Below are 144,179 nucleotides of genomic sequence, written 5' to 3' on the forward strand. Positions count from 1 at the left end.
GCACCAGCAGCAGAATAGTGAGTGCAGCTCTGGGGTATAATACAGGATGTAACTCAGGATCAGTACAGGATAAGTAATGTCATGTATGTACACAGTGACTGCACCAGCAGCAGAATAGTGAGTGCAGCTCTGGGGTATAATACAGGATGTAACTCAGGATCAGTACAGGATAAATAATGTCATGTATGTACAGTGACTGCACCAGCAGCAGAATAGTGAGTGCAGCTCTGGGGTATAATACAGGATGTAACTCAGGATCAGTACAGGATAAGTGATGTCATGTATGTACACAGTGACTGCACCAGCAGCAGAATAGTGAGTGCAGCTCTGGGGTATAATACAGGATGTAACTCAGGATCAGTACAGGATAAGTAATGTCATGTATGTACACAGTGACTGCACCAGCAGCAGAATAGTGAGTGCAGCTCTTGAGTATAATACAGGATGTAACTCAGGATCAGTACAGGATAAGTCATGTCATGTATGTACACAGTGACTGCACCAGCAGCAGAATAGTGAGTGCAGCTCTGGGGTATAATACAGGATGTAACTCAGGATCAGTACAGGATAAATAATGTCATGTATGTACAGTGACTGCACCAGCAGCAGAATAGTGAGTGCAGCTCTGGAGTATAATACAGGATGTAACTCAGGATCAGTACAGGATAAGTGATGTCATGTATGTACACAGTGACTGTACCAGCAGCAGAATAGTGAGTGCAGCTCTGGGGTATAATACAGGATGTAACTCAGGATCAGTACAGGATAAGTAATGTCATGTATGTACACAGTGACTGCACCAGCAGCAGAATAGTGAGTGCAGCTCTGTGGTATATAATACATGATGTAACTCAGGATCAGTACAGGATAAGTAATGTCATGTATGTACAGTGACTGCACCAGCAGCAGAATAGTGAGTGCAGCTCTGTGGTATATAATACATGATGTAACTCAGGATCAGTACAGGATAAGTAATGTCATGTATGTACACAGTGACTGCACCAGCAGCAGAATAGTGAGTGCAGCTCTGGAGTATAATACAGGATGTAACTCAGGATCAGTACAGGATAAGTAATGTCATGTATGTACACAGTGACTGCACCAGCAGCAGAATAGTGAGTGCAGCTCTGGAGTATAATACAGGATGTAACTCAGGATCAGTACAGGATAAGTAATGTCATGTATGTACACAGTGACTGCACCAGCAGCAGAATAGTGAGTGCAGCTCTGGGGTATAATACAGGATGTAACTCAGGATCAGTACAGGATAAGTAATGTCATGTATGTACACAGTGACTGCACCAGCAGCAGAATAGTGAGAGCAGCTCTGGGGTATAATACAGGATGTAACTCAGGATCAGTACAGGATAAGTAATGTCATGTATGTACACAGTGACTGCACCAGCAGCAGAATAGTGAGTGCAGCTCTGGGGTATAATACAGGATGTAACTCAGGATCAGTACAGGATAAGTAATGTCATGTATGTACACAGTGACTGCACCAGCAGCAGAATAGTGAGTGCAGCTCTTGAGTATAATACAGGATGTAACTCAGGATCAGTACAGGATAAGTCATGTCATGTATGTACACAGTGACTGCACCAGCAGCAGAATAGTGAGTGCAGCTCTGGGGTATAATACAGGATGTAACTCAGGATCAGTACAGGATAAATAATGTCATGTATGTACAGTGACTGCACCAGCAGCAGAATAGTGAGTGCAGCTCTGGAGTATAATACAGGATGTAACTCAGGATCAGTACAGGATAAGTGATGTCATGTATGTACACAGTGACTGTACCAGCAGCAGAATAGTGAGTGCAGCTCTGGGGTATAATACAGGATGTAACTCAGGATCAGTACAGGATAAGTAATGTCATGTATGTACACAGTGACTGCACCAGCAGCAGAATAGTGAGTGCAGCTCTGTGGTATATAATACATGATGTAACTCAGGATCAGTACAGGATAAGTAATGTCATGTATGTACAGTGACTGCACCAGCAGCAGAATAGTGAGTGCAGCTCTGTGGTATATAATACATGATGTAACTCAGGATCAGTACAGGATAAGTAATGTCATGTATGTACACAGTGACTGCACCAGCAGCAGAATAGTGAGTGCAGCTCTGGAGTATAATACAGGATGTAACTCAGGATCAGTACAGGATAAGTAATGTCATGTATGTACACAGTGACTGCACCAGCAGCAGAATAGTGAGTGCAGCTCTGGAGTATAATACAGGATGTAACTCAGGATCAGTACAGGATAAGTAATGTCATGTATGTACACAGTGACTGCACCAGCAGCAGAATAGTGAGTGCAGCTCTGGAGTATAATACAGGATGTAACTCAGGATCAGTACAGGATAAGTAATGTCATGTATGTACACAGTGACTGCACCAGCAGCAGAATAGTGAGTGCAGCTCTGGGGTATAATACAGGATGTAACTCAGGATCAGTACAGGATAAGTAATGTCATGTATGTACACAGTGACTGCACCAGCAGCAGAATAGTGAGAGCAGCTCTGGGGTATAATACAGGATGTAACTCAGGATCAGTACAGGATAAGTAATGTCATGTATGTACACAGTGACTGCACCAGCAGCAGAATAGTGAGTGCAGCTCTGGGGTATAATACAGGATGTAACTCAGGATCAGTACAGGATAAGGAATGTCATGTATGTACACAGTGACTGCACCAGCAGCAGAATAGTGAGTGCAGCTCTGGAGTATAATACCAGGTTTCTATAACATTTCTCATGTTTCTATTATTTCAGCTTTTCTCAGCCATGAAATTGTATCTTTATCATCTGAGGATTCTGCTGGAGCTCCTGGTTCTGACCCGGCTGCACACAGGTGGCAGTTGGCGTCCTGTGCTCGGGCTTTACCTTGTGTGGGTCCGGTGCTGGAGAGCGATGGATGTGGCGGTGCTGTGAGGGTGGAGGATGATATTGTAGCGCGGATGGCGGAGCTGACGTGTCAGAATAACGCACTGAAGGCGCAGCTGTCACAGCTCAGGACGGGCTCAGGGGGCGACATTACCGGAACGTCACAGGTGGCGACAAAAACTAAGGTACGAGAGAGAAGGATCCGGATATTTCATATAACATCAAGGGAAGGATTTCTTTGCTGTGCAGTGACCTCGCGCTGCTTCATGTTTCATACTCCAGTCACAACCAGAGCTGCAGTCATAATTGTTCTGGCAGCTAAATACAAGAAGCCAAAGAGGGTAAGACCCAGAGGGCAAAGCCGCAAAATGTACCGAATGGGGACACGTGGGTCCAACACAGGACCAGGACAACACCAGAAGCTGCAGGGATTTATATCTGGGATTATGTGGATTACATCCTGATGTCCTTCTCGTGTCTCTCCAGCAGGAGGCGATGTCTGCACCACCTCCGGCCTCTCTGGAGATGAGGATCGCGGAGCTGAACCGGCAGAGCGCGGAGGCGCGGGATAAACTCCTGAGACTTATCGAGCAGCAGAAGAACAGCCTGGTGGTGTCCCCCGCCATCTCCCCCATCACCCCCCAGCAGGGGGAGCCAGGTACTGCCCCGCCATCTCCCCCATCACCCCCCAGCAGGGGGAGCCAGGTACTGCCCCCGCCATCTCCCCCATCACCCCCCAGCAGGGGGAGCCAGGTACTGCCCCCGCCATCTCCCCCATCACCCCCCAGCAGGGGGAGCCAGGTACTGCCCCCGCCATCTCCCCCATCACCCCCCAGCAGGAGGAGCCAGGTACTGCCCCCGCCATCTCCCCCATCACCCCCCAGCAGGGGGAGCCAGGTACTGCCCCCGCCATCTCCCCCATCACCCCCCAGCAGGGGGAGCCAGGTACTGCCCCCACCATCTCCCCCATCACCCCCCAGCAGGAGGAGCCAGGTACTGCCCCCGCCATCTCCCCCATCACCCCCCAGCAGGGGGAGCCAGGTACTGCCCCCACCATCACCCCCATCACCCCCCAGCAGGGGGAGCCAGGTACTGCCCCCGCCATCACCCCCATCACCTCCCAGCAGGGGGAGCCAGGTACTGCCCCGCCATCTCCCCCATCACCCCCCAGCAGGGGGAGCCAGGTACTGCCCCCGCCATCTCCCCCATCACCCCCCAGCAGGGGGAGCCAGGTACTGCCCCCGCCATCTCCCCCATCACCCCCCAGCAGGAGGAGCCAGGTACTGCCCCCGCCATCTCCCCCATCACCCCCCAGCAGGGGGAGCCAGGTACTGCCCCCGCCATCTTCCCCATCACCCCCCAGCAGGGGGAGCCAGGTACTGCCCCCACCATCTCCCCCATCACCCCCCAGCAGGAGGAGCCAGGTACTGCCCCGCCATCTCCCCCATCACCCCCCAGCAGGGGGAGCCAGGTACTGCCCCCGCCATCTCCCCCATCACCCCCCAGCAGGGGGAGCCAGGTACTGCCCCCGCCATCTCCCCCATCACCCCCCAGCAGGGGGAGCCAGGTACTGCCCCCGCCATCACCCCCATCACCTCCCAGCAGGGGGAGCCAGGTACTGCCCCACCATCTCCCCCATCACCCCCCAGCAGGGGGAGCCAGGTACTGCCCCCGCCATCTCCCCCATCACCTCCCAGCAGGGGGAGCCAGGTACTGCCCCCGCCATCTCCCCCATCACCTCCCAGCAGGGGGAGCCAGGTACTGCCCCCGCCATCTCCCCCATCACCTCCCAGCAGGGGGAGCCAGGTACTGCCCCCGCCATCTCCCCTATCACCTCCCAGCAGGGGGAGCCAGGTACTGCCCCCGCCATCTCCCATATCACCCCCCAGCAGGAGGAGCCAGGTACTGCCCCCGCCATCTCCCCCATCACCCCCCAGCAGGGGGAGCCAGGTACTGCCCCCGCCATCTCCCCCATCACCCCCCAGCAGGAGGAGCCAGGTATTGCCCCCGCCATCTCCCCCATCACCCCCAGCAGGGGGAGCCAGGTACTGCCCCCGCCATCACCCCCATCACCCCCCAGCAGGAGGAGCCAGGTACTGCCCCCACCATGTCCCCCATCACCCCCCAGCAGGGGGAGCCAGGTACTGCCCCCGCCATCACCCCCATCACCTCCCAGCAGGGGGAGCCAGGTACTGCCCCACCATCTCCCCCATCACCCCCCAGCAGGGGGAGCCAGGTACTGCCCCCGCCATCTCCCCCATCACCCCCCAGCAGGGGGAGCCAGGTACTGCCCCCGCCATCACCTCCCAGCAGGGGGAGCCAGGTACTGCCCCCACCATCTCCCCCATCACCCCCCAGCAGGGGGAGCCAGGTACTGCCCCCGCCATCACCCCCATCACCTCCCAGCAGGGGGAGCCAGGTACTGCCCCACCATCTCCCCCATCACCCCCCAGCAGGGGGAGCCAGGTACTGCCCCCGCCATCTCCCCCATCACCTCCCAGCAGGAGGAGCCAGGTACTGCCCCCGCCATCTCCCATATCACCCCCCAGCAGGGGGAGCCAGGTACTGCCCCGCCATCTCCCCCATCACCCCCCAGCAGGAGGAGCCAGGTACTGCCCCCGCCATCTCCCCCATCACCCCCCAGCAGGGGGAGCCAGGTACTGCCCCCGCCATCTCCCCCATCACCCCCCAGCAGGGGGAGCCAGGTACTGCCCCCGCCATCTCCCCCATCACCCCCCAGCAGGGGGAGCCAGGTACTGCCCCGCCATCTCCCCCATCACCCCCCAGCAGGGGGAGCCAGGTACTGCCCCGCCATCTCCCCCATCACCCCCCAGCAGGGGGAGCCAGGTACTGCCCCGCCATCTCCCCCATCACCCCCCAGCAGGGGGAGCCAGGTACTGCCCCCGCCATCTCCCCCATCACCCCCCAGCAGGAGGAGCCAGGTACTGCCCCCGCCATCTCCCCCATCACCCCCCAGCAGGGGGAGCCAGGTACTGCCCCCGCCATCTCCCCCATCACCTCCCACCAGGGGGAGCCAGGTACTGCCCCCGCCATCTCCCCCATCACCCCCCAGCAGGAGGAGCCGGGTACTGCCCCGCCATCTCCCCCATCACCCCCCATCAGGGGGAGCCAGGTACTGCCCTCACCATCTCCCCCATCACCCCCCAGCAGGGGGAGCCAGGTACTGCCCCCGCCATCTCCCCCATCACCTCCCAGCAGGAGGAGCCAGGTACTGCCCCGCCATCTCCCCCATCACCCCCCAGCAGGAGGAGCCAGGTACTGCCCCCGCCATCTCCCATATCACCCCCCAGCAGGGGGAGCCAGGTACTGCCCCCGCCATCTCCCTCTTCACCCCCCAGCAGGGGGATCCCGGTACTGCCCCCGCCATCTCCCCCATCACCCCCCAGCAGGAGGAGCCAGGTACTGCCCCCGCCATCTCCCCCATCACCCCCCAGCAGGAGGAGCCAGGTACTGCCCCCGCCATCACCCCCCAGCAGGGGGAGCCAGGTACTGCCCCCGCCATCACCCCCCAGCAGGAGGAGCCAGGTACTGCCCCACCATCTCCCCCATCACCCCCCAGCACCCCATCACCCCCCAGCAGGGGGAGCCAGGTACTTCCCCCGCCACCCCTTCCCATTCCCATGTACTGTACACTATGGCTGTATGATGGGAGTTGTAGTCCCAGTTTCTGTCTCCCATGGTCGGTTTCTTGTATGTATTTCCAGGCAGGAGAGCGCGCTCCATGGATGCGGTGACACCTCTGCCGCAGCTCACAGATTCCTCTATGGAGGAGACCCCGTCCCCGGGCAGCAGGGGCAGCGGGCGCAGGTAAGGGCCACACAAGCTCCCCCCCTCCCGCCGCTGTCATGTGCTGGGACATTGCGCTCATCTTGTTGTTTCGTAGATCCAGCGCCTCTCAGAGATCCAACACATCGGTGACCGGCTCAACCAGGGGAGGGAGAGCGATGGCCGAGCCACAATGGGGGAAGGTGAGAGCGGACGGGGGGGATCATCACTGCTGCCCCCCAGGGTGCGGGAGGTGCTCAGCTCTGCCCCCCAGGGAGCGGGAGGTGCTCGGCTCTGCCCCCCAGGGTGCGGGAGGTGCTCGGCTCTGCCCCCCAGGGTGCGGGAGGTGCTCGGCTCTGCCCCCCAGGGTGCGGGAGGTGCTCGGCTCTGCCCCCCAGGGTGCGGGAGGTGCTCGGCTCTGCCCCCCAGGGTGCGGGAGGTGCTCAGCTCTGCCCCCCAGGGTGCGAGAGGTGCTCAGCTCTGCCCCCCGGGGTGCGGGAGGTGCTGAGCTCTGCCCCCCAGGGTGCGGGAGGTGCTCATCACTGCTGCCCCCCAGGGTGCGGGAGGTGCTCATCACTGCTGCCCCCCAGGGTGCGGGAGGTGCTCATCACTGCTGCCCCCCAGGGTGCGGGAGGTGCTCATCACTGCTGCCCCCCAGGGTGCGGGAGGTGCTCATCACTGCTGCCCCCCAGGGTGCGGGAGGTGCTCATCACTGCTGCCCCCCAGGGTGCGGGAGGTGCTCATCACTGCTGCCCCCCAGGGTGCGGGAGGTGCTCAGCTCTGCCCCCTGGGCTGCTGCTGTGTATAAGATGGTATAGATGATGGGTAATGGTCTCTAAGCCCCCCCCCTAGAGTATATGATCCTGATAGTTCGGAGTCATCCGTCCCCGGTATTCAGGAAGCGCTGACTCCTTGCTTCTCCATTGGCTACACTGCTGCGCGGTGCTAAGTGAGCGCCACCTGCTGGTAGGGGATGTGCTAGTCAGTAATAGGGGTCCATCTCTGTCCCTCCATGTTGCCTCTGACCTGTGTTCCTCTCCCTGCAGGGCTGTAAGGACTCGGAGGAGGGCTGGTTCGCGCTTTCCACCCACGTCTCGTAACGCCCCCCGGCGATTCTCCTCTTATATTTATATGTAATTTATTCTGTGGTTTCATAATAAAATCCGGTTTTATTTATTTCCCTTTGGTAATGTCTGACACCACTGATGGAGCAGGTTATATGCCGAGCTACAGCTGAGTGTCTGTTACAGTGTATCAGGCTAGAGGAGACTGGACTGAAGCAGAGACACCGGCAATCTGCACTTATTATTGATTTATGGCGCAGTCGGATGTATTACATGGCGCTGCTATGAGTGCGCATGCACGGAAGAGCCTGTAACTTGTGCGCCACTTTCTTTCTATACATAAATCCGGCGCAAACTCGGCCCCTTATGTGCACAGACTTCTAAACGCTGAATAAATCCAAGATCCCAAGAACGTTATTTGTGCAAAACTTAAAGGTGTTTTCCCAGGAAACAAGTTCTCACCCCCGGGTCCCCTCCTGCCGTGTGCTGGGGCTGGGTAAGTACTTGTTCTGTACTCACCTCTCCTGGGTCCCCTCCTGCCGTGTGCTGGGGCTGGGTAAGTACTTGTTCTGTACTCACCTCTCCTGGGTCCCCTCCTGCCGTGTGCTGGGGCCGGGTAAGTACTTGTTCTGTACTCGCCTCTCCTGGGTCCCCTCCTGCCGTGTGCTGGGGCCGGGTAAGTACTTGTTCTGTACTCACCTCTCCTGGGTCCCCTCCTGCCTTGTGCTGGTGCCGGGTAAGTACTTGTTCTGTACTCACCTCTCCAGGATCCCCTCCTGCCTTGTGCTGGGGCCGAGTAAGTACTTGTTCTGTACTCGCCTCTCCAGGGTCCCCTCCTGCCATGTGCTGGTGCCGGGTAAGTACTTGTTCTGTACTCGCCTCTCCTGGGTCCCCTCCTGCCTTGTGCTGGGGCCGAGTAAGTACTTGTTCTGTACTCGCCTCTCCTGGGTCCCCTCCTGCCTTGTGCTGGTGCCGGGTATGTACTTGTTCTGTACCACTCCTGGGTCCCCTCCTGCCGTGTGCTGGGGCCGGGTAAGTACTTGTTCTGTACTCACCTCTCCAGGATCCCCTCCTGCCATGTGCTGGGGCCGGGTAAGTACTTGTTCTGTACTCGCCTCTCCAGGGTCCCCTCCTGCCATGTGCTGGTGCCGGGTAAGTACTTGTCCTGTACTCGCCTCTCCTGGGTCCCCTCCTGCCATGTGCTGGTGCCGGGTAAGTACTTGTTCTGTACTCGCCTCTCCAGGGTCCCCTCCTGCCATGTGCTGGTGCCGGGTAAGTACTTGTTCTGTACTCGCCTCTCCAGGGTCCCCTCCTGCCATGTGCTGGTGCCGGGTAAGTACTTGTTCTGTACTCGCCTCTCCAGGGTCCCCTCCTGCCATGTGCTGGTGCCAGGTAAGTACTTGTCCTGTACTCACCTCTCCTGGGTCCCCTCCTGCCGTGTGCTGGGGCCGGGTAAGTACTTGTTCTGTACTCGCCTCTACCGGGTCCCCTCCTGCCTTGTGCTGGTGCCGGGTAAGTACTTGTTCTGTACTCGCCTCTCCTGGGTCCTCTCCTGCCGTGTGCTGGTGCCGGGTAAGTACTTGTTCTGTACTCGCCTCTCCAGGGTCCCCTCCTGCCATGTGCTGGGGCCGAGTAAGTACTTGTTCTGTACTCGCCTCTCCAGGGTCCCCTCCTGCCATGTGCTGGTGCCGGGTAAGTACTTGTTCTGTACTCGCCTCTCCTGGGTCCCCTCCTGCCTTGTGCTGGGGCCGAGTAAGTACTTGTTCTGTACTCGCCTCTCCTGGGTCCCCTCCTGCCTTGTGCTGGTGCCGGGTATGTACTTGTTCTGTACCACTCCTGGGTCCCCTCCTGCCGTGTGCTGGGGCCGGGTAAGTACTTGTTCTGTACTCACCTCTCCAGGATCCCCTCCTGCCATGTGCTGGGGCCGGGTAAGTACTTGTTCTGTACTCGCCTCTCCAGGGTCCCCTCCTGCCATGTGCTGGTGCCGGGTAAGTACTTGTCCTGTACTCGCCTCTCCTGGGTCCCCTCCTGCCATGTGCTGGTGCCGGGTAAGTACTTGTTCTGTACTCGCCTCTCCAGGGTCCCCTCCTGCCATGTGCTGGTGCCGGGTAAGTACTTGTTCTGTACTCGCCTCTCCAGGGTCCCCTCCTGCCATGTGCTGGTGCCGGGTAAGTACTTGTTCTGTACTCGCCTCTCCAGGGTCCCCTCCTGCCATGTGCTGGTGCCAGGTAAGTACTTGTCCTGTACTCACCTCTCCTGGGTCCCCTCCTGCCGTGTGCTGGGGCCGGGTAAGTACTTGTTCTGTACTCGCCTCTACCGGGTCCCCTCCTGCCTTGTGCTGGTGCCGGGTAAGTACTTGTTCTGTACTCGCCTCTCCTGGGTCCTCTCCTGCCGTGTGCTGGTGCCGGGTAAGTACTTGTTCTGTACTCGCCTCTCCAGGGTCCCCTCCTGCCATGTGCTGGGGCCGAGTAAGTACTTGTTCTGTACTCGCCTCTCCTGGGTCCCCTCCTGCCTTGTGCTGGTGCCGGGTATGTACTTGTTCTGTACCACTCCTGGGTCCCCTCCTGCCGTGTGCTGGGGCCGGGTAAGTACTTGTTCTGTACTCACCTCTCCAGGATCCCCTCCTGCCATGTGCTGGGGCCGGGTAAGTACTTGTTCTGTACTCGCCTCTCCAGGGTCCCCTCCTGCCATGTGCTGGTGCCGGGTAAGTACTTGTCCTGTACTCGCCTCTCCTGGGTCCCCTCCTGCCATGTGCTGGTGCCGGGTAAGTACTTGTTCTGTACTCGCCTCTCCAGGGTCCCCTCCTGCCATGTGCTGGTGCCGGGTAAGTACTTGTTCTGTACTCGCCTCTCCAGGGTCCCCTCCTGCCATGTGCTGGTGCCGGGTAAGTACTTGTTCTGTACTCGCCTCTCCAGGGTCCCCTCCTGCCATGTGCTGGTGCCAGGTAAGTACTTGTCCTGTACTCACCTCTCCTGGGTCCCCTCCTGCCGTGTGCTGGGGCCGGGTAAGTACTTGTTCTGTACTCGCCTCTACCGGGTCCCCTCCTGCCTTGTGCTGGTGCCGGGTAAGTACTTGTTCTGTACTCGCCTCTCCTGGGTCCCCTCCTGCCGTGTGCTGGTGCCGGGTAAGTACTTGTTCTGTACTCGCCTCTCCAGGGTCCCCTCCTGCCATGTGCTGGTGCCGGGTAAGTACTTGTTCTGTACTCGCCTCTCCCGGGTCCCCTCCTGCCTTGTGCTGGTGCCGGGTAAGTACTTGTTCTGTACTCTCCTCTCCCGGGTCCCCTCCTGCCTTGTGCTGGGGCCGAGTAAGTACTTGTTCTGTACTCGCCTCTCCTGGGTCCCCTCCTGCCTTGTGCTGGTGCCGGGTATGTACTTGTTCTGTACTCGCCTCTCCTGGGTCCCCTCCTGCCTTGTGCTGGTGCCGGGTAAGTACTTGTTCTGTACTCGCCTCTCCTGGGTCCCCTCCTGCCTTGTGCTGGTGCCGGGTAAGTACTTGTTCTGTACTCGCCTCTCCTGGGTCCCCTCCTGCCGTGTGCTGGGGCCGGGTAAGTACTTGTTCTGTACTCACCTCTCCTGGGTCCCCTCCTGCCATGTGCTGGTGCCGGGTAAGTACTTGTTCTGTACTCGCCTCTCCAGGGTCCCCTCCTGCCATGTGCTGGGGCCGGGTAAGTACTTGTTCTGTACTCGCCTCTCCCGGGTCCCCTCCTGATATGTGCTGGTGCCGGGTAAGTACTTGTTCTGTACTCGCCTCTCCTGGGTCCCCTCCTGCCTTGTGCTGGTGCCGGGTAAGTACTTGTTCTGTACTCGCCTCTCCTGGGTCCCCTCCTGCCTTGTGCTGGTGCCGGGTAAGTACTTGTTCTGTACTCACCTCTCCTGGGTCCCCTCCTGCCTTGTGCTGGTGCCGGGTAAGTACTTGTTCTGTACTCACCTCTCCTGGGTCCCCTCCTGCCTTGTGCTGGTGCCAGGTAAGTACTTGTCCTGTACTCACCTCTCCCAGGTCTGTCCCTGCTCTGGGTCCTGGGAGATTAGTCAGGAAAGTTGTGAATAATTTTATGTTTTGGGTCGGCTCTTGGGTTATTATTATTGTGTGTCTGCTCGGGGGTCTCCTTAATTTTCTGGTTTTGTGCTGTAATAATTGTCTAGGCTGCTTGGTTAGAGGTCTGTAGTGTTACATATGGCCCGGGCCGGCGGTCTGTAGTGTCACTTATGGCCCGGTCCGGGGGTCTGTAGTGTTACTTATGGCCCGGGCCGGGGGTCTGTAGTGTTACTTATGGCCCGGGCCGGGGGTCTGTAGTGTTACTTATGGCCCGGGCCGGGGGTCTGTAGTGTTACTTGTGGCCCGGGCCGGGGGTCTGTAGTGTTACTTATGGCCCGGGCCGGGGGTCTGTAGTGTTACTTGTGGCCCGGTCCGGGGGTCTGTAGTGTTACTTATGGCCCGGTCCGGGGGTCTGTAGTGTCACTTGTGGCCCGGTCCGGGGGTCTGTAGTGTTACTTGTGGCCCGGGCCGGGGGTCTGTAGTGTTACTTGTGGCCCGGGCCGGGGGTCTGTAGTGTTACTTGTGGCCCGGTCCGGGGGTCTGTAGTGTTACTTATGGCCCGGGCCGGGGGTCTGTAGTGTTACTTATGGCCCGGTCCGGGGGTCTGTAGTGTTACATATGGCCCGGTCCGGGGGTCTGTAGTGTTACTTATGGCCCGGTCCGGGGGTCTGTAGTGTTACTTATGGCCCGGTCCGGGGGTCTGTAGTGTTACTTATGGCCCGGTCCGGGGGTCTGTAGTGTTACTTATGGCCCGGTCCGGGGGTCTGTAGTGTTACTTGTGGCCCGGTCCGGGGGTCTGTAGTGTTACTTGTGGCCCGGTCCGGGGGTCTGTAGTGTTACTTGTGGCCCGGTCCGGGGGTCTGTAGTGTTACTTATGGCCCGGTCCGGGGGTCTGTAGTGTTACTTATGGCCCGGTCCGGGGGTCTGTAGTGTTACTTATGGCCCGGTCCGGGGGTCTGTAGTGTTACTTATGGCCCGGTCCGGGGGTCTGTAGTGTTACTTATGGCCCGGTCCGGGGGTCTGTAGTGTTACTTATGGCCCGGTCCGGGGGTCTGTAGTGTTACTTATGGCCCGGTCCGGGGGTCTGTAGTGTTACTTATGGCCCGGTCCGGGGGTCTGTAGTGTTACTTATGGCCCGGGCCGGGGGTTTGTAGTGTTACTTATGGCCCGGGCCGGGGGTCTGTAGTGTTACTTATGGCCCGGGCCGGGGGTCTGTAGTACAGTCCTGGCCATAAGTCCTGAGAATGACACAATCTCCTCTTGTCACATGATGTGTCCCTCTGGTCTGTCAGATGTTTATCACATACAGAGATACAAGTGCAATCATATTATGGGGAGCAGAAGCTTTTATTGTCAGGTAGGAGGAGTTACTGCAGCGAGTCAGTATCTGCAGGACCTCTCCTTCTTCTTCAGGACCTCTGCAATTCTCCCTGGCAGCTCTCACTCACCTCCTGCACCAGATCCTGACTGATCGCCGTCCATTCCTGCACAATCACTGCTGCATTCTGTCACAATGTGTCGGTTTTGTTTGTCCTCTGTCTCCTGATGATTGACCACAAGTTCTCAATGGGATAAGATCTGGGGAGTCTCCGGGCCATGGACCCAGAATCTCTGTGTTCTGTTCCCGGAGCCATGGACCCAGAATCTCTGTGTTCTGTTCCCGGGCCATGGACCCAGAATCTCTGTGTTCTGTTCCCGGAGCCATGGACCCAGAATCTCTGTGTTCTGTTCCCGGAGCCATGGACCCAGAATCTCTGTGTTCTGTTCCCGGGCCATGGACCCAGAATCTCTGTGTTCTGTTCCCGGAGCCATGGACCCAGAATCTCTGTGTTCTGTTCCCGGGCCATGGACCCAGAATCTCTGTGTTCTGTTCCCGGGCCATGGACCCAGAATCTCTGTGTTCTGTTCCCGGGCCATGGACCCAGAATCTCTGTGTTCTGTTCCCGGGCCATGGACCCAGAATCTCTGTGTTCTGTTCCCGGGCCATGGACCCAGAATCTCTGTGTTCTGTTCCCCGAGCCATGGACCCAGAATCTCTGTGTTCTGTTCCCGGAGCCATGGACCCAGAATCTCTGTGTTCTGTTCCCGGGCCATGGACCCAGAATCTCTGTGTTCTGTTCCCGGGCCATGGACCTAGAATCTCTGTGTTCTGTTCCCGGGCCATGGACCCAGAATCTCTGTGTTCTGTTCCCGGAGCCATGGACCCAGAATCTCTGTGTTCTGTTCCCGGGCCATGGACCCAGAATCTCTGTGTTCTGTTCCCGGAGCCATGGACCCAGAATCTCTGTGTTCTGTTCCTGGGCCATGGACCCAGAATCTCTGTGTTCTGTTCCCGGGCCATGGACCCAGAATCTCTGTGTTCTGTTCCTGGGCCATGGACCCAGAATCTCTGTGTTCTGTTCCCGGGCCATGGACCCAGAATCTCTGTGTTCTGTTCCCGGGCCATGGACCCAGAATCTCTGTGTTCTGTTCCCGGAGCCATGGACCCAGAATCTCTGTGTTCTGTTCCTGGAGCCATGGACCCAGAATCTCTGTGTTCTGTTCCCGGAGCCATTTAGTTCTCCCCTTTATGGCCGGTGCTCCATCATGCTGGAGGAGGCTCTGCTCATCACCATCTGCTCCTGGAGGGTTGGGAGAAGCGGCTCCTGGAGGACATTCTGCTCCATTCTTTATTCATGGAGGTGTTTTTAGGGCGATTCCCTTGGCTGAGAAGCCCCCCCCCCCCCCACACATGAATGGCTGCAGGAGGCTTTACAGGTGCAGGAGACAGGACTGGGGCATCGCTCACCTTGTCTTCTCCCAACAATCGGAAAGGGGATTCATCAGAGACAATGACCCCCCCCCCCAGTCCTCAGCGTCCACTCCCTGCACCTCCTGCAGAATATCCGTCTGTCCCCCAGTCCTCAGCGTCCACTCCCTGCACCTCCTGCAGAATATCCGTCTGTCCCCCAGTCCTCAGCGTCCACTCCCTGCACCTCCTGCAGAATATCCGTCTGTCCCCCAGTCCTCAGCGTCCACTCCCTGCACCTCCTGCAGAATATCCGTCTGTCCCCCAGTCCTCAGCGTCCACTCCCTGCACCTCCTGCAGAATATCCGTCTGTCCCCCAGTCCTCAGCGTCCACTCCCTGCACCTCCTGCAGAATATCCGTCTGTCCCCCAGTCCTCAGCCTCCACTCCCTGCACCTCCTGCAGAATATCCGTCTGTCCCCCAGTCCTCAGCCTCCACTCCCTGCACCTCCTGCAGAATATCCGTCTGTCCCCCAGTCCTCAGCGTCCACTCCCTGCACCTCCTGCAGAATATCCGTCTGTCCCCCAGTCCTCAGCGTCCACTCCCTGCACCTCCTGCAGAATATCCGTCTGTCCCCCAGTCCTCAGCGTCCACTCCCTGCACCTCCTGCAGAATATCCGTCTGTCCCCCAGTCCTCAGCGTCCACTCCCTGCACCTCCTGCAGAATATCCGTCTGTCCCCCAGTCCTCAGCGTCCACTCCCTGCACCTCCTGCAGAATATCCGTCTGTCCCCCAGTCCTCAGCGTCCACTCCCTGCACCTCCTGCAGAATATCCGTCTGTCCCCCAGTCCTCAGCGTCCACTCCCTGCACCTCCTGCAGAATATCCGTCTGTCCCCCAGTCCTCAGCGTCCACTCCCTGCACCTACTGCAGAATATCCGCAGTGTCACAGTGCGTGCAGATGCCTCACACCTGCTGCTGCCATTCCTGAGCTCTGCGATGCTGGGAGCCCCGTCCCCAAGCTGAGACACTTGTAAGAGATACTCCTGGCGCTTGCTGGTCCTTCTTGGGCTCCTGGAGCCTTTTTGGTAACAATGGAGCCTCTCTCCTTGGATTCCTTGATGATGCGATAGATCGGTGACTGAGGTGACATCTTTCTCGCTGCGATACTCTTCCCTGTGGACAGTTTTGTGCAGTGCAATGATGACTGCATGTGTTTCTTTAGAGATAACCATGGTTAACAGAAGAGAAACAATGATGCCAAGCACCAGCCTCCTTGTAAAGTGTACAGGGGTGGATTGTTACTTACACATGACACATTGTCCCCAGCCCTGTCCCCATCAGCCCCCGGACCTGTGTTACTGGAGACATCACTGACACCATGTTACCTGCTCCTATTATACTGCCCAGTGGTGATTGTTACTTACACATGACACATTGTCCCCCAGCCCTGTCCCCATCAGCCCCCGCACCTGTGTTACTGGAGACATCACTGACACCATGTTACCTGCTCCTATTATACTGCCCAGTGGTGATTGTTACTTACACATGACACATTGTCCCCAGCCCTGTCCTCATCAGCCCCCGCACCTGTGTTACTGGAGACATCACTGACACCATGTTACCTGCTCCTATTATACTGCCCGGTGGTGATTGTTACTTACACATGACACATTGTCCCCAGCCCTGTCCCCATCAGCCCCCGCACCTGTGTTACTGGAGACATCACTGACACCATGTTACCTGCTCCTATTATACTGCCCGGTGGTGATTGTTACTTACACATGACACATTGTCCCCAGTCCTGTCCCCATCAGCCCCCGCACCTGTGTTACTGGAGACATCACTGACACCATGTTACCTGCTCCTATTATACTGCCCAGTGGTGATTGTTACTTACACATGACACATTGTCCCCCAGCCCTGTCCCCATCAGCCCCCGCACCTGTGTTACTGGAGACATCACTGACACCATGTTACCTGCTCCTATTATACTGCCCAGTGGTGATTGTTACTTACACATGACACATTGTCCCCAGCCCTGTCCCCATCAGCCCCTGCACCTGTGTTACTGGAGACATCACTGACACCATGTTACCTGCTCCTATTATACTGCCCAGTGGTGATTGTTACTTACACATGACACATTGTCCCCAGCCCTGTCCCCATCAGCCCCCGCACCTGTGTTACTGGAGACATCACTGACACCATGTTACCTGCTCCTATTATACTGCCCAGTGGTGATTGTTACTTACACATGACACATTGTCCCCAGCCCTGTCCCCATCAGCCCCTGCACCTGTGTTACTGGAGACATCACTGACACCATGTTACCTGCTCCTATTATACTGCCCAGTGGTGATTGTTACTTACACATGACACATTGTCCCCCAGCCCTGTCCCCATCAGCCCCCGCACCTGTGTTACTGGAGATATCACTGACACCATGTTACCTGCTCCTATTATACTGCCCAGTGGTGATTGTTACTTACACATGACACATTGTCCCCAGCCCTGTCCCCATCAGCCCCCGCACCTGTGTTACTGGAGACATCACTGACACCATGTTACCTGCTCCTATTATACTGCCCAGTGGTGATTGTTACTTACACATGACACATTGTCCCCAGCCCTGTCCCCATCAGCCCCCGCACCTGTGTTACTGGAGACATCACTGACACCATGTTACCTGCTCCTATTATACTGCCCAGTGGTGATTGTTACTTACACATGACACATTGTCCCCAGCCCTGTCCTCATCAGCCCCCGCACCTGTGTTACTGGGGACATCACTGACACCATGGCAGCTGCTCCTATTATACTGCCCAGTGGTGATTGTTACTTACACATGACACATTGTCCCCAGCCCTGTCCCCATCAGCCCCCGCACCTGTGTTACTGGAGACATCACTGACACCATGTTACCTGCTCCTATTATACTGCCCAGTGGTGATTGTTACTTACACATGACACATTGTCCCCAGCCCTGTCCCCATCAGCCCCTGCACCTGTGTTACTGGGGACATCACTGACACCATGTTACCTGTTCCTATTATACTGCCCAGTGGTGATTGTTACTTACACATGACACATTGTCCCCAGCCCTGTCCCCATCAGCCCCCGCACCTGTGTTACTGGAGACATCACTGACACCATGTTACCTGCTCCTATTATACTGCCCAGTGGTGATTGTTACTTACACATGACACATTGTCCCCAGTCCTGTCCTCATCAGCCCCCGCACCTGTGTTACTGGAGACATCACTGACACCATGGCCGCTGCTCCTATTATACTGCCCAGTGGTGATTGTTACTTACACATGACACATTGTCCCCAGTCCTGTCCTCATCAGCCCCCGCACCTGTGTTACTGGAGACATCACTGACACCATGTTACCTGCTCCTATTATACTGCCCAGTGGTGATTGTTACTTACACATGGCACATTGTCCCCAGCCCTGTCCTCATCAGCCCCCGCACCTGTGTTACTGGGGACATCACTGACACCATGTTACCTGCTCCTATTATACTGCCCAGTGGTGATTGTTACTTACACATGACACATTGTCCCCAGCCCTGTCCCCATCAGCCCCCGCACCTGTGTTACTGGGGACATCACTGACACCATGTTACCTGCTCCTATTATACTGCCCAGTGGTGATTGTTACTTACACATGACACATTGTCCCCCAGCCCTGTCCCCATCAGCCCCCGCACCTGTGTTACTGGAGACATCACTGACACCATGTTACCTGCTCCTATTATACTGCCCAGTGGTGATTGTTACTTACACATGACACATTGTCCCCAGCCCTGTCCCCATCAGCCCCCGCACCTGTGTTACTGGAGACATCACTGACACCATGGCCGCTGCTCCGCCTAAGGCGCCTGCAATGAAGCGGAAATGTGTTTTGGGGGAAAAAGTTCATTTTCGAGGCAAATACTGACTTTGCAATGAATTGCTGATAAGCTGATCGCTCTCTATAACTTTCTGGAGAATATGCAAATTACCATTATAACACCTGATGCCGGAGACTTTGTAACAATTAACATTTGTATCATTCTCAAAACTTATCGCCATGACTGTAGTATTCCATATGGCCCGGTCCAGGGTCTGTAGTAGTATCACATAAATGCCGGTCCGGGGCTCTGTAGCAGTATCACATATAGGCCGGGGCTCTGTAGTAGTATCACATGTAGACCGGGCCGGGGCTCTGTAGTAGTATCACATGTAGACCGGGCCGGGGCTCTGTAGTAGTATCACATATAGGCCGGTCCGGGGCTCTGTAGTAGTATCACATGTAGACCGGGCCGGGGCTCTGTAGTAGTATCACATGTAGACCGGGCTCTGTGGTAGTATCACATATAGACCGGGGCTCTGTAGTAGTATCACATATAGGCCGGTCCGGGGCTCTGTAGTAGTATCACATATAGGCCGGGGCTCTGTAGCAGTATCACATATAGGCCGGGGCTCTGTAGTAGTATCACATATAGACCGGGCCGGGGCTCTGTAGCAGTATCGCATATAGGCCGGGGCTCTGTAGCAGTATCACATATAGGCCGGGCCGGGGCTCTGTAGTAGTATCACATATAGGCCGGGCCGGGGCTCTGTAGTAGTATCGCATATAGGCCGGGGCTCTGTAGCAGTATCACATATAGGCCGTGCCGGGGCTCTGTAGTAGTATCACATAAAGGCCCGTTCCAGGGTCTGTAGTAGTATCACATAAAGGCCGGTCCGGGGCTCTGTAGTAGTATCACATGTAGACCGGGGCTCTGTAGTAGTATCACATATAGGCCAGGCCGGGGCTCTGTAGTAGTATCACATATAGGCCGGGGCTCTGTAGTAGTATCACATATAGGCCAGGCCGGGGCTCTGTAGTAGTATCACATGTAGACCGGGGCTCTGTAGCAGTATCACATATAGGCCCGGTCCAGGGTCTGTAGTAGTATCACATAAAGGCCGGTCCGGGGCTCTGTATTGTATCACATGTAGACCGAGGCTCTGTAGCAGTATCACATATAGGCCGGGGCTCTGTAGCAGTATCACATGTAGACCGGGCCGGGGCTCTGTAGTAGTATCACATGTAGACCGGGCCGGGGCTCTGTAGTAGTATCACATGTAGACCGGGCCGGGGCTCTGTAGTAGTATCACATGTAGACCGGGCCGGGGCTCTGTAGTAGTATCACATGTAGACCGGGCTCTGTGGTAGTATCACATATAGCCCAGGGCTCTGTAGTAGTATCACATATAGGCCGGTCCGGGGCTCTGTAGTAGTATCACATATAGGCCGGGGCTCTGTGGTAGTATCACATATAGACCGGGCCGGGGCTCTGTAGTAGTATCACATATAGGCCGGGGCTCTGTGGTAGTATCACATACAGACCGGGCCGGGGCTCTGTAGCAGTATCGCATATAGGCTGCGCCAGGGCTCTGTAGTAGTATCGCATATAGGCCGGGGCTCTGTAGCAGTATCACATATAGGCTGCGCCAGGGCTCTGTAGTAGTATCACATATAGGCCGTGCCGGGGCTCTGTAGTAGTATCACATATAGACCGGGGCTCTGTAGTAGTATCACATATAGACCGGGGCTCTGTAGTAGTATCACATATAGACCGGGGCTCTGTAGTAGTATCACATATAGACCGGGGCTCTGTAGTAGTATCACATATAGACCGGGGCTCTGTAGTAGTATCACATATAGGCCGGGGCTCTGTAGTAGTATCACATATAGGCCGGGGCTCTGTAGTAGTATCACATATAGGCCAGGGCTCTGTAGCAGTATCGCATATAGGCCGCGCCGGGGCTCTGTAGTAGTATCACATATAGGCCGGGCCGGGGCTCTGTAGCAGTATCACATATAGGCCGGGGCTCTGTAGCAGTATCACATATAGGCCGGGGCTCTGTAGCAGTATCACATATAGGCCGGGGCTCTGTAGCAGTATCACATATAGGCCGGGGCTCTGTAGCAGTATCACATATAGGCCGGGGCTCTGTAGCAGTATCACATATAGGCCGGGGCTCTGTAGCAGTATCACATATAGACCGGGCCGGGGCTCTGTAGCAGTATCACATATAGGCCGGGGCTCTGTAGTAGTATCACATATAGACCGGGACGGGGCTCTGTAGCAGTATCACATATAGGCCGGGGCTCTGTAGCAGTATCACATATAGGCCGGGGCTCTGTAGCAGTATCACATATAGGCCGGGGCTCTGTAGCAGTATCACATATAGGCCGGGGCTCTGTAGCAGTATCACATATAGGCCGCGCCGGGGCTCTGTAGCAGTATCACATATAGGCCGGGGCTCTGTAGCAGTATCACATATAGGCCGGGGCTCTGTAGCAGTATCACATATAGGCCGGGGCTCTGTAGCAGTATCACATATAGGCCGGGGCTCTGTAGCAGTATCACATATAGGCCGGGGCTCTGTAGCAGTATCACATATAGGCCGGGGCTCTGTAGCAGTATCACATATAGACCGGGCCGGGGCTCTGTAGCAGTATCACATATAGGCCGGGGCTCTGTAGCAGTATCACATATAGACCGGGACGGGGCTCTGTAGCAGTATCACATATAGGCCGGGGCTCTGTAGCAGTATCACATATAGACCGGGCCGGGGCTCTGTAGTAGTATCACATATAGGCCGGGCCGGGGCTCTGTAGTAGTATCACATATAGGCCGGGGCTCTGTAGTAGTATCACATATAGGCCGGGGCTCTGTAGTAGTATCACATATAGGCCGGGGCTCTGTAGTAGTATCACATATAGGCCCGGGCCGGGGCTCTGTAGTAGTATCACATATAGGCCGGGCCGGGGCTCTGTAGTAGTATCACATATAGGCCCAGGCCAGGGCTCTATAGCAGTATCACATATAGGCCGGGCCGGGGCTCTGTAGTAGTATCACATATAGGCCGGGGCTCTGTAGCAGTATCACATATAGGCCGGGGCTCTGTAGCAGTATCACATATAGGCCGGGGCTCTGTAGTAGTATCACATATAGGCCGGGCCGGGGCTCTGTAGTAGTATCACATATAGGCCGGGGCTCTGTAGTAGTATCACATATAGCCCGGGCCGGGGCTCTGTAGTAGTATCACATATAGGCCGGGCCGGGGCTCTGTAGTAGTATCACATATAGGCCGGGCCGGGGCTCTGTAGTAGTATCACATATAGGCCGGGCCGGGGCTCTGTAGTAGTATCACATATAGGCCGGGCCGGGGCTCTGTAGTAGTATCACATATAGTCCGGGACGGGGCTCTGTAGTAGTATCACATATAGGCCGGGCCGGGGCTCTGTAGCAGTATCACATATAGGCCCAGGCCGGGGCTCTGTAGCAGTATCACATATAGGCCGGGGCTCTGTAGCAGTATCACATATAGGCCCGGGCCGGGGCTCTGTAGCAGTATCACATATAGGCCGGGCCGGGGCTCTGTAGTAGTATCACATATAGGCCGGGCCGGGGCTCTGTAGTAGTATCACATATAGACCGGGCCGGGGCTCTGTAGCAGTATCACATATAGGCCGGGGCTCTGTAGCAGTATCACATATAGACCGGGACGGGGCTCTGTAGCAGTATCACATATAGGCCGGGGCTCTGTAGCAGTATCACATATAGGCCGGGCCGGGGCTCTGTAGTAGTATCACATATAGGCCGGGGCTCTGTAGTAGTATCACATATAGGCCGGGGCTCTGTAGTAGTATCACATATAGGCCCGGGCCGGGGCTCTGTAGTAGTATCACATATAGGCCGGGCCGGGGCTCTGTAGTAGTATCACATATAGGCCCAGGCCAGGGCTCTATAGCAGTATCACATATAGGCCGGGCCGGGGCTCTGTAGTAGTATCACATATAGGCCGGGGCTCTGTAGCAGTATCACATATAGGCCGGGGCTCTGTAGCAGTATCACATATAGGCCGGGGCTCTGTAGTAGTATCACATATAGGCCGGGCCGGGGCTCTGTAGTAGTATCACATATAGGCCGGGGCTCTGTAGTAGTATCACATATAGCCCGGGCCGGGGCTCTGTAGTAGTATCACATATAGGCCGGGCCGGGGCTCTGTAGTAGTATCACATATAGGCCGGGCCGGGGCTCTGTAGTAGTATCACATATAGGCCGGGCCGGGGCTCTGTAGTAGTATCACATATAGGCCGGGCCGGGGCTCTGTAGTAGTATCACATATAGTCCGGGACGGGGCTCTGTAGTAGTATCACATATAGGCCGGGGCTCTGTAGTAGTATCACATATAGGCCCAGGCCGGGGCTCTGTAGCAGTATCACATATAGGCCGGGGCTCTGTAGCAGTATCACATATAGGCCCGGGCCGGGGCTCTGTAGCAGTATCACATATAGGCCGGGCCGGGGCTCTGTAGTAGTATCACATATAGGCCGGGCCGGGGCTCTGTAGTAGTATCACATATAGGCCGGGGCTCTGTAGTAGTATCACATATAGGCCGGGCCGGGGCTCTGTAGTAGTATCTCATATAGGCCCCTGGGGCTCTGTAGTAGTATCACATATAGGCCGGGGCTCTGTAGTAGTATCACATACAGGCCCGGGCCGGGGCTCTGTAGTAGTATCACATATAGGCCGGCCCGGGGCTCTGTAGTAGTATCACATATAGGCCGGGCCGGGGCTCTGTAGTAGTATCACATATAGGCCGGGGCTCTGTAGTAGTATCACATATAGGCCGGGCCGGGGCTCTGTAGTAGTATCACATATAGGCCGGGGCTCTGTAGTAGTATCACATATAGGCCGGGCCGGGGCTCTGTAGTAGTATCACATATAGGCCGGGCCGGGGCTCTGTAGTAGTATCACATATAGGCCGGGCCGGGGCTCTGTAGTAGTATCACATATAGGCCGGGGCTCTGTAGTAGTATCACATATAGACCGGGACGGGGCTCTGTAGCAGTATCACATATAGGCCGGGCCGGGGCTCTGTAGTAGTATCACATATAGGCCGGGGCTCTGTAGTAGTATCACATATAGGCCGGGGCTCTGTAGTAGTATCACATATAGGCCGGGGCTCTGTAGTAGTATCACATATAGGCCGGAGCTCTGTAGTAGTATCACATATAGGCCCGGGCCGGGGCTCTGTAGTAGTATCACATATAGGCCGGGCCGGGGCTCTGTAGTAGTATCACATATAGGCCCAGGCCAGGGCTCTGTAGCAGTATCACATATAGGCCGGGGCTCTGTAGTAGTATCACATATAGGCCGGGGCTCTGTAGCAGTATCACATATAGGCCGGGGCTCTGTAGTAGTATCACATATAGGCCGGGCCGGGGCTCTGTAGTAGTATCACATATAGGCCGGGCCGGGGCTCTGTAGTAGTATCACATATAGGCCGGGACGGGGCTCTGTAGCAGTATCACATATAGGCCGGGACGGGGCTCTGTAGCAGTATCACATATAGGCCGGGGCTCTGTAGCAGTATCACATATAAGCCGGGCCGGGGCTCTGTAGTAGTATCACATATAGGCCGGGCCGGGGCTCTGTAGTAGTATCACATATAGGCCGGGCCGGGGCTCTGTAGCAGTATCACATATAAGCAGGGCCGGGGCTCTGTAGTAGTATCACATATAGGCCGGGCCGGGGCTCTGTAGTAGTATCACATATAGGCCGGGCCGGGGCTCTGTAGTAGTATCACATATAGGCCGGGCCGGGGCTCTGTAGTAGTATCACATATAGGCCGGGCCGGGGCTCTGTAGTAGTATCATATATAGGCCCAGGCCGGGGCTCTGTAGCAGTATCACATATAGGCCGGTCCGGGGCTCTGTAGCAGTATCACATATAGGCCGGGCCGGGGCTCTGTAGTAGTATCACATATAGGCCGGGCCGGGGCTCTGTAGTAGTATCACATATAGGCCGGGGCTCTGTAGTAGTATCACATATAGGCCGGTCCGGGGCTCTGTAGTAGTATCACATATAGGCCGGGCCGGGGCTCTGTAGTAGTATCACATATAGGCCGGGCCGGGGCTCTGTAGTAGTATCACATATAGGCCGGGCCGGGGCTCTGTAGTAGTATCACATATAGGCCGGGCCGGGGCTCTGTAGTAGTATCACATATAGGCCGGGCCGGGGCTCTGTAGTAGTATCACATATAGGCCGGGCCGGGGCTCTGTAGTAGTATCACATATAGGCCGGGCCGGGGCTCTGTAGCAGTATCACATATAGGCCCAGGCCGGGGCTCTGTAGCAGTATCACATATAGGCCGGGCCGGGGCTCTGTAGTAGTATCACATATAGGCCGGGGCTCTGTAGTAGTATCACATATAGGCCGGGCCGGGGCTCTGTAGTAGTATCACATATAGGCCGGGCCGGGGCTCTGTAGTAGTATCACATATAGGCCGGGCCGGGGCTCTGTAGTAGTATCACATATAGGCCGGGGCTCTGTAGCAGTATCACATATAGGCCGGGCCGGGGCTCTGTAGTAGTATCACATATAGGCCGGGGCTCTGTAGCAGTATCACATATAGGCCGGGCCGGGGCTCTGTAGTAGTATCACATATAGGCCGGGGCTCTGTAGTAGTATCACATATAGGCCGGGCCGGGGCTCTGTAGTAGTATCACATATAGGCCGGGCCGGGGCTCTGTAGTAGTATCACATATAGGCCGGGCCGGGGCTCTGTAGTAGTATCACATATAGGCCGGGCCGGGGCTCTGTAGTAGTATCATATATAGGCCCAGGCCGGGGCTCTGTAGCAGTATCACATATAGGCCGGTCCGGGGCTCTGTAGCAGTATCACATATAGGCCGGGCCGGGGCTCTGTAGTAGTATCACATATAGGCCGGGGCTCTGTAGTAGTATCACATATAGGCCGGGCCGGGGCTCTGTAGTAGTATCACATATAGGCCGGGCCGGGGCTCTGTAGTAGTATCACATATAGGCCGGGGCTCTGTAGTAGTATCACATATAGGCCGGGCCGGGGCTCTGTAGTAGTATCACATATAGGCCGGGCCGGGGCTCTGTAGTAGTATCACATATAGGCCGGGCCGGGGCTCTGTAGTAGTATCACATATAGGCCGGGCCGGGGCTCTGTAGTAGTATCACATATAGGCCGGGCCGGGGCTCTGTAGTAGTATCATATATAGGCCCAGGCCGGGGCTCTGTAGCAGTATCACATATAGGCCGGTCCGGGGCTCTGTAGCAGTATCACATATAGGCCGGGCCGGGGCTCTGTAGTAGTATCACATATAGGCCGGGGCTCTGTAGTAGTATCACATATAGGCCGGGCCGGGGCTCTGTAGTAGTATCACATATAGGCCGGGCCGGGGCTCTGTAGTAGTATCACATATAGGCCGGGCCGGGGCTCTGTAGTAGTATCACATATAGGCCGGGCCGGGGCTCTGTAGTAGTATCACATATAGGCCGGGGCTCTGTAGCAGTATCACATATAGGCCGGGCCGGGGCTCTGTAGTAGTATCACATATAGGCCGGGGCTCTGTAGCAGTATCACATATAGGCCGGGCCGGGGCTCTGTAGTAGTATCACATATAGGCCGGGGCTCTGTAGTAGTATCACATATAGGCCGGGCCGGGGCTCTGTAGTAGTATCACATATAGGCTGGGCCGGGGCTCTGTAGTAGTATCACATATAGGCCGGGCCGGGGCTCTGTAGTAGTATCACATATAGTCCGGGACGGGGCTCTGTAGTAGTATCACATATAGGCCGGGCCGGGGCTCTGTAGCAGTATCACATATAGGCCCAGGCCGGGGCTCTGTAGCAGTATCACATATAGGCCGGGGCTCTGTAGCAGTATCACATATAGGCCCGGGCCGGGGCTCTGTAGCAGTATCACATATAGGCCGGGCCGGGGCTCTGTAGTAGTATCACATATAGGCCGGGCCGGGGCTCTGTAGTAGTATCACATATAGACCGGGCCGGGGCTCTGTAGCAGTATCACATATAGGCCGGGGCTCTGTAGCAGTATCACATATAGACCGGGACGGGGCTCTGTAGCAGTATCACATATAGGCCGGGGCTCTGTAGCAGTATCACATATAGGCCGGGCCGGGGCTCTGTAGTAGTATCACATATAGGCCGGGGCTCTGTAGTAGTATCACATATAGGCCGGGGCTCTGTAGTAGTATCACATATAGGCCCGGGCCGGGGCTCTGTAGTAGTATCACATATAGGCCGGGCCGGGGCTCTGTAGTAGTATCACATATAGGCCGGGGCTCTGTAGCAGTATCACATATAGGCCGGGGCTCTGTAGCAGTATCACATATAGGCCGGGGCTCTGTAGTAGTATCACATATAGGCCGGGCCGGGGCTCTGTAGTAGTATCACATATAGGCCGGGGCTCTGTAGTAGTATCACATATAGCCCGGGCCGGGGCTCTGTAGTAGTATCACATATAGGCCGGGCCGGGGCTCTGTAGTAGTATCACATATAGGCCGGGCCGGGGCTCTGTAGTAGTATCACATATAGGCTGGGCCGGGGCTCTGTAGTAGTATCACATATAGGCCGGGCCGGGGCTCTGTAGTAGTATCACATATAGTCCGGGACGGGGCTCTGTAGTAGTATCACATATAGGCCGGGCCGGGGCTCTGTAGTAGTATCACATATAGGCCCAGGCCGGGGCTCTGTAGCAGTATCACATATAGGCCGGGGCTCTGTAGCAGTATCACATATAGGCCCGGGCCGGGGCTCTGTAGCAGTATCACATATAGGCCGGGCCGGGGCTCTGTAGCAGTATCACATATAGGCCGGGCCGGGGCTCTGTAGTAGTATCACATATAGGCCGGGGCTCTGTAGTAGTATCACATATAGGCCGGGCCGGGGCTCTGTAGTAGTATCTCATATAGGCCCCTGGGGCTCTGTAGTAGTATCACATATAGGCCGGGGCTCTGTAGTAGTATCACATACAGGCCCGGGCCGGGGCTCTGTAGTAGTATCACATATAGGCCGGCCCGGGGCTCTGTAGTAGTATCACATATAGGCCGGGCCGGGGCTCTGTAGTAGTATCACATATAGGCCGGGGCTCTGTAGTAGTATCACATATAGGCCGGGCCGGGGCTCTGTAGTAGTATCACATATAGGCCGGGGCTCTGTAGTAGTATCACATATAGGCCGGGCCGGGGCTCTGTAGTAGTATCACATATAGGCCGGGCCGGGGCTCTGTAGTAGTATCACATATAGGCCGGGCCGGGGCTCTGTAGTAGTATCACATATAGGCCGGGGCTCTGTAGTAGTATCACATATAGACCGGGACGGGGCTCTGTAGCAGTATCACATATAGGCCGGGCCGGGGCTCTGTAGTAGTATCACATATAGGCCGGGGCTCTGTAGTAGTATCACATATAGGCCGGGCCGGGGCTCTGTAGTAGTATCACATATAGGCCGGGGCTCTGTAGTAGTATCACATATAGGCCGGAGCTCTGTAGTAGTATCACATATAGGCCCGGGCCGGGGCTCTGTAGTAGTATCACATATAGGCCGGGCCGGGGCTCTGTAGTAGTATCACATATAGGCCCAGGCCAGGGCTCTGTAGCAGTATCACATATAGGCCGGGGCTCTGTAGTAGTATCACATATAGGCCGGGGCTCTGTAGCAGTATCACATATAGGCCGGGGCTCTGTAGTAGTATCACATATAGGCCGGGCCGGGGCTCTGTAGTAGTATCACATATAGGCCGGGCCGGGGCTCTGTAGTAGTATCACATATAGGCCGGGACGGGGCTCTGTAGCAGTATCACATATAGGCCGGGACGGGGCTCTGTAGCAGTATCACATATAGGCCGGGGCTCTGTAGTAGTATCACATATAGGCCGGGCCGGTGCTCTGTAGTAGTATCACATATAGGCCGGGGCTCTGTAGTAGTATCACATATAGGCCGGGCCGGGGCTCTGTAGCAGTATCACATATAGGCCGTGCCGGGGCTCTGTAGTAGTATCACATATAGGCCCGGGCCGGGGCTCTGTAGCAGTATCACATATAAGCCGGGCCGGGGCTCTGTAGTAGTATCACATATAGGCCGGGCCGGGGCTCTGTAGTAGTATCACATATAGGCCGGGCCGGGGCTCTGTAGCAGTATCACATATAAGCCGGGCCGGGGCTCTGTAGTAGTATCACATATAGGCCGGGCCGGGGCTCTGTAGTAGTATCACATATAGGCCGGGCCGGGGCTCTGTAGTAGTATCACATATAGGCCGGGCCGGGGCTCTGTAGTAGTATCACATATAGGCCGGGCCGGGGCTCTGTAGTAGTATCACATATAGGCCGGGCCGGGGCTCTGTAGTAGTATCATATATAGGCCCAGGCCGGGGCTCTGTAGCAGTATCACATATAGGCCGGTCCGGGGCTCTGTAGTAGTATCACATATAGGCCGGGCCGGGGCTCTGTAGTAGTATCACATATAGGCCGGGCCGGGGCTCTGTAGTAGTATCACATATAGGCGGGGACGGGGCTCTGTAGTAGTATCACATATAGGCCGGTCCGGGGCTCTGTAGTAGTATCACATATAGGCCGGGCCGGGGCTCTGTAGTAGTATCACATATAGGCCGGGCCGGGGCTCTGTAGTAGTATCACATATAGGCCGGGCCGGGGCTCTGTAGTAGTATCACATATAGGCCGGGCCGGGGCTCTGTAGTAGTATCACATATAGGCCGGGCCGGGCCGGGGCTCTGTAGTAGTATCACATATAGGCCGGGCCGGGGCTCTGTAGTAGTATCATATATATAGGCCCAGGCCGGGGCTCTGTAGCAGTATCACATATAGGCCGGGCCGGGGCTCTGTAGTAGTATCACATATAGGCCGGGGCTCTGTAGTAGTATCACATATAGGCCGGGCCGGGGCTCTGTAGTAGTATCACATATAGGCCGGGCCGGGGCTCTGTAGTAGTATCACATATAGGCCGGGCCGGGGCTCTGTAGTAGTATCACATATAGGCCGGGGCTCTGTAGCAGTATCACATATAGGCCGGGCCGGGGCTCTGTAGTAGTATCACATATAGGCCGGGGCTCTGTAGCAGTATCACATATAGGCCGGGCCGGGGCTCTGTAGTAGTATCACATATAGGCCGGGGCTCTGTAGTAGTATCACATATAGGCCGGGCTGGGGCTCTGTAGTAGTATCACATATAGGCCGGGCCGGGGCTCTGTAGTAGTATCACATATAGGCCGGGCCGGGGCTCTGTAGTAGTATCACATATAGGCCGGGCCGGGGCTCTGTAGTAGTATCACATATAGGCCGGGCCGGGGCTCTGTAGTAGTATCATATATAGGCCCAGGCCGGGGCTCTGTAGCAGTATCACATATAGGCCGGTCCGGGGCTCTGTAGTAGTATCACATATAGGCCGGGCCGGGGCTCTGTAGTAGTATCACATATAGGCCGGGGCTCTGTAGTAGTATCACATATAGGCCGGGCCGGGGCTCTGTAGTAGTATCACATATAGGCCGGGCCGGGGCTCTGTAGTAGTATCACATATAGGCCGGGGCTCTGTAGTAGTATCACATATAGGCCGGGCCGGGGCTCTGTAGTAGTATCACATATAGGCCGGGCCGGGGCTCTGTAGTAGTATCACATATAGGCCGGGCCGGGGCTCTGTAGTAGTATCACATATAGGCCGGGCCGGGGCTCTGTAGTAGTATCACATATAGGCCGGGCCGGGGCTCTGTAGTAGTATCACATATAGGCCGGGCCGGGGCTCTGTAGTAGTATCACATATAGGCCGGGCCGGGGCTCTGTAGTAGTATCATATATAGGCCCAGGCCGGGGCTCTGTAGCAGTATCACATATAGGCCGGTCCGGGGCTCTGTAGTAGTATCACATATAGGCCGGGCCGGGGCTCTGTAGTAGTATCACATATAGGCCGGGGCTCTGTAGTAGTATCACATATAGGCCGGGCCGGGGCTCTGTAGTAGTATCACATATAGGCCGGGGCTCTGTAGTAGTATCACATATAGGCCGGGCCGGGGCTCTGTAGTAGTATCACATATAGGCCGGGGCTCTGTAGCAGTATCACATATAGGCCGGGCCGGGGCTCTGTAGTAGTATCACATATAGGCCGGGGCTCTGTAGCAGTATCACATATAGGCCGGGCCGGGGCTCTGTAGTAGTATCACATATAGGCCCCTGGGGCTCTGTAGTAGTCCGCCCTTAACCCCCTGATGATGCTAGTCGGGCACAACATATTGGGTGGGCTAAGCTGATCTGTTTGACAATTTTAAAGTGCAGTAGACTGAGCTCCACATTTGCCATTAAGTATTAGGGACTATGAGAAAGTAATTCTCTAGGGGCTCCTGGTGAGTGCTAAGCGTTCATGCATGGGCTTACACCACAGGGATGAACAGCGCTGCTGCTTTCCAATCTATGACTGGGGGAACCCTCCTTGTATGTATCACTACACAGTATCAAGGACAGAGGCCCTGTATCCCCGAGTTATAGTGTGGACACCGTTCTTACTAGCAGACTTATAAAGGTCACATTTTATATATTTACTCTCGCCCTGGTGGATTGATAAGGGCTTTGTGGTCACAAGCCGGGCGACTTTTGGGAAATGTAATTGTTGTGCCCCATCCACCCAGCGCATATATTAAAGGGCCAATGTTTTGCTCCCCTCCGGGGTTTGGTTATGTATGACGACTCTGCCGGCTCAGATATTACACAGAACTTATTTATAATTCAAAAATAAACTTTAATGATTGGATTTTCCGGTAGATCTGATTGACTCTTCGGTCTCCACATCTCGTCCTCCAGTCTCACACCATGAAATAAGTTACATCTTCACTCAGCACACGACACACCCTGGAAGAGGAGGAACATGTGAGCGCTGCCCCCGGTGGTCACTGTGTGTAACAGTCCTCCAGACTACTTACCGTCCACTCCAGACCCCCGGACGCACTCACACCTTGAAGCCCAGGGCCCTCATACACTCCTTGTGAGCCTCGATCAGGTCCTGGCACTTCTCCTCTCCCTTCTCGATGATACTGGGGGGAGCAAAGTCACTCATGAGTTATATGTCTGGGGAGTCTATAATGTGCCAATTGTTTACAGAGCAGGGACCCCCGACCCTTCACACATAGCAGTCCTAGTGATGCCAGAGCTCATAGGAGCGCCCCCTGCTGGCCCAGGCATGTATGGCTTGTTAGATGTGAATCTGACCTCTGGGGACACGTTCCTTTAAAGGGTCTGATGGTATTTGGGGGGGGAGGGGGGGGATGTCCAAACAATAGGACATCTGTTTTTTTAACAGGACAACAAGTCCCCTTTTACCCCCTGTGGTGCATTAGACTGAACATGACTTTGAGGATTGTCCATCAGAGAAATCCCTGTAGCAGAGGATGGTCTCGGACCCTCATTGCTCCTATGTGCAGGGGATCACGGAGCGGCTGATACCAGTGTATGATTATATCACAAACCTGCAGCAGAACCCTGTGGCTCAGTCCAGCCGGTGTCTAACACGTGCAACTGGTGGCACCAAGACCCCCTGACTCCTCAGGGATCATGTGTATTATTCCTTCGAGGTCTCTAGGGGGCGCTCCCCACACACTCACCAGGCATCCCGCACTTTCTTGGTCTCCGGACAGGCGCAGCACGGCTTCAAGGGCTTCTTCTCCTGTGTCTCTGGGATCCCAGAGGTCGACTCACAACTTGCAGCAGCAAACGAGGACATGATGGGATTCTACAGGACAGAATAACAGCCGGTCACCCCCTGCACACAGAGACCCTAGAGGTGAGGAGAGGTTACACACCCCAGGCACTACGCCCCCCCTCTCTCCTGCTACCTCTCCTCAAGTGTCACAGTATTTTGGGACCAGACTCGTGACCTTCCCCATAATTCCTGATCTGACGGCTCCAGCAACGTCTCTGCTCATGACTAAAGGCACATCAATGACAAACAGCTGCAAGAACGCCCCGAAAACTGACAAACGTGAGAAAAATGGACCAAAAAATGTGTTTTACAATTCTGGAGTCATATTCACCCCATTGTCCAAAAAATTGAGTCAAATGTTTTATAAATAACCCCCCCTTCAATATACGCAACTGCCCCGACCTCACTGCCCCTAAATCCCTTCCTCATCCAATCTCTTCCCTTCTTGGGTTGAACCTGAACGACTTTGTCTTTAAAGTATCTAACAAGAACCGCCCAGAGGCGGAGCTCAGCCCGATCCCCCGTGCGCTGCTATATAAAGAAGTGACCAGGACTCAGGGTTTGCTATGTGTGGCCTCGCCCCCAGATACAACTGTAACAAACCCTCAGAGGTGACAAGTGTTACACAAGGGCAAGTGCTCAGCCTCGGGAACATTGCTATTCACTGACAGCAAGCAGAGATCTTGAAAATAGTGGAGAATTGAATGGTGACAAGCTCTGTGCAGCGCTGCGTAATCTGTGTGCGCTATATAAATAAAGAATTAGTATTATTATGTGAGGTCTATGTGGTGGTCTCGATACATGATGAGGGGGGTGTATAATGTGGAGTCAGGGTCCGGCCTGAATCTATCACATATACCCACTGTCACCTCAGATACAGCGATCCTACATACAGGAGACAACCCTGATACTACACACACTGCACCTCTACTACTACTACTACCCCCATCATGTCTCTGCCCACACACTGCACCTCAACTACTACTAATCCCATCATGTCCCTGCCCACACACACTGCACCTCAACTACTACTAATCCCATCATGTCCCTGCCCACACACACTGCACCTCTACTACTACTACCCCCATCATGTCCCTGCCCACACACACTGCACCTCTACTACTACCCCCATCATGTCCCTGCCCACACACACTGCACCTCTACTACTACCCCCATCATGTCCCTGCCCACACACACTGCACCTCTACTACTACCCCCATCATGTCCCTGCCCACACACACTGCACCTCTACTACTACCCCCATCATACCCCACCCCACCCCACACACACTGCACCTCTACTACTACTACCCCCATCATGTCTCTGCCCACACACTGCACCTCAACTACTACTAATCCCATCATGTCCCTGCCCACACACACTGCACCTCTACTACTACTACCCCCATCATGTCCCTGCCCACACACACTGCACCTCTACTACTACTACCCCCATCATGTCCCTGCCCACACACACTGCACCTCTACTACTACTACCCCCATCATGTCCCTGCCCACACACACTGCACCTCTACTACTACCCCCATCATGTCCCTGCCCACACACACTGCACCTCTACTACTACCCCCATCATGTCCCTGCCCACACACACTGCACCTCTACTACTACCCCCATCATGTCCCTGCCCACACACACTGCACCTCTACTACTACCCCCATCATGTCCCTGCCCACACACACTGCACCTCTACTACTACCCCCATCATGTCCCTGCCCACACACACTGCACCTCTACTACTACCCCCATCATGTCCCTGCCCACACACACTGCACCTCTACTACTACCCCCATCATGTCCCTGCCCACACACACTGCACCTCTACTACTACCCCCATCATACCCCACCCCACCCCACACACACTGCACCTCTACTACTACTACTCCCATCATGTCCCTACCCACACACACTGCACCTCTACTACTACCCCCATCATATCCCTGCCCACACACACTGCACCTCTACTACTACTACTACCCCATCATGTCCCTGCCCACACACACTGCACCTCTACTACTACTACCCCCATCATGTCCCTGCCCCCTCCCCATACACACTGCACCTCTACTACTACTACCCCCATCATGTCACTGCCCCTTCCCCATACACACAAGCCCCCCGACCTCTACTACTCACGTGTTACACAAGACAATCCGGACACAGCTGTACTGCGCAGGCGCTCGCTGAGGACACTGGGAGCTGCAGTCCTCTCGCTAAGCATGCCCGGAAGTGTAGTTTATACCTAACCAACCTCGTAGCCACGCCGTTATCTCACAGCGGCATCTAGAGGCAGAGCTGTGTAAGTGCAATCCCAGCGCCATAGAAGCCCCACCCCCGTGACCGACAGCGCCGTCCAATAGTAGCAGGCAGGGGGCGTGGTGGGGTGGTCACGTGCCGGCTGCTGCCGAGGTGACCAGGAGACGCCGGGTATCTGATATCCTAGCAACCGTGGCAACAAAGATGGCGGCCATGGAGGAGGCAGAGGGGGCAGGTGGGTGGCGGGGGGGGGGGGACATTTCTGTCACTTTTACTTCATTTTTGTGTGGAGTAGTTTGTATTGATGGATTATTTGCGCCTTTGTGTGATTGGTCGCTGTAGTCGTAGTCAGACGTCACATGACTGGTCACTTTTTTTCAGTTACATTGGGGTCATTATATTGTCACAAAGTAACGAAACAAGTCCCTGGAGGTCATTAATTACCTTATTATTATTAATTATGTACATCGTTTTCCCGCCACATTGTCTCCGCCCGGGGTCTAATCCAAAGAGATTAGACCCCGACACGATGAGGAGGAGGAAAGTCCCTGAAACTAAAACCCTGAAACCGAATCTTTATTTACTGTATCACAGGAACCGACATCTCTGAGGAGAAGGAAGGACGAACAGAACCAGAGGACGGGACCAGCCGACCCGGAGATCAGGGTACAAAATCCCAGCGACCGGGGGTACAGGACAGGGACACTTGGGGGACAGGACAGGGACACTTGGGGGACAGGACAGGGACACGCTGACACTTGGGGGACAGGACAGGGACACGCTGACACTTGGGGGGACAGGACAGGGACACGCTGACACTTGGGGGGACAGGACAGGGACATGCTGACACTTGGGGGGGACAGGACAGGGACACGCTGACACTTGGGGGGACAGGACAGGGACACGCTGACACTTGGGGGGGACAGGACAAGGACACGCTGACACTTGGGGGACAGGGACACGCTGACACTTGGGGGGACAGGACAGGGACACGCTGACACTTGGGGGGACAGGACAGGGACACGCTGACACTTGGGAGGACAGGACAGGGACACGCTGACACTTGGGGGGACAGGACAGGGACACGCTGACACTTGGGAGGGACAGGACAGGGACACGCTGACACTTGGGGGGACAGGACAGGGACACGCTGACACTTGGGGGGGACAGGACAGGGACACGCTGACACTTGGGGGACAGGACAGGGACACGCTGACACTTGGGGGACAGGACAGGGACACGCTGACACTTGGGGGACAGGACAGGGACACGCTGACACTTGGGGTTCAGGACAGGGACACGCTGACACTTGGGGGGACAGGACAGGGACACGCTGACACTTGGGGGACAGGGACACGCTGACACTTGGGGGACAGGACAGGGACACGCTAACACTTGGGGGACAGGGACACGCTGACACTTGGGGGACAGGAGAGGGACACGCTGACACTTGTGGGACAGGACAGGGACACGCTGACACTTGGGGGGACAGGACACGCTGACACTTGGGGGGACAGGATAGGGACACGCTGACACTTGGGGGACAGGACAAGGACACGCTGACACTTGGGGGACAGGACAGGGACACGCTGACACTTGGGGGGACAGGACAGGGACACGCTGATACTTGGGGGGACAGGACAGGGACACGCTGACACTTGGGGGGACAGGACAGGGACACGCTGACACTTGGGGGACAGGACAGGGACACGCTGACACTTGGGGGGACAGGACAGGGACACGCTGACACGGGGTACAGGACAGGGACACGCTGACACTTGGGGGGACAGAACAGGGACACGCTAACACTTGGGGGCCGGGACAGGGACACGCTGACACCTGGGGGGGCAGGACAAGGACACGCTGACACTTGGGGGACAGGACAGGGACACGCTGACACTTGGGGGACAGGACAGGGACACGCTGAGACCTGGGGGGCAGGGACAGGGACACGCTGACACTTGGGGGACAGGACAGGGACACGCTGACACTTGGGGGACAGGACAGGGACACGCTGACACTTGGGGGACAGGACAGGGACACGCTGACACTTGGGGGACAGGACAGGGACACGCTGACACTTGGGGGACAGGACAGGGACACGCTGACACTTGGGGGACAGGACAGGGACACGCTGACACTTGTGGGGACAGGACAGGGACACGCTGACACTTGGGGGACAGGACAGGGACACGCTGACACTTGGGGGACAGGACAGGGACACACTGACCCTTGTCAATGATTCATTTTCTGTTTTCCTTATTTGTTCCAGGACATGATGACACAGTAGATCCTGAAGAACATGGAGCTATCAGTATGGTGCCCACACATTTACAAGATGGGGATACCCCAGGCACAGCCCCAGCAGACCCCGTCCTTGGTGACATCACAGCTAATCCCTCAGCCCTTGGTACTGACGAGCCCCCTGTATTATCTGGGCCCCCCAGTGATCATATCTCCAGTGATGAGCAGAAAAGTCCAGGAGCTGAGGACACAGTCCTGTCCACACCTGGAACTGCTGCTGATGATGAAGAAGAAGGTGAGGACCTTGGAGGTGGTTCAGAGGATCCTCCGGATCCTCCTGTGATCAGTGATGAACCTTCCTCAGTAGCCGGAGCGGAGGTTGTGATGGAAGCCCCAGCTGTGGGGGATGGAGCCGGTGCTGCAGTAGAGACCATAGAAGAAGATGTCCCCAGGACCCTGCACGCCGCAGAGGACCCTGATGATCCAGCTCCACCAGAAGGTCCTGAAGGTAGGTGTCTGTTATAGAAATCAGAATGTGCTTATCATAAGACATATACATTTACATTGAGATTGATTTGAGTTTCATAACCTTCAGGTGATGTAGAAGCAGAGGAAGGAGGTCCACAGCCTGGGGGCGATCCAGTATCTGACCATAACCCAGAGGATGGAGAAGGGAAAGAGGAAGCCGTGGACCAGCCGGGTATGTAATATCTATCCTCTCTGTGAATTTATCACAAACTTTTTCTGAAACAGAGCAGCAAATCTCCTGCAGAGACAAAGAACAGAAACCTCAAAGCTCTGCCTGTCTGCAGTCTCCACTAGGGGGAGCTCCCTGCATACTGCACTGATATTGAGTTAATGTGGTGTATATAGAAACCTCCAGAGCTTCCCTCTAGTTGGTGGACATTGTCCTATTATTATCTGCCGAACCTAGTGGACATTAGATATAGTAGAGGACGTTCAGATAATGCACCTGTCCTTAGCTTTTATTAATCTGCCTGTAGAAATCAGCGCAGTGGGGGGTCAGACTGAAGCTGAGGATGTGGGGGCTCCTTCAAGAGAGATCCCAGCACCTGAAGACAAGAGAGATGAGGCCAAAGAGACTGTGGCCCAAGAGACTGAGGCGCAAGAGACTGCGGCGCAAGAGACTGCGGCGCAAGAGACTGAGGCCCAAGAGACTGAGGCCCAAGAGACTGGGGCCCAAGAGACTGAGGCCCAAGAGACTGAGGCCCAAGAGACTGAGGCCCAAGAGACTGAGGCCCAAGAGACTGGGGCCCAAGAGACTGAGGCGCAAGAGACTGCGGCGCAAGAGACTGCGGCGCAAGAGACTGAGGCCCAAGAGACTGAGGCCCAAGAGACTGAGGCGCAAGAGACTGAGGCGCAAGAGACTGAGGCGCAAGAGACTGAGGCCCAAGAGACTGAGGCCCAAGAGACTGAGGCCCAAGAAACTGAGGCCCAAGAGACTGAGGCCCAAGAAACTGAGGCCCAAGAGACTGCGGCGCAAGAGACTGAGGCCCAAGAGACTGAGGCCCAAGAAACTGAGGCCCAAGAGACTGAGGCCCAAGAGACTGCGGCGCAAGAGACTGAGGCCCAAGAGACTGAGGCCCAAGAGACTGGGGCACAAGAGACTGAGGCCCAAGAGACTGAGGCCCAAGAGACTGAGGCCCAAGAGACTGAGGCCCAAGAGACTGAGGCCCAAGAGACTGAGGCCCAAGAGACTGAGGCCCAAGAGACTGAGGCCCAAGAGACTGAGGCCCAAGAGACTGAGGCCACAGAAGGTAAACTGCACATATATATTTTACAGTCTCGTACAACACTTTAGTATTGGCTACTGAGTGGTGGTCGTGTCTTCTTCTATAGCTGTGGTCACCCCTGCAGATGAAAGTAAGGAAGATGCTGCTGGAACCCAAAATCTGAACGTGGAGGAGAAGCAGGACACCCCCGCAGCAGAGTCCTCTACGAATGGTCAGTACAGACCCTGCATTTCCTATAAGTTGACCCTGAGTATATATTCGTCTTTGAATGTACCTTGAATTCTCCTATCTATACAGATATCAGTCATTATATACAATGTTTTCTCCCAAACCCAGAAGGTGATGAAGAAGAAGAAGAAGTGGAGGAGACTGAGAAGATCCCAGATGACTTTTTCTATGACTATGACAGTATCTGCTCCCAGCCATACATCTCCCCTGGCTCAGGGATCCCCAGCCGAGTCCTTCATCTGCTGTATCCTTCTGCCACTTCCTGAAACCTTCTAGACATAATCACAGGGGAGAAAAGGAATGATATAGAAACCGACAGTTTTAGGTACCACGATGGGCACCAACAGCGCCCCATACATGTAGCACATTGCTTTGAAGTACAATGAGGATACTACAGTATGAGGAAGTAACATATCCACTTCTGACCTAACATCCATAGAACCACAAGTGCTTAGGAGGACACTTTTTGATCAGCTCTAGGCTTAATTTTAAAAGAAATAAGTTTCTGGTTCCTTAATATGTCTCAGGCATTCCTTTGGTTATGACTGTACAAGACGGGCAAATCTCCACCTGCTAGATGACCAGACGTTGCTGTACATAGCTGGGACCGTGGCCATCATCCTAGGACTGAAGACTCAAGAGCAGCAGTATCTGAGGAGCAGCAGTGGTCAGGGCATCGGAGCTGTCGCTGTGAGTTTCTTTTGTCCATTTTTCTTTCTTGCCATGACCATAATTTTCCAAACAAGTTCTATAGGGATGGTCGAGAAGTAGGTGCTTTGTAGGGACCGCAATGGGCACCGAGTAAACCCCATCATTTGAAGGATGGCCGATACATATAAAGATACATCTCTAGACTGTACGATTCTGGTGTTATACAGATTCTCTCCAGAGATCAGGATGTATTTTATTCATGACCTTTTACCTCCAGGTCCATCCCAGCAGACACTACTTTGCAGTAGCAGAAAAAGGACACAAACCAAATATTCTCCTGTATGAATTCCCATCTCTGAAGCCGTATCGGATCCTCAGAGGTGAGACCACAAGCAGATATAAATCCCAAGACTCTACAGATCTGATCCGTCACAGTGAATCGCCTTTCTTTCAGGGGGCACAGAAGAAGCCTATGCCTTCGTAGACTTCAATATGTCGGGGTCACTTCTTGCCAGTGTGGGCAGCAGTCCTGATTATATGCTGACTATCTGGGACTGGAGGCAGGAGAAGATCATGCTGAGGTCCAAGGCCTTCTCGCAGGATGTGTTTCAGGTCACCTTCTCCCCGGAAAACGAGGAGCAGCTGACGACGTGTGGGACGGGGCACATCAGGTGACGTGCGGTGTCTGGGCGTCGCCTCCATTCATCATACAGAACATCTACAATACTAACCAGTATCCCCATCACTGTCCGTGTAGGTTCTGGAAGATGGCTCGCACCTTCACTGGCTTGAAACTTCAGGGAGAAATAGGAAGATTTGGGAAGACTTCGCTCACGGACATAGAAGGATACGTTGCGTTGCCAGATGGAAAGGTAGATTTCTAACCAACATATAGAAATGTAACCTATAGAGCAGTGGTTCTCAACATATGGGTCGAACGACCAAAACACAGGGGTCGCCTAAAGCCATCAGAGCCACAATTTTATAGCATTTTTTGGCACAAATACAATATTCTTGTACATGGTTTGGGGTCACTACATCATGAGGAACTGTATTGCGGGGTCACAGCATTAGAAAGGTTGAGAACCACTGCTATAGACAATACAAGTGAAGCCCCTTTCTCCATGATTTCTGCAGTCCTGTATGACTGTGCGGTATGAATCCGTACATACGTGACGTTTTACATCTGTATGTGCTCGTGTGTCGCTGTATCCATACCATATCCCTATAAAATACAGTGGGCTTGATGAATGGCTGAGTATTGGCTGACAGAATGCTCCTCCCACTGGTCTCCCTGGATACGGTGCAAAAACGTATGCAAAGCGTATCTTAAACATGTTCACAGACTTCTATGTATGTAAGTAAACAGTACTAGTAACATTTGTGTGAAAGAGGCCTTAATGTGATTATATAAAGGTACCGCTATGGGCACGGGTTAGAGGCCACCTTCATCCACTCTTCTGCTGCAGGTGATATCAGGGTCAGAATGGGGCGACCTGCTGCTCTGGGAAGGTGGTCTTATCAAGGTGGAGATCTGTCGCCGAGGCCGGAGACCCTGTCATCAAGGGCCTATTAACCAGTTTGTCTTGGATGAAGGAGAACTTATCACTATAGGCACTGACGGCTTTGTCAGGGTAAGTGTCTTTCCCGTTATGGATGTGGCTGAGCTAGAAATAGTCTGGATGTTTAGTTCCTGCTCTTTATCTCCCTCTCTGCTTCAGGTCTGGGACTTTGAGACGCTGGATACTGCGGATTCTGTGGACGACACCGGTCTCCTGGAGATGGAGCCTATGAACGAGCTTCAGGTCGGGAAGAATGTGAACCTCCGTTATATGGTGAAGACCCTGGAAGGAGACTCCCCTGTGTGGTTTGCTCAGGTAGGTCCGGCTCATGCTACTCACATCGCTTTGGGTCAGGATAGCTTTGTCATGTATAATGACACTGACCTAGAGAGGACAATACACAGGAACCAGGGAAGGGAACCGTCCTGTCTGCACCACGCCTGGCAGCACATCATATCCAACAATGCATAAACAATCTAAAAATGATAAAAAAAATAAAAAATATTTTTTTCCAATAATTGATATCCTTTAAATATGCTATAATAATAATATTTGTAAAATTAATATAAATTATTTAGAGTACTTTTTATTATTATTAATATTATTGCAAAAAAAAAAAAAGGATAAGGTAATAATATTTTCTTTTATATAGCGCCGTCATATTCCACAGAACTTCACATATCACATATATACGGTATACTGTATATTTAATACTTATATAAATGAGTACGGTAATAATATATGATCATTTCATGAGTGAAGGCCCAGGTCTCAAGAGCTTACAATCAGTGAGGAGGAAAGGCTGCTCCTTCTTTATAAGGTATCAGAACAATTCTGCACGATCAGTCACAATGTTCCCGCTGAGGAACTTCTATGAAGGCATCAGGGCACGAGGGATAATATAGAGGGAGGAGGATAGTGAATGGTGACTGCATTGATGCGAGAGGCTCGTCTGACGCCCAGAACGTTGGAAATTGTGCATTTCCCTGTTGTGTACAGTGTAGGGCAATCAAGAGAATTGGTGCAGCTCGGGAGACGTCCTGGAGAATGTGATAGGTGTCCCTGAAGGGATGGGTGTTTAGGGAACAGTTGCAGCTTTGGCAGATGTATATTAGTCTGATAGTCCAGGGTAGGGCATTCCAGAGAATTGGTGTAGCTCAGGAGAAGTCCTGGAGAATGTAATGGGTGTCCCTGAAGATATGGGTGTTTAGGGCACATTTGAAGCTTTGGCAGTTATAGCCTGATAGTCCAGGGTAGCAAATTCCAGAGAATTGGTGCAGCTCAGGAGAAGTCCTGGAGAGGTGAGATGACAGAGAATGTTAGTGAGGACGCTTTGTATCACAGGTCACTGCTGTTCTCTCATCCTCTGACTCTTTTCCTTGCAGGACGCCGGTGGAGGGATATGGAAGCTGGATCTATCCTTTTCCAATATAGTAAGTGCTTTATGGTATCATCTTCCGCAGACACGGACAATACGTCCCGCACAGTGATGGAGGGAGAGGACTATCCCCCCCCCCCCATGGAATTACAATGTCATTCTCCTTCCTGTAGACTCAAGATCCCGAATGTCTCTTCTCCTTTCACTCCGGCAAGATCCAGGCCTTGGACGCGTCGCCTTCAACATATCTCATGGCCACCACCTCCCTAGACCGTAAGCTCCTGGGGTCACACACAAACATAGAGGTCAGGACGGATGACCCCACAGGAGAGGGGCTCGTGTCTAGGCTGCAGGATCTGACTACACCCCTCCCCCAGTCCCCTGAAGGTTATGTGCGTCCTCCACAGCTCAGCTTCACCTCTGCTCTATGTGTTTCAGGATCTCTGAGGATCTATGACTTTGTTGGGAAGACGCCTCTTGTGGACATGAAGTTTAAGCAAGGCGGCACGGCCCTGACCTGGGCACCTCGGATGGTCAGGAACTTGTACATTGTTATGTTCTTGTTAAGCGGTTTTATTTTAGATCTTATATTTGTTATCCAAGGCCTCCCTCCTTCTAAAATCAACTTTAAAATTATGCTAATGACCCTGTAGGGCTCCTGTGGGTGTTACCAGAGCCCCTCTTTGTAATAGCTTCACAAACTGTCTCACCCCCCCCCACTCCCCCTGCACAGTGCTCATGCACAGTGTAAATTCCTGTGAAGCTACAGCATAGTGGGGCTCTGGTAACACCCACAGGAGCCCCTAAACTCAACATCATTTTGAAAGTCTATTTTTAGAAAGAAGATCCCACAGTCCCAGTGCCAGGATCTATAAGTCATGTCCCTGGTTTTCCATGATGGATTCTGAGGGGAGATTTCCTTTAAGCTCATTGATTTCTGTAGCCTCCTGCAGATGATGGGACAGACACAGGAATCTCTGCTGTGTGTGAACTTTGCCCTTTGACCCCGGGGTTTCCTCCCGCTCATGTGATCTTCTCTTCTGCAGGTGAACCCTAAAGGCGGCTTGTTTGCCGTGGGGTTTGAGGACGGGGTGGTCCGTATCCTGGAGGTTTATAACTCCACAGGCCTGAGGCTCCTGGTGGGGCGAGGCGGCACCCACGATGCTGCAGTAAACCTGAGACAAGCCTTTAAACCGCACAACGGCCCCGTCACGGCTTTAGCGTATGAGCGCAATGGAGAGATCCTCGCCACCGGGGTAAGAGCAGGACTCGTCCTGTCAGTCATCCTGCGTGGGCGGGGCTATCAGCACTCACCCTGTCAGTCATCCTGTGTGGGCGGGGCTATCAGCACTCGTCCTGTCAGTCATCCTGTGTGGGCGGGGCTATCAGCACTCGTCCTGTCAGTCATCCTGCGTGGGCGGGGCTATCAGCACTCGTCCTGTCAGTCATCCTGTGTGGGCGGGGCTAGCAGGACTCGGCTTCTCTTGCTCTATCATGTGCTGCAGTCAGATACATTGTATCACATATCATCAGGTTCTATGTAACTGGAAGAATAATAATAATGATTTTCTCTCCTCTCTCCTGATGACAGAGTACGGACAGAACCGTCTTCTTCTTTGCTGTTGGAGATTCCTATGAGCCCATTGGGTTTGTGCGTCTTCCAGGACCCGTCAGGGAGTTACACTGGTCTCCCCCCTCACATGTGAGTAGTAATATTGTCGCCTCTACACCCCTGGTAGGGTCAGACCTGATCCCCCAGTATCATAGCTGCGTGTGGCTCCCCCTGTGACTGGCTGCTGTCTCTGCGGCTACTTACTGTCTGTCATCTGGTTGCAGGAACAGAGCACGCTTCTGGTTCTCTGCGAGAACGGATTCGCCGTTCAGATCCCATCCCCCGCCGCAGAGAAAATGGATCCGGAATCCACCTACGAAATCTCCAATCTTCCTCTGAGTTACTTCAGATTCACAAGCATCAAGTCAAAGATTGAGGTAAGTACACGGCACAGACTCACGTGATCCATCATAAATCCGTCCCCCCAATACCCATCCTACATTCGTCCCCCCATACCCATCGTAGATCCGTCCCCCCCATACCCGTCGTACATCCGTCCCCCACATACCCATCGTACATCCGTCCCCCACATACCCATCGTACATCCGCCCCCCATACCCATCGTACATCCGTCCCCCCATACCCGTCGTACATCCGTCCCCCACATACCCATCGTACATCCGTCCCCCACATACCCGTCGTACATCCGTCCCCCACATACCCATCGTACATCCGTCCCCCACATACCCATCGTACATCCGTCCCCCACATACCCATCGTACATCCGCCCCCCATACCCGTCGTACATCCGTCCCCCACATACCCATCGTACATCCGTCCCCCACATACCCATCGTACATCCGCCCCCCATACCCATCGTACATCCGTCCCCCCCATACCCATCGTACATTCGTCCCCCCATACCCATCGTACATCCCTCCATACCCGTCGTACATCCGTCCCCCCCATACCCATCGTACATCCGTCCCCCACATACCCATCGTACATCCGCCCCCCATACCCATCGTACATCCGTCCCCCCCATACCCATCGTACATCCGTCCCCCATACCCATCCTACATCCGCCCCCCATACCCATCATACATCCGTCCCCCACATACCCATCCTACATCCGCCCCCCATACCCATCGTACATTCGTCCCCCCATACCCATCGTACATCCGTCCCCCACATACCCATCGTACATCCGCCCCCCATACCCATCGTACATCCGTCCCCCCCATACCCATCGTACATTCGTCCCCCCATACCCATCGTACATCCGTCCCCCCCATACCCATCGTACATCCGTCCGCCCATACCCATCGTACATCCGTCCCCCACATACCCATCATACATCCGTCCCCCCCATACCCATCATACATCCGTCCCCCACATACCCATCATACATCCGGCCCCCACATACCCATCCTACATCCGCCCCCCATATCCTTCGTACATCTGCCCCCCATACCCATCCTACATCCGTCCCCCCCATACCCATCATACATCCGTCCCCCACATACCCATCCTACATCCGCCCCCCATACCCATCGTACATCCGTCCCCCCCATACCCATCCTACAACCGTCCCCCACATACCCATCCTACAACCGTCCCCCACATACCCATCCTACATCCGCCCCCCATACCCATCGTACATCCGTCCCCCCCATACCCATCGTACATCCGTCCCCCACCTACCCATCCTACATCCGCCCCCCATACCCATCCTACATCCGCCCCCCATACCCATCGTACATCCGTCCCCCACATACCCATCGTACATCCGTCCCCCCATACCCATCGTACATCCGTCCCCCACATACCCATCGTACATCCGCCCCCCATACCCATCGTACATCCGCCCCCCATACCCATCGTACATCCGTCCCCCACATACCCATCGTACATCCGTCCCCCCATACCCATCGTACATCCGTCCCCCCCATACCCATCCTACATCCGTCCCCCACATACCCATCGTACATCCGTCCCACACATACCCATCCTACATCCGCCCCCCATACCCATCGTACATCCGTCCCCCCCATACCCATCCTACAACCGTCCCCCACATACCCATCCTACAACCGTCCCCCACATACCCATCCTACATCCGCCCCCCATACCCATCGTACATCCGTCCCCCCCATACCCATCGTACATCCGTCCCCCACCTACCCATCCTACATCCGCCCCCCATACCCATCCTACATCCGCCCCCCATACCCATCGTACATCCGTCCCCCACATACCCATCGTACATCCGTCCCCCCATACCCATCGTACATCCGTCCCCCCCATACCCATCCTACATCCGTCCCCCACCTACCCATCCTACATCCGCCCCCCATACCCATCCTACATCCGCCCCCCATACCCATCGTACATCCGTCCCCCACATACCCATCGTACATCCGTCCCCCCATACCCATCGTACATCCGTCCCCCCCATACCCATCGTACATCCGTCCCCCACCTACCCATCCTACATCCGCCCCCCATACCCATCCTACATCCGCCCCCCATACCCATCGTACATCCGTCCCCCACATACCCATCGTACATCCGTCCCCCCATACCCATCGTACATCCGTCCCCCACATACCCATCGTACATCCGCCCCCCATACCCATCGTACATCCGCCCCCCATACCCATCGTACATCCGTCCCCCACATACCCATCGTACATCCGTCCCCCCATACCCATCGTACATCCGTCCCCCCCATACCCATCCTACATCCGTCCCCCACATACCCATCGTACATCCGTCCCCCACATACCCATCCTACATCCGCCCCCCATACCCATCGTACATCCGTCCCCCCCATACCCATCCTACAACCGTCCCCCACATACCCATCCTACAACCGTCCCCCACATACCCATCCTACATCCGCCCCCCATACCCATCGTACATCCGTCCCCCCCATACCCATCGTACATCCGTCCCCCACCTACCCATCCTACATCCGCCCCCCATACCCATCCTACATCCGCCCCCCATACCCATCGTACATCCGTCCCCCACATACCCATCGTACATCCGTCCCCCCATACCCATCGTACATCCGTCCCCCACATACCCATCGTACATCCGCCCCCCATACCCATCGTACATCCGCCCCCCATACCCATCGTACATCCGTCCCCCACATACCCATCGTACATCCGTCCCCCCATACCCATCGTACATCCGTCCCCCCCATACCCATCCTACATCCGTCCCCCACATACCCATCGTACATCCGTCCCACACATACCCATCCTACATCCGCCCCCCATACCCATCGTACATCCGTCCCCCACATACCCATCCTACATCCGTCCCACACATACCCATCCTACATCCGCCCCCCATACCCATCGTACATCCGTCCCCCCCATACCCATCGTACATCCGTCCCCCACATACCCATCGTACATCCGTCCCCCACATACCCATCCTACATCTGCCCCCCCATACCCATCGTACATCCGTCCCCCACATACCCATCGTACATCCGTCCCCCCATAGCCATCGTACATCCGTCCCCCCCATACCCATCGTTCATCCGTCCGCCCACACCCATCCTACAACCGTCCCCCACATACCCATCCTACATCCGCCCCCCATACCCATCGTACATCCGTCCCCCCCATACCCATCGTACATCCGTCCCCCACCTACCCATCCTACATCCGCCCCCCATACCCATCCTACATCCGCCCCCCATACCCATCGTACATCCGTCCCCCAAATACCCATCCTACATCCGCCCCCCATACCCATCGTACATCCTCCCCCCATACCCATCGTACATCCGTCCCCCACATACCCATCCTACATCCGCCCCCCACATACCCATCCTACATCCGCCCCCCACATACCCATCGTACATCCGTCCCCCACATACCCATCCTACATCCGTCCCACACATACCCATCCTACAACCGTCCCCCACACACCCATCCTACAACCGTCCCCCACATACCCATCGTACATCCGCCCCCCATACCCATCGTACATCCGTCCCCCCCATACCCATCGTACATCCGTCCCCCACATACCCATCGTACATCCGTCCCCCACACACCCATCCTACAACCGTCCCCCACATACCCATCCTACATCCGCCCCCCATACCCATCGTACATCCGCCCCCCACATACCCATCGTACATCCGTCCCCCACATACCCATCCTACATCCGTCCCACACATACCCATCCTACAACCGTCCCCCACACACCCATCCTACAACCGTCCCCCACATACCCATCGTACATCCGCCCCCCATACCCATCGTACATCCGTCCCCCCCATACCCATCGTACATCCGTCCCCCACATACCCATCGTACAACCGTCCCCCACACACCCATCCTACAACCGTCCCCCACATACCCATCCTACATCCGCCCCCCATACCCATCGTACATCCGTCCCCCACATACCCATCCTACAACCGTCCCCCACATACCCATCCTACAACCGTCCCCCACATACCCATCGTACATCCGTCCCCCACATACCCATCGTACATCCGTCCCCCACATACCCATCCTACATCCGCCCCCCATACCCATCGTACATCCGCCCCCCATACCCATCGTACATCCGTCCCCCACATACCCATCGTACATCCGTCCCCCACATACCCATCCTACATCCGCCCCCCACATACCCATCCTACATCCGCCCCCCATACCCATCGTACATCCGTCCCCCACATACCCATCGTACATCCGTCCCCCCATACCCATCCTACATCCGCCCCCCACATACCCATCCTACAACCGTCCCCCACATACCCATCCTACAACCGTCCCCCACATACCCATCCTACAACCGTCCCCCACATACCCATCCTACATCCGCCCCCCATACCCATCGTACATCCGTCCCCCACATACCCATCGTACATCCGTCCCCCACATACCCATCCTACAACCGTCCCCCACATACCCATCGTACATCTGCCCCCCATATACCCATCCTACATCCGCCCCCCATACCCATCGTACATCCTCCCCACATACCCATCCTACATCCGTCCCCCCCATACCCATCCTACATCCGTCCCCCACACACCCATCCTACATCCGCCCCCCATACCCATCGTACATCCTCCCCACATACCCATCCTACATCCGTCCCCCCCATACCCATCCTACATCCGTCCCCCACATACCCATCCTACATCCGCCCCCCATACCCATCGTACATCCCCCCCCCATACCCATCGTACATCCGCCCCCCATACCCATCCTACAACCGTCCCCCACATACCCATCCTACATCCGCCCCCCATACCCATCGTACATCCCCCCCCCCATACCCATCGTACATCCGCCCCCCATACCCATCCTACAACCGTCCCCCACATACCCATCCTACATCCGTCCCCCCCATACCCATCGTACATCCTCCCCACATTCCCATCCTACATCCTCGCCCCCATACCCATCGTACATCCGTCCCCCACATACCCATCGTACATCAGTCCCCCCCATACCCATCGTACATCCGTCCCCCCCATACCCATCGTACATCCGCCCCCCATACCCATCGTACATCCGTCCCCCCCATACCCATCGTACATCCGCCCCCCATACCCATCGTACATCCGTCCCCCACATACCCATCCTACATCCGCCCCCCATATACCCATCGTACATCCGCCCCCCATACCCATCCTACATCCGTCCCCCACATACCCATCGTACATCCGTCCCCCACATACCCATCGTACATCCTCCCCCCATACCCATCGTACATCCGTCCCCCACATAACCATCCTACAACCGTCCCCCATATACCCATCCTACATCCATCCCCCACACCCATCGTACATCCGTCCCCCATACCCATGATGCATCTGTCCCTCGGTATGACACATCTCTGCGGAGAGCTCAGAGCACAGGCCTGTGCAGTGACTCTCTATATGAGGGGATTACATCTGTCCCTTATATCTCAGAGGGAGGAGCAGCTGGAGCGTATACAGAAGAAGCGGGAGCAGAAGCAGAAGGAGCGTGACGCCTGGATCCGAGAGCAGAAGGAACGCGGTGTGGAGGTGTTAGAGGAGGACCTGCCGCCCATCATAGATGATGAAGAGGACAAGCTGCCGGAGCTTTATGTACCCGAAGAACCCAGTCCCATCCTGTGCGGCTTCTACGCCGGTCCTGGAAAGTTCTGGTTATCTCTGGTAGGTGTCACATGACCATCATCATCATCCTCATGACCCCGCTATAATCCTGCCCTAACGTGTGAATCTCCGTCAGGATGGATACGACTCGGGGTTCCTCTACCTGTGTAAGTTTCCTGACACCACAGGACGCCCCGAGGATCCTGCGCTACAGAGGGATGAGCCGGACCGCGCTCTGCCCGTAGAGAACACCAGCAGCAACCCCATCCACACCATGCACTTCAGGTAGAGAGCCGGCTCCTGTTCCCACTGCTGTAGGCCCTGTTGTACCATTAGGGATCCCCTCTGGGTGCACTAGTCATATCTGCCACTTTCCTATTATTTCCTATGTGTTCTCCCTGTTCTGTTATCACTGGTCCCTGGACGCTGCTGCAGGTCCTCACCCCCGCAGACCTAACATATACAGGAAGAAATATACATACTACACCTACACACAGCACAGCCCAACCAGATCCCCTGTGACAACACATACAGGAAGAAATATACATACTACACCTAAACACAGCACAGCCCAACCAGATCCCCTGTGACAACATATACAGGAAGAAATATACATATTACACCTACACACAGCACAGCCCAACCAGATCCCCTGTGACAACATATACAGGAGGAAATATACATACTACACCTACACACAGCACAGCCCAACCAGATCCCCTGTGACAACATATACAGGAAGAAATATACATATTACACCTACACACAGCACAGCCCAACCAGATCCTCTGTGACAGCATATACAGGAAGAAATATACATACTACACCTACACACAGCACAGCCCAACCAGATCCTCTGTGACTACATATACAGGAAGAAATATACACATTACACCTACACACAGCACAGCCCAACCAGATCCCCTGTGACAACATATACAGGAAGAAATATACATACTACACCTACACACAGCACAGCCCAACCAGATCCCCTGTGACAACATATACAGGAAGAAATATACATACTACACCTACACACAGCACAGCCCAACCAGATCCCCTGTGACTACATATACAGGAAGAAATATACATACTACACCTACACACAGCACAGCCCAACCAGATCCCCTGTGACAACATATACAGGAAGAAATATACATATTACACCTACACACAGCACAGCCCAACCAGATCCCCTGTGACTACATATACAGGAAGAAATATACATACTACACCTACACACAGCACAGCCCAACCAGATCCCCTGTGACTACATATACAGGAAGAAATATACATACTACACCTACACACAGCACAGCCCAACCAGATCCCCTGTGACTACATATACAGGAGGAAATATACATACTACACCTACACACAGCACAGCCCAACCAGATCCTCTGTGACAACACATACAGGAGGAAATATACATATTACACCTACACACAGCACAGCCCAACCAGATCCCCTGTGACAACATATACAGGAAGAAATATACATACTACACCTACACACAGCACAGCCCAACCAGATCCTCTGTGACAACACATACAGGAGGAAATATACATACTACACCTACACACAGCACAGCCCAACCAGATCCTCTGTGACTACATATACAGGAAGAAATATACATATTACACCTACACACAGCACATCCCAACCAGATCCCCTGTGACAACATATACAGGAAGAAATATACATACTACACCTACACACAGCACAGCCCAACCAGATCCTCTGTGACTACATATACAGGAAGAAATATACATACTACACCTACACACAGCACAGCCCAACCAGATCCTCTGTGACAACATATACAGGAAGAAATATACATATTACACCTACACACAGCACAGCCCAACCAGATCCTCTGTGACAACACATACAGGAGGAAATATACATACTACACCTACACACAGCACAGCCCAACCAGATCCTCTGTGACATCATATACAGGAAGAAATATACATACTACACCTACACACAGCACAGCCCAACCAGATCCTCTGTGACATCATATACAGGAAGAAATATACATACTACACCTACACACAGCACAGCCCAACCAGATCCTCTGTGACACCATATACAGGAAGAAATATACATACTACACCTACACACAGCACAGCCCAACCAGATCCCCTGTGACAACATATACAGGAAGAAATATACATACTACACCTACACACAGCACAGCCCAACCAGATCCCCTGTGACTACATATACAGGAAGAAATATACATACTACACCTACACAGCACAGCCCAACCAGATCCTCTGTGACAACATATACAGGAAGAAATATACATACTACACCTACACACAGCACAGCCCAACCAGATCCTCTGTGACAACATATACAGGAAGAAATATACATATTACACCTACACACAGCACAGCCCAACCAGATCCCCTGTGACTACATATACAGGAAGAAATATACATACTACACCTACACACAGCACAGCCCAACCAGATCCCCTGTGACAACATATACAGGAAGAAATATACATACTACACCTACACACAGCACAGCCCAACCAGATCCTCTGTGACAACACATACAGGAAGAAATATACATACTACACCTACACACAGCACAGCCCAACCAGATCCCCTGTGACAACATATACAGGAGGAAATATACATACTACACCTACACACAGCACAGCCCAACCAGATCCTCTGTGACAACATATACAGGAAGAAATATACATATTACACCTACACACAGCACAGCCCAACCAGATCCTCTGTGACTACATATACAGGAAGAAATATACATATTACACCTACACACAGCACATCCCAACCAGATCCCCTGTGACAACATATACAGGAAGAAATATACATATTACACCTACACACAGCACAGCCCAACCAGATCCTCTGTGACAGCATATACAGGAAGAAATATACATACTACACCTACACACAGCACAGCCCAACCAGATCCTCTGTGACAACATATACAGGAAGAAATATACATATTACACCTACACACAGCACAGCCCAACCAGATCCCCTGTGACTACATATACAGGAAGAAATATACATACTACACCTACACACAGCACAGCCCAACCAGATCCCCTGTGACTACATATACAGGAAGAAATATACATATTACACCTACACACAGCACAGCCCAACCAGATCCCCTGTGACATCATATACAGGAAGAAATATACATACTACACCTACACACAGCACAGCCCAACCAGATCCTCTGTGACAACATATACAGGAAGAAATATACATACTACACCTACACACAGCACAGCCCAACCAGATCCCCTGTGACTACATATACAGGAAGAAATATACATACTACACCTACACACAGCACAGCCCAACCAGATCCTCTGTGACATCATATACAGGAAGAAATATACATACTACACCTACACACAGCACAGCCCAACCAGATCCTCTGTGACAACACATACAGGAAGAAATATACATACTACACCTACACACAGCACAGCCCAACCAGATCCTCTGTGACAACATATACAGGAAGAAATATACATACTACACCTACACACAGCACAGCCCAACCAGATCCCCTGTGACAACATATACAGGAAGAAATATACATATTACACCTACACACAGCACAGCCCAACCAGATCCTCTGTGACTACATATACAGGAGGAAATATACATATTACACCTACACACAGCACAGCCCAACCAGATCCTCTGTGACAACATATACAGGAAGAAATATACATACTACACCTACACACAGCACAGCCCAACCAGATCCTCTGTGACTACATATACAGGAGGAAATATACATATTACACCTACACACAGCACAGCCCAACCAGATCCTCTGTGACAACATATACAGGAAGAAATATACATACTACACCTACACACAGCACAGCCCAACCAGATCCCCTGTGACTACATATACAGGAAGAAATATACATACTACACCTACACACAGCACAGCCCAACCAGATCCCCTGTGACAACATATACAGGAAGAAATATACATACTACACCTACACACAGCACAGCCCAACCAGATCCCCTGTGACAACATATACAGGAAGAAATATACATATTACACCTACACACAGCACAGCCCAACCAGATCCCCTGTGACTACATATACAGGAAGAAATATACATACTACACCTACACACAGCACAGCCCAACCAGATCCCCTGTGACAACATATACAGGAAGAAATATACATATTACACCTACACACAGCACAGCCCAACCAGATCCTCTGTGACAACACATACAGGAAGAAATATACACATTACACCTACACACAGCACAGCCCAACCAGATCCCCTGTGACAACATATACAGGAAGAAATATACATATTACACCTACACACAGCACAGCCCAACTAGATCCTCTGTGACTACATATACAGGAAGAAATATACATACTACACCTACACACAGCACAGCCCAACCAGATCCCCTGTGACAACATATACAGGAGGAAATATACATACTACACCTACACACAGCACAGCCCAACCAGATCCCCTGTGACAACATATACAGGAAGAAATATACATATTACACCTACACACAGCACAGCCCAACCAGATCCCCTGTGACAACATATACAGGAAGAAATATACATACTACACCTACACACAGCACAGCCCAACCAGATCCCCTGTGACAACATATACAGGAAGAAATATACATACTACACCTACACACAGCACAGCCCAACCAGATCCCCTGTGACAACATATACAGGAAGAAATATACATACTACACCTACACACAGCACAGCCCAACCAGATCCCCTGTGACAACATATACAGGAAGAAATATACATACTACACCTACACACAGCACAGCCCAACCAGATCCTCTGTGACTACATATACAGGAAGAAATATACATACTACACCTACACACAGCTCAGCCCAACCAGATCCTCTGTGACTACATATACAGGAAGAAATATACATATTACACCTACACACAGCACAGCCCAACCAGATCCTCTGTGACAACATATACAGGAAGAAATATACATACTACACCTACACACAGCACAGCCCAACCAGATCCCCTGTGACAACACATACAGGAAGAAATATACATATTACACCTACACACAGCACAGCCCAACCAGATCCCCTGTGACTACATATACAGGAGGAAATATACATATTACACCTACACACAGCACAGCCCAACCAGATCCCCTGTGACAACATATACAGGAAGAAATGTACATACTACACCTACACACAGCACAGCCCAACCAGATCCTCTGTGACAACATATACAGGAAGAAATATACATACTACACCTACACACAGCACAGCCCAACCAGATCCTCTGTGACAACATATACAGGAAGAAATATACATACTACACCTACACACAGCACAGCCCAACCAGATCCCCTGTGACAACATATACAGGAAGAAATATACATATTACACCTACACACAGCACAGCCCAACCAGATCCCCTGTGACTACATATACAGGAAGAAATATACATATTACACCTACACACAGCACAGCCCAACCAGATCCCCTGTGACTACATATACAGGAAGAAATATACATATTACACCTACACACAGCACAGCCCAACCAGATCCTCTGTGACAACATATACAGGAAGAAATATACATACTACACCTACACACAGCACAGCCCAACCAGATCCCCTGTGACAACATATACAGGAAGAAATATACATACTACATCTACACACAGCACAGCCCAACCAGATCCTCTGTGACATCATATACAGGAAGAAATATACATACTACACCTACACACAGCACAGCCCAACCAGATCCCCTGTGACAACATATACAGGAAGAAATATACATACTACACCTACACACAGCACAGCCCAACCAGATCCCCTGTGACTACATATACAGGAAGAAATATACATACTACACCTACACACAGCACAGCCCAACCAGATCCTCTGTGACAACATATACAGGAAGAAATATACATACTACACCTACACACAGCACAGCCCAACCAGATCCCCTGTGACAACATATACAGGAGGAAATATACATATTACACCTACACACAGCACAGCCCAACCAGATCCCCTGTGACTACATATACAGGAAGAAATATACATATTACACCTACACACAGCACAGCCCAACCAGATCCTCTGTGACAACACATACAGGAGGAAATATACATACTACACCTACACACAGCACAGCCCAACCAGATCCCCTGTGACAACATATACAGGAAGAAATATACATATTACACCTACACACAGCACAGCCCAACCAGATCCTCTGTGACAACACATACAGGAGGAAATATACATACTACACCTACACACAGCACAGCCCAACCAGATCCCCTGTGACAACACATACAGGAAGAAATATACATATTACACCTACACACAGCACAGCCCAACCAGATCCCCTGTGACAACATATACAGGAAGAAATATACATATTACACCTACACACACAGCACAGCCCAACCAGATCCCCTGTGACAACATATACAGGAAGAAATATACATACTACACCTACACACAGCACAGCCCAACCAGATCCTCTGTGACAACATATACAGGAAGAAATATACATATTACACCTACACACACAGCACAGCCCAACCAGATCCCCTGTGACAACATATACAGGAAGAAATATACATACTACACCTACACACAGCACAGCCCAACCAGATCCCCTGTGACAACATATACAGGAAGAAATATACATATTACACCTACACACAGCACAGCCCAACCAGATCCTCTGTGACAGCATATACAGGAAGAAATATACATACTACACCTACACACAGCACAGCCCAACCAGATCCCCTGTGACAACATATACAGGAAGAAATATACATATTACACCTACACACAGCACAGCCCAACCAGATCCCCTGTGACAACATATACAGGAAGAAATATACATATTACACCTACACACAGCACAGCCCAACCAGATCCTCTGTGACAACATATACAGGAAGAAATATACATATTACACCTACACACAGCACAGCCCAACCAGATCCCCTGTGACAACATATACAGGAAGAAATATACATATTACACCTACACACAGCACAGCCCAACCAGATCCTCTGTGACAACATATACAGGAAGAAATATACATACTACACCTACACACAGCACAGCCCAACCAGATCCCCTGTGACTACATATACAGGAAGAAATATACATACTACACCTACACACAGCACAGCCCAACCAGATCCCCTGTGACTACATATACAGGAAGAAATATACATATTACACCTACACACAGCACAGCCCAACCAGATCCTCTGTGACTACATATACAGGAAGAAATATACATATTACACCTACACACAGCACAGCCCAACCAGATCCTCTGTGACAACATATACAGGAAGAAATATACATACTACACCTACACACAGCACAGCCCAACCAGATCCCCTGTGACTACATATACAGGAAGAAATATACATACTACACCTACACACAGCACAGCCCAACCAGATCCCCTGTGACTACATATACAGGAAGAAATATACATATTACACCTACACACAGCACAGCCCAACCAGATCCTCTGTGACTACATATACAGGAAGAAATATACATATTACACCTACACACAGCACAGCCCAACCAGATCCCCTGTGACAACATATACAGGAAGAAATATACATATTACACCTACACACAGCACAGCCCAACCAGATCCTCTGTGACAACACATACAGGAAGAAATATACATACTACACCTACACACAGCACAGCCCAACCAGATCCCCTGTGACAACATATACAGGAAGAAATATACATATTACACCTACACACAGCACAGCCCAACCAGATCCTCTGTGACAACACATACAGGAAGAAATATACATACTACACCTACACACAGCACAGCCCAACCAGATCCCCTGTGACTACATATACAGGAAGAAATATACATACTACACCTACACACAGCACAGCCCAACCAGATCCTCTGTGACAACATATACAGGAAGAAATATACATATTACACCTACACTCAGCACAGCCCAACCAGATCCTCTGTGACAACATATACAGGAAGAAATATACATACTACACCTACACACAGCACAGCCCAACCAGATCCCCTGTGACAACATATACAGGAAGAAATATACATACTACACCTACACACAGCACAGCCCAACCAGATCCCCTGTGACTACATATACAGGAAGAAATATACATACTACACCTACACACAGCACAGCCCAACCAGATCCTCTGTGACAACATATACAGGAGGAAATATACATACTACACCTACACACAGCACAGCCCAACCAGATCCCCTGTGACAACATATACAGGAGGAAATATACATATTATACCTACACACAGCACAGCCCAACCAGATCCCCTGTGACAACATATACAGGAAGAAATATACATACTACACCTACACACAGCACAGCCCAACCAGATCCCCTGTGACTACATATACAGGAAGAAATATACATATTACACCTACACACAGCACCGCCCAACCAGATCCCCTGTGACAACATATACAGGAAGAAATATACATATTACACCTACACACAGCACAGCCCAACCAGATCCCCTGTGACTACATATACAGGAAGAAATATACATATTATACCTACACACAGCACAGCCCAACCAGATCCTCTGTGACAACATATACAGGAAGAAATATACATATTACACCTACACACAGCACAGCCCAACCAGATCCTCTGTGACAACATATACAGGAAGAAATATACATATTACACCTACACACAGCACAGCCCAACCAGATCCCCTGTGACAACATATACAGGAGGAAATATACATACTACACCTACACACAGCACAGCCCAACCAGATCCTCTGTGACAACATATACAGGAAGAAATATACATACTACACCTACACACAGCACAGCCCAACCAGATCCTCTGTGACAACATATACAGGAAGAAATATACATACTACACCTACACACAGCACAGCCCAACCAGATCCCCTGTGACAACATATACAGGAAGAAATATACATATTACACCTACACACAGCACAGCCCAACCAGATCCTCTGTGACAACATATACAGGAGGAAATATACATACTACACCTACACACAGCACAGCCCAACCAGATCCCCTGTGACAGCATATACAGGAAGAAATATACATATTACACCTACACACAGCACAGCCCAACCAGATCCTCTGTGACTACATATACAGGAAGAAATATACATACTACACCTACACACAGCACAGCCCAACCAGATCCCCTGTGACAACATATACAGGAAGAAATATACATACTACACCTACACACAGCACAGCCCAACCAGATCCTCTGTGACAACATATACAGGAGGAAATATACATACTACACCTACACACAGCACAGCCCAACCAGATCCCCTGTGACAACACATACAGGAGGAAATATATATACTACACCTACACACAGCACAGCCCAACCAGATCCTCTGTGACTACATATACAGGAAGAAATATACATATTACACCTACACACAGCACAGCCCAACCAGATCCTCTGTGACTACATATACAGGAAGAAATATACATATTACACCTACACACAGCACAGCCCAACCAGATCCTCTGTGACAACATATACAGGAAGAAATATACATACTACACCAACACACAGCACAGCCCAACCAGATCCCCTGTGACTACATATACAGGAAGAAATATACATATTACACCTACACACAGCACAGCCCAACCAGATCCCCTGTGACAACATATACAGGAAGAAATATACATATTACACCTACACACAGCACAGCCCAACCAGATCCCCTGTGACTACATATACAGGAAGAAATATACATACTACACCTACACACAGCACAGCCCAACCAGATCCCCTGTGACAACATATACAGGAAGAAATATACATACTACACCTACACACAGCACAGCCCAACCAGATCCCCTGTGACTACATATACAGGAAGAAATATACATATTACACCTACACACAGCACAGCCCAACCAGATCCCCTGTGACAACATATACAGGAAGAAATATACATACTACACCTACACACAGCACAGCCCAACCAGATCCTCTGTGACAACATATACAGGAAGAAATATACATACTACACCTACACACAGCACAGCCCAACCAGATCCCCTGTGACTACATATACAGGAAGAAATATACATACTACACCTACACACAGCACAGCCCAACCAGATCCCCTGTGACTACATATACAGGAAGAAATATACATACTACACCTACACACAGCACAGCCCAACCAGATCCTCTGTGACTACATATACAGGAAGAAATATACATACTACACCTACACACAGCACAGCCCAACCAGATCCCCTGTGACAACACATACAGGAAGAAATATACATACTACACCTACACACAGCACAGCCCAACCAGATCCCCTGTGACTACATATACAGGAAGAAATATACATACTACACCTACACACAGCACAGCCCAACCAGATCCCCTGTGACAACATATACAGGAGGAAATATACATACTACACCTACACACACAGCACAGCCCAACCAGATCCCCTGTGACAACATATACAGGAAGAAATATACATACTACACCTACACACACAGCACAGCCCAACCAGATCCTCTGTGACTACATATACAGTAAGAAATATACATACTACACCTACACACAGCACAGCCCAACCAGATCCCCTGTGACAACATATACAGGAAGAAATATACATATTACACCTACACACAGCACAGCCCAACCAGATCCTCTGTGACAACATATACAGGAAGAAATATACATATTACACCTACACACAGCACAGCCCAACCAGATCCCCTGTGACAACATATACAGGAAGAAATATACATATTACACCTACACACAGCACAGCCCAACCAGATCCTCTGTGACAACATATACAGGAAGAAATATACATACTACACCTACACACAGCACAGCCCAACCAGATCCCCTGTGACATCATATACAGGAAGAAATATACATACTACACCTACACACAGCACAGCCCAACCAGATCCCCTGTGACATCATATACAGGAAGAAATATACATATTACACCTACACACAGCACAGCCCAACCAGATCCCCTGTGACATCATATACAGGAAGAAATATACATATTATACCTACACACAGCACAGCCCAACCAGATCCTCTGTGACAACATATACAGGAAGAAATATACATATTACACCTACACACAGCACAGCCCAACCAGATCCCCTGTGACATCATATACAGGAAGAAATATACATATTACACCTACACACAGCACAGCCCTACCAGATCCCCTGTGACAACACATACAGGAAGAAATATACATATTACACCTACACACAGCACAGCCCAACCAGATCCCCTGTGACAACATATACAGGAAGAAATATACATATTACACCTACACACAGCACAGCCCAACCAGATCCTCTGTGACAACATATACAGGAAGAAATATACATATTACACCTACACACAGCACAGCCCAACCAGATCCCCTGTGACAACATATACAGGAAGAAATATATATACTACACCTACACACAGCACAGCCCAACCAGATCCCCTGTGACAACATATACAGGAAGAAATATACATATTACACCTACACACAGCACAGCCCAACCAGATCCCCTGTGACAACATATACAGGAAGAAATATACATATTACACCTACACACAGCACAGCCCAACCAGATCCCCTGTGACAACATATACAGGAAGAAATATACATACTACACCTACACACAGCACAGCCCAACCAGATCCTCTGTGACAACATATACAGGAAGAAATATACATATTACACCTACACACAGCACAGCCCAACCAGATCCTCTGTGACAACATATACAGGAAGAAATATACATATTACACCTACACACAGCACAGCCCAACCAGATCCCCTGTGACTACATATACAGGAAGAAATATACATACTACACCTACACACAGCACAGCCCAACCAGATCCCTTGTGACAACATATACAGGAAGAAATATACATACTACACCTACACACAGCACAGCCCAACCAGATCCCCTGTGACAACATATACAGGAAGAAATATACATATTACACCTACACACAGCACAGCCCAACCAGATCCCCTGTGACAACATATACAGGAAGAAATATACATACTACACCTACACAGCACAGCCCAACCAGATCCTCTGTGACTACATATACAGGAAGAAATATACACATTACACCTACACACACAGCACAGCCCAACCAGATCCCCTGTGACAACATATACAGGAAGAAATATACATACTACACCTACACACAGCCCAACCAGATCCCCTGTGACAACATATACAGGAAGAATATACATACTACACCTACACACAGCACAACCCAACCAGATCCCCTGTGACAACATATACAGGAAGAAATATACATATTACACCTACACACAGCACAGCCCAACCAGATCCCCTGTGACTACATATACAGGAAGAAATATACATACTACACCTACACACAGCACAGCCCAACCAGATCCCCTGTGACAACATATACAGGAAGAAATATACATACTACACCTACACACAGCACAGCCCAACCAGATCCCCTGTGACAACATATACAGGAAGAAATATACATACTACACCTACACACAGCACAGCCCAACCAGATCCTCTGTGACTACATATACAGGAAGAAATATACATACTACACCTACACACAGCACAGCCCAACCAGATCCTCTGTGACAACATATACAGGAAGAAATATACATACTACACCTACACACAGCACAGCCCAACCAGATCCTCTGTGACAACATATACAGGAAGAAATATACATACTACACCTACACACAGCACAGCCCAACCAGATCCCCTGTGACAACACATACAGGAAGAAATATACATACTACACCTACACACAGCACAGCCCAACCAGATCCCCTGTGACTACATATACAGGAAGAAATATACATACTACACCTACACACAGCACAGCCCAACCAGATCCTCTGTGACAGCATATACAGGAAGAAATATACATACTACACCTACACACAGCACAGCCCAACCAGATCCTCTGTGACAACATATACAGGAAGAAATATACATATTACACCTACACACAGCACAACCCAACCAGATCCTCTGTGACTACATATACAGGAAGAAATATACATATTACACCTACACACAGCACAACCCAACCAGATCCCCTGTGACAACACATACAGGAAGAAATATACATACTACACCTACACACAGCACAGCCCAACCAGATCCTCTGTGACTACATATACAGGAAGAAATATACATATTACACCTACACACAGCACAACCCAACCAGATCCTCTGTGACTACATATACAGGAAGAAATATACATATTACACCTACACACAGCACAACCCAACCAGATCCTCTGTGACAACATATACAGGAAGAAATATACATACTACACCTACACACAGCACAGCCCAACCAGATCCCCTGTGACTACATATACAGGAAGAAATATACATACTACACCTACACACAGCACAGCCCAACCAGATCCTCTGTGACTACATATACAGGAAGAAATATACATATTACACCTACACACAGCACAACCCAACCAGATCCTCTGTGACAACATATACAGGAAGAAATATACATACTACACCTACACACAGCACAGCCCAACCAGATCCCCTGTGACAACATATACAGGAAGAAATATACATACTACACCTACACACAGCACAGCCCAACCAGATCCCCTGTGACTACATATACAGGAAGAATATACATATTACACCTACACACAGCACAGCCCAACCAGATCCCCTGTGACAACATATACAGGAGGAAATATACATACTACACCTACACACAGCACAGCCCAACCAGATCCTCTGTGACAACATATACAGGAAGAAATATACATACTACACCTACACACAGCACAGCCCAACCAGATCCCCTGTGACAACATATACAGGAGGAAATATACATACTACACCTACACACAGCACAGCCCAACCAGATCCCCTGTGACTACATATACAGGAAGAAATATACATACTACACCTACACACAGCACAGCCCAACCAGATCCCCTGTGACTACATATACAGGAAGAAATATACATACTACACCTACACACAGCACAGCCCAACCAGATCCTCTGTGACAACATATACAGGAGGAAATATACATATTACACCTACACACAGCACAGCCCAACCAGATCCCCTGTGACAACATATACAGGAAGAAATATACATACTACACCTACACACAGCACAGCCCAACCAGATCCTCTGTGACTACATATACAGGAAGAAATATACATACTACACCTACACACAGCACAGCCCAACCAGATCCCCTGTGACAAAATATACAGGAAGAAATATACATACTACACCTACACACAGCACAGCCCAACCAGATCCCCTGTGACAACATATACAGGAAGAATATACATATTACACCTACACACAGCACAGCCCAACCAGATCCTCTGTGACTACATATACAGGAAGAAATATACATATTACACCTACACACAGCACAGCCCAACCAGATCCTCTGTGACAACATATACAGGAAGAAATATACATATTACACCTACACACAGCACAGCCCAACCAGATCCCCTGTGACAACACATACAGGAAGAAATATACATATTACACCTACACACAGCACAGCCCAACCAGATCCTCTGTGACAACATATACAGGAGGAAATATACATACTACACCTACACACAGCACAGCCCAACCAGATCCTCTGTGACAACATATACAGGAAGAAATATACATACTACACCTACACACAGCACAGCCCAACCAGATCCCCTGTGACTACATATACAGGAAGAAATATACATACTACACCTACACACAGCACAGCCCATCCAGATCCCCTGTGACAACATATACAGGAAGAAATATACATACTACACCTACACACAGCACAACCCAACCAGATCCCCTGTGACAACACATACAGGAAGAAATATACACAGTACACCTACACACAGCACAGCCCAACCAGATCCCCTGTGACTACATATACAGGAAGAAATATATATACTACACCTACACACAGCACAGCCCAACCAGATCCTCTGTGACAACATATACAGGAAGAAATATACATACTACACCTACACACAGCACAGCCCAACCAGATCCCCTGTGACAACATATACAGGAAGAAATATACATACTACACCTACACACAGCACAGCCCAACCAGATCCTCTGTGACTACATATACAGGAAGAAATATACATATTACACCTACACACAGCACAACCCAACCAGATCCTCTGTGACTATATATACAGGAAGAAATATACATACTACACCTACACACAGCACAGCCCAACCAGATCCCCTGTGACTACATATACAGGAAGAAATATACATACTACACCTACACACAGCACAGCCCAACCAGATCCTCTGTGACTACATATACAGGAAGAAATATACATACTACACCTACACACAGCACAGCCCAACCAGATCCCCTGTGACTACATATACAGGAAGAAATATACATACTACACCTACACACAGCACAGCCCAACCAGATCCTCTGTGACAACATATACAGGAAGAAATATACATACTACACCTACACACAGCACAGCCCAACCAGATCCCCTGTGACAACATATACAGGAGGAAATATACATATTACACCTACACACAGCACAGCCCAACCAGATCCCCTGTGACAACATATACAGGAAGAAATATACATACTACACCTACACACAGCACAGCCCAACCAGATCCTCTGTGACAACATATACAGGAAGAAATATACATACTACACCTACACACAGCACAGCCCAACCAGATCCCCTGTGACAACATATACAGGAAGAAATATACATACTACACCTACACACAGCACAGCCCAACCAGATCCCCTGTGACAACATATACAGGAGGAAATATACATACTACACCTACACACAGCACAGCCCAACCAGATCCCCTGTGACAACATATACAGGAAGAAATATACATACTACACCTACACACAGCACAGCCCAACCAGATCCCCTGTGACAACATATACAGGAAGAAATATACATACTACACCTACACACAGCACAGCCCAACCAGATCCCCTGTGACTACATATACAGGAAGAAATATACATACTACACCTACACACAGCACAGCCCAACCAGATCCCCTGTGACTACATATACAGGAAGAAATATACATACTACACCTACACACAGCACAGCCCAACCAGATCCCCTGTGACAACATATACAGGAAGAAATATACATACTACACCTACACACAGCACAGCCCAACCAGATCCCCTGTGACAACACATACAGGAGGAATATACATACTACACCTACACACAGCACAGCCCAACCAGATCCTCTGTGACAACATATACAGGAAGAAATATACATACTACACGTACACACAGCACAGCCCAACCAGATCCTCTGTGACAACACATACAGGAAGAAATATACATATTACACCTACACACAGCACAGCCCAACCAGATCCCCTGTGACAACATATACAGGAGGAAATATACATACTACACCTACACACAGCACAGCCCAACCAGATCCCCTGTGACAACATATACAGGAAGAAATATACATACTACACCTACACACAGCACAGCCCAACCAGATCCCCTGTGACAACATATACAGGAAGAAATATACATACTACACCTACACACAGCACAGCCCAACCAGATCCCCTGTGACTACATATACAGGAAGAAATATACATACTACACCTACACACAGCACAGCCCAACCAGATCCCCTGTGACTACATATACAGGAAGAAATATACATACTACACCTACACACAGCACAGCCCAACCAGATCCCCTGTGACAACATATACAGGAAGAAATATACATACTACACCTACACACAGCACAGCCCAACCAGATCCCCTGTGACCACATATACAGGAAGAAATATACATACTACACCTACACACAGCACAGCCCAACCAGATCCTCTGTGACAACATATACAGGAAGAAATATACATACTACACCTACACACAGCACAGCCCAACCAGATCCTCTGTGACAACATATACAGGAAGAAATATACATACTACACCTACACACAGCACAGCCCAACCAGATCCTCTGTGACAACATATACAGGAAGAAATATACATACTACACCTACACACAGCACAGCCCAACCAGATCCCCTGTGACAACATATACAGGAAGAAATATACATACTACACCTACACACAGCACAGCCCAACCAGATCCCCTGTGACAACATATACAGGAAGAAATATACATATTACACCTACACACAGCACAGCCCAACCAGATCCTCTGTGACAACATATACAGGAAGAAATATACATACTACACCTACACACAGCACAGCCCAACCAGATCCTCTGTGACAACATATACAGGAAGAAATATACATATTACACCTACACACAGCACAGCCCAACCAGATCCCCTGTGACAACATATACAGGAAGAAATATACATACTACACCTACACACAGCACAGCCCAACCAGATCCCCTGCGACAACATATACAGGAAGAAATATACATATTACACCTACACACAGCACAGCCCAACCAGATCCCCTGTGACAACACATACAGGAGGAATATACATACTACACCTACACACAGCACAGCCCAACCAGATCCCCTGTGACAACGTACAATAATCATGGGTAATAATAACTATTTTATTGCGCTCTTCATAGCTCTAACCAGCAGCTGTTATTCTGCGGGATGCAGGACGGGGCGCTCAGGGTGTACCCGCTGCAGCCCAATGATCTGTCCCTGGACTCCATGAGTCATTATTGGTCCCTGGGCGTCCATGATAACCAGTACGGAGCCGTCCAGGCCATCAGCTGCAGCTTCGATAACCAGTATCTTGTCACCTGCGGAGGAGACGGCAACATCTTCACCTTCAGCCTCCTCTCCATGGAGGACATCGAGCGAGACATGAGGGAGCAGAGAGCCAAAGTGCCCTCTCCTAGGGTAAGGTCACCTGACGCCTCTCAGCCAATCACACTGTACCACTGACTTGTGAATCATGTCAGAACATAAGTGATCTTCTGCATTTTGCAGCCGAGTCTGGACACAGAGAGACCAGCGGAGGACATCGAGGATCCAGAAGCTTACAGGTTAATACCATACAATGTATTATCACATCAGCAAAGAATATCACACAACCCCCCTCCAAAAAGTACAGGTGATATGTTCTATTAAAGGGGCTTGTCAGCAGGTGTGACTGTACAGGCTGCAGCCAGGTTCTGTTCCTGGAAAGATGTGTAATCAGACCTCACACTGCTGTGCTCTGTGCTCTCTGCAGCCAGTGTTATATATTGTCCCTGGAGAGATGTATAATCAGACCTCACACTGCTGTGCTCTCTGCTCTCTGCAGCCAGTGTTATGTATTATCCCTGGAGAGATGTGTAATCAGACCTCACACTGCTGTGCTCTGTACTCTCTGCAGCCAGTGTTATGTATTGTCCCTGGAGAGATGTGTAATCAGACCTTACACTGCTGTGCTCTGTGCTCTCTGCAGCCAGTGTTATGTATTGTCCCTGGAGAGATGTGTAATCAGACCTCACACTGCTGTGCTCTGTGCTCTCTGCAGCCAGTGTTATGTATTGTCCCTGGAGAGATGTGTAATCAGACCTCACACTGCTGTGCTCTGTGCTCTTTGCAGCCAGTGTTATATATTGTCCCTGGAGAGATGTGTAATCAGACCTCACACTGCTGTGCTCTGTGCTTTCTGCAGCCAGTGTTATGTATTGTCCCTGGAGAGATGTGTAATCAGACCTCACACTGCTGTGCTCTGTGCTCTCTGCAGCCAGTGTTATGTATTGTCCCTGGAGAGATGTGTAATCATACCTCACACTGCTGTGCTCTGTGCTCTCTGCAGTCAGTGTTAGGTGTTATCCCTGGAGAGATGTGTAATCAGACCTCACACTGCTGTGCTCTGTGCTCTGTGCAGTCAGTGTTAGGTGTTATCCCTGGAGAGATGTGTAATCAGACCTCACACTGCTGTGCTCTGTGCTCTCTGCAGCCATTGTAATGCACTGTCCCTGGAGAGATGTGTAATCAGACCTCACACTGCTGTGCTCTGTGCTCTCTGCAGTCAGTGTTATGTATTGTCCCTGGAGAGATGTGTAATCAGACCTCACACTGCTGTGCTCTGTGCTCTCTGCAGCCAGTGTTATGTATTGTCCCTGGAGAGATGTGTAATCAGACCTCACACTGCTGTGCTCTGTGCTCTCTGCAGCCAGTGTTATGTATTGTCCCTGGAGAGATGTGTAATCAGACCTCACACTGCTGTGCTCTGTGCTCTCTGCAGCCAGTGTTATGTATTGTCCCTGGAGAGATGTGTAATCAGACCTCACACTGCTGTGCTCTGTGCTCTCTGCAGCCAGTGTTATGTATTGTCCCTGGAGAGATGTGTAATCAGACCTCACACTGCTGTGCTCTGTGCTCTCTGCAGCCAGTGTTATGTATTGGCCCTGGAGAGATGTGTAATCAGACCTCACACTGCTGTGCTCTGTGCTCTCTGCAGCCAGTGTTATGTATTGTCCCTGGAGAGATGTGTAATCAGACCTAACACTGCTGTTCTCTGTGCTCTCTGCAGCCAGTGTTATGTATTGTCCCTGGAGAGATGTGTAATCAGACCTCACACTGCTGTGCTCTGTGCTCTCTGCAGCCAGTGTTATGTATTGTCCCTGGGGAGATGTGTAATCAGACCTCACACTGCTGTGCTCTGTGCTCTCTGCAGCCAGTGTTATGTATTGTCCCTGGAGAGATGTGTAATCAGACCTCACACTGCTGTGCTCTGTGCTCTCTGCAGCCAGTGTTATGTATTGGCCCTGGAGAGATGTGTAATCAGACCTCACACTGCTGTGCTCTGTGCTCTCTGCAGCCAGTGTTATGTATTGTCCCTGGAGAGATGTGTAATCAGACCTCACACTGCTGTGCTCTGTGCTCTCTGCAGCCAGTGTTATGTATTGGCCCTGGAGAGATGTGTAATCAGACCTCACACTGCTGTGCTCTGTGCTCTCTGCAGCCAGTGTTATGTATTGTCCCTGGAGAGATGTGTAATCAGACCTCACACTGCTGTGCTCTGTGCTCTCTGCAGCCAGTGTTATGTATTGTCCCTGGAGAGATGTGTGATTATACCTCACACTGCTGTGCTCTGTGCTCTCTGCAGCCAGTGTTAGGTATTGTCTCTGGAGAGACTGGCTGCAGTCTGTATAGTCTCAGCTGCTGACAGGTTCCCTTGAATGATGAGCACCCCAGTAGTATTATGTGTATGCAGATACTGTAGAGGTCACATGACTGCAGCACATGATGTCACTATGGCCGCACGTTGTCTGTATGTATCGGAGTTGATGTTCCTGCGATTTCTTACAGCATAGAAAATGCCAAGCAGAAGCGGCAGCAGGACCTCCTGATGAGGCAAGCAGAGAGTAAGAAGGCCGCCCGCAGGAGAGAGCTGGAGGGGCTGAGGAAGGAGTTCCGGCAACTACTGACGGAGAACCTGGACCTGCCGCAGCACATGCAGATGGGTAGAGCGGTAAGTGCAGAGCATTGGGGAGGTGTCGTCACACTGCTGTGCTCTGTGCACTCTGCAGCTAGTGTTATGTATTGTCCCTGGAGAGATGTGTAATCAGACCTCACACTGCTGTGCTCTGTGCTCTCTGCAGCCAGTGTTATGTATTGTCCCTGGAGAGATGTGTAATCAGACCTCACACTGCTGTGCTCTGTGCTCTCTGCAGCCAGTGTTATGTACTGTCCCTGGAGAGATGTGTAATCAGACCTCACACTGCTGTGCTCTGTGCTCTCTGCAGCTAGTGTTATGTATTGTCCCTGGAGAGATGTGTAATCAGACCTCACACTGCTGTGCTCTGTGCTCTCTGCAGCCAGTGTTATGTATTGTCCCTGGAGAGATGTGTAATCAGACCTCACACTGCTGTGCTCTGTGCTCTCTGCAGCCAGTGTTATGTACTGTCCCTGGAGAGATGTGTAATTAGACCTCACACTGCTGTGCTCTGTGCTTTCTGCAGCCAGTGTTATGTATTGTCCCTGGAGAGATGTGTAATCAGACCTCACACTGCTGTGCTCTGTGCTCTCTGCAGCCAGTGTTATGTATTGTCCCTGGAGAGATGTGTAATCATACCTCACACTGCTGTGCTCTGTGCTCTCTGCAGTCAGTGTTAGGTGTTATCCCTGGAGAGATGTGTAATCAGACCTCACACTGCTGTGCTCTGTGCAGTCAGTGTTAGGTGTTATCCCTGGAGAGATGTGTAATCAGACCTCACACTGCTGTGCTCTGTGCTCTCTGCAGCCAGTGTTATGTATTGTCCCTGGAGAGATGTGTAATCAGACCTCACACTGCTGTGCTCTGTGCTCTCTGCAGCCAGTGTTATGTATTGTCCCTGGAGAGATGTGTACTCATACCTCACACTGCTGTGCTCTGTGCTCTCTGCAGCCATTGTTAGATAATGTCCCTGTAATCAGAGCTTTGTGTATGTTGTTAGTGGCAGCAGGACTGTGATATATGGATTTATACTCCAGGATTGTAGCTTCTCCGTCTACACGGTGACGTGTCCTCACACTGCTGTGCTCTGTGCTCTGTGGAGTGCATAGTGAGTGGTTTTTCCTCCTCTCTATCCTGGTTGAACAGTAAAGTCACTCTGAGCCCAGGGAAGATGCTGCAGTGTAGGGCAGTGCAGGGAGCACAGCAGTGTGAGGACACATCCTGCTGCTCCTTCTTCTAGGAGTTTGAGATGGATCCTAGGATCCGGGAAGAGATGGAGCGGCAGACGTCGGAGAGCATCCGCTCCGTGCTGAAGGAGCTTTCCTGGGAGCAGGAGAAGCACCGGATCGGACTGAAGAAGCTGCAGGCGCGGTGAGTGCACAGCCCCACCTACCTCATCTGGACCTACCTCATCACTGGTGAACGTGATAGGACCCCCTGCCCCTCATGTGCATGTAGTCAGGGGGCGGAGCCTCAGCAATCAGGACCCTCCATGTCTGGGATGAGATCCCCAGTGTGGGGGGCTGTGGATCCATCTCATTGGCTACTTACCTGCAGGTTCCGGGATCAGGTGGAATGTGACACGGTGATAGTCCGCGCCATCAGCACCGAGCACCAGGTGGCCACTTACCGGCTGCTCAGCCTCGCCGAGAAGTTCTACAAGGTGAAGGGGATGCTGGGAAAGAGACGGATGACCCGCTACGACCTGTACCAGAAGGAGGGCGACCTCACACGGGGGGGCCGAGAGCTAGGTAAGTGTTATCCATCCCGAGGAGGGGAGAAAGAGGGTTATTAAGGGCACAGGTAGGTTACCACAGAGGTAAGTCCGGGTAGGTGTGAGGTAGGTGACTGGGGATGCTGTGCTGCAGTGAGGTAAGTCGCTGTCTATTCCATCTTGCGCAGCCCCTACAGGAGGTCATGACCTCAGCGCTGCGTCGCAGGAGCAGAAGCCGCAGCAGTGGACGGGACGACGCTCCGAGGGGAGAATAGAAAGAATCCGGAAAATCATAGAAAAAGCGGAAAAAGCCAAATCCAAAATCTCCCAGAGAAAACAGGAATGGGAAGAGCTGTAAGTTATACACAGGGACCTGCACACACTGCTGAGTGCTACATATACAGGGACCTGCACACACTGCTGAGTGCTACATATACAGGAACCTGCACACACTGCTGAGTGCTACATACACAGGAACCTGCACACACTGCTGAGTGCTATATATACAGGAACCTGCACACACTGCTGAGTGCTACATATACAGGAACCTGCACACACTGCTGAGTGCTATATATACAGGAACCTGCACACACTGCTGAGTGCTACATATACAGGAGCCTGCACACACTGCTGAGTGCTACATATACAGGAACCTGCACACACTGCTGAGTGCTACATATACAGGAACCTGCACACACTGCTGAGTGCTACATATACAGGAACCTGCACACACTGCTGAGCGCTACATACACAGGAACCTGCACACACTGCTGAGTGCTACATATACAGGAACCTGCACACACTGCTGAGTGCTATATATACAGGAACCTGCACACACTGCTGAGCGCTACATACACAGGAACCTGCACACACTGCTGAGTGCTACATATACAGGAACCTGCACACTCTGCTGAGTGCTACATATACAGGAACCTGCACACACTGCTGAGTGCTACATATACAGGAACCTGCACACACTGCTGAGTGCTACATATACAGGAACCTGCACACACTGCTGAGTGCTACATACACAGGAACCTGCACACACTGCTGAGTGCTATATATATAGGAACCTGCACACACTGCTGAGTGCTACATATACAGGAACCTGCACACACTGCTGAGTGCTACATACACAGGAACCTGCACACACTGCTGAGTGCTATATATACAGGAACCTGCACACACTGCTGAGTGCTACATATACAGGAACCTGCACACACTGCTGAGTGCTACATATACAGGAACCTGCACACACTGCTGAGTGCTATATATACAGGAACCTGCACACACTGCTGAGTGCTACATATACAGGAACCTGCACACACTGCTGAGTGCTATATATACAGGGACCTGCATACACTGCTGAGTGCTACATATACAGGAACCTGCACACACTGCTGAGTGCTACATATACAGGAACCTGCACACACTGCTGAGTGCTACATACACAGGAACCTGCACACACTGCTGAGTGCTATATATACAGGAACCTGCACACACTGCTGAGTGCTACATATACAGGAACCTGCACACACTGCTGAGTGCTACATATACAGGAACCTGCACACACTGCTGAGTGCTACATACACAGGAACCTGCACACACTGCTGAGTGCTACATATACAGGAACCTGCACACACTGCTGAGTGCTACATATACAGGAACCTGCACACACTGCTGAGTGCTACATACACAGGAACCTGCACACACTGCTGAGTGCTATATATACAGGAACCTGCACACACTGCTGAGTGCTACATATACAGGAACCTGCACACACTGCTGAGTGCTACATATACAGGAACCTGCACACACTGCTGAGTGCTACATATACAGGAACCTGCACACACTGCTGAGTGCTACATACACAGGAACCTGCACACACTGCTGAGTGCTATATATACAGGAACCTGCACACACTGCTGAGTGCTACATATACAGGAACCTGCACACACTGCTGAGTGCTACATATACAGGAACCTGCACACACTGCTGAGTGCTACATACACAGGAACCTGCACACACTGCTGAGTGCTATATATACAGGGACCTGCACACACTGCTGAGTGCTACATACACAGGAACCTGCACACACTGCTGAGTGCTATATATACAGGAACCTGCACACACTGCTGAGTGCTACATATACAGGAACCTGCACACACTGCTGAGTGCTACATACACAGGAACCTGCACACACTGCTGAGTGCTACATACACAGGAACCTGCACACACTGCTGAGTGCTATATATACAGGAACCTGCACACACTGCTGAGTGCTACATATACAGGAACCTGCACACACTGCTGAGTGCTACATATACAGGAACCTGCACACACTGCTGAGTGCTACATACACAGGAACCTGCACACACTGCTGAGTGCTATATATACAGGAACCTGCACACACTGCTGAGTGCTACATATACAGGAACCTGCACACACTGCTGAGTGCTACATACACAGGAACCTGCACACACTGCTGAGTGCTATATATACAGGAACCTGCACACACTGCTGAGTGCTACATATACAGGAACCTGCACACACTGCTGAGTGCTACATATACAGGAACCTGCACACACTGCTGAGTGCTACATACACAGGAACCTGCACACACTGCTGAGTGCTATATATACAGGGACCTGCACACTCTGCTGAGTGCTACATACACAGGAACCTGCACACACTGCTGAGTGCTATATATACAGGGACCTGCACACTCTGCTGAGTGCTACATACACAGGAACCTGCACACACTGCTGAGTGCTACATATACAGGAACCTGCACACACTGCTGAGTGCTACATATACAGGATCCTGCACACACTGCTGAGTGCTACATATACAGGAACCTGCACACACTGCTGAGTGCTACATATACAGGAACCTGCACACACTGCTGAGTGCTACATATACAGGAACCTGCACACACTGCTGAGTGCTACATATACAGGAACCTGCACACACTGCTGAGTGCTACATATACAGGAACCTGCACACACTGCTGAGTGCTATATATACAGGGACCTGCACACACTGCTGAGTGCTATATATACAGGATCCTGCACACACTGCTGAGCGCTATATATACAGGAACACTGCACACACTGCTGAGTGCTACATATACAGGAACCTGCACGCACTGCTGAGTGCTACATATACAGGAACCTGCACACACTGCTGAGTGCTACATATACAGGAACCTGCACACACTGCTGAGTGCTACATATACAGGAACCTGCACACACTGCTGAGTGCTACATATACAGGAACCTGCACACACTGCTGAGTGCTACATATACAGGAACCTGCACACACTGCTGAGTGCTACATATACAGGAACCTGCACACACTGCTGAGTGCTACATACACAGGAACCTGCACACACTGCTGAGTGCTACATATACAGGAACCTGCACACACTGCTGAGTGCTACATACACAGGAACCTGCACACACTGCTGAGTGCTACATATACAGGAACCTGCACACACTGCTGAGTGCTACATATACAGGAACCTGCACACACTGCTGAGTGCTACATATACAGGAACCTGCACACACTGCTGAGTGCTACATATACAGGAACCTGCACACACTGCTGAGTGCTACATATACAGGAACCTGCACACACTGCTGAGCGCTACATATACAGGAACCTGCACACACTGCTGAGCGCTACATATACAGGAACCTGCACACACTGCTGAGTGCTATATATACAGGATCCTGCACACACTGCTGAGTGCTACATATACAGGAACCTGCACACACTGCTGAGTGCTACATATACAGGAACCTGCACGCACTGCTGAGTGCTACATATACAGGAACCTGCACACACTGCTGAGTGCTACATATACAGGAACCTGCACACACTGCTGAGTGCTACATATACAGGAACCTGCACACACTGCTGAGTGCTACATATACAGGAACCTGCACACACTGCTGAGTGCTACATATACAGGAACCTGCACACACTGCTGAGTGCTATATATACAGGAACCTGCACACACTGCTGAGTGCTACATATACAGGAACCTGCACACACTGCTGAGCGCTACATACACAGGAACCTGCACACACTGCTGAGTGCTACATATACAGGAACCTGCACACACTGCTGAGTGCTACATACACAGGAACCTGCACACACTGCTGAGTGCTACATATACAGGAACCTGCACACACTGCTGAGTGCTACATATACAGGAACCTGCACACACTGCTGAGTGCTACATATACAGGAACCTGCACACACTGCTGAGTGCTACATATACAGGAACCTGCACACACTGCTGAGTGCTACATATACAGGAACCTGCACACACTGCTGAGCGCTACATATACAGGAACCTGCACACACTGCTGAGCGCTACATATACAGGAACCTGCACACACTGCTGAGTGCTATATATACAGGAACCTGCACACACTGCTGAGTGCTACATATACAGGAACCTGCACACACTGCTGAGTGCTATATACACAGGAACCTGCACACACTGCTGAGTGCTATATATACAGGAACCTGCACACGCTGCTGAGTGCTATATATACATGAACACTGCACACACTGCTGAGTGCTATATATACAGGAACCTGCACACACTGCTGAGTGCTACATATACCGGAACCTGCACACACTGCTGAATGCTACATATACAGGAACCTGCACACACTGCTGAGCGCTATATATACAGGAACCTGCACACACTGCTGAGTGCTACATATACAGGGACCTGCACACACTGCTGAGTGCTACGTATACAGAAACCTGCACACACTGCTGAGTGCTATATATACAGGAACCTGCACACACTGCTGAGTGCTACATATACAGGAACCTGCACACACTGCTGAGCGCTATATATACAGGAACCTGCACACATTGCTGAGCGCTGTATATACAGGAACCTGCACACACTGCTGAGCGCTATATATACAGGAACCTGCACACACTGCTGAGTGCTATATATACAGGAACCTGCACACACTGCTGAGTGCTACATATACAGGAACCTGCACACACTGCTGAGTGCTACATATACAGGAACCTGCACACACTGCTGAGCGCTATATATACAGGAACCTGCACACACTGCTGAGCGCTATATATACAGGAACCTGCACACACTGCTGAGTGCTACATATACAGGAACCTGCACACACTGCTGAGTGCTACATACACAGGAACCTGCACACACTGCTGAGTGATATCTATACAGGAACCTGCACACACTACTGAGTGCTACATATACAGGAACCTGCACACACTGCTGAGTGCTACATATACAGGAACCTGCACACACTGCTGAGTGCTACATACACAGGAACCTGCACACACTGCTGAGTGCTATATATACAGGAACCTGCACACACTGCTGAGCGCTATATATACAGGAACCTGCACACACTGCTGAGTGCTACATATACAGGAACCTGCACACACTGCTGAGTGCTACATATACAGGAACCTGCACACACTGCTGAGCGCTATATATACAGGAACCTGCACACACTGCTGAGTGCTACATATACAGGAACCTGCACACACTGCTGAGTGCTATATATACAGGAACACTGCAATGTAAATTTGCACAATTTCTCAGTTTTGTCTTATTAAATCATTTTTATTTTTAAATTCCAGATATAAAATGAAGCCCAGTGAGGACTACGAGGACCCGTCCGATGTTCTGTCCATTAAGAACGCCAAGGAGAACATGGGAGACTTCAAACTAAAAACGGCAAAAGATTACACTGTCCCGGAGCATCTGCGCATCAACGCAGAAAGGAAGAGGAGTGAACTGACCATACTAGAGAGCATGGTACGTCTGCACATAGAGGAGACTATAGGACAGGGGTATGCGCAGAGGATGCATGTGTGTGTAGCAGGCTAGGGCACTACGACTGGGGGCATGAGGACATGAGCAGAGGATGCATGTGTGTGTAGCAGGCTAGGGCACCAAGACTGGGGGCCAAAAGGCCATGTGCAGAGGATGCATGTGTATATAGCAGGCTAGAGTACTAAGACTGGGGACATATGCAGAGGATGCATGTGTATATAGCAGGCTAGAGTACTAAGACTGGGGACATGAGGACATGTGCAGAGGATGCATGTGTATATAGCAGGCTAGAGTACTAAGACTGGGGACATGAGGACATGTGCAGAGGATGCATGTGTATATAGCAGGCTAGAGTACTACGACTGGGGGCATGAGGACATGTGCAGAGGATGCATGTGTATATAGCAGTCTAGGGTACTAAGACTAGGGGCATGAGGACATGAGCAGAGGATACATGTGTATATAGCAGGCTAGGGTAGTAAGACTGGGGACATGAGGACATGTGCAGAGGATGCATGTGTATATAGCAGGCTAGGGTAGTAAGACTGGGGGCTTGAGGACATGAGCAGAGGATGCATGTGTATATAGCAAGCTAGGGTAGTAAGACTGGAGACATGAGGACATGTGCAGAGGGTGCATGTGTATATAGCAGGCTCTGGTACTACGACTGGAGACATGAGGACATGTGCAGGGGGTGCATGTGTATATAGCAGGCTAGGGTACTAAGACTGGAGACATGAGGACATGTGCAGAGGGTGCATGTGTATATAGAAGGCTAGGGTACTAAGACTGGAGACATGATGAGGACATGTGCAGAGGGTGCATGTGTATATAGAAGGCTAGGGTACTAAGACTGGAGACATGCGGCCATGATCAGAGGATGCATGTGTGTGTAGCAGGCTAGGGTACTAAGACTGGAGACATGAGGACATGTGCAGAGGGTGCATGTGTATATAGCAGGCTAGGGTAGTAAGACTAGAGACATGAGGACATGTGCAGAGGGTGCATGTGTATATAGAAGGCTAGGGTACTAAGACTGGAGACATGCGGCCATGATCAGAGGATGAATGTGTGTGTAGCAGGCTAGGGTACTACGACTGGGGGCATGAGGACATGTACAGAGGATGCATGTGTGTGTAGCAGGCTAGGGTACTAAGACTGGAGACATGCGGCCATGATCAGAGGATGCATGTGTGTGTAGCAGGCTAGGGTACTAAGACTGGAGACATGAGGACATGTGCAGAGGGTGCATGTGTATATAGCAGTCTCGGATACTAATACTGCAGACATGAGGCCATGTGCAGAGGATGCATGTGTATATAGCAGTCTCGGGTAGCTCCTCGCTGCACCAGACCCTGATATATTCATGATTTGCTTCTCTCTATAAGATCCATGAGCAGAAATCCTCCATGAACGGCTCCATCCTGAGGCTCCGCGACCTCAAGATACAAACCAAAGAGAAGATGCGGAGCCTGGTGCTGGAGCTGAGGCTGATCCAGGAAGCTCTGGACCCCTCCCAGCACCGCCCCATCCCCCCGGTCCCCTCACTGCTCCCAGACGAGACCCCCGAGAAGAAGTTCCAGTACGACACGGAGACCCTGCGCAGGTTCCAACAGGAGCAGGAGAACCGGGTCCAGACCAGGCCAGCAGTGCAGGAGGGAGGGTTCGGGGGATTCGGGGGGTTTGGAGGAAACCAGCCAATAGCAGCAAAGCAATCAGAGATACTATCCAGAGCGTCCAGCACCAGCACCACAAGATCGCAGCGCACCAGGTCCTCCCACAGACGCCTCGTACCCAGCGCAGAACTCTCCGACCTGGAGAGAGAAGCCGCAAGGAGAGAGGAGATCACACACCTGTACCTGCAGGAGAGGCTCATCACACAGGTACCGGAACCTGCACACACTGCTGAGTGCTACATATACAGGAACCTGCACACACTGCTGAGGGCTACATACACAGGAACCTGCACACACTGCTGAGTGCTACATATACAGGAACCTGCACACACTGCTGAGTGCTACATATACAGGAACCTGCACACACTGCTGAGTGCTATATATACAGGAACCTGCACACACTGCTGAGTGCTACATATACAGGAACCTGCACACACTGCTGAGTGCTACATATACAGGAACCTGCACACACTGCTGAGTGCTACATATACAGGAACCTGCACACACTGCTGAGTGCTACATATACAGGGACCTGCACACACTGCTGAGTGCTACATATACAGGAACCTGCACACACTGCTGAGTGCTACATATACAGGAACCTGCACACACTGCTGAGTGCTACATATACAGGAACCTGCACACACTGCTGAGTGCTACATACACAGGAACCTGCACACACTGCTGAGTGCTACATACACAGGAACCTGCACACACTGCTGAGTGCTACATACACAGGAACCTGCACACACTGCTGAGTGCTACATACACAGGAACCTGCACACACTGCTGAGTGCTACATACACAGGAACCTGCACACACTGCTGAGTGCTACATATACAGGAACCTGCACACACTGCTGAGTGCTACATATACAGGAACCTGCACACACTGCTGAGTGCTACATATACAGGAACCTGCACACACTGCTGAGTGCTACATATACAGGAACCTGCACACACTGCTGAGTGCTACATATACAGGAACCTGCACACACTGCTGAGTGCTACATATACAGGAACCTGCACACACTGCTGAGTGCTACATATACAGGAACCTGCACACACTGCTGAGTGCTACATATACAGGAACCTGCACACACTGCTGAGTGCTACATATACAGGAACCTGCACACACTGCTGAGTGCTACATATACAGGAACCTGCACACACTGCTGAGTGCTACATATACAGGAACCTGCACACACTGCTGAGTGCTGCATATACAGGAACCTGCACACACTGCTGAGTGCTACATACACAGGAACCTGCACACACTGCTGAGTGCTACATACACAGGAACCTGCACACACTGCTGAGTGCTACATACACAGGAACCTGCACACACTGCTGAGTGCTACATACACAGGAACCTGCACACACTGCTGAGTGCTACATATACAGGAACCTGCACACACTGCTGAGTGCTACATATACAGGAACCTGCACACACTGCTGAGTGCTACATATACAGGAACCTGCACACACTGCTGAGTGCTACATACACAGGAACCTGCACACACTGCTGAGTGCTACATATACAGGAACCTGCACACACTGCTGAGTGCTACATATACAGGAACCTGCACACACTGCTGAGTGCTACATATACAGGAACCTGCACACACTGCTGAGTGCTACATATACAGGAACCTGCACACACTGCTGAGTGCTACATATACAGGGACCTGCACACACTGCTGAGTGCTACATATACAGGGACCTGCACACACTGCTGAGTGCTACATATACAGGAACCCTGCACACACTGCTGAGTGCTATATATACAGGAACCCTGCACACACTGCTGAGCGCTACATATACAGGAACCTGCACACACTGCTGAGCGCTACATATACAGGAACCTGCACACACTGCTGAGTGCTACATACACAGGGACCTGCACACACTGCTGAGTGCTACATATACAGGAACCTGCACACACTGCTGAGTGCTACATATACAGGAACCTGCACACACTGCTGAGTGCTACATATACAGGAACCTGCACACACTGCTGAGTGCTACATACACAGGAACCTGCACACACTGCTGAGTGCTACATATACAGGAACCCTGCACACACTGCTGAGTGCTATATATACAGGAACCTGCACACACTGCTGAGCGCTATATATACAGGAACCTGCACACACTGCTGAGTGCTACATATACAGGAACCTGCACACACTGCTGAGTGCTACATATACAGGAACCTGCACACACTGCTGAGTGCTACATATACAGGAACCTGCACACAATGCTGAGTGCTACATATACAGGAACCTGCACACACTGCTGAGTGCTTTATATACAGGAACCTGCACACACTGCTGAGTGCTACATATACAGGAACCTGCACACACTGCTGAGTGCTATATATACAGGAACCTGCACACACTGCTGAGCGCTACATATACAGGAACCCTGCACAATGATCTCACTTTGCCCTTTCCCACTCTCCATGTGTCCTGGTCCTTTTATTGGCCTCAGTTTATCCTCCTTCTTCTTCCTTTATTGCAGATGAATAAGTTGGCCGGTGATTTTGATGCTGAGTTGCGGATCGTACGACACAAGAAGATGCGTCTGGACGTGCAGATGAAGGCGGCCGACCTGCGGCACATCACACTATTCGAGGAGCTTCTTCTGCTGAAAGAGTTTGAGAAGCGAGAGGACGTCCTGCAGGAGAAAGTCAGTGACCGCATCGCCGAGCTGGATGATGTGAAGGTAGGACCACGGCCACGAGATGGGGTGAGCAGGGTCCGGACAGGGGGCTAACGCTGATGCTCCTTCATGTAGAGGAGGTCCGAGGACTTCATGGAGCAGCTGGAGACCAAGAGGAAAGAAGTGATGAGGCTGCAGGAGAAGGAGAAGGCCTTACACGCCGCCTTCCTCACCGCTCTGGGCGAGGGAAACAAATTTGCTGCGTTTCTCACCAGAGTCTTCAAGAAGAAGATCAAGCGGGTGAAGAAGAAGGAGGTCCATGGAGACGAAGGTCGGTGTCCTGCTTGTAACAATATGCATAATGTCAGATCCCACCCTGGTGGTCTGGAGTTTAGGCTCCAGTTTAGTGGATCTAGGGTGACTTACAGCAATAGTTTAATATCCCTGGTGGTCTAGGGTAAGGGAATTCGTGGTATTGTTTCATCATTATTCATTTTCCAGAGGAGGATGAGGACAGCGATGAAGATTCGGATGAGGAGTCCACGTATGAGAGCGATGACGGGGAGTCCGAGTCTGAAGAAGGCTCCTTTGATGACTCCGTCTGCCCGGACAGTGAGTGTTACCCCTTTATGTTCTGCTCTTCTTCGGGCTTTGAATTGCCCAGACCAGACACTTCTCACAGCTGAGAAGTTGTTACAGTTGGATGGAGCTGCACTGATACATTGTAACAGATTTCGAATCCCATCATTTTCGCCCCATCCAGACTGCAGCCCCGAATTGTTTGACAGCGTCCTCCAGCTGCGGGAGAAGAGGCTGGACGCGGAGGAGGCCCTGGTGGAGGAGAAGAAGACCATGGACAATCTCAAGAAGGAGGCCGATGCCTTGGCCAAGAAGGTGAGTCCCTTTTAGAGGAGGGAGAGCTGCAGCTCTGGGTGTGACTGGAGGACTCCATATGAGGAGATGGATTATGTGACTGTTCTGCTGCCGCAGGTGAAGATACTGGAAGTCAGTCTGAAGACGGCGGAGACTGAACTGGAGGCGTTCCAGCGCGAGAAGCAGCAGAAGCTCAACGAGCTGCACGTGGTAGTACCGCTAAAGCTCCACCAGGTGATGTACAGAGCCGTATACTCACTACACATAGCGTGCCCCCTTCATACACTATACATACTCTACCCCCTATATACTTTATACATACTGTGCCCCCTGTATACACACTATACATACTGTACCTGCTGTATACACACTATACATACTGTACCCGCTGTATACTCACTACACATAGCGTGCCCCCTTCATACAATATACATACTGTACCCCCTATATACTTTATACATACTGTGCCCCCTGTATACACACTATACATACTGTACCCCTGTATACACACTATACATACTGTACCCCTGTATACTTTATATATACTGTACCTGCTGTATACACACTATACATACTGTACCCCTGTATACTTTATACATACTGTACCCCCTATATACTTTATACATACTGTACCTGCTGTATACACACTATACATACTGTACCCGCTGTATACTCACTACACATAGCGTGCCCCCTTCATACAATATACATACTGTACCCCCTATATACTTTATACATACTGTGCCCCCTGTATACACACTATACATACTGTACCCCTGTATACACACTATACATACTGTACCCCTGTATACTTTATATATACTGTGCCCCCTGTATACTTTATATATACTGTACCCCCTATATACTTTATACATACTGTGGCCCTGTATACACACTATACATACTGTGTCCCCTATATACTTTATACATACTGTGCCCCCTGTATACTTTATATATACTGTACCCCCTATATACTTTATACATACTGTGGCCCTGTATACACACTATACATACTGTGTCCCCTATATACTTTATACATACTGTGCCCCCTGTATACACACTATACATACTGTACCCCTGTATACTTTATATATACTGTGCCCCCTTCATACACTATACATACTCTACCCCTATATACTTTATACATACTGTGCCCCCTGTATACACACTACACATAGCGTGCCCCCTTCATACAATATACATACTCTACCCCCTATATATTTTATACATACTGTGGCCCTGTATACACACTATACATACCGTGCCCGCTGTATACACACTATACATACTCTACCCCTATATACTTTATACATACTGTACCCCTATAGACACTATACACTGTCCCCGCTGTATACACAGTATAAATACTGTACCCCCTATATACTTTATACCCTCTGTGCCCCTTTATACACTACACAACACTATACATACCGCACCCTCTGTGCGCTCTGTGGATGCTACATGTCTGCTATGTCCTGGAGCCCCTTGAGGTGACCGGTGCTTCGCCCTGTACAGGTGGACTACATCATAAATGGGGAGATCCCCGGTGACCTGTCGCAGGCGCTGGTCTTCACCAATCATTCCCTGGAGGGTCTGCAGCATCGCATCCGGGAGCTGCAGATGGAGAAGGTGGAGCAGCGGGAGCTCTACAAGAAAGCCAAGGAGCAGCACAAGCAGCTCATCCGGGAGAAGAGGGAGATGGAGGGCAAAATCCAGAGTGAGCATCACCGGGGGCGACACTGGGGGGCGCTCTGCTCTGGTATATGCTGGTGATACAATGCTGTTACCTCAGGTCTGGAGGAGAAGTGTCGCCAACAGATGATGATGAAGTTTGGCCGCCTGGTGGACCTGGAGGCTCTGCAGACCCTCTCTGTGAGCACCAACCTGGAGGAGCTGAAGATGAAGTCAGCCCAGAGACAGGAGGAGATGGATCAGGAGATCGCCCAATGGGAGGTGAGGACCAGACGAGGTCATGACCCGTCCTCAATATCAGATTTATGGGGATCCCCCAAATCTCTGCGGCTGCTGGATCCCCCCAGATGTGTCCGGTGGAGCCACTTCTCGTATAACACTGTCACATCTTCTCCTCCGATAGATCAAGGTCCTGGAGACCAGGAGGAGCCTGATGGAGACGACCCGGGAGCAGACCAAGAAGCTGGAGAGGCTGAATGAGCTCCTGTATGAGAAGAAGACCATCGAAGCCAAGCTGGATGCCCGGCAGACCGTGGTGGTAAGTCTCCGGTGGTGGCTCCGAGCACTCACTGCCGCACACGTGGAGATGAACACATCAAGGGGCACCCGGAATCTGCTTTCTAACCTCCGCGGTCACCGAGATGTCACTTCTGATATCTGACCATTGTCCTATCAGCAGCAGACAGTGTCAGAGAAGCTGCTGTGCACAGTGTGATCTCACTACGCTTCTCTATGACCCTGTCTGCTGTGCTCCCGGCTCCTGGCAGCATGACTCAGGGCACAGAGCACAGCTGGGAGAGCGCGCTGAACACGAGCAGGAGACGGGCGCTGCATATAGAGGAGAATAGAAATCCCCAAAGCAATCGTTGTGCACACATTCATTAGGGCAGATTTATCAAGCTGCTTAAAAGTAAGAATGTGCTTAGTTCCCGATGGCAACCAATCACAGCTCAGCTTTCATTTTACCAGTGCTCAGGAATATTTTAAAGAGGAGCTGTAATTGGGGCAGATTATAGATCTCTCTAGGAACAATACAAAACACTGGCTGCAGAGAGCACAGAGCACAGCAGTGTGAGGTCTGATTACACATCTCTCCAGGGACAATACATTACACTGGCTGCAGAGAGCACAGAGCACAGCAGTGTGAGGTCTGATTACACATCTCTCCAGGGACAGTACATAACACTGGCTGCAGAGAGCACAGAGCACAGCAGTGTGAGGTCTGATTACACATCTCTCCAGGGACAATACATAACACTGGCTGCAGAGAGCACAGAGCACAGCAGTGTGAGGTCTGATTACACATCTCTCCAGGGACAATACATTACACTGGCTGCAGAGAGCACAGAGCACAGCAGTGTGAGGTCTGATTACACATCTCTCCAGGGACAGTACATAACACTGGCTGCAGAGAGCACAGAGCACAGCAGTGTGAGGTCTGATTACACATCTCTCCAGTGACAGTACATAACACTGGCTGCAGAGAGCACAGAGCACAGCAGTGTGAGGTCTGATTACACATCTCTCCAGGGACAATACATTACACTGGCTGCAGAGAGCACAGAGCACAGCAGTGTGAGGTCTGATTACACATCTCTCCAGGGACAGTACATAACACTGGCTGCAGAGAGCACAGAGCACAGCAGTGTGAGGTCTGATTACACATCTCTCCAGGGACAATACATAACACTGGCTGCAGAGAGCACAGAGCACAGCAGTGTGAGGTCTGATTACACATCTCTCCAGGGACAATACATAACACTGGCTGCGGAGAGCACAGAGCACAGCAGTGTGAGGTCTGATCACACATCCCTCTAGGAACAATACATAACACCGGCTGCAGAGAGCACAGAGCACAGCAGTGTGAGGTCTGATCACACATCTCTCCAGGGACAATACATTACACTGGCTGCAGAGAGCACAGAGCACAGCAGTGTGAGGTCTGATTACACATCTCTCCAGGGACAATACATTACACTGGCTGCAGAGAGCACAGAGCACAGCAGTGTGAGGTCTGATTACACATCTCTCCAGGGATAATACATAACACTGCCTGCAGAGAGCACAGAGCACAGCAGTGTGAGGTATGATTACACATCTCTCCAGGTACAATACATAACACTGGCTGCAGAGAGCACAGAGCACAGCAGTGTGAGGTCTGATTATACATCTCTCCAGGGACAATACACAACACTGGCTGCAGGGAGCACAGAGCACAGCAGTGTGAGGTCTGATTACACATCTCTCCAGGGACAATACACAACACTGGCTGCAGGGAGCACAGAGCACAGCAGTGTGAGGTCTGATTACACATCTCTCCAGGGACAATACATAACACTGGCTGCAGAGAGGACAGAGCGCAGCAGTGTGAGGTCTGATCACACATCCCTCTAGGAACAATACATAACACCGGCTGCACAGAGCACAGAGCACAGCAGTGTGAGGTCTGATCACACATCTCTCCAGGGACAATACATTGCACTGGCTGCAGAGAGCACAGAGCACAGCAGTGTGAGGTCTGATTAGACATCTCTCCAGGGACAATACATAACACTGGCTGCAGAGAGCACAGAGCACAGCAGTGTGAGGACTGATTACACATCTCTCCAGGGACAATACATAACACTGTCTGCAGAGAGCACAGAGCACAGCAGTGTGAGGTCTGATTAGACATCTCTCCAGGGACAATACATAACACTGGCTGCAGAGAGCACAGTGCACAGCAGTGTGAGGTCTGATTACACATCTCTCCAGGGACAGTACATAACACTGGCTGCAGAGAGCACAGAGCACAGCAGTGTGATGTATGATTACACATCTCTCCAGGGACAATACATAACACTCGCTGCAGAGAGCACAGAGCACAGCAGTGTGAGGTCTGATTACACATCTCTCCAGGGACAATACATTACACTGGCTGCAGAGAGCACAGAGCACAGCAGTGTGAGGTCTGATTACACATCTCTCCAGGGACAATACATTACACTGGCTGCAGAGAGCACAGAGCACAGCAGTGTGAGGTCTGATCACACATCCCTCTAGGAACAATACATAACACCGGCTGCAGAGAGCACAGAGCACAGCAGTGTGAGGTCTGATCACACATCTCTCCAGGGACAATACATTACACTGGCTGCAGAGAGCACAGAGCACAGCAGTGTGAGGTCTGATTACACATCTCTCCTGGGACAATACATTACACTGGCTGCAGAGAGCACAGAGCACAGCAGTGTGAGGTATGATTACACATCTCTCCAGGGATAATACATAACACTGCCTGCAGAGAGCACAGAGCACAGCAGTGTGAGGTATGATTACACATCTCTCCAGGTACAATACATAACACTGGCTGCAGAGAGCACAGAGCAAAGCAGTGTGAGGTCTGATTACACATCTCTCCAGGGACAATACATAGCACTGGCTGCAGAGAGCACAGAGCACAGCAGTGTGAGGTCTGATTACACATCTCTCCAGGGACAGTACATAACACTGGCTGCAGGGAGCACAGAGCACAGCAGTGTGAGGTCTGATTACACATCTCTCCAGGGACAATACATAACACTGACTGCAGAGAGCACAGAGCACAGCAGTGTGAGGTGTGATTACACATCTCTCCAGGGACAATACATAACATTGGCTGCAGAGAGCACAGAGCAAAGCAGTGTGAGGTCTGATTACACATCTCTCCAGGGACAATACATAACACTGGCTGCAGAGAGCACAGAGCACAGCAGTGTGAGGTCTGATTACACATCTCTCCAGGGACAATACATAACACTGACTGCAGAGAGCACAGAGCACAGCAGTGTGAGGTGTGATTACACATCTCTCCAGGGACAATACATAACACTGGCTGCAGAGAGCACAGAGCAAAGCAGTGTGAGGTCTGATTACACATCTCTCCAGGGACAATACATAGCACTGGCTGCAGAGAGCACAGAGCACAGCAGTGTGAGGTCTGATTACACATCTCTCCAGGGACAATACATAACACTGGCTGCAGACAGCACAGAGCACAGCAGTGTGAGGTTTGATTACACATCTCTCCAGGGACAATACATAACACTGGCTGCAGACAGCACAGAGCACAGCAGTGTGAGGTTTGATTCCCTATCAGACACCCATCAGGATGTTCTCTCTGTCTCAGGGTGAAGAGTTCCAGGGTCCCCGGAGGGCGGACATCCAGGAGAGGCAGAAGCTCCTGCAGCTGGTGGAGATGCAGGCGGAGGAGATGGAGAGTCTGAAGGAGGAGATCATTCTGCTCAGCAAGAAAGGGGGGAACATCCTGCCGCCTGCACATCCCCCCGCCGCCCGCAGCGCTGGTACCCTGGCCTGACCCCCACAACTAAAGAAGTGTCCAGTATGTGAGGGGTTAATACAACACTGACCTTTATCCTCTGTGCAGATTGTGTGATCCTGGGGGTCCTGCTGCTGGGACCCCATTAGTCCCATAGACTTTACATGGACTAGTCTGGGGGTCTCAGCAGCGGCGCCCCCCCCCCCCAGTGATGATACACTCACTATGTCTAGCTCTATAATGGAGAATCCCTTTAAGGCTCCACCTCCGCAGCGCCACCTGCCAGGTGAAATGCAGGAGGTTGCAGTTATTCTGACCACAGGGAAATGTTCCCCTTTGTGATGATTTAACCCTTTCACATGAGTCGAGGTTAATAACGGGTTAAATGAGTGTTTTGTGTGAATCTCAGTTATATTGGACGCTGCGACATCCAATCTCACAGAATAAAAGTCTAGAAATTGTGCGGTGCCTTAAAGGGGTTGTCCGGGCAGAAAATATGAATAACCTGCTTGTAGGATCAGGGTCGGATGAGGACAGCGCCGCTCTCTGTGCAGTGGTCAGAGCAGGTTACTGCACATCGGCTGCAGTGACTCCAATCAGCCACTAAATAGAGAGCGGCGCCGTCTGCCTCCTGTTCTTCTTCGAAACCCAAAACCCATCAGCACAGGAGAGGATTTGCTGCATTCTGCCACATGGACAGCAGAGGGCGCTCCCACCACGCTGCTGCCATCATATAACGAGTCAGTACAGGGGTCCACCTGGTGCCCCCAAATCATAGAGACTTGGATCTATCATGATGATAAGTCCCGTCATGGGGGTCCAACCCCTGAGACCACCTCTGATCCTGATTGGCCGATCTTACGGTATAGAGCAGCAGCAGCAGCTCCTGATACTTTGTTACAATGTATCAGTCTGTGCTGGATACAATGTCACAAACCCTCAGATGTGTCATAGTCAGGATGGGTATTGATGGGAATATACAGTACATGACCAATTAGGACCAGTTACAGCGCCCCTCCTGTCCATGTCTGGTACTGCAGTCACCTCCACTGCACACAATGAAGTGAAGCTGCAATACTGTGCACAAGCTGAGGACAGGGGTGGCGCTGTTTTGGATGAAAGGTTTTTTTTTTTCTAATTCTAGACTTTCCCTTTAAGCTTATATGAGTAAGTATTGACAAGAAGTGAAAATTGGCAGGGTCCTGAGAAAGCTGGGTGAACAGACTGCCCCTCCCCCCCCCCCCCGCAGTACCAGACTTCACCTGGGGTGGCACAGTCATTGCCTTTAATCCTGGTCCCCCTGTGCAGGGAGGGGTCCGTGGCCGGGAGAACAGAGCCGCCCTGTACTGGAGGCGTCGATGATGGGGCGCGAGGCACTGGGGTAATTTGCGCTGTGGTTGAGGTTACTGCGGTGAGAAGGACAAGTGCTCTGACCAGGTTATGGTCACATTATGTAACTCGACCTATTAGAGGAGCTCAGAAGGAGGGAAACAGGGGGGCTGCTGTGTGCAATGCTCTGCAGAATACACCTGCAATGCCCTGCAGAACTCAGGAGTCACCGGTGCAATAATCTGCAGAGTATATTACTGTGTATCTGGACCAATACTCTGCAGATCACAGGAGGTCACTGGTGTAATAATCTGCGGAGCTCTAGAGGGGTCAGTGGTGTAATAATCTGCAGGAATGTAACTGTCTAGAGGAAGAGGGAGTAATGCTCTGCAAATCACTAGAGAGGTCAATGGTAAAATAATCTGCAGAATAAATCACTATGTATGGAGAAGGATGTGGGAAGGAGCAATGTTCTGCAGATCTCAGGAGGGGTCAGTGGTGTGAATAGTTTCCACATGTTCCTCAGGGCAGCGGCTACGGAAGGGGTTAAGTTGAGTATTTGGAGTAACAATAAGCCCCATGTGGTTCCTTTTGTTGCCTGTAGTGCCCCCCCCCTTCTCCAGTGACTGCGGAGGGGGCCCCATCCCGAGACCTCGAGGACATCACTGATCCCCTAACAGGAGAGAAGGAGAGATGTTTGCTTAACTACATCTCTAAGCTGGATTCAATATACTCTGAACAAACACCGACTCAAGTGGAGACCCCCCCCCCCCCCCCCGATCCGAGGGTCCGCAGCCAACACAAATGTTTCCATATAATCACTTACATCATATAATGGTCCAGCAGTATAATACCGCCATATAACTGCAACACTGACACCATCCCAGAGGTATAACACACCCCAATATAACTACTATAATACTGCCCCCTATATACAAGAATATAACTACTATAATACTGCCCCCTATGTACAAGAATATAACTACTATAATACTGCCCCCTATGTACAAGAATATAACTACTATAATACTGCCCCCTATGTACAAGAATATAACTACTATAATACTGCCCCCTATGTACAAGAATATAACTACTATAATACTGCCCCCTATGTACAAGAATATAACTACTATAATACTGCCTCCTATGTACAGGAATATAACTACTATAATACTGCCCCCTATGTACAAGAATATAACTACTATAATACTGCCCCCTATGTACAAGAATATAACTACTATAATACTGCCCCCTATGTACAAGAATATAACTACTATAATACTGCCTCCTATGTACAGGAATATAACTACTATAATACTGCCCCCTATGTACAGGAATATAACTACTATAATACTGCCCCCTATGTACAGAAATATAACTACTATAATACTGCCCCCTATGTACAGGAATATAACTACTATAATACTGCCCCCTATGTACAGGAATATAACTACTATAATACTGCCTCCTATGTACAGGAATATAACTACTATAATACTGCCCCCTATGTACAAGAATATAACTACTATAATACTGCCCCCTATGCACAGGAATATAACTACTATAATACTGCCCCCTATGTACAAGAATATAACTACTATAATACTGCCCCCTATGTACAAGAATATAACTACTATAATACTGCCTACTATGTACAAGAATATAACTACTATAATACTGCCCCCTATGTACAAGAATATAACTACTATAATACTGCCTCCTATGTACAAGAATATAACTGCTATAATACTGCCTGCTATGTACAAGAATATAACTACTATAATACTGCCTCCTATGTACAGGAATATAACTACTATAATACTGCCCCCTATGTACAGGAATATAACTACTATAATACTGCCCCCTATGTACAGGAATATAACTACTATAATACTGCCCCCTATGTACAGGAATATAACTACTATCATACTGCCCCCTATGTACAGGAATATAACTACTATCATACTGCCCCCTATGTACAGGAACATAACTACTATCATACTGCCCCTATGTACAAGAATATAACTACTATAATACTGCCCCTTATGTACAGGAATATAACTACTATAATACTGCCCCCTATGTACAGGAATATAACTGCTATAATACTGCCCCTATGTACAGGAATATAACTACTATAATACTGCCCCCTATGTACAAGAATATAACCACTATAATACTGCCCCCTATGTACAGGAATATAACCACTATAATACTGCCCCCTATGTACAAGAATATAACTACTATAATACTGCCCCCTATGTACAGGAATATAACTACTATAATACTGCCCCCTATGTACAGGAATATAACTACTATAATACTGCCCCCTATGTACAGGAATATAACTACTATAATACTGCCCCCTATGTACAAGAATATACCTACTATAATACTGCCCCCCTATGTACAAGAATATAACTACTATAATACTGCCTCCTATGTACAGAAATATAACTACTATAATACTGCCTCCTATGTACAGGGATATAACTACTATAATACTGCCCCCTATGTACAGGAATATAACTACTATAATACTGCCCCTTATGTACAAGAATATAACTACTATAATACTGCCCCTATGTACAAGAATATAATTACTATAATACTGCCCCCTATGTACAAGAATATAACTACTATAATACTGCCCCTATGTACAGGAATATTACTGCTATAATACTGCCCCTATGTACAAGAATATAACTACTATAATACTGCCCCCTATGTACAGGAATATACCTACTATAATACTGCCCCTATGTACAGGAATATACCTACTATAATACTGCCCCCTATGTACAAGAATATAACTACTATAATACTGCCCCCTATATACAAGAATATAACTACTATAATACTGCCCCCTATGTACAGGAATATAACTACTATAATACTGCCCCCTATGTACAGGAATATAACTACTATAATACTGCCCCCTATGTACAGGAATATAACTACTATAATACTGCCCCCTATGTACAAGAATATAACTACTATAATACTGCCCCTATGTACAGGAATATAACTACTATAATACTGCCCCTATGTACAAGAATATAACTACTATAATACTGCCCCTATGTACAGGAATATAACTACTATAATACTGCCCCCTATGTACAAGAATATAACCACTATAATACTGCCCCCTGTGTGCAGGAATATAACTACTATAATACTGCCCCCTATGTACAGGAATATAACTACTATAATACTGTCCCCTATGTACAAGAATATAACTACTATAATACTGCCCCCTATGTACAAGAATATAACTACTATAATACTGCCCTCTAGGTACAAGAATATAACTACTATAATACTGCCTCCTATGTACAAGAATATAACTACTATAATACTGCCCCCTATGTACAGGAATATAACTACTATAATACTGCCCCCTATGTACAAGAATATAACTACTATAATACTGCCCCCTATGTACAGGAATATAGCTACTATAATACTGCCCCCTATGTACAAGAATATAACTACTATAATACTGCCCCCTATGTACAAGAATATAACTTTTATAATACTGCCCCCTATGTACAGGAATGTAACTACTATAATACTGCCCCATATGTACAAGAATATAACTACTATAATACTGCCCCCTATGTACAAGAATGTAACTCCTATAATACTGCCCCCTATGTACAGGAATGTAACTACTATAATACTGCACCCTATGTACAAGAATATAACTACTATAATTCTGCCCCCTATGTACAAAAATATAACTACTATAATACTGCCCCCTATGTACAAGAATATAACTACTATAATACTGCCCCCTATGTACAAGAATATAACTACTATAATACTGCCCCCTATGTACAGGAATATAACTACTATAATACTGCCCCCTATGTACAGGAATATAACTACTATAATACTGCTCCCTATGTACAAGAATATAACTACTATAATACTGCCCCCTATGTACAAGAATATAACTACTATAATACTGCCCCCTATGTACAAGAATATAACTACTATAATACTGCCCCCTATGTACAAGAATATAACTACTATAATACTGCCCCCTATGTACAGGAATATAACTACTATAATACTGCTCCCTATGTACAAGAATATAACTACTATAATACTGCCCCCTATGTACAGGAGTATAACTACTATAATACTGCCCCCTATGTACAGGAATATAACTACTATAATACTGCCCCCTATGTACAGGAATATAACTACTATAATACTGCCCCCTATGTACAAGAATATAACTACTATAATACTGCCCCTATGTACAGGAATATAACTACTATAATACTGCCCCCTATGTACAAGGATATAACTACTATAATACTGCCCCCTATGTACAAGGATATAACTACTATAATACTGCTCCCTATGTACAAGAATATAACTACTATAGTACTGCCCCCTATGTACAGGAATATAACTACTATAATACTGCCCCCTATGTACAAGGATATAACTACTATAATACTGCCCCTATGTACAAGAATATAACTACTATAATACTGCTCCCTATGTACAAGGATATAACTAGTATAATACTGCTCCCTATGTACAAGAATATAACTACTATAATACTGCCCCCTATGTACAAGAATATAACTACTATAATACTGCCCCCTACGTACAAGAATATAACTACTATAATACTGCCCCCTATGTACAGGGATATAACTACTATACTACTGCCCCCTATGTACAGGAATATAACTACTATAATACTGCCCCCTATGTACAGGAATATAACTACTATAATACTGCCCCTATGTACAGGAATATAACTACTATAATACTGCCCCCTATGTACAGGAATATAACTACTATAATACTGCCCCCTATGTACAAGAATATAACTACTATAATACTGCCCCCTATGTACAGGAATATAACTACTATAATACTGCCCCCTATGTACAGGAATATAACTACTATAATACTGCCCCCTAAGTACAGGAATATAACTACTATAATACTGCCCCCTAAGTACAAGAATATAACTACTATAATACTGCCCCCTATGTACAGGAATATAACTACTATAATACTGCCCCCTAAGTACAAGAATATAACTACTATAATACTGCCCCCTACGTACAAGAATATAACTACTATAATACTGCCCCCTATGTACAGGGATATAACTACTATACTACTGCCCCCTATGTACAGGAATATAACTACTATAATACTGCCCCCTATGTACAGGAATATAACTACTATAATACTGCCCCTATGTACAGGAATATAACTACTATAATACTGCCCCCTATGTACAGGAATATAACTACTATAATACTGCCCCCTATGTACAAGAATATAACTACTATAATACTGCCCCCTATGTACAGGAATATAACTACTATAATACTGCCCCCTATGTACAGGAATATAACTACTATAATACTGCCCCCTAAGTACAGGAATATAACTACTATAATACTGCCCCCTAAGTACAAGAATATAACTACTATAATACTGCCCCCTATGTACAAGAATATAACTACTATAATACTGCCCCCTATGTACAAGAATATAACTACTATAATACTGCCCCCTATGTACAAGAATATAACTACTATAATACTGCCCCCTATGTACAAGAATATAACTACTATAATACTGCCCCCTATGTACAAGAATATAACTACTATAATACTGCCCCCTATGTACAAGGATATAACTACTATAATACTGCCCCCTATGTACAAGAATATAACTACTATAATACTGCCCCCTATGTACAGGAATATAACTACTATAATACTGCCCCCTATGTACAGGAATATAACTACTATAATACTGCCCCTGTACTGGGTATAACAGACGGTTGGATGTAGCAGTGCTGGGTGTGTTGTAGTGTATGTTTCCCCCTCCTCATATATCACTGTCAGGGGGGGGGGGCGGTGTCTTGCTGGGCCCAGTGACTATTTCTATAGGGCCCCTCCCCCCCTGTAAGGGTCCGGTGTGAGCCCCTCGGCCCTGAATGCCACTACACGGCGGGGGGATCCGCATTGAGCATGTGACTGATAACCGTATAAATTGGTTTTGGAGCGGGGCCCCCCCTCGGCCTCGGCCTCTTTCAGCTTTAATTGATTATAAGGGAAACTGTGACAGGAAATAAGATCCCATTAAATAGAGAAGAATCCCCCCCTGGGGTCCGGGAATGAGCCCCTCGCCATTCAGCGCCCCCATAGATTACAGCGTGAAGGGGCCGCGGGGGCTCGGGATTCCTCCAGACCGCAGAGTTCCCACATCCATAACAGGCGGGACCCCCTATCACACACAGGGGGGCACATACTTATTACAGTGCGGGGGGGGGGGGGAGGCAGAGGGGCGCAATGTCCCCCCAATACAGACCCTTAATGGGAACGTCCCTGGAAGCTTTGGTGGATTCCAAAAAATCCAACCAGGAGCCTAGGACCCCCCCCCATCATGTGACTTTGTGTTCCCCTCAGGCCCGGAGGATTGTGGGTAATGTCCTGCCTGTGGGGGGCTCATTGCTTCCGATTAGTCACGGGATGTCACCTAGATTTATGTGTGACGGCTCAGGAGGAAGCCCCCAGCGCCCCCCATTATGCTAATCACCTGACATTAACCCCTCACTGGCTGGAGGGCCACAGCTCCGGACCTTGCGCCCCACTCGTTATTCTTTTCCCAGGTTCTGCTGAAACCGCAACAGAACTGCGACAAATGCTGACACAATGGGACGACCCTGCATCTCACAGACGGGAATGTTAATCAGACAAGTCACAAACTTTCTCATGTGCCGTCAGGATCTCTGATTGCTGTCAGTGATATCCATGGACTGATCACCTGCCCTGCACATCTGATTCATATATTACCTGCGCTGATACATTGTAACGAACCGTCAGAATGGGAGGGAGATGTGTAAGACTGAGTCGTTTCACCTACAGGTAATTGTCTGGAGTGGACGCAATTGTAACAAACCCTCAGCCATGTGAGTTTCTGCCTCAGGCAGGGCTGACACTAGAGATATCGGGACCCCTGATATTCTGTATCCCCCCCCCCCCCCATCATGCTGGAGATGAGTCCGATTGGATCACACGATCGCAGCTCCTGGAGATTGTGGATATTCTGGTGTTTAGTGGATGAAACAGTAATACGAGAATATTGTATAATAACTAAGTAAATCACATGGAGAAAGTAACAAAACCAAACTCACTGTATAGATACAGCATCAGAACCCAGATCACTACACAGATACAGCATCAGAACCCAGATCACTACACAGATACAGCATCAGAACCCAGATCACTACACAGATACAGCATCAGAACCCAGATCACTGCACAGATACAGCATCAGAACCAAGATCACTGCACAGATACAGCATCAGAACCCAGATCACTACACAGATACAGCATCAGAACCCAGATCACTACACAGATACAACATCAGAACCAAGATCACTACACAGATACAGCATCAGAACCAAGATCGCTACACAGATACAGCATCAGAACCCAGATCACTACACAGATACAACATCAGAACCCAGATCACTGCACAGATACAACATCAGAACCCAGATCACTGCACAGATACAGCATCAGAACCAAGATCACTACACAGATACAGCATCAGAACCAAGATCACTACACAGATACAGCATCAGAAGCCAGATCACTACACAGATACAGCATCAGAAGCCAGATCACTGCACAGATACAGCATCAGAACCAAGATCACTACACAGATACAGCATCAGAACCAAGATCACTACACAGACACAGCATCAGAACCCAGATCACTGCACAGATACAGCATCAGAAGCCAGATCACTACACAGATACAGCATCAGAACCCAGATCACTACACAGATACAGCATCAGAACCAAGATCACTACATAGATACAGGACCAGAACCCAGATCACTGCACAGATACAGCATCAGAACCAAGATCGCTACACAGATACAGCATCAGAACCAAGATCGCTACACAGATACAGCATCAGAACCAAGATCGCTACAGAGATACAGCATCAGAACCAAGATCGCTACAGAGATACAGCATCAGAACCAAGATCGCTACAGAGATACAGCATCAGAACCGAGATCGCTACAGAGATACAGCATCAGAACCGAGATCGCTACAGAGATACAGCATCAGAACCAAGATCACTACACAGATACAGCATCAGAACCCAGATCACTACAGAGATACAGCATCAGAACCCAGATCACTACAGAGATACAGCATCAGAACCCAGATCGCTACACAGATACAGCATCAGAACCCAGATCGCTACACAGATACTGCATCAGAACCAATACACTACATAGATACAGCATCAGAACCCAGATCACTACACAGATACAGCATCAGAACCCAGATCACTACACAGATACAGCATCAGAACCAAGATCACTACAGAGATACAGCATCACAACCCAGATCACTACACAGATACAGCATCAGAACCAAGATCACTACACAGATACAGCATCAGAACCAAGATCACTACACAGATACAGCATCAGAACCAAGATCACTACACAGATACAGCATCAGAACCAAGATCACTACACAGATACAGCATCAGAACCAAGATCACTACACAGATACAGCATCAGAACCAAGATCACTACACAGATACAGCATCAGAACCAAGATCGCTACAGAGATACAGCATCAGAACCAAGATCGCTACAGAGATACAGCATCAGAACCCAGATCACTACATAGATACAGCATCAGAACCAAGAACACTACATAGAAACAGCATCAGAACCAAGAACACTACATAGATACAGCATCAGAACCAAGATCAATACACAAATACAGCATCAGAACCAAGATCACTACACAGATACAGCATCAGAACCAAGATCACTACACAGATACAGCATCAGAACCCAGATCACTGCACAGATACAGCATCAGAACCAAGATCACTACACAGATACAGCATCAGAACCAAGATCACTACACAGATACAGCATCAGAACCAAGATCACTACACAGATACAGCATCAGAACCAAGATCACTACACAGATACAGCATCAGAACCCAGATCACTACACAGATACAGCATCAGAACCAAGATCACTACACAGACACAGCATCAGAACCAAGATCACTACACAGATACAGCATCAGAACCAAGATCACTACACAGATACAGCATCAGAACCCAGATCACTACACAGATACAGCATCAGAACCCAGATCACTACACAGATACAGCATCAGAACCAAGATCACTACACAGATACAGGACCAGAACCCAGATCACTACACAGATACAGCATCAGAACCAAGATCGCTACACAGATACAGCATCAGAACCAAGATCGCTACACAGATACAGCATCAGAACCAAGATCGCTACAGAGATACAGCATCAGAACCCAGATCACTACAGAGATACAGCATCAGAACCCAGATCGCTACATAGATACAGCATCAGAACCCAGATCACTACACAGATACTGCATCAGAACCAATACACTACATAGATACAGCATCAGAACCCAGATCACTACACAGATACAGCATCAGAACCCAGATCACTACACAGATACAGCATCAGAACCAAGATCACTACAGAGATACAGCATCACAACCCAGATCACTACACAGATACAGCATCAGAACCAAGATCACTACACAGATACAGCATCAGAACCAAGATCACTACACAGATACAGCATCAGAACCAAGATCACTACACAGATACAGCATCAGAACCAAGATCGCTACACAGATACAGCATCAGAACCAAGATCGCTACAGAGATACAGCATCAGAACCAAGATCGCTACAGAGATACAGCATCAGAACCCAGATCGCTACATAGATACAGCATCAGAACCAAGAACACTACATAGAAACAGCATCAGAAGCAAGAACACTACATAGATACAGCATCAGAACCAAGATCACTACACAAATACAGCATCAGAACCAAGATCACTGCACAGATACAGCATCAGAACCAAGATCACTACACAGATACAGCATCAGAACCCAGATCACTGCACAGATACAGCATCAGAACCAAGATCACTACACAGATACAGCATCAGAACCAAGATCACTACACAGATACAGCATCAGAACCAAGATCACTACACAGATACAGCATCAGAACCAAGATCACTACATAGATACAGCATCAAAACCCAGATCACTACACAGATACTGCATCAGAACCAATACACTACAAAGATACAGCATCAGAACCAAGATCACTACACAGATACAGCATCAGAACCCAGATCACTACACAGATACAGCATCAGAACCAAGATCACTACATAGATACAGCATCAGAACTAATACACTACATAGATACAGCATCAGAACCCAGATCGCTACATAGATACAGCATCAGAACCAAGATCACTGCACAGATACAGCATCAGAACCCAGATCGCTACATAGATACAGCATCAGAACCAAGATCACTACACAGATACAGCATCAGAACCCAGATCACTGCACAGATACAGCATCAGAACCAAGATCACTGCACAGATACAGCATCAGAACCCAGATCACTGCACAGATACAGCAACAGAACCAAGAACACTACATAGATACAGCATCAGAACCAAGATCACTACACAGATACAGCATCAGAACCAGGATCACTACAGAGATACAGCATCACAACCCAGATCACTACACAGATACAGCATCAGAACCAAGATCACTGCACAGATACAGCATCAGCACCAAGATCACTACACAGATACAGCATCAGAACCCAGATCACTACAGAGATACAGCATCAGAACCAAGATCACTACACAGATACAGCATCAGAACCCAGATCACTGCACAGATACAGCATCAGAACCCAGATCACTGCACAGATACAGCATCAGAACCAGGATCACTACACAGATACAGCATCAGAACCAGGATCACTACACAGATACAGCATCAGAACCAAGATCACTACACAGATACAGCATCAGAACCAAGATCACTGCACAGATACAGCATCAGAACCAAGATCACTACACAGATACAGCATCAGAACCAAGATCACTGCACAGATACAGCATCAGAACCAGGATCACTACATAGATACAGCATCAGAACCAAGATCGCTACAGAGATACAGCATCAGAACCCAGATCACTACATAGATACAGCATCAGAACCAAGAACACTACATAGAAACAGCATCAGAACCAAGAACACTACATAGATACAGCATCAGAACCAAGATCAATACACAAATACAGCATCAGAACCAAGATCACTACACAGATACAGCATCAGAACCAAGATCACTACACAGATACAGCATCAGAACCCAGATCACTGCACAGATACAGCATCAGAACCAAGATCACTACACAGATACAGCATCAGAACCAAGATTACTACACAGATACAGCATCAGAACCAAGATCACTACACAGATACAGCATCAGAACCCAGATCACTACACAGATACAGCATCAGAACCCAGATCACTACACAGATACAGCATCAGAACCAAGATCACTACACAGACACAGCATCAGAACCAAGATCACTACACAGATACAGCATCAGAACCAAGATCACTACACAGATACAGCATCAGAACCCAGATCACTACACAGATACAGCATCAGAACAAAGATCACTACATAGATACAGCATCAGAACCAAGATCACTACATAGATACAGGACCAGAACCCAGATCACTACACAGATACAGCATCAGAACCAAGATCGCTACACAGATACAGCATCAGAACCAAGATCACTACACAGATACAGCATCAGAACCAAGATCGCTACAGAGATACAGCATCAGAACCCAGATCGCTACATAGATACAGCATCAGAACCCAGATCACTACACAGATACTGCATCAGAACCAATACACTACATAGATACAGCATCAGAACCCAGATCACTACACAGATACTGCATCAGAACCAATACACTACATAAATACAGCATCAGAACCCAGATCACTACACAGATACAGCATCACAACCCAGATCACTACACAGATACAGCATCAGAACCAAGATCACTACACAGATACAGCATCAGAACCAAGATCACTACACAGATACAGCATCAGAACCAAGATCACTACACAGATACAGCATCAGAACCAAGATCGCTACAGAGATACAGCATCAGAACCAAGATCGCTACAGAGATACAGCATCAGAACCCAGATCGCTACATAGATACAGCATCAGAACCAAGAACACTACATAGAAACAGCATCAGAAGCAAGAACACTACATAGATACAGCATCAGAACCAAGATCACTACACAAATACAGCATCAGAACCAAGATCACTGCACAGATACAGCATCAGAACCAAGATCACTACACAGATACAGCATCAGAACCCAGATCACTGCACAGATACAGCATCAGAACCAAGATCACTACACAGATACAGCATCAGAACCAAGATCACTACACAGATACAGCATCAGAACCAAGATCACTACACAGATACAGCATCAGAACCAAGATCACTACATAGATACAGCATCAAAACCCAGATCACTACACAGATACTGCATCAGAACCAATACACTACAAAGATACAGCATCAGAACCAAGATCACTACACAGATACAGCATCAGAACCCAGATCACTACACAGATACAGCATCAGAACCAAGATCACTACATAGATACAGCATCAGAACTAATACACTACATAGATACAGCATCAGAACCCAGATCGCTACATAGATACAGCATCAGAACCAAGATCACTGCACAGATACAGCATCAGAACCCAGATCGCTACATAGATACAGCATCAGAACCAAGATCACTACACAGATACAGCATCAGAACCCAGATCACTGCACAGATACAGCATCAGAACCAAGATCACTGCACAGATACAGCATCAGAACCCAGATCACTGCACAGATGCAGCAACAGAACCAAGAACACTACATAGATACAGCATCAGAACCAAGATCACTACACAGATACAGCATCAGAACCAGGATCACTACAGAGATACAGCATCACAACCCAGATCACTACACAGATACAGCATCAGAACCAAGATCACTGCACAGATACAGCATCAGAACCAAGATCACTACACAGATACAGCATCAGAACCCAGATCACTACAGAGATACAGCATCAGAACCAAGATCACTACACAGATACAGCATCAGAACCCAGATCACTGCACAGATACAGCATCAGAACCCAGATCACTACACAGATACAGCATCAGAACCCAGATCACTGCACAGATACAGCATCAGAACCAGGATCACTACACAGATACAGCATCAGAACCAGGATCACTACACAGATACAGCATCAGAACCAAGATCACTACACAGATACAGCATCAGAACCAAGATCACTACACAGATACAGCATCAGAACCAAGATCACTGCACAGATACAGCATCAGAACCAGGATCACTACATAGATACAGCATCAGAACTCAGATCACTACACAGATACAGCATCAGAACCCAGATCACTACACAGATACAGCATCAGAACCAAGATCACTACATAGATACAGAATCAGAACTAATACACTACATAGATACAGCATCAGAACCCAGATCGCTACATAGATACAGCATCAGAACCAAGATCACTGCACAGATACGGCATCTGAACCCAGATCGCTACATAGATACAGCATCAGAACCAAGATCACTACACAGATACAGCATCAGAACCCAGATCACTGCACAGATACAGCATCAGAACCAAGATCACTGCACAGATACAGCATCAGAACCCAGATCACTGCACAGATACAGCAACAGAACCAAGAACACTATATAGATACAGCATCAGAACCAAGATCACTACACAGATACAGCATCAGAACCAGGATCACTACAGAGATACAGCATCAGAACCAGGATCACTACAGAGATACAGCATCACAACCCAGATCACTACACAGATACAGCATCAGAACCAGGATCACTACACAGATACAGCATCAGAACCAAGATCACTACACAGATACAGCATCAGAACCAGGATCACTACACAGATACAGCATCAGAACCAGGATCACTACACAGATACAGCATCAGAACCAAGATCACTACACAGATACAGCATCAGAACCAAGATCACTGCACAGATACAGCATCAGAACCAGGATCACTACACAGATACAGCATCAGAACCAAGATCACTACACAGATACAGCATCAGAACCAAGATCACTGCACAGATACAGCATCAGAACCAGGATCACTACATAGATACAGCATCAGAACCCAGATCACTACACAGATACTGCATCAGAACCAATACACTACATAGATACAGCATCAGAACCCAGATCACTACATAGATACAGCATCAGAACCCAGATCACTACACAGATACAGCATCAGAACCAAGATCACTACATAGATACAGCATCAGAACTAATACACTACATAGATACAGCATCAGAACCCAGATCGCTACATAGATACAGCATCAGAACCAAGATCACTGCACAGATACAGCATCAGAACCCAGATCGCTACATAGATACAGCATCAGAACCAAGATCACTACACAGATACAGCATCAGAACCCAGATCACTGCACAGATCAGAACCAAGATCACTGCACAGATACAGCATCAGAACCCAGATCACTGCACAGATACAGCAACAGAACCAAGAACACTACAGAGATACAGCATCACAACCCAGATCACTACACAGATACAGCATCAGAACCAAGATCACTGCACAGATACAGCATCAGAACCAAGATCACTACACAGATACAGCATCAGAACCCAGATCACTACAGAGATACAGCATCAGAACCAAGATCACTACACAGATACAGCATCAGAACCAGGATCACTACACAGATACAGCATCAGAACCAAGATCACTGCACAGATACAGCATCAGAACCAAGATCACTGCACAGATACAGCATCAGAACCAGGATCACTACATAGATACAGCACCAGAACCCAGATCACTACATAGGGGGCAGTATTATTGTTTAGTAAGTCTCACTCTTCCGTAGGTAGGTACACAATGATGGGACCAGTGCACTATATGGCGATATTATTTTATACATGGAGTTTAAGACCTGATGCTGGGGTCAGGGGTCAGGGGCCTCTTTATAGGATTTTTACATTGTATCCACAAGGACAACACACAGCAGGGTGTGAATACTTTTGCATCTTGGTTTGGGCTCCCACCCAGGTGACATCTTGTTCTGTTGTTGTAATAATGGAAGGTGTGAAAATAAACAGGTCCCCCTCCCCCCCCCCCCCCCGGGCCTGACCCCCCCCCCTACTGATAATGGATGAAGATAACATCAATACAACACCAGGACTGAAGACCCCCAGGGCTGACCCAAACTCATACTGACCCGGGGGTATAGCAACCCAGCAGACAGTATCACACAGGAGAGGATTAGATACACCGCTCAGCAGACAGTATCACACAGGGTAGGATTAGATACACAGCTCAGCAGCCAGTATCACACAGGATATGATTAGATACACAGCTCAGCAGACAGTATCACACAGGAGAGGATTAGATACACAGCTCAGCAGTCAGTACCACACAGGATAGGATTAGATACACAGCTCAGCAGTCAGTATCACACAGGATAGGATTAGATACACAGCTCAGCAGTCAGTATCACACTGGAGAGGATTAGATACACAGCTCAGCACACAGTATCACACAGGATGGGATTAGATACACAGCTCAGCAGACAGTATCACACAGGAGAGGATTAGATACACAGCTCAGCAGACAGTATCACACAGGAGAGGATTAGATACACAGCTCAGCAGTCAGTATCACACAGGATAGGATTAGATACACAGCTCAGCAGACTGTACCACACAGGATAGGATTAGATACACAGCTCAGCAGTCAGTATCACACAGGATAGGATTAGATACACAGCTCAGCAGACTGTACCACACAGGATAGGATTAGATACACAGCTCAGCAGACTGTATCACACAGGATAGGATTAGATACACAGCTCAGCAGTCAGTACCACACAGGATAGGATTAGATACACAGCTCAGCAGACAGTATCACACAGGATAGGATTGGATACACAGCTCAGTATCACACAGGAGAGGATTAGATACACAGCTCAGCAGTATCACACAAGATAGGATTAGATACACAGCTCAGCAGACAGTATCACACAGGATAGGATTAGATACACAGCTCAGCAGACAGTATCACACAGGATAGGATTAGATACACAGCTCAGCAGTCAGTATCACATAGGAGAGGATTAGATACACAGCACAGCAGACAGTATCACACAGGATAGGATAAGATACACAGCTCAGCAGTCAGTATCACACAGGATAGGATTAGATACACAGCTCAGCAGTCAGTATCACATAGGAGAGGATTAGATACACAGCACAGCAGACAGTATCACACAGGATAGGATTAGATACATCGCTCAGCAGTCAGTATCACACAGGATAGGATAAGATACACAGCTTAGCAGTCAGTATCACACAGGATAGGATTAGATACACAGCTCAGCAGTCAGTATCACACAGGATAGGATTAGATACACAGCTCAGTATCACACAGGGTAGGATTAGATACAGCGCAGCAGACTGTATCACACAGGATAGGATTGGATACATGGCTCAGCAGTCAGTATCACACAGGAGAGGATTAGATACATAACTCACAGATGCTGCACTGCAGGGTCAGGGATTGGAGCAATCCTCCTTCCCAGCTTTCCTTGCCTGATTGCCCGACCTGCTGTAAGCCGTTGGAGACAACTTGTTGAAATTCCCTTCCTGCGCAAAAGTGCAAACACAAGACAATACAAGCAGCGGAGAACAGTCACCAAATATGGGTCAGAACCAAGTGGACAATGCAGTACATAATCACAAGGCAAATGGACAGTCAGAGAATAAGCAAAAGGGTCAAGATACCAGGAAAGAGAATGAACACAGTGACCCAAGTCCTGGACTCTAGCAGGTGAGAGGAGTCCTGGTCTAGAAGATGATTGGGTCAGAGGTTCTGTCCATCACAGAGGGCTCACTGCTCAGTGTGGTGGAAATCCATGGAGGCTGCGAGAGGAAGGAGTAAAGCCGTGATCAGACTAGGAAAGACAGAATGGACCACAATGACCTCAGCACATCCGGAGTCCTACTTTACAGAGGAGGATGCAGGGACGGATGCTAAAGACATGGTACCAGAACCAAGATTATGACCAAAAGTCAGGAGTCAGATGAAAACAGTACCAGAACTAAGCTTTCTACATGGACACTGGACCGGAACCATGCAGGAGGAGACAGACAGCCTCATGCTGCACCCGTTCATCACAGTGTCTGATGTAGAATAAGATGTCTCCATGTGGTTCCCCCTCATAGGAGAAGATAAAAAGTGTCACAGAGGAAATGTGCCAGAATTGTGAGCTCATGGGCCACACCATCCGGGGAGTCACAGAAGACTTGACTGGAGAAGTTCTTTCATTTTCTTCAAGTACTTGGCACCATGTCCGCTTCTTCCAGCCACGACACCTCTCTACAGATCTAGCGATACAAATACTTAAGCACCTTCAATATAGATATCACTAATTTCTCCCCACAGTAGCCGATATAGCAGGGGTCAGGAACCTTTTTGGCTGAGAGAGCCATGAACACCACATATTTTAAACTGTAATTCTGTGAGAGCCATACAATATGCAAATTCCCCCCAGTAGATAGGTAGCCACGGCACATGTCCCCCAGTAGATAGGTAACAGCAGAACATGGCCCCCAGTAAATGGGCAGCCAAAGCACATGCCCCTCACTAGATAGGTAGCCACATCACATGGGGTCCAGTAACTAGGTAGGCCCAGCACATGCCGCCCAGTAGATAGCTAGCCCCAGTACATGTCCCCAGTAGATAGCTAGCCCCAGTACATGACCCCAGTAGATAGGTACCCACATCACATAACCCCCAGTAAATAGGTAGCCACGGCACATGCACCCCAGTAGATAGATAGCCTCAGTACATGTTCCCAGTAGATATGTAGCCCCAGCACATGCACCCAAATAGACAGCTAGCCCCAGCACATGACCCATAGTAGATAGGTAGCCACACCACATGCCCCCCCCCCCAGTATATTAGTAATCACGGCACATGCCTCATAGTAGATAGGTAGCACCATCGCATGCCTGCTAGTAAATAGGTAGCCACAGCACATGCCCCCCCAGTATATTAATAATCATGTCACATGCCCCATAGTAGATAGGTAGCAGAATTGCATGCCTGCTAGTAAATAGGTAGCCACAGCCCATGCCTCCCAGTAGATAGGTAGCCACAGCACATTGACCCCAGTAGATAGGTAGCCACAGCACATTGACCCCAGTAGATAGGTAGCCACAGCACATGCCCGCCAGTAGATAGGTAGCCTCAGTACATGTTCCCCAGTAGATAGGTAGTCATAGCACATTCCTCCAGTAGATAGTTAGCCCCAGCAAATGCCCCTAGTAGAAAGGTAGTCACAGCACATGACCCCCTAGTAAATAGGTAGACACAGCACATGCTCCCCAGTGTATAGGTAGACACATCCCGGCCTGCATCCAGTGATCATCGCTGTTTTTGTCTTACATGTACACACTGGCGATTGCTATTAATCAGTGATTTGTCTGAGAGCCAGATGCAGCCATCGAAAGAGCCACATATGGCTCCCGAGCCATAGGTTCCCTACCCCTGCGATATAGTAACAGTGCCCCCACAGTAGCCGATATAGTAACCGTGCCCCCACAGTAGCCGATATAGTAACAGTGCCCCAACAGTAGCCGATATAGTAACAGTGCCCCAACAGTAGCCGATATAGTAACAGTGCTCCCACAGTAGCCGATATAGTAACAGTGACCCCACAGTAGCCGATATAGTAACAGTGTCCCCAAAGTAGCCGATATAGTAACAGTGTCCCCACAATAGCCAATATTGTAACAGTGTCCCCAAAGTAGCCAATATTGTAACAGTGTCCCCAAAGTAGTCAATATTGTAACAGTGCTCCCACAGTAGCCAATATAGTAACAGTGTCCCCAAAGTAGCCAATATTGTAACAGTGTCCCCACAGTAGCCAATATTGTAACAGTGTCCCCACAGTGGCCAATATAGTAACAGTGCCCCCACAGTAGCCAATATTGTAACAGTGTCCCCAAAGTAGCCAATATAGTAACAGTGTCCCCAAAGTAGCCAATATAGTAACAGTGCCCCCACAGTAGCCAATATTGTAACAGTGCCCCCACAGTAGCCAATATTTTAACAGTGGCCCCACAGTAGCCAGTATTGTAACAGTGGCCCCACAGTAGCCAATATAGTAACAGTGGCCCCACAGTAGCCAATATAGTAACAGTGACCCCACAGCGGCCAATATAGTAAGTGTCCCCACAGTAGCCAATATTGTAACAGTGCCCCCACAGTAGCCAATATTGTAACAGTGCCCCCACAGTAGCCGATATTTTAACAGTGGCCCCACAGTAGCCAGTATTGTAACAGTGGCCCCACAGTAGCCAATATAGTAACAGTGCCCCCACAGCGGCCAATATAGTAACAGTGTCCCCACAGTAGCCAATATTGTAACAGTGTCCCCACAGTAGCCAATATTGTAACAGTGCCCCCACAGTAGCCAATATTGTAACAGTGCCCCCCAAAGTAGCCAATATTGTAACAGTGCCCCCACAGTAGCCAATATAGTAACAGTGCCCCCACAGTAGCCGATATTGTAACAGTGCCCCCACAGTAGCCAAAATTGTAACAGTGCCCCCACAGTAGCCGATATAGTAACAGTGTCCCCAAAGTAGCCGATATTGTAACAGTGCCCCCACAGTAGCCAATATAGTAAAAGTGCCCCCACAGTAGCCGATATAGTAACAGTGCCCCCACAGTAGCCAATATAGTAACAGTGTCCCCAAAGTAGCCAATATAGTAACAGTGCCCCCACAGTAGCCAATATTGTAACAGTGCCCCCACAGTAGCCAATATTGTAACAGTGCCCCCACAGTAGCCAATATTGTAACAGTGCCCCCACAGTAGCTAATGTTGTAACAGTGCCCCCACAGTAGCCGATATTTTAACAGTGGCCCCACAGTAGCCAGTATTGTAACAGTGGCCCCACAGTGGCCAATATAGTAACAGTGTCCCCACAGTAGCCAATATTGTAACAGTGCCCCCACAGTAGCCAATATTGTAACAGTACCCCCACAGTAGCCAGTATTGTAACAGTGGCCCCACAGTGGCCAATATAGTAACAGTGTCCCCACAGTAGCCAATATTGTAACAGTGCCCCCACAGTAGCCAATATTGTAACAGTGTCCCCACAGTAGCCAATATTGTAACAGTGCCCCCACAGTAGCCAATATAGTAACAGTGCCCCCACAGTAGCCGATATTGTAATAGTGCCCCCACAGTAGCCAAAATTGTAACAGTGCCCCCACAGTAGCCGATATAGTAACAGTGTCCCCAAAGTAGCCGATATTGTAACAGTGCCCCCACAGTAGCCAATATAGTAACAGTGTCCCCAAAGTAGCCAATATAGTAACAGTGCCCCCACAGTAGCCAATATAGTAACAGTGCCCCCACAGTAGCCAATATAGTAACAGTGTCCCCACAGTAGCCAATATTGTAACAGTGCCCCCACAGTAGCCAATGTTGTAACAGTGCCCCCAAAGTAGCCAATATTGTAACAGTGCCCCCACAGTAGCTAATGTTGTAACAGTGCCCCCACAGTAGCTAATGTTGTAACAGTGCCCCCACAGTAGCCGATATTTTAACAGTGGCCCCACAGTAGCCAGTATTGTAACAGTGGCCCCACAGTGGCCAATATAGTAACAGTGTCCCCACAGTAGCCAATATTGTAACAGTGCCCCCACAGTAGCCAATATTGTAACAGTGTCCCCACAGTAGCCAATATTGTAACAGTGCCCCCACAGTAGCCAATATTGTAACAGTACCCCCACAGTAGCCAATATTGTAACAGTGCCCCCAAAGTAGCCAATATAGTAACAGTGCCCCCACAGTAGCCAATATAGTAACAGTGCCCCCACAGTAGCCGATATTGTAACAGTGCCCCCACAGTAGCCGATATAGTAACAGTGCCCCCACAGTAGCCAATATAGTAACAGTGTCCCCACAGTAGCCAATATAGTAACAGTGCCCCCACAGTAGCCAGTATTGTAACAGTGCCCACAAAGTAGCCAATATAGTAACAGTGCCCCACAGTAGCCAATATTGTAACAGTGCCCCCACAGTAGCTAATGTTGTAACAGTGCCCCCACAGTAGCCGATATAGTAACAGTCACACATTATAGGATAAGATTGTCTGACTGTTTTCTAGTAGGACCCCTTAGCCTCATGCTATTGATTTAGGCTGTCGGGTCCCAGTTATCAGGCCTCAACTTCAGGTCGAGGGTGCACTCACTAATCTGCTGGATGAATGGCCCCTCTTGAGGGCTCAGTGAATGTAGGATCATACCCCCGCTAGAAGGATTAATCTCTTGGTGTGAGTGGGACACACAAGATGTAACTTGGGATCAGTACAGGATAGTTCAGGGGGTCACTTACTTATTCTGCTGTGCTATTGCAGTGACATTAGTCTGTAGCCTCTCTCCTCCGGATAGTAATTACATCTGTGGATGACATAGGAGCTACAGTTCAGTGCTTAATTAATGAGGGGCTGATCCTGGGGCCCAGGGTGTTGCTCTGTAGGGGGGCCTAGTGTCACGCAGTGGTGGGGCTGCCACGCTGTTGGGGGGCCCGGTGTCACGCAGTAGTGGGGCCCAGTGACGCGCTGATGGGGGCCCGGTGCCACGAAGTAGTGGGGCCTGGTGGCGCGCTGTTGGGAGGCCCAGTGACGCGTTGTTGGGCGGCCCAGTGTCACGCAGTAGTGGGGCCCAGTGACGCGTTGTTGGGCGGCCCAGTGTCACACAGTAGTGGGGCCCAGTGACGCGTTGTTGGGGGGCCCGGTGTCGCACTGTTGGGGGGCCCGGTGTCACGCAGTAGTGGGGCCCAGTGTCTCGCAGTAGTGGGGCCCGGTGCTGCACAGTAGTGGGGCCCGGGAGACCCTTAATGACCGGAGTATGATACTTAGTAACTGGGCCTCCAGTTCTGTAGATGATCTGCGGCTGCGATGTGCTGCATGGATTGAGATCTCCAAGGAAATTAATAGCAGCTCAGGACTCCAGACTGCAGATGTTCAGGAAGTCGGGGTCAGAGTAAAGCCGGGCTGGAGCGGGTCCTGGGGTGTAATAATCTGCAGAATGTATCCATATGTACATGTCAGAGAGGGATCGATCATCTGCAGAATATATCCATATGTGCAAGTCAGAGAGGGAGCAACGATCTGCAGATGTTAGTTGTGGAATAATCTGCAGAATGTATCCATATGTCCATGACAGCGAGGGAGGAATGATCTGCAGAGTATACATGCCAACCTGTAGCATAGCCTCTCTGGGCTGCGTCCAGACCCCCGCAGTGTTGTGGCCCCCCAGTGCGCCCAGTTGTGCCCAGCTGCCAGCGCAGGGTCCTGACCAGCTGTGGTGGTGCCAGGTGTGAGGACCTCACAGGAGCGGGGGTCCTGGCGCCATCACTGAGGGTGGTAACTGGAGCTGCAGAGTATCGCACCAGGTGACTGATCCCATTACCTCACTGCACTGACATTCACAGAACAGCGCCACCCTTGTCCCCAGGTTGTTTCTGGTATTACAGTCCAGTCCCCTTCACTTCAATGAAGCTGAGCTGCAATACAAGACACAACCTGAGGACAAGTGTGGCGCTATGAGCCATGTGTCCCCGATCCTGGACAATTCCTTTAAAGTAATTCTCTTAAAGGGGCGCTCCAGTCTTATGTAAAGAAATCCTCATCTTCCTAGTGAATTTGTAGCGTCCGTCTCACCTCTGGAGATTCTAAACTTCTCACAGCTGAGGGTCCGTTACAGTGGCAGAAAGTGTAGACAATCCACTGGGATCTGTACACAACAGCTCAAGACTCTCTCCATCCTATGTCCAGACTGGGTCCAGTAGCACCAAACCCTCAGCTGTGATAAGTTATTGCTGTGATTGTGAGGGCAGTCCATGACTGTCGGACGTGTGAGGAATCTGGAAACATTCCCAAGAATCTGATGGAATTGTTTTGCATGTGAGGGGTTAATGGTTTATGAGAAGTGTTCACACCTGTGTGTTTACAAGCCGCCCTGCACCTCCCATAATGCCCTGCGCTGGGGCAAATCTAAAAATACCAGGAGGACCCAGGTTATACCGGCTGTACATATATCATTATATACAGGAGATCCCCAGGTTATACCGGCTGTACATATATCATTATATACAGGAGATCCCCAGGTTATACCGGCTGTACATATATCATTATATACAGGAGATCCCCAGGTTATACCGGCTGTACATATATCATTATATACAGGAGATCCCCAGGTTATACCGGCTGTACGTATATCATTATATACAGGAGATCCCCAGGTTATACCGGCTGTACATATATCATTATATACAGGAGATCCCCAGGTTATACCAGCTGTACATATATCATTATATACAGGAGATCCCCAGGTTATACCGGCTGTACATATATCATTATATACAGGAGATCCCCAGGTTATACCGGCTGTACATATATCATTATATACAGGAGATCCCCAGGTTATACCGGCTGTACATATATCATTATATACAGGAGATCCCCAGGTTATACCAGCTGTACATATATCATTATATACAGGAGATCCCCAGGTTATACCGGCTGTACGTATATCATTATATACAGGAGATCCCCAGGTTATACCGGCTGTACATATATCATTATATACAGGAGATCCCCAGGTTATACCGGCTGTACATATATCATTATATACAGGAGATCCCCAGGTTATACCAACTGTACATATATCATTATATACAGGAGATCCCCAGGTTATACCGGCTGTACATATATCATTATATACAGGAGATCCCCAGGTTATACCGGCTGTACATATATCATTATATACAGGAGATACCCAGGTTATACCGGCTGTACATATATCACTATATACAGGAGATCCCCAGGTTATACCGGCTGTACATATATCATTATATACAGGAGATCCCCAGGTTATACCGGCTGTACATATATCACTGTATACAGGAGATCCCCAGGTTATACCGGCTGTACATATATCATTATATACAGGAGATCCCCAGGTTATACCGGCTGTAGATATATCATTATATACAGGAGATCCCCAGGTTATACAGGCTGTAGATATATCATTATATACAGGAGATCCCCAGGTTACACCAGCTGTACATATATCATTATATACAGGAGATCCCCAGGTTATACCAGCTGTACATATATCATTATATACAGGAGATCCCCAGGTTATACCAGCTGTACATATATCACTATATACAGGAGATCTCCAGGATATACCAGCTGTACATATATCATTATATACAGGAGATCCCCAGGTTATACCGGCTGTACATATATCATTATATACAGGAGATCCCCAGGTTATACCGGCTGTACATATATCATTATATACAGGAGATCTCCAGGTTATACCGGCTGTACATATATCATTATATACAGGAGATCCCCAGGTTATACCGGCTGTACATATATCATTATATACAGGAGATCCCCAGGTTATACCGGCTGTACATATATCATTATATACAGGAGATCTCCAGGTTATACCGGCTGTACATATATCATTATATACAGGAGATCCCCAGGTTATACCGGCTGTACATATATCATTATATACAGGAGATCCCCAGGTTATACCAGCTGTACATATATCATTATATACAGGAGATCCCCAGGTTATACCGGCTGTACATATATCATTATATACAGGGGATCCCAGGTTATACCGGCTTTACATATATCATTATATACAGGAGATCCCCAGGTTATACCTGCTGTACATATATCATTATATACAGGAGATCCCCAGGTTATACCAGCTGTACATATATCATTATATACAGGAGATCCCCAGGTTATACCGGCTGTACATATATCATTATATACAGGAGATCCCCAGGTTATACCGGCTGTACATACATCATTATATACAGGAGATCCCCAGGTTATACCGGCTGTACATATATCATTATATACAGAAGATCCCCAGGTTATACCGGCTGTACATATATCATTATATACAGGGGATCCCCAGGTTATACCAGCTGTACATATATCATTATATACAGGAGATCCCCAGGTTATAGCGGCTGTACATATATCATTATATACAGGAGATCCCCAGGTTATAGCGGCTGTACATATATCATTATATACAGGAGATCCCCAGGTTATACCGGCTGTACATATATCATTATATACAGGAGATCCCCAGGTTATACCGGCTGTACATATATCATTATATACAGGAGATCCCCAGGTTATACCGGCTGTACATATATCATTATATACAGGAGATCCCCAGGTTATACCAGCTGTACATATATCATTATATACAGGAGATCCCCAGGTTATACCGGCTGTACATCTATCATTATATACAGGAGATCCCCAGGTTATACCGGCTGTACATATATCATTATATACAGGAGATCCCCAGGTTATACCAGCTGTACATATATCATTATATACAGGAGATCCCCAGGTTATACCGGCTGTACATATATCATTATATACAGGAGATCCCCAGGTTATACCGGCTGTACATATATCACTATATACAGGAGATCCCCAGGTTATACCGGCTGTACATATATCATTATATACAGAAGATCCCCAGGTTATACCGGCTGTACATATATCATTATATACAGAAGATCCCCAGGTTATACCGGCTGTACATATATCATTATATACAGGGGATCCCCAGGTTATACCAGCTGTACATATATCATTATATACAGGAGATCCCCAGGTTATACCGGCTGTACATATATCATTATATACAGGAGATCCCGGGTTATACCGGCTGTACATATATCATTATATACAGGAGATCCCCAGGTTATACCGGCTGTACATATATCATTATATACAGGAGATCCCCAGGTTATAGCGGCTGTACATATATCATTATATACAGGAGATCCCCAGGTTATAGCGGCTGTACATATATCATTATATACAGGAGATCCCCAGGTTATACCGGCTGTACATATATCATTATATACAGGAGATCCCCAGGTTATACCAGCTGTACATATATCATTATATACAGGAGATCCCCAGGTTATACCAGCTGTACATATATCATTATATACAGGAGATCCCCAGGTTATACCGGCTGTACATATATCATTATATACAGGAGATCCCCAGGTTATACCAGCTGTACATATATCATTATATACAGGAGATCCCCAGGTTATACCGGCTGTACATATATCATTATATACAGGAGATCCCGGGTTATACCGGCTGTACATATATCATTATATTATCGAAATTTGCTCACCGAAATTTTGGTTTCCTGTAGTCCGTAGGCAGCACTGAATGGGTTAAGTCTCACGTCCTCCTATTGGACAGAAGATAACAATTGATTAGCAATAGAGATTGGCAGGCTGACTCCCTATAAAATACCCCTGAGCCAATGAACACACGTGTTTTTTTTATGCAGCAATAAGTATTTTTTATTGGGGGGGATCTTTGTGCTGCCTACGGACTACAGGAAACCAAAATTTCGGTGAGCAAATTTCGATATTCCTGGTCGTCCTACGGCAGCACTGAATGGGACTTGAAAAGCAGTAGAACATAAGGGGCGGGTTACTTCGAGGCAGCCGAACAAATTACACTCTTGCCGAAGGCCGAGCCTACCCCGGGGCCCACATTGAGCCTATAGTGCCTGACGAAGGTTGAAGGACCCGACCATACTGCCGCCTTGCATATTTGATCCAAGGATATATGGGATATTTCCGCCCATGAAGCAGCCGTTGACCTCGTTGAATGTGCTTTCAAATTAAGAGGAGATGGAAGGCCTTCTAGATCATAACACATGGAAATTGAATCTTTAATCCATCTGGCTAGGGTAGACTTACTAGCCCGTTTTCCCTTATTAGGACCTCTGAACTGTAAGAACAGGGCTTCAGATTCCCTAAAAGCTTCTGCCCTCTGGAGATAAGCGAGAACTGATCTTTTCACATCCAGGGCTTGAAGCTTCCCTCGCTCTTCTTCCGGGGCATCTGTACCCAGGACAGGAAGGAAGATCTCTTGATTTAAAGCTGATTGAGAAGGTATTTTTGGCAGAAAACCCGGCATTGTACGAAGAATTATGCAGTCTTCCATGACTCTCAGATACGGTTCCTTACAGGAGAAGGCTTGGATTTCACTAATCCTCCTTGCAGAACAAATGGCCACCAGGAAAACAGTCTTCCAGGAGAGAAGATGCAGAGGGATATCTGAGATTGGTTCGAATGGTTCTTGACATAAATGTTTTAAAACAATGGAAAGATCCCAAGACGGTAGAGGTGACATAACTGTAGGCTTTAACTTCTTCAGACCCCTGAAGAATCTCCTGACCAACAGGTTCTCAGAGAAGATTCCGCCTAAGGAAGAATTAATGGCGGTAAAATGGACTTTCAGTGTATTAAACTTCAGGCCCTTCTTTAAGCCATCCTGCAGAAATTGAAGGAGGGAAGGAACATGAGTAGAAGCAGCTCTTCTTGATAAGTACCATTGCTTATAGATTCCCCAGACACGTTGGTAGACTTTTAACGTCTTCGGTTTCCTAGAGGCCGCCAATGTGTCAATAACCTCATCCGAAAACCCCGACCTTCTTAGATTCCCCCTTTCAGCTTCCAGGCCACCAGATGGAGAGGTGCTGGGTTGGGGTGAAGGAACCCGTTCTGGAGTAGCAAGTCCTTCCGGGGAGGGAGAAACCAGAATTCCCCTTTTGACAATGACAGGAGAAGAGGGAACCAGGCCCTTCTCGGCCAAAACGGAATCACGGCTATAATTGTCGTTTTCTCTCTCCTGATCTTCTGTAACACTCTCGGAATGAGAGGGAACGGTGGGAATATGTAAAGAAATTGGTCTGTCCAGTCGTATGAGAGTGCATCCACCACCACTGGGTTCTCCTGCTTGTACAGGGAGCAAAACTGGGGAAGCTGAGAGTTTGACCTCGACGCCATCAGGTCTATCTGAGGAAGACCCATTTTCTGGACAATTTGTTGGAACACTTGTTTGTTCAGAGACCACTCCGAAGGTCTGACTGGATTGCGGCTCAGCCAATCCGCCTGCACATTCAAAACTCCCCTGATATGAATCGCTGAGATGTTGTAAACCGTCTGCTCGGCCCAGGTCATCAGGAGGGAACACTCTCTGGCAAGGGACCGGCTCTTCGTGCCCCCCTGCTTGTTGATATAGAAGACAACTGCCAGGTTGTCTGATCGGACCAAAACTTCTTGCCCGAGTAGGAGACTGGAGAAGTGAAGAAGTGCCAGACGTACAGCTCTCATTTCTTTGAGGTTCGAAGGCAATTTGGACTCGGACCGTGTCCACCTCTTTTGAACCCACTGGCCTTCCAGAAGGGCGCCCCAGCCCCAATTGGATGCGTCTGACGTAAGGATCACTGGCTGAAGGAATTGGATGGATCTGCCTAATAGTGGGTTTCAGAACCACCAGATTAAGTCCTTGATAGCTTGGACTGAGACCGTCATTGGTTTGTCCAAGGACCGCAGACTCCTTGACCATTGGGAGAGAATGGACGCCTGGAGACCCCTCATATGGGTTTTTGCCCATGGGACTGCTTCTATAGCCAAGGTTATTCGACCTAGGACTGCCATGGCTTTCCTGATTGTTGTCCTGGGGTGCAGAATCAGATACTTGATCGCTTTCTTCAGAGCGGTAATTCTGGCTGATGACAAAGAGAGCGTCATGTTGGAAGAGTTTATTATAAAACCTAGAAATTTCTGAGAGGTTGCAGGAACCAGAGATGACTTCTTTTTGTTGACCACAAACCCATGAACCTCCAGAGTCTTCAGGACTACTGCTAGATCGTGGTACATCAAGTGCTCCGTTTGAGCTATCAGAAGCCAGTCGTCTAGATAGGGTATCACCTGGATGCCTTGTAACCTGAGGGCTGCCGATAACACCACTGCGACCTTCGTAAAAACTCTGGGCGCTGAACTCAGACCGAAGGGTAGACACGTGAACTGGTAATGCAGTACTATTTTGTCCTGTAGTATAGCGACCCGGAGTAACTTCCTGTGACTCTGAAGTACTGGAATATGCAGATACGCATCTTTCAGATCCACTGTCGTCATGAAGCAGTTCCTGGAGATTAAGGGTATGGTTGTCCTGATTGATTCCATCCTGAATCTCTTCTTCAGAATAAACTGGTTGAGGTAAGTAAGATCTATCACCAGCCTCCAAGATCCTCCTTGCTTTGGGACAGGAAATACTCTGGAATACACGCCTGAACCTCTCTGGGGATAGGGGACAGGCTCCAAAGCACCCTTTTGTATGAATTCTTGAAGAAGATGAGGAACAATCGGATCGCCAGGTTGGTTGATGAAGAACCTGTCTGGAGGAAAGCTGGTTAGCTCCAGAGAATAACCTCTTTTCACAAGAGAATTGACCCATGCGTCTGAAGAAGTTTTGACCCATATGTGGGAAAACTGGGAAAGCCTTGCTCCGACTTTGACAGGCCTGGCGTCATAATTCAGACTTCTTGGAGGGCTCCGAATGAGGTTTTTTATTCTGGACAAACCGATTCCTGAAACCCCTTTTGTCATCTCTTCTAAACTGTCTTCTGACTTGTGGAGATCTTTGCCTAGAACGAAAGGACTTAAAAGCTGTTCTTTTCTTAGGCTTGGGGAAAGAAGTGCCCTTGTCATCATTGATGGCCTTCAGGATCTCTTCCAGCTGTGGACCAAACAGACTCGACAGACTAGATTACAAAAATGGGTTTTAGCGGGGACATCTCCCGGCCAGAGCTTTATCCAGAGCGCACGCCTTATAGAATTTATGGAGGCCAGGCTGGCTGATGTTAGCTTGATTGTATCCACATGAGAGTCGCAAAGAAACTCTGCCGCTGATTTGAGAAGAGAAATATCTTCCACAATATCCTTCCTTGATGCACCATCCCTGACATCATTGGTAAGCTGGCTTAGCCAGATCCTCAATGCCCTCGCCACTGGAACAGAAGCCAGAGAGGTTTTACATATATTTGCAGAATGGGTATAAGCCCGCCTTATGAAGGAGTCCATCTTCCTATCAATAGGATCTTTCAGGAGGGTCGCCTCCTCAGCTGGAAAGATGGAGTTAAGTGCTAACTTAGCCAGAGACATATTCACTTTAGGGAGAGACTCCCATTCAGCGGATAAAGCAGGATCCAATCTGTACACAGACTTAAATCTAACCCCAGGGTTGGGGTTTCTATCAGGTTTTTTCCAAGCAGCCTCCATCAGATACTTCAGATCTGGATGGCTGGGCAAATATTTGGCTTTCTTCTTAGGGAAATAATAAAGAGCTTCTCTCTTAGAGAGATCTTCAGTGTCTTTATCTGACTCCACTGCTTCTTTCACGGCTTTTATAAGCCTGGAAACACCTTCTTTATTAAACAGATAGAAATCATCTGGAGAGGCTTCTGCCTCGTCCTCTGAGCTGACCTCCCCCTCAGACCTATACTCCTCATGACTAGAGGGCCCTGGAGAGTCTGATGGTACAGGGTATGATCTCTTCCTATTTGTACATTGGGAGAGAGAGGTTTCAGCTACCGCCTGAGCGATAGTAGTTTTAAGCCAAGAAAAAAACCTGGTGGAATCTGCCTGTAAGCTCATCTCCTCCTGGTGTGGAGTGCATCCTGCACACAAGTCTGGTTCCCAATCCTCTGGTAAGGGCTGGTGACAGGTAGTACAACCTCTATGCCTGCTCTTTCTGGCACTTTTTCTTCCGGAGGGCATCTGGAAGACACACAACATTAGGAACACTATCACACTGTCATAAAGCAGAACCAGCAGGGCACCGGAGGTGAGCACTTACGATTCCCGTGGGTAGGCTCTGCTGCCTGGCGAGCGCTACCCACGCACCGCGCCATATCTGTTTAAATGGGAAGTCTCGCGAGACCGGACCTCCTACCCGCGCATGCGCAATGGCCGCGGCGCCCGAGCGACAGATCGCGCGTGCTCCAGAAAGGGCACGACAGAATTTCTGTCGCACCTCCGCGCACGCGCAGACCGCCCCACTGTGACGCCGAGGCAATGCAACAAGCGCCATGACACCCGGCAAGCCCAACTCCACCCCTGGCAGGCGTGGTAAGGCGGGGAAACAGAATACAGCGGGGAACACAGGGATACTTGCCTGAGGTGATAACAGCTGATATCAGCATACAGCAAGCCCGACATCCTGTGCTGTGCAGTGACCCTGTAACACACTCGGGTTATGCAGCAAGCTGCCATCGGGCAGCGGTCCCAAGGGAATGGAGCACCCAAACCGTGGGACAGGGAGCCAACGCTCAACCAAACTTCTTGTTATCCACTTCCACAGAAGAAAAAAACACGTGTGTTCATTGGCTCAGGGGTATTTTATAGGGAGTCAGCCTGCCAATCTCTATTGCTAATCAATTGTTATCTTCTGTCCAATAGGAGGACGTGAGACTTAACCCATTCAGTGCTGCCGTAGGACGACCAGGAAACAGGAGATCTCCAGGTTATACCGGCTGTACATATAGCATTATATACAGGAGATCCCCAGGTTATACCGGCTGTACATATAGCATTATATACAGGAGATCCCCAGGTTATACCGGCTGTACATATATCACTATATACAGGAGATCCCCAGGTTATACCAGCTGTACATATATCATTATATACAGGAGATCCCCAGGTTATACCGGCTGTACATATATCATTATATACAGGAGATGCCCAGGTTATACCGGCTGTACATATATCATTATATACAGGAGATGCCCAGGTTATACCGGCTGTACATATATCATTATATACAGGAGATCCCCAGGTTATACCGCCTGTACATATATCATTATATACAGGAGATCCCCAGGTTATACCAGCTGTACATATATCATTATATACAGGAGATCCCCAGGTTATACCGGCTGTACATATATCATTATATACAGGAGATCCCCAGGTTATACCGGCTGTACATATATCATTATATACAGGAGATCCCCAGGTTATACCGGCTGTACATATATCATTATATACAGGAGATCCCCAGGTTATACCGGCTGTACATATATCATTATATACAGGAGATCCCCAGGTTATACCAGCTGTACATATATCATTTTATACAGGAGATCCCCAGGTTATACCGGCTGTACATATATCATTATATACAGGGGATCCCCAGGTTATAGCGGCTGTACATATATCATTATATACAGGAGATCCCCAGGTTATACCGGCTGTACATATATCATTATATACAGGAGATCCCCAGGTTATACCAGCTGTACATATATCATTATATACAGGGGATCCCCAGGTTATAGCGGCTGTACATATATCATTATATACAGGAGATCCCCAGGTTATACCGGCTGTACATATATCATTATATACAGGAGATCCCCAGGTTATACCGGCTGTACATATATCACTATATACAGGAGATCCCCAGGTTATACCGGCTGTACATATATCATTATATACAGGAGATCCCCAGGTTATACCAGCTGTACATATATCATTATATACAGGAGATCCCCAGGTTATACCGGCTGTACATATATCATTATATACAGGAGATCCCCGGGTTATAGCGGCTGTACATATATCATTATATACAGGAGATCCCCAGGTTATACCGGCTGTACATATATCATTATATACAGGAGATCCCCAGGTTATACCAGCTGTACATATATCATTATATACAGGAGATCCCCAGGTTATACCGGCTGTACATATATCATTATATACAGGAAATCCCCAGGTTATACCGTCGGTACATATATCATTATATACAGGAGATCCCCAGGTTATACCGGCTGTACATATATCATTATATACAGGAGATCCCCAGGTTATACCGGCTATACATGTATCATTATATACAGGAGATCCCCAGGTTATACCGGCTGTACAAATATCATTATGTACAGTAGATCCCCAGGTTATACCGGCTGTACATATATCATTATATCCAGGAGATCCCCAGGTTATACCGGCTGTACATATATCATTATATACAGGAGATCCCCAGGTTATACCAGCTGTACATATATCATTATATACAGGAGATCCCCAGGTTATACCGGCTGTACATATATCATTATATACAGGAGATCCCCAGGTTATACCGGCTGTACATATATCATTATATACAGGAGATCCCCAGGTTATACCGGCTGTACATATATCATTATATACAGGAGATCCCCAGGTTATACCGGCTGTACATATATCATTATATACAGGAGATCCCCAGGTTATACCGGCTGTACATATATCATTATATACAGGAGATCCCCAGGTTATACCGGCTGTACATATATCATTATATAGAGGACATCCCCAGGTTATACCGGCTGTACATATATCATTATATACAGGAGATCCCCTGGTTATACCGGCTCTACATATATCATTATATACAGGAGATCCCCAGGTTATACCGGCTCTACATATATCATTATATACAGGAGATCCCCAGGTTATAGCGGCTGTACATATATCACTATACACAGGAGATCCCCGGGTTATACCGGCTGTACATATATCATTATATACAGGAGATCCCCAGGTTATACCGGCTGTACATATATCATTATATACAGGGGATCCCCAGGTTATAGCGGCTGTACATATATCATTATATACAGGAGATCCCCAGGTTATACCAGCTGTACATATATCATTATATACAGGAGATCCCCGGGTTATACCGGCTGTACATATATCATTATATACAGGAGATCCCCAGGTTATACCAGCTGTACATATATCATTATATACAGGAGATCCCCAGGTTATACCAGCTGTACATATATCATTATATACAGGAGATCCCCAGGTTATACCGGCTGTACATATATCATTATATACAGGAGATCCCCAGGTTATACCAGCTGTACATATATCATTATATACAGGAGATCCCCAGGTTATACCAGCTGTACATATATCATTATATACAGGGGATCCCCAGGTTATACCGGCTTTACATATATCATTATATACAGGAGATCCCCAGGTTATACCGGCTTTACATATATCATTATATACAGGAGATCCCCAGGTTATACCGGCTGTACATATATCATTATATACAGGAGATCCCCAGGTTATACCGGCTTTACATATATCATTATATACAGGAGATCCCCAGGTTATACCGGCTGTACATATATCATTATATACAGGAGATCCCCAGGTTATACCGGCTGTACATATATCATTATATACAGGAGATCCCCAGGTTATACCAGCTGTACATATATCATTATATACAGGAGATCCCCAGGTTATACCGGCTGTACATATATCACTATATACAGGAGATCCCCAGGTTATACCGGCTGTACATATATCATTATATACAGGAGATCCCCAGGTTATACCGGCTATACATATATCATTATATACAGGAGATCCCCAGGTTATACCAGCTGTACACATATCATTATATACAGGAGATCCCCAGGTTATACTGGCTATACATGTATCATTATATACAGGAGATCCCCAGGTTATACCAGCTGTACATATATCATTATATACAGGAGATTCCCAGGTTATACCGGCTGTACATGTATCATTATATACAGGAGATCCCCAGGTTATACCGGCTGTACATGTATCATTATATACAGGAGATCCCCAGGTTATACCGGCTGTACATATATCATTATATACAGGAGATCCCCAGGTTATACCGGCTGTACATATATCATTATATACAGGAGATCCCCAGGTTATACCGGCTGTACATATATCATTATATACAGGAGATCCCCAGGTTATACCGGCTGTACATATATCATTATATACAGGAGATCCCCAGGTTATACCAGCTGTACATATATCATTATATACAGGAGATCCCCAGGTTATACCGGCTGTACATATATCACTATATACAGGAGATCCCCAGGTTATACCGGCTGTACATATATCATTATATACAGGAGATCCCCAGGTTATACCGGCTGTACATATATCACTATATACAGGAGATCCCCAGGTTATACCGGCTGTACATATGTCATTATATACAGGGGATCCCCAGGTTATACCTGCTGTACATATATCATTATATACAGGAGATCCCCAGGTTATACCGGCTGTACATATATCACTATATACAGGAGATCCCCAGGTTATACCGGCTGTACATATATCATTATATACAGGAGATCCCCAGGTTATACCGGCTGTACATATATCATTATATACAGGAGATCCCCAGGTTATACCGGCTGTACATATATCATTATATACAGGAGATCCCCAGGTTATACCGGCTGTACATATATCATTATATACAGGAGATCCCCAGGTTATACCAGCTGTACATATATCATTATATACAGGAGATCCCCAGGTTATACCAGCTGTACATATATCATTATATACAGGGGATCCCCAGGTTATAGCAGCTGTACATATATCATTATATACAGGAGATCCCCAGGTTATACCGGCTGTACATATATCATTATATACAGGAGATCCCCAGGTTATACCGGCTGTACATATATCATTATATACAGGAGATCCCCAGGTTATAGCGGCTGTACATATATCATTATATACAGGAGATCCCCAGGTTATACCGGCTGTACATATATCATTATATACAGGAGATCCCCAGGTTATACCGGCTGTACATATATCATTATATACAATTTGTATACCAATTTTAGATTACACTTATCTGTGACTTGTACATGTTGTGGGATGTGAGACTTGTTTGGATCTGTTCCCTGTTTCATGTTCCTTTGGATCCAGCTTCTTATATGAATCATTCTATGGATTTTGGGAACTCCCTGAGATGGGAGCCAGGACCTCAGGAGGTTGTGAGCCCCATCATGTGAGGTAACTCTGTGCTGGCGCTGCAGGACCCAGATGTTCCTGGGGATGAGGGTCACGCCCTACAGAAGACACTGATGGAACCTCAGCTCTGGAGAAAAGAAGGTGGTAATGTTCATCAGCTCTGGAGAGAAGAAGGTGGTAGTGTTCATCAGCTCTGGAGAGAAGAAGGTGGTCGTGTTCATCAGCTCTGGAGAGAAGAAGGTGGTCAGTGTTCATCAGCTCTAGATAGAAGAAGGTGGTAATGTTCATCAGCTCTGGAGAGAAGAAGGTGGTCGTGTTCATCAGCTCTGGAGAGAAGAAGGTGGTCCTGTTCATCAGCTCTGGAGAGAAGAAGGTGGTCATGTTCATCAGCTCTGGAGAGAAGAAGGTGGTCCTGTTCATCAGCTCTGGAGAGAAGAAGGTGGTCATGTTCATCAGCTCTGGAGAGAAGAAGGTGGTCATGTTCATCAGTTGTGGAGAGAAGAAGGTGGTCATGTTCATCATCTCTGGAGAGAAGAAGCTGGTCATGTTCATCAGCTCTGGAGAGAAGAAGGTGGTCAGTGCTCATCAGCTCTGGAGAGAAGAAGGTGGTCAGTGTTCATCAGCTCTGGAGAGGAGACGGTGGTCGTGTTCATCAGCTCTGGAGAGAAGAAGGTGGTCGTGTTCATCAGCTCTGGAGAGGAGACGGTGGTCGTGTTCATCAGCTCTGGAGAGAAGAAGGTGGTCGTGTTCATCAGCTCTGGAGAGAAGAAGGTGGTCATGTTCATCAGCTCTGGAGAGACGAAGGTGGTCATGTTCATTAGCTCTGGAGAGAAGAAGGTGGTCATGTTCATCAGTTGTGGAGAGAAGAAGGTGGTCATGTTCATCATCTCTGGAGAGAAGAAGCTGGTCATGTTCATCAGCTCTGGAGAGAAGAAGGTGGTCAGTGCTCATCAGCTCTGGAGAGAAGAAGGTGGTCAGTGTTCATCAGCTCTGAAGAGAAGAAGGTGGTCTTGTTCATCAGCTCTGGAGAGAAGAAGGTGGTCATGTTCATCAGCTCTGGAGAGAAGAAGGTGGTCATGTTCATCAGCTCTGAAGAGAAGAAGGTGGTCTTGTTCATCAGCTCTGGAGAGAAGAAGGTGGTCAGTGTTCATCAGCTCTGGAGAGAAGAAGGTGGTCATGTTCATCAGCTCTGGAGAGAAGAAGGTGGTCATGTTCATCAGCTCTGGAGAGAAGAAGGTGGTCATGTTCATCAGCTCTGAAGAGAAGAAGGTGGTCTTGTTCATCAGCTCTGGAGAGAAGAAGGTGGTCAGTGTTCATCAGCTCTGGAGAGAAGAAGGTGGTCATGTTCATCAGCTCTGGAGAGGAGATGGTGGTCCTGTTCATTAGCTCTGGAGAGAAGAAGGTGGTCATGTTCATCAGCTCTGGAGAGAAGAAGGTGGTCGTGTTCATCAGCTCTGGAGAGAAGATGGTGGTCATGTTCATCAGCTCTGGAGAGAAGAAGGTGGTCAGTGTTCATTAGCTCTGTAGAGAAGAAGGTGGTCAGTGTTCATTAGCTCTGGAGAGAAGAAGGTGGTCATGTTCATCAGCTCTGAAGAGAAGAAGGTGGTCATGTTCATCAGCTCTGGAGAGAAGAAGGTGGTCATGTTCATCAGCTCTGGAGAGAAGAAGGTGGTCTTGTTCATCAGCTCTGGAGAGAAGAAGGTGGTCATGTTCATTAGCTCTGGAGAGAAGAAGGTGGTCATGTTCATCAGCTCTGGAGAGAAGAAGGTGGTCAGTGTTCATCAGCTCTGGAGAGAAGAAGGTGGTCATGTTCATCAGCTCTGGAGAGAAGAAAGTGGTCATGTTCATCACCTCTGGAGAGTAGAAGGTGGTCGTGTTCATCAGCTCTGGAGAGAAGAAGGTGGTCATGTTCATCAGCTCTGAAGAGAAGAAGGTGGTCGTGTTCATCAGTTGTGGAGAGAAGAAGCTGGTCATGTTCATCAGCTCTGGAGAGAAGAAGGTGGCCATGTTCATCAGCTCTGGAGAGAAGAAGGTGGTCATGTTCCTCAGCTCTGGAGAGAAGAAGGTGGTCGTGTTCATCAGCTCTGGAGAGAAGAAGGTGGTCGTGTTCATCAGCTCTGGAGAGAGGAAGGTGGTCGTGTTCATCAGCTCTGGAGAGAGGAAGGTGGTCGTGTTCATCAGCTCTGGAGAGAAGAAGGTGGTCGTGTTCATCAGCTCTGGAGAGAAGAAGGTGGTTAGTGTTCATCAGTTGTGGAGAGAAGAAGGTGGTCATGTTCCTCAGTTGTGGAGAGAAGAAGGTGGTCATGTTCATCAGTTGTGGAGAGAAGAAGGTGGTCATGTTCATCAGCTCTGAAGAGAAGAAGGTGGTCGTGTTCATCAGTTGTGGAGAGAAGAAGCTGGTCATGTTCATCAGCTCTGGAGAGAAGAAGGTGGTCGTGTTCATCAGCTCTGGAGAGAAGAAGGTGGTCGTGTTCATCAGCTCTGGAGAGAAGAAGGTGGTCAGTGTTCATCAGCTCTGGAGAGAAGAAGGTGGTAGTGTTCATTAGCTCTGGAGAGAAGAAGGTGGTCAGTGTTCATCAGCTCTGGAGAGAAGAAGGTGGTCGTGTTCATCAGCTCTGGAGAGAAGAAGGTGGTCTTGTTCATCAGCTCTGGAGAGAAGAAGGTGGTCATGTTCATTAGCTCTGGAGAGAAGAAGGTGGTCATGTTCATCAGCTCTGGAGAGAAGAAGGTGGTTAGTGTTCATCAGCTATGAAGAGAAGAAGGTGGTCATGTTCATCAGCTCTGGAGAGAAGAAGGTGGTCATGTTCATCAGCTCTGGAGAGAAGAAGGTGGTCTTGTTCATCAGCTCTGGAGAGAAGAAGCTGGTCATGTTCATTAGCTCTGGAGAGAAGAAGGTGGTCATGTTCATCAGCTCTGGAGAGAAGAAGGTGGTCAGTGTTCATCAGCTCTGGAGAGAAGAAGGTGGTCGTGTTCATCACCTCTGGAGAGAAGAAGGTGGTCGTGTTCATCAGCTCTGGAGAGAAGAAGGTGGTCATGTTCATCAGCTCTGAAGAGAAGAAGGTGGTCGTGTTCATCAGTTGTGGAGAGAAGAAGCTGGTCATGTTCATCAGCTCTGGAGAGAAGAAGGTGGCCATGTTCATCAGCTCTGGAGAGAAGAAGGTGGTCATGTTCCTCAGCTCTGGAGAGAAGAAGGTGGTCGTGTTCATCAGCTCTGGAGAGAAGAAGGTGGTCGTGTTCATCAGCTCTGGAGAGAGGAAGGTGGTCGTGTTCATCAGCTCTGGAGAGAGGAAGGTGGTCGTGTTCATCAGCTCTGGAGAGAAGAAGGTGGTCGTGTTCATCAGCTCTGGAGAGAAGAAGGTGGTTAGTGTTCATCAGTTGTGGAGAGAAGAAGGTGGTCATGTTCCTCAGTTGTGGAGAGAAGAAGGTGGTCATGTTCATCAGTTGTGGAGAGAAGAAGGTGGTCGTGTTCATCAGCTCTGGAGAGAAGAAAGTGGTCAGTGTTCCTCAGCTCTGGAGAGAAGAAGGTGGTCATGTTCATCAGCTCTGAAGAGAAGAAGGTGGTCGTGTTCATCAGCTCTGGAGAGAAGAAAGTGGTCAGTGTTCCTCAGCTTTGGAGAGAAGAAAGTGGTCATGTTCATCAGCTCTGAAGAGAAGAAGGTGGTCATGTTCATCAGTTGTGGAGAGAAGAAGGTGGTCGTGTTCATCAGTTGTGGAGAGAATAAGGTGGTCGGGTTCATCAGCTCTGGAGAGAGGAAGGTGGTCATGTTCATCAGTTGTGGAGAGAAGAAGGTGGTCGTGTTCATCAGCTCTGGAGAGAGGAAGGTGGTCGTGTTCATCAGCTCTGGAGAGAAGAAGGTGGTCGTGTTCATCAGCTCTGGAGAGAAGAAAGTGGTCATGTTCATCAGCTCTGAAGAGAAGAAGGTGGTCATGTTCATCAGTTGTGGAGAGAAGAAGGTGGTCGTGTTCATCAGCTCTGGAGAGAAGAAGGTGGTCATGTTCATCAGTTGTGGAGAGAAGAAGGTGGTCGTGTTCCTCAGCTCTGGAGAGAAGAAGGTGGTCATGTTCATCAGCTCTGAAGAGAAGAAGGTGGTCATGTTCATCAGCTCTGGAGAGAAGAAGGTGGTCATGTTCATCAGCTCTGAAGAGAAGAAGGTGGTCATGTTCATCAGTTGTGGAGAGAAGAAGGTGGTCGTGTTCATCAGTTGTGGAGAGAAGAAGGTGGTCGTGTTCATCAGCTCTGGAGAGAGGAAGGTGGTCATGTTCATCAGTTGTGGAGAGAAGAAGGTGGTCGTGTTCATCAGCTCTGGAGAGAGGAAGGTGGTCGTGTTCATCAGCTCTGGAGAGAAGAAGGTGGTCGTGTTCATCAGCTCTGGAGAGAAGAAAGTGGTCATGTTCATCAGCTCTGAAGAGAAGAAGGTGGTCATGTTCATCAGTTGTGGAGAGAAGAAGGTGGTCGTGTTCATCAGCTCTGGAGAGAAGAAGGTGGTCATGTTCATCAGTTGTGGAGAGAAGAAGGTGGTCGTGTTCCTCAGCTCTGGAGAGAAGAAGGTGGTCATGTTCATCAGCTCTGAAGAGAAGAAGGTGGTCATGTTCATCAGTTGTGGAGAGAAGAAGGTGGTCGGGTTCATCAGCTCTGGAGAGAAGAAGGTGGTCATGTTCATCAGTTGTGGAGAGAAGAAGGTGGTCGTGTTCATCAGTTGTGGAGAGAAGAAGGTGGTCGTGTTCATCAGCTCTGGAGAGAGGAAGGTGGTCGTGTTCATCAGCTCTGGAGAGAGGAAGGTGGTCATGTTCCTCAGTTGTGGAGAGAAGAAGCTGGTCATGTTCATCAGCTCTGGAGAGAAGTTGTTGGTGTTGGTCAGTGTTCCTGATCTCCAAATAATAGAACTACAGACTAAAGTTGTTCTCTTTTCCTTGATTTAAAGAGAAAATGATGGTCACCTATTTTTGACTCCACAGAGAGGAATCTATGAACTGTTTTGCATCTCTGGAGAGATCATCTCTGGTCATCTCCGTTGTGGGCTCTGGAGAGAGGAAGTTGGGTTCTTCAGCTTTCTAGAAAGTAAGGTGGCCAATAATTCTAGAAACCAGAAGAACAATCACTGTTTCTCAGCTCTTCCAGAAGATGGTGGTCATTATCTCACAGTTCTAGAAAGGAAAAGATGCTTACTGTCCCTCAACGTAAGAGACAATAATCTAATCACCGATGAGTGGGAGGGATGAAGATGGATACTATTCCTTAGAGACGAGATGTAGGTCGCCATACTTCTGCTCTAGAGAGATAAAGGCAGTGACTGTCCCTCACCTCCGTATAAGTAGAGATGACAATTCTAACTCCGCTCCAGAAGGAAGGGGATGGAGGATGTCCTTCAGGTGTGGGAACAATGTGATGGCCACTGTTCCTCATCTCTAGATATGAGAAGGTCACTCAAGATAGAAGCTTTGTAGTGAAGCTGCCCCGGCCTAGCTATAGGAGTCACTGGGCCATAAAGCCACAGGGGGACCCACAAGCCACCCTCACCACGGGGACATCTGCCACCCAGGTCTAGCTTATGTTCTGGAGAAAAATAAAGCTTCTTTGTCATCAGTTCCAGAGAGAACTGTACAGAAATAATACTGCCCTACCATAGGTGAATAATACCGCCCTAATATAGCTGAATAATACCACTCTACCGTGTATGAATTATACTGCCCTGCCATAGGTGAATAATACCCCCCTAACAGCCATACTGTACCTGAATAATACTGCCCTACCATGACCGAACTAAACCATAATTCCATGAGTCTCAGTCCACCGCAGTCTCACACAGAGCGACCGCCACCTTTATTCACGTAAGTGGAAGGTCATTTACATCCTGGGGAACCTTCCAATTCTCTGCCCCCCTCCCCAGCCCCCTGACTGGTGTGTGAGTATTTGCCCCCTCCCCATTCCCCGTACTGGTGTGGAAGTATCTGCCCCCTCCCCAGCCCCACGCTGGTGTGTGAGTATTTGCCCCCCTCACCAGTCCCCGCGCTGGTGTGTGAGTATTTGCCCCCTCCCCAGTCCCCGCGCTGGTGTGGAAGTATTTGCCCCCCTCCCCATTCCCCGCGCTGGTGTGTGAGTATTTGCCCCCTCCCCAGTCCCCGCGCTGGTGTGTGAGTATTTGCCCCCTCCCCAGTCCCCGCGCTGGTGTGTGAGTATTTGCCCCCCTCCCCAGTCCCCGCGCTGGTGTGTGAGTATTTGCCCCCCTCCCTAGTCCCCGCACTGGTGTGTGAGTATTTGCCCCCCTCCCCAGTCCCCGCGCTGGTGTGTGAGTATTTGCCCCCCTCCCCAGTCCCCGCGCTGGTGTGTGAGTATTTGCCCCCCTCCCCAGTCCCCGCGCTGGTGTGTGAGTATTTGCCCCCCTCCCCAGTCCCCGCGCTGGTGTGTGAGTATTTGCCCCCCTCCCCAGTCCCCGCGCTGGTGTGTGAGTATTTGCCCCCCTCCCCATTCCCCGCGCTGGTGTGTGAGTATTTGCCCCCTCCCCAGTCCCCGCGCTGGTGTGGAAGTATTTGCCCCCCTCCCCATTCCCCGCGCTGGTGTGTGAGTATTTGCCCCCTCCCCAGTCCCCGCGCTGGTGTGTGAGTATTTGCCCCCTCCCCAGTCCCCGCGCTGGTGTGTGAGTATTTGCCCCCTCTCCAGTCCCACGCTGGTGTGTGAGTATTTGCCCCCCTCCCCAGTCCCCGCGCTGGTGTGTGAGTATTTGCCCCCTCCCCAGTCCCCGCGCTGGTGTGTGAGTATTTGCCCCCCTCCCCAGCCCCCTGACTGGTGTGTGAGTATTTGCCCCCCTCCCCAGTCCCCGCGCTGGTGTGTGAGTATTTGCCCCCCTCCCCATTCCCCGCGCTGGTGTGTGAGTATTTGCCCCCCTCCCCCAGTCTTGGCTGAATTGCCCCCTTGTCTCTCCTGGCCGGTGGAGGCTTCTGGGTAATGTTGTCGGCAGGTACACAGCAGAGCTTGTCCCGCTGCGTCTCAATGTGTCGGTGTGGCCCCGGCGCTGCCCCCAGCCTCATAACACATGGAGCCCATTGCAAGGTGCGAGGTTTGGCGGGCGAGAAAATAAACACGTCGCTGCTGAATTCATCCCCAAATCCATTAAACGCGAGAGCCGAGAGGTTTACTGCGCAAATTCCTGAGACGCAAAGGAAGTTCTAATACCCCCAGCTCAGCAAGCAGGCTACATGTACAGAGCGGGCGCTTCTCATACTCCACTCACTGCCAAAGCTGCCGCGTTATACTCCACTCACAGCCAAAGCTGCCGCGTTATACTCCACTCACAGCCAAAGCTGCCAAGTTATACTCCACTCACAGCCAAAGCTGCCGCGTTATACACCAAACACTGACAAAGCTGCCGCGTTATACTCCACTCACTGCCAGAGCTGCCGCGTTATACTCCACTCACAGCCAAAGCTGCCGCGTTATACACCAAACACTGACAAAGCTGCCGCATTATACTCCACTCACAGCCAAAGCTGCCGCATTATACTCCACTCACTGCCAAAGCTGCCGCATTATACTCCACTCACTGCCAAAGCTGCCGCGTTATACTCAACTCACTGCCAAAGCTGCCATGTTATACCAAACTCACTGCCAAAGCTGCCGTGTTATACTCAACTCACTGCCAAAGCTGCAATGTTATACTCCACTCACAGCCAAAGCAGCTGTCAGGAGGCTAAACTTGTATTCCACCCTTTCCCAATACCCAAGATATTCTGGAGATACTGAGAAAACTCCAGTAATGGGGGGTCTGGGGTCCGTCCATTCCCCTAATTATATTTATATATAGTCCAGAGCAGACCCCCTACAGATCCCAAACCAGATGTAACACAGACCCCAGACCCTGAAGAAGAACAAACCCGAGACTGGACCCTTTAATTATATACAAACCCCAGACCAAATCATTAAATACAGACCCCAGACCAGGCCCCCAAATAACAACAGACCCCAGACCAGGCCCCCAAATAACTACAGACCCCAGACCAGGCCCTCAAATAACTACAGACCCCAGACCAGGCCCCAAATAACTACAGACCCCAGACCAGGCCCCCAAATAACTACAGACCCCAGACCCTGAAGAAGAACAAACCCGAGACTGGACCCTTTAATTATATACAAACCCCAGACCAAATCATTAAATACAGACCCCAGACCAGGCCCCCAAATAACAACAGACCCCAGACCAGGCCCCCAAATAACTACAGACCCCAGACCAGGCCCCCAAATAACTACAGACCCCAGACCAGGCCCCCAAATAACTACAGACCCCAGACCAGGCCCTCAAATAACTACAGACCCCAGACCAGGCCCCCAAATAACTACAGACCCCAGACCAGGCCCTCAAATAACAACAGACCCCAGACCAGGCCCCCAAATAACAACAGACCCCAGACCAGGCCCCCAAATAACTACAGACCCCAGACCAGGCCCCCAAATAACTACAGACCCCAGACCAGGCCCTCAAATAACTACAGACCCCAGACCAGGCCCCCAAATAACTACAGACCCCAGACCAGGCCCTCAAATAACAACAGACCCCAGATCAGGCCTCCGAATAACTACAGACATCAGACCAGGCCCCCGAATAACTACAAACCCCAGACCAGGCCCCCGAATAACTACAAACCCCAGCCCAGGCCCCGAATAACTACAGACTCCAGACCAGGCCCCCAAATAACTACAGACCCCAGACCAGGCCCCCAAATAACAACAGACCCCAGACCAGGCCCCCGAATAACTACAGACATCAGACCAGGCCTCCGAATAACTACTGACCCCAGACCAGGCCCCCGAATAACTACAGACCCCAGACCAGGCCCCCGAATAACTACAGACCCCAGACCAGGCCCCCGAATAACTACAGACCCCAGACCAGGCCCCGAATAACTACAAACCCCAGCCCAGGCCCCGAATAACTACAGACTCCAGACCAGGCCCCCAAATAACTACAGACCCCAGACCAGGCCCCCAAATAACAACAGACCCCAGACCAGGCCCCCGAATAACTACAGACATCAGACCAGGCCTCCGAATAACTACTGACCCCAGACCAGGCCCCCGAATAACTACAGACCCCAGACCAGGCCCCCGAATAACTACAAACCCCAGATCAGGCCCCGAATAACTACAAACCCCAGCCCAGGCCCCGAATAACTACAGACTCCAGACCAGGCCCCCGAATAACTACAGACCCCAGACCCTGAATAACTAAAGACCCCAGACCAGGCCCCCGAATAACTATAGAACCCAGACCAGGCCCCGAATAACTACAAACCCCAGATCAGGCCCCGAATAACTACAAACCCCAGCCCAGGCCCCGAATAACTACAGACTCCAGACCAGGCCCCCGAATAACTACAGACCCCAGACCAGGCCCCCGAATAACTACAGACCCCAGACCAGGCCCCCGAATAACTACAGACTCCAGACCAGGCCCCTGAATAACTACAGACTCCAGACCAGGTCCCCGAATAACTACAGACTCCAGACCAGGCCCCTGAATAACTACAGACCCCAGACCCTGAATAAGTAAAGACCCCAGACCAGGCCCCCGAATAACTACAAACCCCAGACCAGGCCCCCGAATAACTACAAACCCCAGACCAGGCCCCGAATAACTACAGACCCCAGACCAGGCCCCCGAATAACTACAGACCCCAGACCAGGCCCCCGAATAACTACAGACCCCAGACCAGCCCCTGAATAACTACAGACCCCAGACCAGGCCCCCGAATAACTACAGACCCCAGACCAGGCCCCGAATAACTACAGACCCCAGACCAGGCCCCCAAATAACTACAGACCCCAGACCAGGCCCTCAAATAACTACAGACCCCAGACCAGGCCCCCAAATAACTACAGACCCCAGACCAGGCCCTCAAATAACAACAGACCCCAGATCAGGCCTCCGAATAACTACAGACATCAGACCAGGCCCCCGAATAACTACAAACCCCAGACCAGGCCCCGAAAAACTACTGACCCCAGACCAGGCCCCCGAATAACTACAGACTCCAGACCAGGCCCCCAAATAACTACAGACCCCAGCCCAGGCCCCGAATAACTACAAACCCCAGACCAGGCCCCCGAATAACTACAGACCCCAGACCAGGCCCCTGAATAACTACAGACCCCAGACCAGGCCCCCGAATAACTACAGACTCCAGACCAGGCCCCCAAATAACTACAGACCCCAGACCAGGCCCCCGAATAACTACAGACCCCAGACCAGGCCCCGAATAACTACAGAACCCAGACCAGGCCCCGAATAACTACAGATCCCAGATCAGGCCCCGAATAACTACAGACCCCAGACCAGGCCCCCGAATAACTACAGACTCCAGACCAGGCCCCCAAATAACTACAAACCCCAGACCAGGCCCCTGAATAACTACAGACCCCAGACCAGGCCCCTGAATAACTACAGACCCCAGACCAGGCCCAGGCTAAATTTGGCTTTAGCACCAGAGATGTCACAGCTGCTGCAGAACTTCTTCGCTACACAAAGACCTAATTCTTACAGTACATTTTATCCATCTGGAGCAAAATCCTGAAAATCTCTCTGTAATATTATACCATCGCTCGAAGTGCGGCGTCTCTTGTGTACGTTGTCACCTGGCGGACGTATGTGGGGACGTTATAGGAGCGGTGTACAAGAATATAACTACTATAATACTGTCCCCTATGTACAAGAATATAACTACTATAATACTGCCCCCTATGTACAGGAATATAACTACTATAATACTGCCCCCTATGTACAAGAATATAACTACTATAATACTGCCCCCTATGTACAGGAATATAACTACTATAATACTGCCCCCTATGTACAAGAATATAACTACTATAATACTGACCCCTATGTACAGGAATATAACTACTATAATACTGCCCCTATGTACAAGAATATAACTACTATAATACTGCCCCCTATGTACAAGAATATAACTACTATAATACTGCCCCCTATGTACAAGAATATAACTACTATAATACTGCCCCCTATGTACAGGAATATAACTACTATAATACTGCCCCCTATGTACAAGAATATAACTACTATAATACTGCCCCCTATGTACAAGAATATAACTACTATAATACTGCCCCCTATGTACAAGAATATAACTACTATAATACTGCCCCCTGTGTACAAGAATATAACTACTATAATACTGCCCCCTATGTACAGGAATATAACTACTATAATACTGCCCCCTATGTACAGGAATATAACTACTATAATACTACCCCCTATGTACAGGAATATAACTACTATAATACTGGCCCCTATGTACAGGAATATAACTACTATAATACTGCCCCCTATGTACAAGAATATAACTACTATAATACTGCCCCCTATGTACAGGAATATAACTACTATAATACTGCCCCCTATGTACAAGAATATAACTACTATAATACTGCCCCCTATGTACAGGAATATAACTACTATAATACTGCCCCCTATGTACAAGAATATAACTACTATAATACTGACCCCCTATGTACACGAATATAACTACTATAATACTGCCCCCTATGTACAAGAATATAACTACTATAATACTACCCCCTATGTACAAGAATATAACTACTATAATACTGGCCCCTATGTACAAGAATATAACTACTATAATACTGACCCCCTATGTACACGAATATAACTACTATAATACTGCCCCCTATGTACAAGAATATAACTACTATAATACTACCCCCTATGTACAAGAATATAACTACTATAATACTGGCCCCTATGTACAGGAATATAACTACTATAATACTGACCTCTATGTACAAGAATATAACTACTATAATACTGCCCCCTATGTACAAGAATATAACTACTATAATACTACCCCCTATGTACAAGAATATAACTACTATAATACTGGCCCCTATGTACAAGAATATAACTACTATAATACTGACCCCCTATGTACACGAATATAACTACTATAATACTGCCCCCTATGTACAAGAATATAACTACTATAATACTACCCCCTATGTACAAGAATATAACTACTATAATACTGGCCCCTATGTACAGGAATATAACTACTATAATACTGCCCCCTATGTACAAGAATATAACTACTATAATACTGCCCCCTATGTACAGGAATATAACTACTATAATACTGCCCCCTATGTACAAGAATATAACTACTATAATACTGACCCCCTATGTACACGAATATAACTACTATAATACTGCCCCCTATGTACAGGAATATAACTACTATAATACTGCCCCCTATGTACAGGAATATAACTACTATAATACTGCCCCCTATGTACAGGAATATAACTACTATAATACTGTCCCCTATGTACAAGAATATAACTACTATAATACTGTCCCTATGTACAAGAATATAACTACTATAATACTGCCCCCTATGTACAGGAATATAACTACTATAATACTGCCCCCTATGTACAGGAATATAACTACTATAATACTGCCCCCTATGTACAAGAATATAACTACTATAATACTGACCCCCTATGTACACGAATATAACTACTATAATACTGCCCCCTATGTACAGGAATATAACTACTATAATACTGCCCCCTATGTACAGGAATATAACTACTATATTACTGCCCCCTATGTACAGGAATATAACTACTATAATACTGCCCCCTATGTACAAGAATATAACTACTATAATACTGCCCCCTATGTACAAGAATATAACTACTATAATACTGCCCCCTATGTACAAGAATATAACTGCTATAATACTGCCCCTATGTACAGGAATATAACTACTATAATTCTGCCCCCTATGTACAGGAATATAACTACTATAATACTGCCCCCTATGTACAGGAATATAACTACTATAATACTGCCCCCTATGTACAGGAATATAACTGCTATAATACTGCCTCCTATGTACAGGAATATAACTACTATAATACTGCCCCCTATGTACAGGAATATAACTACTATAATACTGCGCCTATGTACAGGAATATAACTACTATAATACTGCCCCCTATGTACAGGAATATAACTACTATAATACTGCCCCCTATGTACAGGAATATAACTACTATAATACTGCCCCCTATGTACAGGAATATAACTACTATAATACTGCCCCCTATGTATAAGAATATAACTACTATAATACTGCCCCTATGTACAGGAATATAACTACTATAATACTGCCCCCTATGTACAGGAATATAACTACTATAATACTGCCCCCTATGTACAGGAATATAACTACTATAATACTGCCCCCTATGTACAGGAATATAACTACTATAATACTGCCCCCTATGTACAGGAATATAACTACTATAATACTGCCCCCTATGTACAGGAATATAACTACTATAATACTGCCCCCTATGTACAAGAATATAACTACTATAATACTGCCCCCTGTGTACAGGAATATAACTACTATAATACTGCTCCCTATGTACAGGAATATAACTACTATAATACTGCCCCCTATGTACAGGAATATAACTACTATAATACTGCCCCTATGTACAGGAATATAACTACTATAATACTGCCCCCTATGTACAGGAATATAACTACTATAATACTGCCCCCTATGTACAAGAATATAACTACTATAATACTGCCCCCTATGTACAAGAATATAACTACTATAATACTGCCTCCTATGTACAGGAATATAACTACTATAATACTGCCCCCTATGTACAGGAATATAACTACTATAATACTGCCCCCTATGTACAAGAATATAACTACTATAATACTGCCCCCTATGTACAAGAATATAACTACTATAATACTGCCTCCTATGTACAGGAATATAACTACTATAATACTGCCCCCTATGTACAGGAATATAACTACTATAATACTGCCCCCTATGTACAGGAATATAACTACTATAATACTGCCCCCTATGTACAGGAATATAACTACTATAATACTGCCCCCTATATACAGGAATATAACTACTATAATACTGCCCCCTATGTACAGGAATATAACTGCTATAATACTGCCTCCTATGTACAGGAATATAACTACTATAATACTGCCCCCTATGTACAAGAATATAACTACTATAATACTGCCCCCTATGTACAAGAATATAACTACTATAATACTGCCTCCTATGTACAGGAATATAACTACTATAATACTGCCCCCTATGTACAAGAATATAACTACTATAATACTGCCCCCTATGTACAAGAATATAACTACTATAATACTGCCTCCTATGTACAGGAATATAACTACTATAATACTGCCCCCTATGTACAGGAATATAACTACTATAATACTGCCCCCTATGTACAGGAATATAACTACTATAATACTGCCCCCTATGTACAGGAATATAACTACTATAATACTGCCCCCTATGTACAGGAATATAACTACTATAATACTGCCCCCTATGTACAGGAATATAACTGCTATAATACTGCCTCCTATGTACAGGAATATAACTACTATAATACTGCCCCCTATGTACAAGAATATAACTACTATAATACTGCCCCCTATGTACAAGAATATAACTACTATAATACTGCCCCCTATGTACAGGAATATAACTACTATAATACTGCCCCCTATGTACAGGAATATAACTACTATAATACTGCCCCCTATGTACAGGAATATAACTACTATAATACTGCCCCCTATGTACAGGAATATAACTACTATAATACTGCCCCCTATGTACAAGAATATAACTACTATAATACTGCCCCCTGTGTACAGGAATATAACTACTATAATACTGCTCCCTATGTACAGGAATATAACTACTATAATACTGCCCCCTATGTACAGGAATATAACTACTATAATACTGCCCCTATGTACAGGAATATAACTACTATAATACTGCCCCCTATGTACAGGAATATAACTACTATAATACTGCCCCCTATGTACAAGAATATAACTACTATAATACTGCCCCCTATGTACAAGAATATAACTACTATAATACTGCCTCCTATGTACAGGAATATAACTACTATAATACTGCCCCCTATGTACAGGAATATAACTACTATAATACTGCCCCCTATGTACAAGAATATAACTACTATAATACTGCCCCCTATGTACAAGAATATAACTACTATAATACTGCCTCCTATGTACAGGAATATAACTACTATAATACTGCCCCCTATGTACAGGAATATAACTACTATAATACTGCCCCCTATGTACAGGAATATAACTACTATAATACTGCCCCCTATGTACAGGAATATAACTACTATAATACTGCCCCCTATGTACAGGAATATAACTACTATAATACTGCCCCCTATGTACAGGAATATAACTGCTATAATACTGCCTCCTATGTACAGGAATATAACTACTATAATACTGCCCCCTATGTACAAGAATATAACTACTATAATACTGCCCCCTATGTACAAGAATATAACTACTATAATACTGCCTCCTATGTACAGGAATATAACTACTATAATACTGCCCCCTATGTACAAGAATATAACTACTATAATACTGCCCCCTATGTACAAGAATATAACTACTATAATACTGCCTCCTATGTACAGGAATATAACTACTATAATACTGCCCCCTATGTACAGGAATATAACTACTATAATACTGCCCCCTATGTACAGGAATATAACTACTATAATACTGCCCCCTATGTACAGGAATATAACTACTATAATACTGCCCCCTATGTACAGGAATATAACTACTATAATACTGCCCCCTATGTACAGGAATATAACTGCTATAATACTGCCTCCTATGTACAGGAATATAACTACTATAATACTGCCCCCTATGTACAAGAATATAACTACTATAATACTGCCCCCTATGTACAAGAATATAACTACTATAATACTGCCCCCTATGTACAGGAATATAACTACTATAATACTGCCCCCTATGTACAGGAATATAACTACTATAATACTGCCCCCTATGTACAAGAATATAACTACTATAATACTGCCCCCTATGTACAAGAATATAACTACAATAATACTGCCTCCTAGAGGTGAGGTTGTGCGTGGTTTGAGCTCCTGAGACCTCTGCATGTCTGGAGATAGCCCAGGGCGGGGCCACCCTGGGTGGGGAAGCTCCCCAAGCAAGGCCCAGGCTCCAAGGCCTAATCTGGCAAACAACAACCAGCCAGCTCAAGAAAGGGATGTAAATCCAAAAGTCTTTATGGAAGGAAGCAGCAGTGGCAGCAGTGCAAGTTCCAGTAATGGAAGGACAGTCGGTGTGGAAGTAAGAACATGTAAGAACCTGGTGAAGCCAGTATGACTGAAAGTAAAAGTAAGCTGTTGGAAAGTCCAAGAGTAAGAAACATGCAGAGTGTGCAGCAGCCTCCATCCCAGGCCTCAGGTGGACAATCCACCTCCACCCCGGGCAGGCAGAGGAGGACATCACTGGAGAGGCAGACCATCCAGGAGAACCTGCAGCAGCGAGTTATGTTACCAGCGGAGCGCACCAGGTCTGGGGGCCTGCAAGCTGGAAAGGAGACCAAAGGCGGTCAGGAAGGAACATCTAGAGGTACCACCAATGTTGTGTCTGCAAAACATCCGGGGCTCAATCGCCCATCAGTAGTTTGTGACCCCAGTGCAGTTACAGCGACCGCAAAACACCAGAAGTCCCAGGACTCTGTGCCAAAATCTCAGGGGCCAGGAAAGAGCGGTGGTAGTGTGGCTACAGGATCCAGGCCTGCAAGCAAACATCTCAGCAGCAAACTGCAGCCCCCATCACCGGAGCTCCAGCCCCCATCACCGGAGCTCCAGCCCCCATCACCGGAGCTCCAGCCCCCATCACCGGAGCTCCAGCTGGCGGCTCAGATCCCAGCACTGGTGAGGAAAATGGAGACGCTCAAAATCCAGAAACTTCACCTGCAGAAACAGATAGACTGCACTTACAAACTGAGGGCAGCAAACCCAGGGAAGCAGGTCCTGCTAGACAAGAAGCTGGACTCACTGGCCAAACAGCTCGCTGATGTTGTGCAGGAGATGGAGGCCACCATTGAGCAGATGGGACTAGTGGGAGAGACATACAGGAACCAGCAGAGGTTTGAGAGAGACCAGGCCTCAACATCCAGGTGTGAGACCCCGCAGCCCCATGTGAGACCCATTCTGCAGCCAGCAACACTGCCTTTTGAGGAGGGAGTCGTGTATAAGAAAAGACAGCAACAGCCAAGTCCTGCAGCAGCTCCCAGTGATGCACCACACGTCCCAGCAACCCATGGTGATGCACCACACGTCCCAGCAACCGCTGGTGATGCACCACACGTCCCAGCAACCGCTGGTGATGCACCACACGTCCCAGCAACCGATGGAGAGGCACCACACGTCCCAGCAACCGATGGAGAGGCACCACACGTCCCAGCAACCGATGGAGAGGCACCACACGTCCCAGCAACCGCTGGTGATGCACCACACGTCCCAGCAACCGCTGGTGATGCACCACACGTCCCAGCAACCGATGGAGAGGCACCACACGTCCCAGCAACCGATGGAGAGGCACCACACGTCCCAGCAACCGCTGGTGATGCACCACACGTCCCAGCAACCGCTGGTGATGCACCACACGTCCCAGCAACCGCTGGTGATGCACCACACGTCCCAGCAACCACTGGTGATGCACCACACGTCCCAGCAACCGAT

At 49.2% G+C, this 144,179-nt stretch overlaps 3 protein-coding genes across 5 annotated transcripts in view; 2 read left to right on the forward strand and 1 right to left on the reverse strand.

The window, feature by feature from the left end:
* Positions 1-7,837, forward strand: part of SPICE1 (spindle and centriole associated protein 1) — a 23,042-nt gene extending 15,205 nt beyond the window's left edge. The window contains 5 exon segments of the mRNA XM_072138957.1: positions 2,781-3,076; positions 3,378-3,549; positions 6,617-6,719; positions 6,796-6,880; positions 7,724-7,837. Coding sequence (XP_071995058.1) covers positions 2,781-3,076; positions 3,378-3,549; positions 6,617-6,719; positions 6,796-6,880; positions 7,724-7,777 — 710 coding nt within the window. The 3' untranslated portion in view covers positions 7,778-7,837.
* Positions 7,838-31,108: 23,271 nt separating this feature from the next.
* Positions 31,109-34,390, reverse strand: COX17 (cytochrome c oxidase copper chaperone COX17). 2 transcript variants are annotated; one of them, XM_072138960.1, is made up of 4 exons: positions 34,243-34,390; positions 31,992-32,119; positions 31,314-31,424; positions 31,109-31,242 (listed from the first exon to the last, which is right to left on the reverse strand). In XM_072138960.1, the coding sequence occupies exons 2-3, from the start codon at positions 32,108-32,110 to the stop codon at positions 31,340-31,342; spliced, it is 204 nt and encodes a 67-aa protein (XP_071995061.1). In that variant the 5' UTR covers positions 32,111-32,119; positions 34,243-34,390; the 3' UTR covers positions 31,109-31,242; positions 31,314-31,339. The 2 variants fall into 2 exon arrangements, with proteins under 2 accessions (XP_071995061.1, XP_071995062.1); XM_072138961.1 differs by lacking the exon at positions 34,243-34,390 and adding an exon at positions 32,708-32,720.
* A 99-nt stretch (positions 34,391-34,489) lies between these two features.
* Positions 34,490-89,681, forward strand: CFAP44 (cilia and flagella associated protein 44). 2 transcript variants are annotated; one of them, XM_072138958.1, is made up of 37 exons: positions 34,490-34,597; positions 34,957-35,028; positions 36,635-37,114; positions 37,202-37,306; positions 38,467-38,571; positions 38,697-38,832; positions 39,116-39,278; positions 39,517-39,619; positions 39,694-39,910; positions 39,997-40,111; positions 40,709-40,873; positions 40,961-41,116; positions 42,187-42,234; positions 42,353-42,452; positions 42,618-42,712; positions 43,226-43,435; positions 43,771-43,881; positions 44,016-44,168; positions 49,694-49,921; positions 49,998-50,146; positions 67,636-67,915; positions 68,006-68,061; positions 70,325-70,487; positions 71,692-71,822; positions 72,009-72,202; positions 72,354-72,519; positions 77,824-78,001; positions 79,408-79,902; positions 82,218-82,421; positions 82,494-82,689; positions 82,860-82,970; positions 83,122-83,252; positions 83,349-83,465; positions 84,747-84,948; positions 85,024-85,184; positions 85,327-85,461; positions 89,071-89,681. In XM_072138958.1, the coding sequence occupies exons 1-37, from the start codon at positions 34,567-34,569 to the stop codon at positions 89,257-89,259; spliced, it is 6,051 nt and encodes a 2,016-aa protein (XP_071995059.1). In that variant the 5' UTR covers positions 34,490-34,566; the 3' UTR covers positions 89,260-89,681. The 2 variants fall into 2 exon arrangements, with proteins under 2 accessions (XP_071995059.1, XP_071995060.1); XM_072138959.1 differs by having other exon boundaries at positions 38,700-38,832.
* Positions 89,682-144,179: the final 54,498 nt, after the last annotated feature.

Source organism: Engystomops pustulosus, chromosome 2, assembly GCF_040894005.1.
Source record: "Engystomops pustulosus chromosome 2, aEngPut4.maternal, whole genome shotgun sequence".
NCBI classification, from domain to species: Eukaryota; Metazoa; Chordata; class Amphibia; order Anura; family Leptodactylidae; genus Engystomops; species Engystomops pustulosus.

Bases quoted from the DNA above. Each gene is read 5' to 3' on its own strand.
- CFAP44 (XM_072138958.1), top strand. From the start codon at position 34,567: ATGGCGGCCATGGAGGAGGCAGAGGGGGCAG. The intron at 34,598-34,956 runs GTGGGTGGCGGG...ACTGTATCACAG, and splicing joins GGAGGAGGCAGAGGGGGCAG to GAACCGACATCTCTGAGGAG. The intron at 49,922-49,997 runs GTAGGTGTCACA...AATCTCCGTCAG, and splicing joins GAAAGTTCTGGTTATCTCTG to GATGGATACGACTCGGGGTT.
- COX17 (XM_072138960.1), bottom strand. From the start codon at position 32,110: ATGTCCTCGTTTGCTGCTGCAAGTTGTGAGTCGACCTCTGGGATCCCA. The intron at 31,425-31,991 runs GTGAGTGTGTGG...TGCTCCCCCCAG, and splicing joins AAGAAAGTGCGGGATGCCTG to TATCATCGAGAAGGGAGAGG.